Source organism: Lepisosteus oculatus, chromosome 15, assembly GCF_040954835.1.
Source record: "Lepisosteus oculatus isolate fLepOcu1 chromosome 15, fLepOcu1.hap2, whole genome shotgun sequence".
Classification (NCBI taxonomy): Eukaryota; Metazoa; Chordata; class Actinopteri; order Semionotiformes; family Lepisosteidae; genus Lepisosteus; species Lepisosteus oculatus.
In genome coordinates, this window is record NC_090710.1 from 18,867,877 (window position 1) to 18,981,998 (window position 114,122).

General features: G+C 40.3%; 3 protein-coding genes across 11 annotated transcripts; 1 reads left to right on the forward strand and 2 right to left on the reverse strand.

The window, feature by feature from the left end:
- The first annotated feature begins 14,363 nt into the window (after positions 1-14,363).
- On the forward strand, positions 14,364-24,823 carry LOC107079445 (uncharacterized). Its single transcript, XM_015363721.2, has 6 exons — positions 14,364-14,899; positions 15,285-15,360; positions 15,959-16,267; positions 20,516-20,624; positions 21,267-21,312; positions 23,719-24,823. The coding sequence occupies exons 1-6, from the start codon at positions 14,894-14,896 to the stop codon at positions 23,821-23,823; spliced, it is 651 nt and encodes a 216-aa protein (XP_015219207.1). The 5' UTR covers positions 14,364-14,893; the 3' UTR covers positions 23,824-24,823.
- Positions 24,824-30,780: 5,957 nt separating this feature from the next.
- Positions 30,781-56,459, reverse strand: LOC102684956 (nectin-1-like). Of its 5 annotated transcripts, none has more exons than XM_069178842.1 (7): positions 53,095-56,459; positions 50,044-50,137; positions 35,708-36,034; positions 33,545-33,844; positions 33,091-33,193; positions 32,386-32,531; positions 30,781-31,297 (listed from the first exon to the last, which is right to left on the reverse strand). In XM_069178842.1, the coding sequence occupies exons 2-7, from the start codon at positions 50,102-50,104 to the stop codon at positions 31,179-31,181; spliced, it is 1,056 nt and encodes a 351-aa protein (XP_069034943.1). In that variant the 5' UTR covers positions 50,105-50,137; positions 53,095-56,459; the 3' UTR covers positions 30,781-31,178. The 5 variants fall into 5 exon arrangements, with proteins under 5 accessions (XP_069034943.1, XP_069034942.1, XP_069034941.1 ...); XM_069178841.1 differs by lacking the exon at positions 30,781-31,297 and adding an exon at positions 31,547-32,250 and having other exon boundaries at positions 50,044-50,133; XM_069178840.1 differs by lacking the exon at positions 30,781-31,297 and adding an exon at positions 31,547-32,250.
- Positions 56,460-57,240: 781 nt separating this feature from the next.
- On the reverse strand, positions 57,241-94,259 carry LOC107079457 (nectin-3-like). Of its 5 annotated transcripts, none has more exons than XM_069178836.1 (9): positions 94,061-94,259; positions 80,199-80,292; positions 68,725-69,057; positions 66,883-67,179; positions 63,636-63,744; positions 62,625-62,773; positions 59,148-59,264; positions 58,919-58,947; positions 57,241-58,493 (listed from the first exon to the last, which is right to left on the reverse strand). In XM_069178836.1, the coding sequence occupies exons 2-9, from the start codon at positions 80,248-80,250 to the stop codon at positions 58,380-58,382; spliced, it is 1,200 nt and encodes a 399-aa protein (XP_069034937.1). In that variant the 5' UTR covers positions 80,251-80,292; positions 94,061-94,259; the 3' UTR covers positions 57,241-58,379. The 5 variants fall into 5 exon arrangements, with proteins under 5 accessions (XP_069034937.1, XP_069034936.1, XP_069034939.1 ...); XM_069178835.1 differs by lacking the exon at positions 94,061-94,259 and adding an exon at positions 93,804-94,054; XM_069178838.1 differs by lacking the exons at positions 80,199-80,292; positions 94,061-94,259 and adding an exon at positions 74,004-74,102.
- Positions 94,260-114,122: the final 19,863 nt, after the last annotated feature.

Sequence of the window (114,122 nt, forward strand, 5' to 3'; positions counted from 1 at the left end):
GGTGTAGCAAGAGAAGGTCCTGTCATCCATAGCATATAGACGAGTCTGAAGACAGAAAGGAGACCAGAGTCAGATGAACAAAAGATTAGAAATGCAGCAGAAGTTGCAAAGAGTAGACATACCAATTAAATAAAAGCCTTTTTCAGCCTAGATTTGAATGTGCTCATGGCAGAAAATTCTCTGATGTAAATGAACTTGGGGGACAAGCAGGAGACCAGAATTAGACTAACACAGTTTGCAAGGACAAGGTCATATACTCTATTGAACATACTCAGGAGATAGGTCTGAGAAGGATGAATTATGTTTTTACAGTCGTTTGTACATCAAACATCAAGCCTGGATCAGATATCACCCCCAAATTCTTCAATCTAGATTGAAATTCAAGTACAGTGCCAACAACAGTTAACATTAATGCATTAGCTTCACAAAGTTGGTGGAAGGTGATGAGAAGAATGAATTCACACTTGTCACAATTTAAATTGTGAATCATCCAGGTTTTCGTGTCAGAGATGCAGTTAGAGAGTGCTGGGACAGCCACTTCAGTGTCAGGTTTAGTATGGACATAGATTTGAGAATCTCAAAGAGAAATGAAAATTTAGTCCACACAGTCTTAATAGCTATAAATAAACAAAACACACCAGAAATAAACCTATGCAGATTATCTCCAATATCCCTTCCACAGTATAGTGTACACTGAATTGCTAACTGAATAATCTCCTTTCAAAAAAAGATGACCTGGAATGTCCCAAAACAAATGAACAATTACCCATAAAATAATAACACAATACATTAAACAACCCATATCCCTATTTTTACAGATAGCTTAAATTATGCACACAAAAGGAGAGTATAATAAAGGAGAGCAATACTATTCATTATAGGCATTGTTCAAACTGCAGCTATGTTTTTTTCCTACTTAAATAGGCAAACTATGGGACAGTAGGGGACTGAGGAAAAGGATTGCATACAATTTGTAATCTTACAGTATACAACGCCTAACCAGGACAACAAGATAAATAGCCTGCATCCTACACTAACAGAATAACTAGCAGAATACAACCCAGTGCTACAGTAAATATGCCTTCCCAAAAAACAGGGTCCTCAAAAGTGAATGTGAATCTATTTTAAATATACTGTACTGTACATCACCAATTGAGGATTCAACAACCAGTAACCAGTGGTTACAGTATATAGTAAAAATGTTTATGTAAGACAAGTCTACAGTATTTTGTGGTTGAAAAGTGGGCACAATGAAGTCATCACCAGCTTCTACCCCAGCTCTGTTTTACACTTCAGTATAACTTTGCTCGTCTCCTCATGTAATAACTTTCTGCATAATTCGTGTCATCATAGAAAATCCTGCGTAATCCATATTGACATAATGTCACGGAAACACCGAAATGATTTTTTTATTATTCAATATGTATTTTTTAAATGTTTAATTACCGCATATTTATGGAATCCCGTTTCCGCCAGTGAGAAAAAAACGCGCTATGGCATCTCGCAATTGCGACTTTGAATCTCAGAATTCCGAGTTTGTATCTCGCAATTGCGACTTTGGATCTCAGAATTCCGAGTTTGTATCTCGCAATTGCGACTTTGGATCTCAGAATTCCGAGTTTGTATCTCGCAATTGCGACGTAAAATCTCAGAATTACGATTTCATATCTCACAATTGCGACCTTACTTATCGTATTTACGACTTTATATCTCGCAATTTCGACTTCAAATCTCACAATTTTGACGTCACTTCTGACGCCAGCAATGGACGCCAGACCAGGTTGCTCATCCGGCAAAAGAAGCCCACGGTCGCGTTATACCTTCTTGCGTCTCCTTTTGGAATGCTATGTTTAGGAATATAAAGTGGAAATTAGTTTGGACAATTGCTGATAGATACTGTCTTACAAAAAGTTAAAGAAATTTCATTTAAGATCGTTCATAGATTGTATCCTGTTAAACTGACACTTTCTAGATTTAAACATGAACAAGATGACTTATGTGTATTTTGTCATAATGAAAAGGAATATTTGTTATATCCATTTTTTAATTGCATACAGTATATTCAAAATTGTTTTGGATAGATTTGCAAAATGTTATTGTATAACATTTAAAGGTCAATGTTACATTTAAAGATGTTGCTATTTTATATTTAGATCTGATTTGTATAAAGTATATGTTCTTATTATTAATCTGTTAATTATTTTGGCGAAATACTTCATCCACAAAAGTGAATGGTCTAATACTGCTCCTTCTATTAATGCTTTTAAAGTACAATTCCTTTTTTAAATTAAATTCTAGTGAAAATTTAAAGAATCAAAAGGCAAGACATACAATTGAAAAATGTAAAAAGTACAAGTTTCAGCGTTTATAATTGTGAATTCCTCTCAAGTGTCTATTTCTGTATCTTTTTTCATATTCTGTCTCCTTTTTGTATTTCTGGTATTTAAATAAAAAGATTTTAAAAAGCCCACTGTCCACATTTCCATCCAGGTACTATGGAAGCCTCACTAATGGAAATGGGATTCCATAAAAACTAGTGTAATTAATTAGATTTTTATCAGGGCACTGTACAAGACCAGTCTTCAGGCCTATAGATCCTATGATCCTGTACGATTCATGAAAATAGTGTAATGGAACAGCCGGCATACAGGTTGTACGATCTGGTTGCAGTGCGGTGACGGCACCGCCCTCCCCTGCGCTTAACTGGGATGTTGCCCGGCGGGGCTCTCAGGATCTATTATATATCTGAACAATAATATTTATTTTGATTAGAGGTAAGGAGCTCAAAATTAAATATTCAATATTGCTAGCAATTGCTACAAACAAATCCTGATACTTTAAAGCCTGTCCATATTTGTCCACTGTTTTCAGAAGTGGACCATTCTATTTTCAGTTTCATTTCCAAAGCTCTTTAGAAAAAATGTTTTACAGATAATTTATCCAGATGGTCACAAAGAAGAAATGCGTTACAGAGAGAAGCAGTATTCTAACAAAAAGCACAGGAGACATCAAACTCAAAGCCATAAACTACAGTCAGAGCACGTCTGATCTGCAGCTCCATAAGGAGTAAACTTGACTATTCTTCAACCTCCTAATTCTCTGCAAGAAAGAGATATCAAACTCACTTCCATAGGTTTTCAGTTTACCTGTAACACCTGTGTCCACAACACAGCCACCTTCCTTTTGCAGTGAGGATGCAAGTTTAAGGGGCTGCTGTTTTATACAGGTACTTGCCTATTCTCTATCAAACTGAACTTGGAATCAAGCGGAAGGATTATTAAGCAGAAAGCTACATACAAAAAATAAGTCTCTCACTAATTTACATTGTGCTTTTCTCAGACAGTGAAGCGAGAAAACACATGTACAGTACATAACTACCGTATACAGTATATACACAATTAATCAAAAGCCAAATACGTTAACAGTTGACAGGATTGCAACAGTGTGATGAAAATGACTGAAAATAAAAATAAAATGAATTTTTATTCATACGTGTGTGCAAGAAACGTTTATGTACAGTATACTGTATGTGAATTCTAAGTTTATCTGTCCAGTCTGTTTCAAGGTCTTCCCTTGTTTGGGTTTGTGACTCTCAGGCCCTATAGTCAATAATACTTGACTAAATATTACTGAACATTTCAAAGAAACCAACACTGCTGAAACACTGGTGATAATACTGTCACGGACGTCCAAAGGGACTAACCGTGGGGAGCAGGAGAGCAGAAAAAGACCCATATGCGTAGCGGCGAGACGGGAAAAAGGCCCGGGCTCATTAGTGCAAAGAGTTCAGGAATGCCGTATAGAAACCTATGCCCTCAGGGAGCGGACGTGGGGCGCCCTGGTGCTAGGCGGGTCTCAGGACATCCGAACCTCAATGCTGAGCGAGGACAGAGTGCAAGACCCGGAAATATATAACCCAAGGGAAAGACAGGGACAGGAAGGACAGCAGACCGGAAACTAGGGACAGGACAGAGAAGGAGCGCCCTCTGGCTGCAGAGGGCGTGACAAATACAGGTCACCTCAGACTGGCTTGGTAATTTTCTTTTGAACATTTTATTTAGAAACACTGATTTTAGAAATAAATGAATGCTTTACTATAACAAAAGCTTCAAACGGTCAGACTGTTTATTTTAATTTTTAAGAAGAAAAATTCAACGTTGTTTCAAGTTTCATCGCACTCATGATGTGAGAGACTGGTGTACCACTCCGTCGTAAAAAAAATGATCAGATTTTAGTTATTATTAAAATTATTTTAGTTTTTAAAAAACACCCTCGTCAGAAAAATTCCAGATCCACAAGAGGGAAGTGAAACACTACGATTTGACTCTAGAATTCCTATAGCTATTGATGCTCTCACTGCATTTCCACGCGTCTGTCAGAAACCTGAGGATGTAATCATGGTTTCATGGCTTGCGGGTGCCCTCATGTGGCGGTTAGCGGATATTACGGATGGATGAGACAGGGTGCCACAAAACATTGATTACTGTAGTATATTGTGAAATGCTGTGCATTACAGTAGAGCAAATAGGACACAGTAACAATGTGTTACAGTACATGTATCACAGGACCTTGGGAGTTATGGTAATTCAAGGTATACAGGTACAGGTACACTGTATACCTTAAATACATTAGTCCTGAAAAACCACTATAGCCTACCGTAACCCTCCTCCCCCCCACCACCAACACATTTGGCAGATTTGAGAGATGACCAGCGAGTAATGATAGAGCACAACTACTTACTACAGAGCAAGAAACAGCCATTTTCAACAAGGTTCTAGCAAACAATTCTATCCAGCTTTCTGAGGTCCACAGTCAAGTCGTTCAGTACAGTGTTGTATTTCAAGAAATCAATCAGGACAGTTTGTTTGAAACCCTTGATCTGATACTCAAAAGGAACAGAATGTGGATGACACAACTATATTGAGTCCCATTTGAAAGGAACACTGAAATAATGAGAGAACTGCAATAACAATATGTACAAGTATATTACTACAAGTTCCCATACAAACTTTATTATATTCTATAGCATTACTGTACAATTTTTGCACTCTGTGAAGTAGACTCCATGGCCTCCTGTAACTGATATGTTTTGCTCTACTTCAAATACTGGAATGCAATCAATTCCTGATAACTCAACTGATTTTTTTTTAGAGAATATGTGAACTTGATGCATGTGAAACCCCAAGAGATCATCAATTTACATTGATGAGGCTGGGTTCAACCTGACACAGCCGAAGAGACGAGGAAGAAACATCACTGGACAGTGGACCAATGTGCCAGTTTCTGGCTAACTTGGGGGAAATGTTCCACTGTGTAGCAAACAGCCAAAATGTAGTCTGACACCATCATGCCACCATAGTCCCCTACAACAATGTCCATATAATCACTTTTCTTGGCAGTCTCTATACAGTAGTACCTGCTTGAGGAGAACTTCTCAGGAGACAAGTGGTAGTTCTGATGCTGTTTCTAAGGAGAAAAGGTGACAATAAATGGAAAAAACAAGTACCAGTGCTGGATTATGGAGAATCTACTAGCTAAAGATATTCTACCTGAAACTAGGAAATTCCCACATGTTTCTGCATGAAAGACACCACTGTAGCAGTGTCTGTGATACGGGTTAAGGCAACAGAGGGTTGTATAGAGACCCTCCAGATACAGGGAAAACACATACATTAAGTTATCAGGAGACTAGATTGACCAGTGTGAAAACAGGTTTCCCCTTATAAGGGATCAAGGAAACAACTGGACCCTCACTATCGAGTGTGGCAGTGAGAAACAGAGGTGCTCTATCTGCAGGTTAGCGGTAAAGGCACACCAAGTCACCATCTGGAGTTGGTTTTAGATAACAGAGATGCTGTACTGCTCCTTTGGTACATTTGGGCTTTGGTAACTGGAGTCCATAGGGTTCTATGCTGATTCTATGAGTAAGTTTTACATATGTCAAGTAGGCAGTATTAGAAACTGTTGTGTCATGGTTCATGTGAGATGGCTATATTTATGTACTGTAGTACATCAATCACACATGAGCGTAATTATATGGATTGACTTGTCTGGTCTTTGGATCAAGAGGTGGTTCTGGCATATTAAAAAAAAACTCATGTGGGGAAAAGGGGTTCTTTAAGCACCAATAAGATTGCTAGGTGGAGTAATCGGCTACAAAGCTAATTTTAAAATCAGTTCTGATATTTAGGGGTCACCATCCATGACATTAAACCTGGTGTCATGGCTAAAGGTCTCTCTTTAAACTTTATAGCTTACTATTTGCAATCTGGTTTTCCTAAAATTCCCCCTTAAATCAAATGGTGAGGCTATTTTTCACTTCTACTTCTAACAACATCTTCCATACCTGATCAAGCAGGACTGTCACAGTGTCAGTATTATGGCACAACAATCAAACGTTAAGTATAATCAGTCTTTAAAAAAATTGTGTTTAAAAAGATGGGAGAAACGATATCCCAGTCACTCCACAAAAAGGGCTTGCATCAATCTTATGCTCACCACACATCAGCTATCAGTAGGGAGGACAACAGAGTGATGAAGCCAATTCATATATAGACATTATTAGGAGGCCATGACTGGTAAAGTCCAATGGGAAGTTTGGCCAGGACACCAGGGTGGCACCCCTACTCTTTTTGAGAAACATCCTAGGATTTTTTTATCACCACAGATAGTCAGGACCTTCGTTTTACGTTTCATCTGAAGGACGGCGCCTTTTTACAGTATAGTGTCCCCATCACTATACTGGGGCATTAGAACTCATCCAGGCTGCAGGGTTCTATGCACTCCTGCAGCACCACCTACTAGCCCCACTAACACCTCTTCCAGCAGCTACCTTAGTTTTTCATAGGAGGTCTCTCATCCAGGTACTGACCAGGCTCACACGTGCTGAGCTTCAGTGGGCTACCAGTTGTGAGTTGCAGGGCGATATGGCTGCAGGCGACTACCTACTGTATAATACTTATGCTCACCTCTAATGTGGGGGTTGAAAACAACAAAAGACATTGTTCTAACATGGTTATGGTTATTATGTATAATAGTAGTAATAATAATAATAATAATAATTGCTTACACTTATATAGCGCTTATATAGCGCTTTTCTGGACTCCACTCAAAGCGCTTTACAGGTAATGGGGACTCCCCTCCACCACCATCAATGTGCAGCATCCGTCTGGATGATGCGACGGCAGCCATAGTGCGCCAGAACGCTCACCACACATCAGATATCAGTAGGGAGGAGAGCAGAGTAATGAAGCCAATTCATAGTATACCTAGGAATACCCAGCAACAAAAGCTGAAATTAAGTTTCAATGATTGCAGAAGTGGTTCACCATAACATGAGAGTGAATACCTAGAAACGTATTTATAGTACAAATATAACTGCTCATATTCCTGTATGGCAAACTTCATACACAAAGTGTCCTTTGGAAACTGTGGTCACGCCAGCTTAGGTAAAGATAGTTAATCTGTTGCAGCAGCCCTTTCTGCTCTAAGAGTAGTTATTGCAATTGAAGATTTGTTCTCTTCAAAGTCTCTTTTACTAACAGTATTGTTTTTATTTTTGGAAGAGCTTTTGGTTACTGGAATTAGAAATGGAAGAATCTGACTTGGAGGAACTTATTTTCTCACAAAACACGACTGTAAGTATTAACTAAAGAACGTCCAAGATAATGTTAATAAGTTGATATGATTGCCTAATTTGCAGGTGTGTTTTTGTTTGACTACTTAAAGTAGATGCATTTGTAAATAACTCTGTGCATTATATTTGACTGTGTAGGTCAGTAAGAGTTTAATTAATAAGAGTCTAATTAATAAGAGAGAATATAATGGTAAGATATCACTAAGATGATTATTTTAATTGCTACTCTACTAATACTTCTTTTAAGCCTAAATTACAATGTTAACTTTCATTATTTGAATTGTCATTTGGGATTTTTCAAGGACTAGGCTTTAAGTATGAACTTGTTAAGACTTTATGGGAAGATGACTTACTGAAAATTGTTGCAGTAGAAAATTATTTCCGGAACGAAAAATGGTCTACTGTCCAATTATAGTTATATGAAAGCCTTAGCTTACAGAATACAAACTTGCCCGATTTGTCTGGATGTACAGTGTATATCATCTATCCAATCACCAGATTAAAGCTATATTTCTGTTTCTCTAACTCACTGTCACCCATGGGACTGGGACTCTTCCAATGTGTGTCCCTTGTCTGCTGATCAATTGCAATTATTTACAGTATAGTACTTTTTGGGATTTCTCCAAGGACTGGACTTAAGTATACCCAAATTAGTCATTTAAATGAAGTTGACTTACAAATGTCATGGAAGCCTGTGCCCCTTATCTGCCGCTACTGTACTAATGACTGTGTTTTATCCTGCAGGACCTCTCTGATCAAGAAGACTGCACTCCTTCTTCATTTTTCCTGATTATACTTTTCTTTATATTTCTCTTAACACTACTCATTTTAACATTTGCTAATGTATATATTGCATCATATATGGCGACTTAACTTTGACAATTCCTGCCTTCATGGCTTAAGCAAGCTTTGTGTTAACTGTGCTTTGTGTTTTTACTCTGTCAATACTTTTAGCAACATGCTTGAAGCTTATTTTTCACCCTGCTGTGAGCACAACCCTACTCACTTCTACTCTAAAGAATAACATGCTTGCTCATCTTATCCCCTGTGTGTTTGTGTAATGCTGTGTTATAGCTATGTGAAGTATTGTCAGTGTATTTGCTGCTGTAAAGACGTTCCAGGAAGTAGCAGGGTTCTCGGTATAGACACCAGAGTGCACCCTGGACCTGAGGGAGCTGGAAACCAACAGGAAGAGCCTCTGTGGCAGCTGCTTGGAGAACTAGTCAGGAGACAACAGGACCCCAGTGGACTGGGACACTGGAGCCTGGCAGTCTGGGTGTTGTTGGTGGTGGTTCTATTAAAGAGAAAAGGTGACAGAAAATAGAAACAACAAGTGCCGAGTACTGGATTATGGACAAGCGACTAGCTAAAGATGTTCTGCATGAAACTGATAAACTTCAATTTGTTCCTACATGAAAGACACCATTGTTGCAGTATCTGTGATGCACATGCTGGTGACTGACTGTGAATGACTGTGTAATGAAACACTAAGCCCATGCTCTCACTTTCACTATATTTGTAATTTAACTGTTCAGTGTCTGCTGGTATTGAATATACTGTAAGGTACATTGAGATGCTTAATATGCTTAATGAACACCAAAGAAGGTCCAGCATAATTGTTCAGTCCTAGAAACCAAAAGTTCCCAAATATTAACCTTACCAAAAGTACCAGTTCTCATAATATCATATACTGTGTGTGCTCTATAAAGAGGGATTTAAAACAATCAAAAATAGCAAATAAACCTTAAACAATAAACAACAATATACATACATATTTGCATAGAAAATCAAGTGTTAGGTAATGTTATGGCTACAGGTATGAATGAGAACTTAAATCTATTGGTTTTGGAGTTGTGTAGCCGGTTTTGGCGATCTGTTGGGAGTAAATGAAAATCATTAAACAAGGGGTGTGAAGGATCATCACAGATGGATTTTTCTTTATGCAAAACACACATTAATGATAGATAGAGGAGAGGGCTGGAAGATCAGCCCCAGTGACCTTCTGATATATTTTCACAAGGCTGCCCAGTTTGCTCTTGCCTCTCAGATTCAGCTTGCCACACCAGCAGATCAGGGTAAATGTTAGAACAGATTTAAGGAAGGACTGATAAAACAAAATCAACAAAGGATATGTATGGTTGCTCTAATTGCCTATAATGTCAAAAGGAAGGAAAAAAAAGAAATTAATGGGCAGCAGCTATTTACAAGGTTGGTAGTGTGGTGTAAGTGTTAATTGCACTGGTTTACATGAAATAAACCTGTAATCACAGCTATAAATATCACCCCATTACCATTTCTTTTATAAGTATTATAAAATACATGTTACTAGGGCAAGATCAAACATTTTGTGTACCGGTTCTTTCTTTGTAATGTTCACATTATCCTTTCATACTATAAAAAGGAAAAGGACCAAAGGAATACTTTTTTTTTTTAGATCATCCTCATTTTGGACGATGGTCTTTGGAGTGGCTGAAGAGATCCGAATTGTTGTAATGTGCAACTGTCTGTCAGAAGCTAGGCAGTGTTTTTAATTACCTTTCCTAGCCAAAATATACCCAAGCAGATGACCTGATCCTCTATTCGGGTTATGATATTGTTTTGTTGATTCTAGTTACAACTATTCTAGTTACAACACAAAAGTGATGTCTAATTTTTCTAGGAACAGTAATTCATAGCCTTGAACTGTCATATATCACTAGCAGATTTTACTCCTACTTCAGAGAACTGGCCTTCACACATTTAGGAGCCTGATTGTGAAGTGTCTCCAGTGGAGACTGGGAGTGTAAAACACATAATATATAGTAGAAGAGTACAGTATGATCCTCAGATGTTTAATCTGCTTCTATACACTACAAGAATTTTGTGTACAAATCAAAGGTTTGTCCAGTAGAGGACGCCAGAGATCAGATGTTTCTGGAGATTTCTGTGGGATGCTGAGAATCATCCTGCACCATCTTAAAGGGGAATTGCAGTACCAATTTCTCAGTCAGGTTTTTAAATCTTGGTAACAAAATAAATTAATTATCGAAAATTTTACAAATTCGAGGTTAAATGTACTTGCACAAAGTTCACGATTTTACAGTATGGTTGCTATGTTGTCGCAGGCAGATGAGAAACCGCTGGTCTCGCCACCGGCAAGAGCAGTTTTCTGAATTGTGACTTACTGTAAAAGCGTCCCTTCCTGCTTACTAGTTGCCGTAAGGGATTGAAAAACATGTTAATTATTGTTAATTATTATGAATGTATTTTAGTTAGTTGTCAGGTTGCATTTGCAATAGTTAAATGTCTGGTTTAATTAAAATATTTACTATTAATATACTGTAGTAGCAAGATGTACATGGTCTAAAGCATGTTTACAATGTAATAGCGCCACTTTCGCGTCATGGGACGTTTTGTTGCCTCGTTCTGAATCACAGACAATGACGGCGCTACATACGTTGAAATTTCGTCACTTTTTGATATGAATCAGGTGTTGTGCACTTTACAGTGTACTTGGTAGTTTCATCGTGGTTTAAAATGCACTCATCATTACCATCCCCTGAATGTAAAAATAGCATGCAGTTCCCTTTTAACAGGAAAACTGCTTGACTGCCACAGTTATTAGATTTAACTGTCCATATTGTAGTATTATTACCCTATGGCACTGGGTTTCGCTATGATTGCTACTAGGGTACTAAAGTACAGTTAACGAAATTAACTTGTGTACAGTGTTACAGAAGTTAGTCACTGCCTTTCCCTGCCTCAATACACAACATGTATCGTTTGTATCTGTCTAACAGATAACATTCCTGTCAAGAAATGTGATTTTATATTGCTTTTATATACAGGTAAAATCCACAAAAGAGAATGAATCAAGCTGTAGTGCTCCTTCCTCAGTTTGTACACTTTTGTGGAGGTTTGCTTTCTTGTTATATTTTATTTTTCTAAAAACATTTGAACTTCTGTCTAGAGTGTTTTGTAGTGTCCTGAATACTACATTATTCTCCAGGGGTAAGAACTGCACTCACCATCAGACAAACTGTAACTCAGTATCTCAGTTTTTCATTTTGTAAAGTGGGTGTAATTTAAGTCTTTCCATTAAGGCTTATGGGAGTATGGAACACATTGCCCAGCCAGCAATTTTCACTTCTTTTAAGCCACTTTTCTGTAACAGTGCTACTGTACTGTTACAGTAGAATTGCAAAGGTGTGCAATGTCGAACTTAGAACACAAAATAGAAAAATGAATACATTTTCTAACTTAGTTGCTTATTTAAGAAGGTATCAGTTTCTGTATCTAGCTCATTATACAGTAGATATACAGTGCCTTTCCAAAATATTCAGACCCTATGTTGTTTTAATATAAAATGTGATATGCAGGCTGAATATTTGTACGGGTAAGATAGGTTACTGTAAATGTCAACACAAACCAAAGACAAAGAACTGGAATATTTATTTTTATATGCTTTGGGATCATTTATAGACAGATGGTTTCAAAGCTTTCCACAACAGGGTTCAAATGCCACAAAAGGACATTTGTTTTCTTATTCTTAAACCACTCCAGTGTAGTTTATGCTGTGTGCTTTTGATCTTTGACCTGCTCAAAGGTGAATTTTCTCCCCAGTTTTAAGACTTTAGCAGACTGAATCAGATTTTCCTCTAGGATTTGTTGATATTTTTCCACACCTATTTTCCCATCAGTCCTCCCTTGATAAGCAGCTACTGATAAGTAGCAGAACTATAACGTAATCAGATGTAGCAACTTGCATTTACACCAAAAAATGCCAATGTTGTCTTGTCTAATCGCAATATCTTTTGCTTTGTAATAAACCTTATGTGGGATTGAGATGGCTTTTTTTAGTTCCATACAAACCCCCTGTGTGGAGTGAGTGGGATATTGTTGACTCATGGACATTTTCTCCACTGGCCTTTACCAATCATGGCCTTCTAATAATCCCCATCTATGAACTGGCATCTTTACTCTCTTCTCTTCCACACTGATAGCTGATGTGTGGCGAGCGAACTGGTTCACTATGGCTGCTATCGCATCATTGAGGTAGGTGGAAGGGAGTACCCCTTGCCAGTAAAGCACTTTGATTGGAGTGTTGAATAGCGCTATATAAGTGTAAATAATAATATAAATAATAACGATAATAATAATAATTATTATTATTATTATTATTATTATTATTATTATTATTATTATTGTTATTAGTTTTTTGCTTTGAATTTGTGGGGTAGGTTTTGAATATAACAACTATTAATTGTTACTTCACAGAGTCATGACTACAAGTTTTAAAGCAACAAAATGCAATAACGTATGCAAGAGTCTGAATCCTTTTGCAAGGGTCTACAGATGGTAGAGTAGAGAATGTGCATTTTTATTTAACATGCACAAGAACAACTTTGACTGTGGTTAGTGATTCAGTGACATGGAGGGGTGTTTAAGATAAGGAGTGGTTCTAGTACAGAGGACAAACCAGTGTTATTTAGCTGCAGTCAAGAGACGACCTTCAACAACCAACCTTGGATGTTTGTTTTCTAGAAGCTCCAGATTGCTCATCCTCACCAACAGTGTGAACATTTTGTTTTAGCATATAATTCGCTCTCACTGTTGCTGGTGCTCTGTTGCCAAGACTAATTTAGGTCCAGCAAAACATTTTCATCTGAAAAACACATTCTTGCCATTTCTGTTCTTATTCACACTGGTTTGTCAGTTAAAAATGTTAAGAAAACAGTCATTTAAAATTAAAATAAAACACGTTCATTTTAAGAGTGCAGACTCTTTTTAATTGCACTTAAAATGTGAAGGTGAGCAGTGGCATTAGCTGTTAGAGAGTTTCAGGAATTACGGTGCTAGCATGGTTAAGAGCTTGACATTACTGGAACTGTTGCCAAATAAGGGAGGCTGCATTATAATCCCGAGGAACATTATATCACACTTATCTACAAGCCTGCTGAAATGGAAATCTAATAAGTAAATTGATTCTTAAAATGTAGAGAGCGTTGAAAAAAATATATATTGGTGCTTTTAGAAAATATATTTCAAGGATGTAACTGCTGTGCTACAGTACATGCAGAGTTTTAGAAAACAGTGCGTCAACAAAGTACACTGTTTAGGTTACTTTAGAAGACAATGTACCAAAACAATATATGCTGTCTGGGTCATTAGATTAGCCTAAAGTAATTGATAAGCTTTGATAAACAAATCTAGTGGTGCTTCTTCTTTCGTTTTTATGATGTGATCTGTTTTGTCTTAGGGCAAGGGGAAGTGTTAGAAGGGACAAAGTGCTGAGCTTTCTCTTACAGCGCAACATCTTATAAAAACCCTGTACTGCTTGCAACAAATTGAGTCTCTGATGCACTTTCCAGAGTGACAGCAGGGCTCCCAGTATTGCAATATTGAAATAAAGACCTTACTCAGCTGAGAACTGTCTCTTGCGGCTTCTTTGATAGTTATATTTCTATGACACTGCTCCATTAGAATTCAACAAAGCCTATTATTTTCATTGCCAGGATTAATGGATATGATATCAATGGGGGAATGGTAGTGGAGGCGTGGAGTGCAGCTGTTATATAATACTACAGCCAATGTCCTCAGCTCTGTGCAATTTCACTTCAGACTTTTGGGGAATGCTCTTTGTGTTCTCTTTCTAATATCACAAAGCTCTCAGTGAATGCTACAACAAAAATATTTTACAAACTTATTAAATATTTTTTTTTAAAACAGTTATGGAGCAGAGAAAGAAGAGTGCACAACTACAAAGAGGGAAATTTAACTTATCAGGAGGTGAAATAGCCCTAATTGACTGTAGTATGAGGCAGCAGAGAACCTAGCATAAACCTTTTGATGATATTCACTTGTAGAACACACCCCTTTTTATGGCGAGTTCAGAGATTTGACATTTACATACCCGCAGTCTTTGACTCAAGAACTTCCTGTAAAGTTTCTGTCAGCTTGTCTTTGTGTTTATTATATGGTCAGTTCTCCCAGCATATCTGTTTTTTTTTTTACTGTTCAGGAGGTTCTAGAGGTGATTAGAATTTAAAAACATACTGAAAAACATGATGCCATTCTGGACTATCTGTGCTCAAGAATTTATTTAGCAGCAGAACAGCTCTCTGCTCTGTAGCTGATGTTTCGTAACGGAATAAAAAATGTACTAATATATTAAATGTTCATTATATTAATTTATTCTCACCACTTACAATCAGATTTATTCTTAGAATAAACTGAAGTTAGTCCTTCTGTTATTAATTGAAGGCGAAGGAATTTTCCATGCAGGTAAGCTACGAGAAATCTTTCTTTAAAGAGAGCTTTGTTAGGATTATGATTTACTACAGAGAAAGTGCTGTACACTTTTTACTTTCACTTCTGTCACATCTTTCTGATTACTTTAGGTACAAGTGAAGGTCAGTTGTTATGTGAAGTAATTTTACAGTAAAATATTTTATAGATTAATATATAGAAGTCAAATGTAAAGGCCTTTATTGCTTAAACACACAAATGTTTTGATTGAAATTAGTCTGTTTGCAATACAATTAAGAGTAATGTTTGCAATGTTAATTTAAAATGATAAAATATAATTCCAGTTTTATACCATTCAGCTTTAGGTTATTAATCAATTGTGATCTTTTTTTGTCTGTGTCAAAAAACCTACATTTTCAAGAGGACTATGAGGTCCGTTTGTGAAGTTGTGTATGAAATCATTCTACTAGCGTTCAGCATCTGTGAAGTTTATTCAGGTAAAGAAACACTGAACTTTTTGTTGTTTTGCTTACCAGCCATTTATCTGAATGTGTGGCTTAAATACATCACGACAGCAAAAAATATTTTTATTATTGTATAAAATATTTGTAAAACTATAAAATACCTATTTATGTGAGGATAATTATAAGATTTATTTACAGTATCTGGTGATAAATATTTAATAACATAAGTTGTATTAATATTAGTATAGATTGTGGTATAAGTTTGCTATAGCAAGTAAACCTGCTCACAAGTCTGTTAAAACAATAATGAACACATACATTAACCTAACCATAATAAAACAATTTTGCTTGTTCGTTAATTTATCTGATGCTCGTATTAAGTGACGTAAACGGTACCCAGTTGTACAGCAGGATATTTTACAGAAGCAATCAGAATCAAGTTTGTATGTTTAAGAGCACAAGTATTCTCCACCTGGGATCCAAACGCGTAACCTTCCAGTGAGGTCCAGAGCCCTTTTCGCTATCCCTTATTCAGAGCGTTTCAGCTTATTACCAGACACGCAGGTCCCTAAAGGTCAGCTTTGTTAAAAATGGCTAAATATTGTAACCCAGAGGACTTTTGTCTCCACAGATACAAAAGTAGCCAGAAGAGATATCACAGCCATCGCTGGCACAACAGTGTCTCTGCACTGTAAGAATGAATCCCTGAGTCATTTGACACAAGTCAACTGGAAGAAAGACGGGCATCTCCTTGTCAGTTACAGACCTGAGAGTCCACCCTTTTACAAAGAGAATACTACATTAAGATTTCAGCCAAGTCAAGACAAGCTGTATGGTGTGCAGATTCAGGATGTGGTCACCTCAGATGCTGGGAACTATTCGTGCGAAACCACGACACAGTTAGGGATCTGGGAGGAATTCTGGGAACTTCTTGTCCAAGGTATGGTGGGCATCTTTTTTCCATTTAATTACTGTATTTCTAGGGCACTGCTGCTGAACCCTTCTGGTAACAGCGACCAGCTCCCTTAGGTCCCCCCAAAATCTGTTTTTGACTAAAAACATTCAACAAATCAATGGAAGAAAAAAAACATTGAATTCATCCATTCTTACTGTCTCTCTCTGGCTCTGACTGTAAGGTCCGCAATTATTCTATTAAGGGTCTGATAAGCATTTATTCAGGGAACGTGGTGGTTCAGCAACATGGTTCTAGAGTATATTTCTTTAAGATACAGTATAAAATCTACTCAGATCAGATAGTAGATAGTTACACCTTGACCACACTGCCTCATGTATTGTAGCCTCACCAGCTGAAAGTAACATGGCTCTCCCTGTGAAAGGCACTGAAGGCCATGTGTAAAGTGAATTCTTTCTGTAAACACATCACTGAAAGGTGGGAGGAAACCAGAGGTCCCAGAAAAAAATACCCATGATGAAAAGCATACTCCGGACTCTGGAGCTGTGAAACAGCAGTGTCAACCACCCTGTTGAACCCAATTTTATTTTGTCTCTTCCCTTTTGTACAAAGCTTCCTTAAGCTAGACAGACGCTGTTATTAGACTCAATTATCCCACTATTCACACTACAATAACATTACAGTAAAAGCTTGCAGACCAAACCTAAATCCTATAATCTATTAGGTTATCTATACCTAATTTCCTCATTGTTAGTTTACCTAATAATTATAATAATTTGATAATAATAATAATTACCTTACCTCCTCTTGTTTGTAACCTTTATGTGCTTTTGCTCTTATCCCTAAGACTGAACAAGTTTTAAACCAATTTCCATTGCATACACATTTCAACCAGTGAACTTTAGTAAACAAAAATGATCTGATTAAATAAGTGTCTGTTCATTCTTTTTCCAAGGCAATGAACAGCTGATCAGTCCGATAATGTGTTTGTGGAGGAGCTCTGTATGAATTAGGTGTCCACCATTTCTGTGTATTAAGATTCTCTTTAACCACATTAGTGCACTGCACTGGGTTCCCAATGGTCTGAGTCTTCACTTTTCTTTCATGTAGTACCTTGATAAGGTTTTGGCAGGTGTACACAATTACTTTTCACAAACTTTGTTGCCTGTTCACTGGTGTCTTATTCAAGACAAGGTTTCCATTGACAGAAATTAAATCCAGCCAAGTTAATGATTGAGAAGCCATTGTTAGTGTTGGTACTTAGACGTGTTTTAGAAGTGCGTATTTGTGATATTACAGAGGTTTCTACCGCTTACATGTACGCTCTTGCCTTTCCCAGGCCAAAGCAGAAAAGGCATCCAGTGTTCTTGTGAATAGACCACTGCAAAGCTGACTGGCGTTACAAAATGTTGCTCACAAGATTCAGTATGTTCAGAATTCAGCAGGCGGGATTTTACCTAGAGGAAAATATGACATTAGCATAGCATTGATGTTTGAATGAAACAAACAAAGATCCTGTATGGTTCTTAAAAACTTTGATGATTATTTTCCACTGACAGCAAATGGTGGGTATCCTCCCCACTCATAAACCACTGACATGGCCAATTTCTGACACCTTTTCATGAGGGTTTGTGTTGCCTGTGATCTTAATTTATTAGTTTCGAAGTGGCTAAAGGTGTACTGGAGCTTTTTAAGCATGGCCCTCGTATTTCATGTTTTATGGGGGGTTTGGAAACTGTTAGATTTTAAATGCTGATGTATTGTAGTAGCTTGTGTGGAGGTGGTTGTGTACTGAACAAAATATTGTCCTAAAAAAGATGTTTTTTTTTTAAACAAGCTTCCGTTTCTCTTGAAGATCACTTCCGTTTCTGATCTACAGTGGATGTCCCCACCCGCATTTCTCGCTAGACAATGCTGGCGGTATTCAGGGTCTTTGTCCCACTTTAGTGTCAAAACCACTACAGCAGTGATGGGTAGCTCTTTGCCTTTCCTTTCAAATCATTCTTACATGTCCTGTTGCTCGTGTTCTTGCACTTCTGTTATTTTCTTGTTTCTGCTCTGTTTGACCACCTGGGTACAGTTTCAGGAATGGCAACTTTTTTAATGGAGGTCAAAGGACGTCTTCCTTTGAGCTCTTCTCTTCATTCGTTCTTGTGCTTTTTCAGCGTAGGGATACATTCGTTTGTGCCTACGTATGCAGGTAAAAAAACAGTTTCATGTAGGAGCGTGGGATGGGGTAGACATTCAAAGCATCAAGCAACAGCCAGCATGGATCACATCTTCAAGTCTTGTAAGGCACCAACAGGAACATAAAATCACCTCACATTTTCTGCTAAGTGAGAGGAAAGCAAATGTCCTTATTAAACCATTACCCTAAGTGTCAATTGTCCTAACTTACAGAGCTGGGGTAGAAAGACTGGGGTCAGCTTCAGCTTCAGTCTGTCAGTGTAGAATATTCCTTTAAGGCCCAGATTGTATCTTGCTCTTCTTTGGACTGAGAGCAGTATTATCTTTTGTATGAAAATATATTTAGAAAATTAACTATTCCTAGGACCATATTTCCATTTACACTATGGCATAGTTCTAATAATTGTTTCCATATCCTGAATTGGTGTACCATATATACTGTATAGTGCAGTCTGTAAGTATTTGGACAGTGACACATTTTTTGTTGTTTTAGCACTGTACTAAAGCATATTGGATTTGAAAGGAAACAATGAGGTTAAAGTGCAGAATGTCAGCTTTAATTCAAGGGTATTTATGTCTATATTGGATGAACCATATAGGAATCACAGCCCTTTGTATACATAGCCCCTCCCCATTTCAGCCTCAAACCCATAAGAACTTCTGAAGGGAATTTCTAACATGACGGGGATGAAAGAGCTTATAAATCAATAAATAATTGTTTGCCCTCTTTCCCCAGGACCACGTTGCACTTGCAGTGCAAGAAGGCTATTTTAAGAGTCACTGTTTAGCCTCAGCTCACACCAACAGATTCCTGTGGTTAACACTGGTAGCAGTAACTGCATATCACTGGCTGCATTGCTCCTGTAAAGCTTGCAGGCCACCTGCACCTTCACTTCACTAAAACACTGCAGGATACAATGTGCTTATACTGAAGCTCATTCTTTCTTTCTTTTTTTATAAAAATAGTGCAGGAGGGGGATGCTATCAGGTTCTCCAAAGTTCAGGTGAAGTTAGAATAAAGGGTCTTTTGTCAAGTAAGAATCTAAAGCCACTGTTCGCAGCGTACGTTCCATTCTTACCAATACCGATGTGACAGGTTTGACTGAAAGCATTGGGGTGGAATTCAAGTTAATAGCTGAAATTAAATGCTGCCATGAATTGTTTAATGGAGCAAACTTCCAATGTAAACAACAATACAAACAATTCCTTCAAATAGAAGGAATACCAGGACTTTAAAAACTAGGTTTTCAGGCCGGATTCAAAGCTGCAATTAGACTCATAGTGTGTTATAGCCTTCAGAATTGCATTGTGCTCCCCCATAGTAAATAAAAGGGAAACCAAAGGCTTGATACATGAGAGTGAATACAAACCCATGGAAATTCTGCGATTATAGAGGCTGTGGAGAAGTGTAAAATGGGGATAACTTTTAATGGAAAACAGAAGCTGAAAAGATCTGGACATTGAATATGCATAAGGGAATTATAAACATGATTTTGAGAGGAGCCAATAACTGGTTAGAAGTGGATACGTGATGGATGAGACCACCATATAAGTAATTAAAAGCACTGATGCCCTTTGCACACCACATACAAATACCTCAGTGAGAAACTAAAAAGGATTCTTGTTACCATGTTGTTGCGAATGACTTTAATCTGCTACTTTCGTCACTTGATGCTTTAAATACATCTATATTCTGTACCAAAGTCAGTGTGGGACACTCCTCTTTTCAATTAAGTTTTGTGTAACTGGTTAAATACTTCCTTGCAGACCACCGCCAAGTTATACCAACATTAAACATGTTATATAAACATTCACTTATGATTACCATTCAAAATCAGAAAAGCAAGTGTTTATGACATTTGTCAAAGTGCATACTATTTATGTTTCAGGTTTAGAGCTATGATTTAAGTTAGGATTAGGGTGAGCTATTATTCTATAAAAGAATTCTGAAATGAAATTCAAAGAGCAGCACTTTCTTTAGAGTTAAATAAGAGTCACACCGACTGTCAGATTTCTGGATTTCCTCCTAGTCGATAAAATTTCAGTGCAGAAGACCCTGATAAAATAATAAATTATTATGTGTTTTAGGTCACGTGGAGACTCCAGTACCAAACATTGCCATCTATGTGGTTCCTTCCATTTCATTTGCTGTCTTTGGGGCTATAGTGATCATTTTCTGTAAGAAAAGATGCAGACGGTAAGTTAAAATAGTCACAAAAATTATAAAAGCAAGTGTTCCTTAGACTTGTCTTTTAATTGTTTCATGCTTGTTGCCTCAGTGTGAAGGCAAGATTTAATTGCAGGGATATGTGTTGAGATCAAAACACTAAATCCTTGTTTCATGTACCTGAGATTGACAATATTTATCTGCCTTTTTATCCAAAGCAACTTAAATTGCACCCATTTATACAGATGGGTATTCTACTGGAACAGTTCAGTTGAACACCTCAATAATACAACAGCAGTCTCTCAGCTGGGATTTGAACCCATAGGCTTCTTTTTATAGGAACAGAGCCCTGTTTCACTGCTCCACACCAGCTTTAGCAGTTAGCTCTTAAGGGTAAGTTAATCAAGTCAAATCTCAAGAAAAACAACCATGATCAATCTGTGAGCAGAGACAATTTCTTCCCACAAACTGTCAGATTACGGAAATCTACCCTTACCACCGTTTTTTTTTGTTGTTGAATGTTAGTTAACTTGTTGATGTTTTTGGAGATTGCTTTAATGTCTTTGTTTTGGAGCATACATGCAAATAAGCATTTCACTGGACTTGTGCATATGACAAATAAACTGAACTGAACTGTTTGTGCTGGTCTTTTCTGTTGTTGCAATAATTTAGACGTCAGAGCACAAGGGGAAATGAAGCACGTCCCTTCAAAAGAAAGGTAAGTTGCATCCAGGTCTCGCAAGCTTTTTTTCACTGAAAATAGTTACTGCCGCATCAGACTTCAGTCCAAATCTTGTCTGAATGTAAATGTGAGTGCAGGCCAGAGCCATTGAGTCCTGAGTGCACCCCTGTGCTGCCCAGTTCAAAAACCCAGAAGCGTTGAACATTACACGTACCCACACTCTTGTCCTACAGGGGTCGCCATTGTGCCTCTCTCTTTCCTAGCGTTAATCCCGCATCAGCAGGGTCCGCTTGTCGGCACACCAGTCTCCATTTGGTGGTTTGAACCAAATATTTTTTGAGCTGACGTTGCTATTAACTGCGACCGAGAAATACTCCAACCGGCGCGTCGCTCCGCCTGCCGTCGGAGTGGGGGGAGGAGAACAAAGTAATGTAGCCAATTCATAGAGGGGGATTATTAGGAGGCATGGGAAATTTGGCCAGGATGCCGGGGTTACACCCCTACTCTTTTCGAGAAACACCCTGGGATTTTTAATGACCACAGAGAGTCAGGACCTCGGTTTTACATCTCATCCGAAGGACGGAGGCTTCGCCATTGTGCCTGTACAGATTTAACCCCGGAAACAAACTGCCTTGTTACCGTACAGTTGACTCAATAAAGAGGAATTACCAAACGATTGGTTCTATGTACAGTATGCTGGGCCTGTGTGATAAGGTAGTTTCCAATGAGGGTTTGCAGATGTGTTATGAACTACTTAGGTCAACTTATTACTTAGTTCCCACTAAAAAATCAGTTTCCAGGAACGTTTTGTTTTTACGTGTTTGCTTTACATAAAATAGATAGCAACTTCCTGCATTAAAAGACCATTGTTGTGCTAATTATACCTTTACGTTGTTCGAAAGATGGGTCGAATCTTTAATTGTCCTTTGAGTCGCCTATGTATTTAAAATGGACACGATGAAAAACTGATAACCTCCTCAGATTTACAAAAATATTGACACAGCTACAAAGTACAAGACGTGATTGTTAAGGCTTTTTATAAGAAAATGCAATTGTTTGCCGATGCTGGGTTTTTAAGGTTAAAACGGCAATATTCGTGATAACAGTATGGTGCTAGAGACAAATTTAATTATCCTGATATTAAATGCAAAAATCAACTACCGCACCCTGGAGAAATATTGCAAATATTGTTATCCCCGTAAACCAGTACCTGAACTGTCCAGACTGTTACTTCAGGTCACATTCACCGTGCATGGTCACGGGATTACTGGAAAAGGAAAGCGCTATATCTCGGGAAGGAAAGCAGTAGAAAGGCTGCTTTCAATGGCACTGACTGGCACTAACGAATTCGGTGGGTTTCACCGTTTTTGTTGTTTGTAGGGGGGGCACCTTCACAGAACTGCCTGAGCATTGTGATAAATTGTAATTCCGTTATACACCGTAAAAGCAGCACTGGACAAATAACAGCTGAGATTAATGACAACTTTGTTGGAGACGTGTACTGTAGGTTTCTAAACCTTTTAATTACTGGTTTAAGCTGAGGTGTACATTTTCGTGGAAGGTTTTCACCTGCCCTGATGCAAGACAAGCACCTGAAATTCCTTTTTAGTATCTGTACCGCATGTCTTCCAGCTCCCTGCTCATTCTCACTCTGTATTGTACATGTACACTTCTGTCACAGTAATTGGACCAGTTTGATGATGCCAGGGCACTAATAAATCAGAACGTGGTATCAGAAAGCTATTCAACACCTGGACATCCATCACATTTTTTCACCTACCAAAGTGCCAATTTTTTACAAGTCCACAACCACTTCAGCTGCAATATGACAGCTTGGCTCCTATGCTGGCATGTGTGCACTACAGATCCCCCTTAAGACAGTGAAATCAGCAGCTTCTGCTTGATGCAATGAACACAAAATGATTGGTATCTTTTACTTAAAGGAATAAAAAAAAAACACAGAAGGGACTGTGGTGTAATTATCCTCTTTTGCTCAATGAAGGTTCTGCTTCTAAAAAGAAAAAAAATAAATCTCTTATCAAGCCTCATGTATGGGATGTTCCTGCAGAGGCACAGTTTGCCACAAAAAGGGATACTCTTGTACCTGCATGCTAAAATCCAAAATATTTATTTTTGTTTTCTTTTGCCACCTCTACAGTCTCTGACATGTTTATGCAAGGAAAATATTCCAAGGGTTTTTGAAAAATTCCACGTGGCTCATGAGTGCAGTTTCCTTTTGTGACTACGGTATTGCCAAACTTTGTCTTCCCAAAGCTGTAATTAATACTGTTTACGGGAAAAACAAAAACTTTCAAAGTATATTACTGAACTAGAAAAGTCCTGTTTTGCTTTGATGTTTTCCTTCCTAAACTGGCTCTAGATGTGCTCTGTATCTGTAAATGTTTTGGCATGTTCAATCATTTTAATTCTTTGTTTTTGCAGATGCAACGCAAGAATGAAGAAATTTATGAGAATTCTCTGATGCTCAAGTCCGATCTAGATCTGGCACAGCAGCAAAAAGGATGTAAAGAAACATGCTTCTCGTAAATGAAATGCATGATTCTTAGTTTAGATGCAGCAGGGATCTGGGAGAACTAAAAATGTTATTGGATGGCAGTCTAACACAGGCCTTACATTGAGATACCTAAACCCAGTTTTATTTTCCACCTTGTATTTTTAGCATTCATACATACTGTACATCATAGCTCTGTGAAGCAGGCTTTGGAAAAACTGAGGTAACCACAAATGCAAAGTGACAATATAAATACAAGCGAATTGAGCTCATTTGCTTCCTGTGAGGCTTAATTTAAATCGAGTGCTAGGCAGCACAACAACATGGTGGAAATTGCTACTACTGTACCTCACAGCTCCTTGGTCCCAGCTTCAATTCCAGACTGAGGTGCTGGGCTGTGTGGAGTCTGCATGATTCTCCATGTTTGCAGGAATGTCCTCCCACCTTCCAAAGCCCTGCTGGCTGCACGCACCATAAATCCAGTACCTGTTCATGCCCAGTGTCTTTATTGTCCTGGACTGGGCTCAATCCTTACCTCTTTAATGGAAGAATGAAACCAAGGATCATCTGCAAGTGTCTCTTCTCACCTGTTTCAAAGTCAAACCTTTGCTTACAGATCGTGTGCTGTAGATGGGTTTGGAAAAATACCAAACCAGTTTTGGTAAAAGAGATAAATGTCCCTGCAAAGCTCATAGAGCTCATAGACTTTAATCGGCATTTGCAAGTTTAAGTGGTTCTCTATGTGGATTAAAGTATTAAAGATAAAAGTATTAATTACGTTGACTTGCATGTACTTAACCTGGCTACATAAAATGTTATTTTTAAAACATAAACTATGACTATTTATGTAACAGTAGTTTTAACATCCTTATGTATGACACATCTGTGTCAGTTTTTACCTGTCTACTGCCATGTTCGTTCCAAGTGCAATGTGTATTATGCACGTGCAATATAATAAAAAGGGTTTCTGATTAGACTTTTGTTTAAAAAAAACAATGTAATTCATATGAAATAAAATGAAAATTTATTCGCACCTGATAACAACATCTTGCTTGCTATTAAGTATTGCCATCCATGTTGTTTAGAACCCCATTCCGGCAGCTCTGACATCGTACAAGTACTGTACATCGTCGATTTCTAAATATTTCGAACACTTTAATTGGAAGCAATTAAGCATTTTTTTGTTCAGGTAATTTAGAGTCACTTTGGAATCTAGTTCTAAAACTCTGGATGTCCTTAAACCCTTGGGTTAAATTGCAAGGAAGTGAAAGCATCGTACTAACTGGAGTTCAAACCCTGGTTAGCACGCAGCTCCGTGTTCAACTAGAGCGCCTATTTAAAACCAATAGCAACGAATTTGTCTGCTGGAATTAGCCCGCAGCACCGTACTAAACCTGTTCTCAGTTGCAACAAACCCAAAGTAACAGCTGCTGCCCTCTAGAGGTTACTGAAGTACGGGACTAACTTAAATACTTTATTGATCCCGTGAGGGAAATTGCAGTGCAACAGCAGCTTTACACAGACAACACAGTCACAGTGTACAATATACAATAATAATAATAATAATAATAATAATACAATACAATCAGTACAGTGAGGGGTGCACTGAAAAAGTTACTCACAGTCCGGACACACAAAGAACAAAATTAGAACAGAACAGTACGCAGAAAAATCGTATCACTCATGAATATAAATATAGATGTAAATATAGATATACATATAAAGGTATTGCACGGGTCCCTGGCATATATTGCACAAAAAACGGTTGTTAACAGGAAAAGAAAAGAAAGAGAACAGATGTAGCAGTGGATGTGCAGATGCGTTCAGTCCAGAAACAGGTCACTGTCAATGTTGCCTCTGCCCAGACGCAAGGTGGATGCGTTGTACAGTCTTATGAGAGAAGGCAAGAATGACCTCCTGTAGCGCTCCCTGTCGCACCGTGGATGAATCAGTCTATTGCTGAACGTGCTCTTCAAACCACCTCTTCATAGTGTAATTAAGTACAGAAGTATTTAAATAGTCTGAAAGTCTTAAATGTGTTCTGTTACATCGGGGCCTCAATTGAATAGGTTTGTTGTATTTTATTGCGATGAAAGTCTATACTTTTGGTTCTCAGGGGAAAGCAGGGTATTGGAGATTTGGAGGTCTAGTGAATAAGATGCGTAGACAAATGTAAGGGTACGTTAAAGGAAAAAAAAAACTTACCGACAGCTTTTTAATAATGAGTATCGCAGTTCTTCGGAAAGTCTCGGAGACAGAGCAGGCGGCTCACCCAGGCGATACCAAGGTTGTCTTGGACCGCACACGCCACAATGACGGTACTGGCTCTGGACTGGGTCAGATAAACAGTGAAAAACCGAAATGACCTAAAAAGATCTGTAACGGAAGTCTAAACCCACCTTTTAGAACTACAAACATATATATTGTACCTGTAGATGAAATAATCTCCCATGTACTATCACGTTTGATCGATATTGCTGTTTAAAAATAAAAATTGCTAACCGTATTGAACATTAGCTGGCGCTTTTTGGTACTATTTACATGTAGTACACGCGTTTGTCAGTTATTATTCGACATACTGTGTTCCTAACCCTCAACCTCAAACGGAGAAATTGTAGCGCACAAGACTACCGCAGAAACAAAGGTAACTATACATAAAACCGAAATAATGGTTCGATTATACATAAAGGATCTCCGAATGAATCTTTATCATTTATCAACGGAAATAAAAGCGCCTATAGTATGATACATGTTCAAGGTCAGACCCGCAGCAGCTGTACTCGTTTGTATTGTAACTAATACTGCGTTCCAAATCCGAAAGTTCATTATAGTTGACACCTGAGAATCAGAGTTCCCTTTGCAGAATAAATTACTTCCTTAACTGATCAATTAAGTCCCTAACAGGTGTTCTTTAGACATGAGTGATTTAGAGTGCCCAATAGGATTAAAAGTAGTAACATAGGACCATAGTTGGACTACTGTACAGGCTCCATCCACAAGCTTTTGATATTAATACCATGTGTCTTCAATGTTAAAATCAAATTCAAATGTACTGCATGCAAGAGAGTGATACAAAGATGACTCGGTATCCTGTCAGTAATTACTGATCATTAAGCACCCAAAAAGTATTAGTCCTAGTCACATTATCTCGTATAACCAATCAGAAAACGAAGAAATGTATATTAGTGTAAGCTACAAACTGAAAACGGAGAATTCTCTAGTGTATTACTCAAAATATTTTAAATGCGTAACTGAATAAAACAACAATAACATGGGACATAAGCTTACGGTTTTAAATCTTTTTGTATCTTGTCGTTTTTGTCATTAAAAAGCGAATAATTGTTCAGTGTCACAATAAACACATTTTGTACATTTAATTAAGAAACATATATCAACTTCTTCAAAGGAACGTAGAAAAGATGGGTGATATTTCTGCACACGAAGCTTAGTATCCTTACCCGAGGATAAGGAAAATTACACATTCGTACATGTCTAAAACAGAACAGGGCCGGTGCCGTATCGGATTCAGTATACCGCGGCCATCTGTATCCCCTTTCAAAGTACGCATGTGCACTGGAAATCAGAGCGTGAGTGTGTCTCGGGACCCGCGGAATTTGCGTGGAATACCAGATCCCACATTCGCTCACTGCGGAGAAGTGGATCATGGGTTATCATACGAGTGAGGGTGGCTTACTTAAGCAATCCTGAAATTCAGAATTACGCGATGCTTGTGTGAATCTTTTTTGTTGTTCTTGTTGTTCGGGACATGCAAATTATTGTAATACTTACCTGAAATTTAGAATTGCTCGTTTGCTACAGAAAATACGAAATGTGTGCAAGAGCAGGCAGACAAATCATACCTCCAATTTCCAGTGCACATGCTCACTTTGAAAGGGGATACAGATTTCCATGGCATACTGAATTCGATACGGCCCCGGCCCTGGGCACAGGCGAACTGGGCGACTGTCTATGGCCCCCTCGATGTGCAACCCAATATTTTTTTAATCTGAACATTCAAATATGAGTGAGAAATTTCCTACAGCGGCTCTTTCTGTTGCTGCTGTGAATTATCCCAATGGAAGCAAAGTAGTAAAAAAAAAAGACCACTCATAATCGAGTACGTAATGTTTCTGAAGCGCACAAAAGAAAAGTAAACGATCTCAAAACAGAGGCACGCCAAGCAAGTTGTAAAATGTGTGCTTCTTGTTCTTCTCTGAAACTTATTTATGTGTTCTCAGAACTGGTTTATACGTTTTCTAGTTATAAAATTAATTTAATTGTTCTAAGTAGTGAAAGTACATTTGGGTGGGAGCTGATAATAGTGTATGTGTAAATCGTGATCTTGGAGGGCCCCCAGAAAGCTAGGGCCGGGCCTGAAACAGACCAGAGTGCTAATGAGAGATTTACATTCAACGGCTGGTTTTCATTATAGGAATGATGCTATAGCCAATTCCTTTTCTCTGGCGGAATTGCCATCGGCTCTAGTTGGGTGTCAGACACAGGGATGGTCAGTAAAATAATAAACTTCTATTTAGTTTTTTACTCAATAAAAGTAAAAAAAACTTAGAAAAAAGACCTAGAATTGGTCAGTAGATGGGGCCATTGACACACTTTTGGAACAGCAGCAAGCCACAGACCCCGGTCGAGGCACGAGTCTCACGCTATTGCCTTGCGAATCATGTCGAAACTCTTATGTACTGTGTGTCCATCTGACTTCCTGTACTTCAAAAAAGGGATTATGGGAAGTTTAAAAAAACAAAACGTTCAAGTTACGTTGTGTGTGTACTGTAGGTTTATTCCATGCTGAAAAGAGAAGAAAAGAAACACAACGTTGTGGAAAACGTAACAAAAAATCAGTCAAGGGACCAAGCTGTCCATGAAGGCATATCTGAATACTAATGTAAACACTTCCTGTTACGTGTGTGACATTTCTTGCCGCACACTTTAGTTAAGATGTTTATTTTATTTTAGTGGGGTTACCACTACACGTAGAAAATCAGTACAGAAAAAAGACAAAGTGCTGTATCTGACGTTTAATCATTTTCTATTCATTTGCACCTTTAGCTGGACTATGAGAAGAACTCTAGGATTAGACAAATATTATTCCCTAGAATTGTAACCTCAATCCCAGAATTCCAGTTCACGTTAATTCTAATGTAGCATTCTAGAACATCAGGAGCATTGTGCCGTTACAGTAATTGAATAAAACTCTGAGACAATATACTGGATTAAAATCATTTTATTTGAAGTTAGCCAATTAAGCCAAATCAAAACAGATTGTTGCAAGAAGAAAGGATGCTGATGAGATCAAATAAAGAACAATCAGCAGGAATATGGATCTGTTTCATCAGCGTCCATTCTGCCATGAGCCCCAGCCGGTTTTGCATATAGGCCATACCACAGCAACAGCCCACAACCCTGCAGCCCTCCTGGGCAGATAACCAACATTTCCAGCTGAGTAGCACAAGTGTCACAAAGACTCAAGGGTGTAAGAGACATAAAAAAGGATGAAAATGAGCGGAGGCCATTTGCACCTGTAGCAGGTTGGGTTGCTAGGAGGTAATTATACCAAGGATCTCTCCTGGGTGTCCATTAAAGGTAGACAGGCAGGGAATCCGCATCAGCAAACTACATATCTGCATCAGAAAGAGCATTTGAAGAATCTAGGATTTAATATACTACTAGCAACAAAATCTGCACAAAGGGCCATCTCCACTCTTCTCATCTGTAATCTTCTTATGTCCTTGTTTTTATAATACTTTTTCTGTACTAAATAATAAAAGAAACATGTGCAGGGTGATACTGTAACTGTAGTATGGCCTAAATCACCTTAACCACAAGATGGCCTGTTGAGTCCCTTTTCATTTGTGAGAGGGACTGCAGAGAAAAACAAAGCGCATGTTTTGGCCTTATTTTGCACCACGTGACCCAATGGCACGGAGGAGAGAAAAAAACCCTTCTGAAGGGAAAATCTCTGGGGATCCAAGGCCATGGGCTGCCCTCCCTCCAGGCAGGCTAATGTGGTAACAGAATTCCACTGAGGCTCAAGGCTGTCTGCTCTGAATTCAAGGCCCATATGATCAGTAAAGAGGCAGCTAAGCTGTTGTGGAAGATTCATATTAAAAGAGGTCTAAAAATACGAAGAGAAGACTGGATCTGGAAGCAAAAGCTAGAAAAAAAGTCACGTTAGCTGCAGAATGAGAGGCACATGGTAATAGCAGAATACAAGTCACATTAGTATCAGAATACAAGTACTGGTAGAATGAGCTTTTCAAAAAAGCAGTAATTGTCTGTGTGAAAGTTTATCTGAAAGTAGGAACTGTTAATTCATAAAGGGGAGAAAAGAGCTGCTTGAAAACCTAACCATTTTCTGCCTGGAATTATTACCTTAATGATATTGGGTCTGTTTTTTTAATGGGTCACTGACTCCATTAGATAATAAATACATTTTATGGCTCTCTCTGTAATTCAAGATTTTATATAATGGTCAAATAAGTCAAAAGTTCAGACAGAACCCTATTTTTTCTTCCTCAGTTTTCTTTCAGTTTACAAACTAACTCTAAATGGAATCATGAGCTTCTCTGCAGTTCTGATCAAGAGTGATTATTTGTTATCTCAGAGTATGGATATCTCTTAAGATACAACGTCTGTGCCTATACTTATTGCATGTACACTTACAGTTATAATACTAAGCGTACGCTTGTATTATACAAGGGGCAATAGAGTTATTAAAAAAATAAGAATACACAAAAGACACAGAAAAAGTTAATAAACCTCCACTGTTGCCACAAAAATTAAGCTGCGTCAGGACTTCTTGTTAGGGTGACTTAGAATATTAATCTTATTTAACTCTACAAAAAAAGAACTTACTTTTGAAAAGGAATTAACAGTTATTCTAAGAACACTGCTACACAGAATGCAGCAGATCTTAAAGATAATCAAAAATATGTCAGCTCTCAATAACTGAATTGATTATTTAAAGTCAGATTTTTAATGTGCAGACATGCACATTTGAGAGTGAAGTAAAAATAATAAACCTGTGTTTTCCTGTTACTTTGAGGATTTTCTGTTCTCAATTCCTTTGCTGTAAAATATCAGAAAGCAAGCATCAACTGTAACATCAAAGAAATACAGGCATCTATGAAGGTTAAAAAAAGATTAAAACAGAGCAAATTATTTGGCACAATTCTCAGTATTAGGTTGTAATTATATCACATAACAGTTCACAGCAAATGTTCCACTTACTGAATCGAGTTCCCCCAGGCAGCTGGAGAGGATACATATTCAACATGGTGGAAACATGTGACCATGCAGGAGAAGTCTGACCCATGTGTAAATGGAACATGTACTGTATCTCTCTGGAGGACCCTAGTTAGACCCTAGTGGAAGTCTAACTGTTAGTAACAGACAACTCTCTTACTTTTGCGTGAAAAAAAACCAATATGATGATTACTGAAAGGAGCAGTATAACAGCAAGAGTGAACAAAGCCATATAATTAGTTGAAATTCCTAAAATGAAATAGAAAAATGAAAGATTGTTAGTCAATGTGTAAAACCATAAACTGTGAAATCCTCAGTTTAACAGGCTTTGGATCTAATGGATAAAATCTAAACGGGATTGTCTGTGAAGTCAGAAGCACCAGACTTTACCCGCAGTAATGGAGAAATGCACATCTAACAAATCAACGTAAACATAAGGACTACATAGATTTAAGATTCAGGAATATCAGCGATATCCTATATGGGTAAGTCAGTTAATTTACAGTATGTCTATGAAACATGAAAGAAAGAACTTGTATACTTATGATAAAAATAATAATTTTTATTGACTATGTTGCTGGTCGTGTTGAAGACTATGTTGATTTTAAATGTTAAAATTAAGTCAAAAGATCCAGAAAGCATATCTGATATATATTATATGATTTTTTTTTGTCATGTAATAGTTTCTGCTGAAAAAACATCCATTTGAGATTTTACAGCCATTCGGCAATAAGTCCATTAACCCAAGGGGATTCTGTACTTTAAAATACCGTATATGCTAATTTAATATTATATAGTATTTTTTTTTAGCTTGTAAGATCAACAATATGAAACAAAATTGCATTGACAATCAAAGCTTATCTTTTAAAGGGAATGCAGTTTTTGGATGTTTACTTATTACCATATAAGTAACCTTAAGTGTATTAAATCTGTCAGAAAAGTGTTCGTAGCTGTTTCACTTGTGAACATTCGGGTAGTTATTCTGTCAACACAAGCAATGTTTTCTCTCAAGACATCAGTTGAGTCAGGTGTTTTCAGAACCAGCATGACACAGCAAATATGCAGGTGTGCATCTTCACCTCAGTTAGCTCTATCTGTTTTTACAAACAATTGCCTATTTAAATCTGAGGTATACAAATAAATGGTGAATAAGATTAGGAAAATAAGTACAACATGCAATACTGGCCTTAATTGTTGAACTTCTGCACTTTCAATAATTGGAAAAACGATCAAACAAAACTATATTCCGTTCAAAAACTAAAAATGTTGATGAAATATTTTGAACTTCTAAATAATGAAAAGGTAGTCTCTTTCTTAAATAAAAAAGAATGCATTACCGATTTGGAGATAAAGCACTCCTGTTGCTGTGGCATTAGGGGTACTCGCTCTACAGTAGTAGAGGCCACTGAGGTCAGGGGTGATGACAGAGAACTCCAGCTGAGCTTCAGTCACAGCTGCCCCGTCTGGGAGGACCTCGTTCTCCCTGCAAACACCAGAGAGGGTTCACAGAAGGGACTTCTCTTTCAGAGCTGCTGAGTGTTAGTGAAAAGAACCCATGTGACACCGCGCAGTAAGAAATGCTACAACTCTACCATGTCTGGCTGGTTGTATAGCAGCACACGAGACCTAGGGCAGGTTTTTATACCTCAGGCTAATGTACAGCAGGGTGCTGTCACAGATGGAATTCTGATTGAATATGTTCGCAACAGTAAATCAGCCTGCATGTTTTCTGTTACAACGCTCTTGTGATAAAAACAGGATATCACTTCCACACCACAACCAGAAACTCTCACACAGGAACTAAACCAGCTCAGCAGTAATTCAGAAGAAGTTAGCCATTTGGTTCTTTCTATTTCTCATTTTGTTTAGCTGTGCAATTAAACAGCAATCAACTAAATACACACAAAACCAGAACACTGAAAACAAAGATTTTTGCTCTTCTTTATGCCTGCCCTTATGGTGCAGGGTATTGAACTATGCACTGGTTTGAAGTGCAATTCATTCTTGGTACTGTTGTCAAGTGCCACAGACGCAAGACATACCTTTTCCAATCATATCTGTCCACAGGGGGGTAAGCATCTGCTTCACACTGGAAGGCGAGCTTAGTTGGTGTGTCTATTTTTATCACAACAACAGAAGGGGGATCTGAAAACCAAACAAAACCTCATTAAAGAAGCACCACATAGACATTTACACTCTCTAGTATTCAAAACCAGTGGTCCCAGATATCATAAACAGTCTGATGGGCTGTAGCCACAGCTCACAGAATACAATGCAAGGTGACAGCAGACAGCGGTGTCTCTTTGTCACTGTGATGCCACAGGTGAAAGGTCACTACGATCACGGAAGCTTTCTTTCTCCACAGAGCCCTTTGGAGGTCATCTGCCCTGAGCCAAAGACATGTATTTACCCATCACGAGCAGGCTAGGGACCCTGAAAGTGAATGCATGGCAGGTGCAAGGAGTGGAGTGGAGTGGAGCATGGGTGACTCCTTACACTGCACGGTGAGCTTGGAAGAGACCACTTCTGGCTGGGGCAAAGACAGGTGCTCCACCACACATTGCACCTCCTGGCGATGCATCGAGCGTGCTGGGATGGCTCGCAGCTGGCTCTCGATGGTAATGGTAAGGTCCTCGTGCATCGATGAGCTTTCCATGCTTCCAAGCGTAGGAAAGGGAGTTCGCCAACTGATTTTAGCAGCCGGCTTGCCATTCTCTGCCCTGCAGGTTGCTATGCGACTTTCCGTTTCGCCTTCTTCAATTGGGTCTTCTGTAAAAACCGTGATCTCAGGCTTCACTAGAAAGAGAGAGTGTACTGCTGGGTTACCTTTCTGACCTACAACCACTGTCTGATGGTTTTTCCATTTGTGCATATCATTTGTGCTTTTTGTGCATAGGATTCAGTGGTGACATGCAGTCTATAATAAGATTCATAACTGCACACTATGTGAGAGGGTAGTAGGCTCAGACAATATGGAGATTATTGTCTGACCTACATTCCCCAGAAGGCTGTGGGGAATGAGATCTCATCCTCAGTCACCTGACCAGCTAATATGAGACAGTCATATTTAAATAAATTGTTTTCTTCTTGATGCCTGTCCATGACATAACTATGCAGAATAGACACTGTTGAGATGGTCTCTGTGAACTTTGTACATACTTTTTTTGCAGAAGCTACAGTAGTTGATAAGGTGGACACACAGAACTGGTTTGAATTGGACTCTACTGTGTGATTCTATACTGTTATATAGAAATGCAGGCTACGAAACTAAGTAACCAATTGTGTTAGAAGAAGTTATCTTTGACAAATAGAGAGGAGGAAGATCTGTGTGATTTTGGAACACTGCCAATCTGATCAGCACATGGAAGTGTGATAGATAACAGTAAAAATATAACAGGCTGGCTGAGTCAGGTGTATTGAGGGTCAGTGAGACAGAGAATGCAGCAATTCTTGATGTCCCGCTGATGGTTTAACCTTCCCCTTAGCTTGTCCATCTCGTTGGCCAGCAGGACACTCAGGAGTGGAGTCTGGTAGCCACGGTGCTTCACTCTCGCTTGAAGTCCTCACCGTCTACCGTATCTACCGCGTTCGCTGGCTCTGCTCTGGGTCAAGTGAGTCAAGATATACAGATGAGGAGCAACACGCAACACGTCGCCACTCTCCGGCGCCATGTTGGATAAGCAGAGAAACATTACCCAGGGTCTACAGAATACCTGTCTGCACACATTGCTAGTCTGAGGACACTAAAATACATTAGAGGAAATGAGAGATGTACACAGACAAAAACATTTTGAAAATGAACAAACTAGGCAACTGGGCCAGGCCCTTCAGTTTTGCCCATTTAAGGATCATATAAGTATATGCAACTGGTGTTATGATGTCAACACAGGGATGTTCATCTGAACTTCCTTCCAATACTTTTGGAATCAGTACTGTAGCAGAGCTAGTCCAGATAGTGAGAACTGAAAGTCAGGATGCCTGCCTGCCTATTCACCACTTACTACTTCGAAGAGCTTAATTTTAAAAAGATGTGCCATTTTAAGACTTGCTTCTAAGAAAATAATCCTTCTAGGCTTTTTCATTGGAACCTACATTGAGATGGGTCTGGATTTAATATGATGATTTCTAAAGAGACTTTTCTCTTGGTTTATCACAACGGGTCTTACCTGTCACGTTCGTAGACCCCTCCTCTTAAGGACGCTCCAGCCCTTCCTTGTTTTCCACTCATCACCTGCACCTGCTCCCTGTTCTAACCCCCTTTCAGTTCTCCTTAAAAGCCAGTTGGTCACTTTATTCAGGGCACTGCATTTGATCTCCGTATTGTGCGAGTCCTGGACCTGGAAGCGCCTGGTCCCGTTAAGGTTTTATTCTCTGTTCCTGTTCCTGTCTCCCACCAGTTCCTATCCAGTTCCCGTTTTTAAATCATGTTTGTCTTGGATGGACCGCCCGGTTTTGGACTTTTGCTTTCGTTTGGATACCCCTTTGGATTTTCTCCTGGATTGTTTGCCTCGGCCACACCTCCCCCGAACACCAGCGCACCAAGGACACGCCCCCTGTTTTCATCCCCGTATCCTGCATGATCTTTTCCCCGTGTTTCTTCACTTTTCCAAGATCGTGTCGTCTGCATAGGGTATGAAATAACTGTTTTTGTTACATTACCATTAACCATGAGTCTCACTAAGCGATGAAATGGGCCACTGGGAAAAATGGTGAAGATGCAAATATATGTGCCTTCATCTGAGGGGGACACATTTTGTAGGATAATGGAGCCATCCCACTGTCCTTTTCTTTCAAATCTGACTCTTTTTCCCAATTCGTTGACAGGAATGGGTCCTCTGTCAGGTCTGTAGACGACGAAATTCAAATCTGCTGATCTCTGCCAGCTAATCTGCGACAGGTCTTCTAAAGGGTCCTCCACTACACACCCAAGATAAGCATCCTCACCCGCTGTGCTCACAAAACTGGTGTTGCTTATGAACCTCACTCCTGGAAAGTAAAAGGAAGAGGTAATCCATCGATTAGACACGTTGCCAATTTCACACACATTTACCTTGGACTTCCTTGTTGGTACTTTGTAAGTGCTGCAGGGAAACATCACTGAAAAATGAATCAGTTTTCAAGGCAAAGGGTTATCAGATAACTGGGGTCATTGTGTATGTAGTCCAGCATCTACAATTCAGTACAGAATGAAATGCATGCAATGGATTTATTATATAAGGAATATTCTCACAGGACAGGTGATCAGAAAAGAGACTGAGAAGGCTGATGATGATTTATTTCAGCTCATACTCTATCTTAAATAACAGCAGGTACTGAAACAATTTGGGTGAAATGCCATGGGTGCAACAGCAGTGTCTCACCTGGGATTTGAACCCAGAACCTTCCAATCAGGAGTTCAGAACCCCGACCTTCTTTGATCGGCAGCATCTCTGTTAGACTTTAACAACCTCGTCTTACCATTACTTGACCAATGGCCCACAAATAAAGCAGCCTGCTAGAGAAAAACAGCCCCCAAGAATAAGCAGGGTAGGAAAGTATTAGAAAGAAAACCTGTGGGGATTAAGTGGAATGTTTTATACTGTATATATACCTTGGTCAGGAAGAAGCACAATCCTGCTGATTCAAAGCACTTAAAAGTAAGCAATAAATCATCAGTTTGTAAATAATTGATTTTTACTGTGATCAACTAAACAGTTAGTTTAACTGTGATCTATTAAATTGGCGATTTATTAAATTAATTGATTGACATGTTTCAGCCTTCAAAAAGCAGAAATATCCCTTATTTGAACAGATTACTTTAATTATATAATTGCTCAATAACTGTGAAGTGTACCTAGTCTAAATAAGCAGCAGATTTAGGGTAACCCGCTGTATAAGACGGGGGCTCTCCAGAGCCAGATTCAAGACCGCTAATCTAAACATGACACATACCTCATTAAATGTGTCAACAAAATAAATGCAATGATTCTGATTTGAAAAAACAAAAGATTATCTCAACAATTGCATTACTGAGTTGGTAAGCTACTGTACATGCTCAGAAATGAGGTGTAACATGGTAAAGAAAAGCAAAGATACATGTGTAATACTGCTATTTGCATTTAAATTAACTACTGTCTTTATTAGGATGACAGAGTACCCATTGGGCATACCTAATCCATGGGCTTGGTGATTTTAACGCAGATGACCTTTGCTGTTGTGACTTGTAAATGTGAGAGAGAGCAGAAAGAGAGCAAGACACTGGCAACAGAGTATGAAGTAATTGAACATGGAGTCTACATGTGTATTTGCAGTAAATATAAATACAGTGTCATCAACACACTCTTTAGCCATTTGAAAATCTCACAATTTGTATAGCAGGTACTTTTCTAATTTTGCTTTGATTATTCTTTTGATTTGGAAATAGATGAATATTTACATTACAATTTACTGTTTTTTTGCACTTAAATAGATTTATTTTGAGATCCAGTTGAGGGTAAAGTTAATGCTAGCTCTGCCTGCCTTTAATGTCACTGTGGTTGAAGTGGGACATATCCAGCTCTACAATATTACTGCTGAACCACATTGTGGAAGGTATTAGGGTAATTTCTGGGATCTGTTAATTTAGCCCTTACCAAAAAGTATAGTAAGACAGAATATACAGGTCATGCGCAACCTTTGGCACATATGGAAGGACAGGACATTCACTCATAAACAGATTATAAAACAGGACAAACATACCATCTCATCTCTGAGCCTGTTTATAAAAGCTAATAAACTTTTGATGTTTGTCGGGTTTTGGGGCAGACTGTCACGCCTGACATCCCTCCCTAGAGGGCACTCCACTACTCCCGTTATTGTTCCTGTGATTGTTGCTAAGCTCCCCAGGTGTACCTTCTTATATGTATTTAAAGACTAGCTCCTCCAGTCCTTGGGGCTCATCATTAGGGTGAGGATGTTGTGAGGCCCGCCTAGCACCAGGAAACCCTACAGCCATCTCCTGAGGGTGTAGGCCTCATCCCCGACACCTCCTGCTTCCTGAGCCCAGGGTCTGGAGGATCTCGCCCCGTCACCCTTGGACCTCCATGTTTTGTCTGTTCGTGTTTTCCCCTTTCCCGGGGATTTTAACCTTGTCGCGTCCCAGGATGAATTACTCGCTGCTGGACTCCAGGACTCTGCCCTGACCAGCCTTCGGACCTGTTTGGATTTGGATGGCGTTCTTTGTCTCCCCCATCCACTGTCTCACGGACTGTCACTATTATTTTGCACATTATTAAACCCCTGTGTGTTTTCTTTTATCACACCTCCTGTTTTCTCCAGCTCTTCCCGCATCGCATAGGGTCTACTACAAGACCTGGCACGCATCTCAGTCTGTGGTTGTAACACAGACCTAACACGCATTACTGTACTTATTGAGCCTCAATAATAAACTGAATCTGCACAAGACTGTCCTCCCCCTCTAATGAAGAATTTCCCACAAGAGTGGTTTTGCATGCTTTCACAAAACAGATGTCAACGTGGATAAACGGATTTACTGGTTTTTGCAAGATTTATGTTACCCACTAAGGCCTTATTTTAGATTTCACACTTCCCTTCCAGTAAAAAAGCTACAACTGTCAATTATGATAAGCTCATAAAGCAGAAATACTTTTGTGCTTAAATGGTGGTCTGCAGTTCGAGGGGCACCTGGCAAACTGACAAAGGAAGGTCTGGCATATACTGTACTTGCAATAGGTATCGTTCTGTGATAGCTCTGGCGCAGCCCAGGGTTTCATTTTATAGCTCAGATGTCAGAGTTGGGCCCTTTCCACATTAAAGAGACCCTGGCAGACTATTAAAGGGTGAAATGTTTCCAGGAATGTCTCAATAAGTTACCCCCCTGTTGATCAGCCTTGCCTGTCTCTGGGCTTGCGTGTGTGAGCTGGTACAGAACATTCCTGTGTTCCTCCCTGCAGGTTTGTTTCAGCCTGTGGCTTGTCTCGGTGGGCTCTGGCGCCGGGTCTCAAGCAGAACCGAGCTTCTCCTTCTCAACCTTCAAGATTATAGAGGCCGGAAATTACTCTCAGGAGAAACTCACTTTCGCAAGCTCATGATTTTCATTAAGGTGGCCTTGCGGTCTGTTTAGCCTATCACCCATCAAGCCTGGTTGCAAAAAACAGAAGATCTTTGATGCTTTAAACTTAATAAAAATACAATTCATCTGTTTTTTCTACATAAAAATTTATTTCTTAAACATTTTTTGGCCTCGCATCATGCTAATCTCCATACCTGGAGAAATGTTTTACTAGGCATTCTGAGATGCTGAGGTAACATTAACACAAAGAGTGTAGTGTTTGATCTCACATTTTCCCAGTATACAGGTATTTCATTTGCAGAAGTGGTATCAGTCATGGGCTGGTTATTAATTTACAGCACATTTGGGTAATGGTTATTAATTTACATGGGAAAAATTTACCTTTCATGTACTCAGGCATGTTAGTAGCCTACTTTAAAACTTAAGCAGTTTCACAGTTTATAAAAATATTGTTTAACTGCAGTAATTCCCGTGCATCTAAGCTAGAAACATCAAAATGTCAAACCCATGCAATAGTGTGAGTTGTTGCTATGCAGCACATATCCAGGAGTTCTTAGTATACAGGATATGCAGAATGTCAAATGGGATTTTGTTTTAATGCATTTCACAATACACAGATGGCATGCCATCACTTTATTTTTTGTGAGAATATGTGGTAGTTTTGTGAAAGGAAAAAGGCCATTATTCAAACTTTGCCTCTCATACACACACAAATTGCTCTAACATACACATAAAATGCACTCACATTCACTAGTTTTGCCTCTCATGTTCCCATTGTGAAGGAGTGTTTTGTGTGTATGTGTGAGGTAAAACTCATGCATGTAAGAGTGTTTTGTGTGTATGTGAGAGGTAAATTTGAGAGTGAGAGCATTTTATATGAATGTGAAAGTTAAAATGGAGAGTGTGAGAACATTTTGTGTGTATGTGAGAGGAATGTGTGTGTGTATGATAGGTAAAGTTTGAATAATGGCCTAAATGGCACCTCATAGCTGAAAAAAGTCCACCTTACTAAAATAAAATTCAGAGCAGGATTGTATACAGTATTTAACAGAAATTGGTGGATTTTGCAATAGTGACTGGGTTTTAATCAGACCTTTCAGATTGAAGTTCTTAATGCCTGAGAGCCACATAAAAAAGTTAGGACACCTCTAGGAAAATACTCCAGGAATTCAGTTAGAGCTTTTTGTTTGCTAATTCAATTACAGTGCCTTTATCTTATCTGCAACTCTGGCCGTTAGGATTGTTAATATTTTGGTTAGCTAGACAGGAATAATCTGGCCCATTCTCCTAATTACACAAAGATAACTACACATCCACCTGTCACATGGCACTCCTTAATCACGCAATGTCTTGCTGTGAGGAAAATATCTGCCTTTTTACTTTGAATGTCAGCTTCTGGTACCTGGAATAACAATGATTGTAAATAAATCATGTAAAAAGAGTACTGCATTTAGAACAGCTTCCTTGTATTTGTAGTTCATGCTGTAACATTTTGTCTATTTCAACAAACGTTCATCAGTGAATTATTAGTGGAATTATCCATTCACTGAAGCACTTAACCTCCTACTGCAGGTTAGTGTGCATCTAAGGTTAAAATTGGCAGCTGCAGATATGAAGACTCAAAAAAGTAAACAATACATCCACTAGGCCTAAGGGTTTTATTTCTAAAAGGCATTATGTGTTGTCCACTTACCGTGTTTGTGTTGCAGGTCAACTTGCAAGACATAATACATTGCTTTGTTTTTCAGTCCTGAACTATAAAGTGCAGAATAAGCAGAGTAAATCCTGATCTCTCTCGAACCTTCATGAGTACTGTATGCGACTTGTATTACTTTTACACTCAGTAGACTCCAGCCCAGGCTCTTAACAAGAATCTGAAGAACGCAAATTATAATGAAAACGACTGATGTGCTGGAACATGCAGGTAAAATAGACAAGAGCATTACCACCTACCAGCTTTATCCCAAAAGTTATGATGATGTCACTGCTTGTGAAAGCGCTCAAGACTGAGGGCACCAGGACTGAACATTGAGAGAGGCAATACATTAGTGGCATTACTGCCTTGTAGAATGATCTTATCAGATGGTAGAATATAAGTAGGCTTGATCAGTATTGGAATGAGAGACCTAGAGGAAAAAATGTTTTGCTGCTGGAGTCCCAATTCCTGCCTGGAGAACCACTTTCCCATAAATGCACATGAGAATTCTTGCCCTGAGGTTACACTTTGTACACATAAAAATTGCACATACTGTGTATTTGTTCAAGTCCAGTCATGCAATCATAATCCTAGCTTTGTAGACTACAAGTACACGTTTTGTGATGAAGCTAATTACCTGATATGTGATATTACATCAATATTTTTAGTACAATATTTATCTGTAATTAGCTTGGTATTTACACATAATTAGTCACTATAATTACACTTCTGATTTGTTTTCTGTTTCAAAAAATTCCTCATTCCACAGATGCGTGCAGTGTAAGTGAAGCCTATTTACACGAATGAACCTATTTTTTAATTTACTGCTTATTTTTTCACCAACGGACTGATCAGCCCAGTGATGGGGTGGAGCAGTGGCTCTGTGGCTTAGGATCTGTGCCTGTGGCTGGCAGGTTGCCGATTCAAATCCTGTGGCTGGCAGAGGAATCCTACTCCGTTGGTCCCCTGAGCAAGGTACTTAACCCCAACTGCTCCAGGGGTGTTGTACAATGGCTGACCCTGTTCTCTGATCCCAAGCCTCTTTCCCTGTCTACATGTCTCGTGGAGAGCAAGCTGGGTTAAGTGATAAGACACATTTCTACTGAAAGAAATTGTATATGGCCAATAAAGTCATATTATCGTATCTACTGTATATTGTCAGTGACATCTGCCACATTGCCTTTACAGTTTGTTTGTTCCGCTTTGAGCAGAGCACCTGCTCTGTTATCTGCATACATGTTATCTGCGAGAGTTCAGAAGTTCCTGTAAGGCAGCAGATGTTTAACGGTCATTTCTTTGGCTTCAGACCCTTGTTGGCATGACTGATGAATTACAGAGTAGCCAAGGCATAAACTATTAACACAACAATTACAGACAATTTACATGAAAAAAGCAGTAACTCTGTTGCTGACAGAAAGACTTCTAAAGCTGTTTTATGCAAATATTATGTCTTATAACATTATTTGATAAGATTTATCACTTGTACTCTATATCATGCTCATTTTGTTCCTTATTACTTCTAATAATTAATAATATTTATAATATTCATTGCATTTATACAGTGCTTGTTATCATTTTAAATACAGGAGGGGATTGACTTCCAGGTGCAGACCCATCTGGGAGACCACAGCACCTATTCTGTACCAACAGACCCACCTGGGAGACACACAGCAACCTTCAGCACCCGCAGACCCACAGCAACTCAGAGGAAGGAGTGAGAGACTGACTTAGGGAGGACAGGTTGTACAAGATCAGAGTGGAGACAAGCAATTGCAGACTCATGTGTTTGGGTTTAGCTTTTGGTCCTAATCTCTTACATTTTGAGACTCCTGTAAATTGCAAACTTCATTCCTGCTGAGCAGCAGTTCTCAGAGATAGAGCTTTGAGTAAAATATGCGTTTTTTATTTCCTTTTAATTATATTTTTATTCGCTCTTTCATTTTAACAGTGTAGTGCTCTTTTGTAATCTTTTCAAAAGGGCATAAGTGGAAACTTGTGTCTTCCAGCTTACTAGAACGTCTTGCTGCATTGGTTATATTTTATTCAAACTCATTGCGTTGATGCTTGTGAGTGACTTATACAGTGAGACTTATAATATTACCAATGTGTACAGGATGGCATTGTACTGGAGCCTCTGGCTGAAGGAGCTTGCTGAAAAATACAATAACAGTGTCCCACCTGAGATCTGGACCCACAATCTTTCACGTATGAGTAATGTGAAATACAAAATATCCTCTAAAACCACATCTTCTACCATCTTCCCATGTGCTCCCTATCCCAACTGTCTGCTTTTTTGTATCTGAGGGTAATTTCCATTAACTGCTGATTAATGTTGACACTGACACATCCTGCCATGATAATAATAATAATAATAATAATAATAATAATAATAATAATAATAATAATAATAATAATAATAATAATAATAATTGCTTACACTTATATAGTGCTTTTCTGGACAATCCACTCAAAGAGCTTTACAGGTAATGGGGACTCCTCTCCACCACCACCAATGTGCAGCCCCACCTGGATGATGCGACGGCAGCCATAGTGCACCAGTACGCTCACCACACACCAGCTCTCAGTGGGGAGGAGAGCAGAGTAATGAAGCCAATTCATAGAGGGGGATTATTAGGAGGCCATGGCTTGTAAGGGCCAATGGGAAATTTGGGCAGGTTACACCCTATTCTTTTCGAGAAACACCCTGGGATTTTAGAGGATGTGATCTTAGCTGACTTATCTATTCAAATAAAGGATTTTCATATGTTTAACTCAAAGAATAGAATACAAACTCATTTTGTGTAGTTTCAAGGCGGTACTTCTGCCTATCTCACTGAGCTGCCTCAGTGCTGTTTCCTGAATTGAGTACTAAGGCTTGACTGACTCTGTGTGCTCTATACAGTGTAAGCTTTCCTACTAACGTTTTATCTGGGCTGTTTAAATAATACATGGTGTGTAGTGTGCATTTTCTTGATCGACAAATTCCTTAAGTGAGAAATTTGGACAGTTTCAAACAAATCCTTCTAGAACTGGTAAAAACAGTTTCAAATTATTGATTTAAATGGTATATATATGTAAATAAACAGTATAATTATACTCAGAAAAACTGAAATTAAAAATGTCCTTGATTTGTTATGTCTGTGAAAAGTACAAGGCAGTTGAACCTGCTACATTTAATGTATTTGTAAACATAAGGTGACAGTTAAAATTCAAAGCAGTTCAGTGCCTGAAACTGGTTTTTCAACCTGCATCTAATGTCTAAAACAGATAAGATAAAAATATGAGTGGAAGTGTAAAACTGCTACAGTTTTACTTTAAACCCCCCAAATAATGACACACTTTTTTTCTTTTAAGGTAAACATTTTTTTTAAATTAATCTTTGTAGAATCATCAGTTATTTCTCCAACTTCCCTCCTGAATAAAAATTATTCGTTTTGCTTTATTTATATATTCCACACATTTTGTGCAGGTATAGGGTTTGATTTCTTTGCTTATGGTTACATTCTCAAACATTTTTAAGGCTATTTTAACATGAAAAGTGCTATACAAAATGGAGTATGTACTCCCACAAACCTTTGTATAAAGAAATGCCTACTGATCTCAGTTTAAAATGCACTTCCACGTACAGCAGTTTCCTCTGTATAGTTCTGGCTTGAGCTAGCTGGGACTCATTCAGTAATATAGTACATAGTGCAAACTGGTCCTCAGTGATAAACCACACTCCCACAATGCAGTACAGACGTATACTAAGGAAGTTGCTGAGTTTTGTCCACGTCAATACTCTTAACAGGGAGGAGTAAAATGACATACTATCCAAAACTTCAAAGCACTATAGTAGCCATCAAAAGTGTTTCAGAGGTCCATTATTAATTAAACATTTATAATGCCACTTGTAGATAATGCTGTTTCATCTCTAAGAAAATAAACCTTCTGAATGCTCTCTTGCTCTGTAACTGATATTAAACAAAATCTTTACCTAGTGTAATGCTCCTCAATGTCTCATTACAGGGCTACTGTATTATGTCTATTTGTATAAGGGTATTTTGACCACATATAGTTTAGGAGTTGTAAAATTGCACTTAATAATTGGATATTACAAAGTGGATTGGATAATATAAGAATTTGGCATCATACAGGTATCCCTAAACATAGGCATAGATAGGTCACTGAGGACATTCATCTGAAAAAATAAATGTATTCATACAAAGCCATCACAGGTGAGTTGATTAAACAATTCCATAAAATTTATGTAATATATACAGTACATCAATATGTTGTGCAGTATTTATGTAATTCCAAGATTCAGGTAAGTCTATTGAGGACTGCATGGCTTCATTGATATGCACATTAATGTACCATGGAAAGCGTATGGTTCAACAAAATTATAAAAAGATTTTTTAGACAATTTGTATAGAAATATAGACAAATGACAATTAATCCTAAGTCCCTTATGGCCCCATTGATTCCATTTCTGAGATTCATTTCACATTTTCATTTCCTAATTGTCACGATTATAGTCCCCCCTCCTTAAGGGTGCTCCAGCTCTTTCACTTTAGACTTCATTCTGTGCACCTGATCCCTTTTACCCAGCCCACCTTAAAAGCCAGGCGCTGACGCTCATCCTGGCTCTGCATCTGGTTTCCGCACCATGCAAGTCCGGGACCTGGAAGCGCCTGATCCCGTTAAGGTTTTAACCTCTGTTCCTGTTCCTGTTCCTGTTCCTGTTCCTGTTCCTGTTCCTGTTCCTGTTCCTGTTCCTGTTCCTGTTCCTGTTCCTTAATTCCTCTTGTGCTTTTGAATACCCTCTAAGGATTACACTCTTGGATTGTTTGCCTCGGCCACACCTCCCCCGTGCACCAGCGCACTTTGGACACACCCCCCTGTTTTCAGCCCCGTATTCCTGCATGACGGTTTCCCAGTGTTTCCCCACTTCTTTGGATTGTGTCGTCCGCATAGGGTCAGGAAAGAACTGTTCGTTACACTAATTAAATTAACGCCACCTTCAGTTTTTGGATCAGCAATACACTATTAAAAAATTAATTGTAATAGTGTTATACATCATTAAAGCATGTGGCTCAGATGTTGTAGGTACAGTACTGTATGTTTATATTTAGAATAAGTTCAACACTAGTCTTTTTGCCAAAAACAAACAACCACAAACAAAAATGAAAGACTTTAAACTGAAACATTACTGACAAATTCAGAATTGGATTCACAGACTTGTTCCACAAAAGGTCTGATAAATGACAAAAGTAAATGTACAAGCAATGTACAGTAACTGGCACAATGTCACTACAAGGATATATAATCACTGCTGGTCATTGAATTTCCAGTGGATCCAGTAAGCCAGCATTTTTGATTAACAGGATTCATGTTAGCTTGGCTTGGTGCACAGAGATGTGTCCGTAATACTGATTAAGATTCAGGTTCCCATATGTCCTGAGCCAAAGACCACTAAACAACTGCCACTCCAGTACCTTTCACAGTCTACTAATGCCACATGTCAGGCTGTGGCAAAGTTACTGGTATGTGAGAGGTGGGCATCTCCAGGTGGTGATAAAATTTGAGCTAACAAATAAAAACATCACACAATTCTGTGGGTGTACGCCTTATCCAAGTCTCAGTCACAGGACGCATGTCGACAGTGTCCTTGTGTTGCTGGGAAGTCAAGGAAAAACAGGAAAGCGAGAAAAAACTTTATTGTTTTTTTTTTCCCATGAGAAATGATACCCAACTAATTTTAACTGTAGTATTTTAAGGTGACAATTAAATCTTTGTCTCTTATTCTTTATTATTTTTGGAAGAAATATGATCATCTAATCTGGGCAGGAAAATGTATATCTCTCATCACTTAATCATACAGAAAGCATTCAAATGATGATACATTCTATTTTAAAAACTAACTATGCAAGTAGTATTAGTTTCCCACTAGTTTCCTCATTGTTATTTGAAAGTCTTTGCAAAGAGACTGAATTTCTTACCTCCCCAGGCCTTGATAGCTTTGTAATAAACTTCATCTGAAATTTGAGAAAGTACTTTTGAATACCTACCCAGAGGATAAGTCTATACTAGGACTGTATACAAAATGAGAACAAAAAGACTAGATCAAACTGCAACATTTTCAGAAACAGTTTTATGTGTCACCCACACATGAAATACATTTACCCCTTTAAAGAAGTGTACAGTCTCAGAAAAAATGTTTTGTGTTTTTTTCTGATATTCTTACCTCAGCTTGTGCTACTTTCCTCTCCTTTGACCTAATTCTTCATTATACTTCTGTCAACACCTGCTAAACTCTGAGATTCCGGTCCTACTCTCATCCTTCTCTTCTTACTCCCCTGTACATATCACAACTGTCCTCCCCTCATTCTTTTTCCACTGGTGTCCCTCAAGGCTCCATCCTGGGCCTCCTACTGCTATCTCTCTACATCCAGTCCCTTGGTCCTCTAACCTCTCAAAGTCCTTAAACTCTAAATCGCCGCCAATACTTACTTGCTTCTTACAAACTATCATGTTACTCCAGTCTTGCTACTGGCTCACTACTGCCGAAAACACCCAATTCAAAACCCTTGTCTACTTTTGGGTCAAGCACTCTGATCCTATCATTCTTCAATCTCTTATCACTCTTTACACCTCATGATAAGGACTCCCAGTTTCTCTGCTCCTTCTCTTCCACCTCATCTTCCACACTTCCCTTCCTTCTGTTCTCACTTCCAGAGCCAGGCCATTGCCCAGCCTCGCTCCTCAGTGCTGGAATGAGCTACCCACAGTAGTTAGAGCAGCTCAGTGACTGGCATTCTATGGCAGATTGGGGCTCCTCTCATTAAACCTCTTACATTCTTCAGTACTTGCATGGCTCTCAAGAAGGCAGTGTGGATTGCTTCTTGCACCTTTTTAATGGACACATGGGGGACTGTCACAAGGTTGCCTTCATTTTGTATCTTTTTGTACCATTCCTGTGACAAGTTCCCCCTAACCTTGCGAGGAAATGTGAAACCAGGAACAGTTCTGGTATAAAAACCTTCTCACCCCAACTTGGTCTTTAACCCGCTTGTTTGTCACCAGCCTCATCTATAAATCAGGAGAACAGCACGGTGCTTCTCAATCTGATAATACAATTTTAACTGTAAAGGAGAGTGAACCCTGCTTTACCCTTTTAAAACCTACAGGATAGCACTTGGAAGAAACCAGAGCATCTGGAGGAAATAAACAGAAGCATGCTGATTCGATAGAGACAGAAGCCTGAGACTAGGATTAGACTCAAGTCCTTGGAAATAAGAAGCAGCAGCACTAACTTGTTACTGAAACTCTTAATTGAAGGATTTTCTTAAATATTTTTTAATTGTTTATTTCTGCACTCAGATGTCAGAAAGTAACCACCCTTACGTGTTCTGAAGTATTTCAAGTAAGTAGCAGCATCAGTATGCATAGGCTGCAAAAGAACAAGTAAAGGTTTATTCCATGCTGAAAAGCGAATACAAAACACAGCGATGTATTTCCTTTCTTCTCTATTCAGCATGAAATAAACCTTTACTTGATCCTTAAGTGTTCTCCTGCCAACACAAATAGAAGAGGACAAGCTCTGATCAGTCTGTTATCAGCATGTGTAGTACAGTACATTCCTACTCTATAGCTGTCCTTTCATCATTATTATGAGCCTCTATCAATCTCTTACTAAAAGAAGGCCAAGATAATTCTCGTAGTTCCAGCTATCTGGGTACTGTATGACTGAATAATATCCTCTTGCTATTAGAAATAACTAAAAAAGGACATTCTGGGTTCCAGTTCAGCAATTCCCTGAATTACAACAACAACTTGTTCTTCTTGTCCAGTCTTGACTCTGATGATAATTTCACCTCCTTTCGTTTGTGCTTTAACCCACTCAAGTTCCTGTATTTTTCTATTTGTTTCTGTGTGACGTGTAGTTCCTGTGTACCAATCTTTCATCCATTATTTTGCATCAACATGTTAACACAAGCAGCATATAAGCAATAAAAAGTTACTTTTAAGACACAAAGATATAATTCCCCTAACAATCATAATGAATCTTCAAAAGAACTATAGTCTATTTCTCCTTTTGCCTTATATTATTTGTACTACAGGTCATCTGTCAAAGAAATAATCTTTGATAAATTCTAGCTAAGCATCATTTACAGCAGTTTCCTTGAGAATTGAGCATTGGTTAAAAATCATTTTACTTTCTGTAAGTTCATTTTCAGGCCTGTTTTGAGACATGTTCATTAAGTTACTGGACTTGTAAGTTATATCTCCTCTGGGTTATGAAATTATAAAGCAGACCCTTTGTAAAGCACATTTGTAGAGACATGTGTCATGATCCGGTTCTTTCCGGGCCCTATGCAGACGACACGATCCAGTTGGTGAAGACACAGTAGGAATAAAAACATGCAGGAGAAGGGATGGAGACAGGGGGCGTGTCCAAGGAGTGCAGGTGTCCAGGGGAAGTGAGTCCGGGGCGAACAATCCAAATGGGAAATCCAAACAGGTAATCAGGAACAGAAACAAAAGTCCATGGCCAGGCGATCCATCCGCGGGGGGATAGGGAACATGAACCGGGTCGGAACCGCCGAGGGGAATCGGGAACAGAAAGTTAAAAGCATAACGGAGCCAGACGCAGCAGGACTCTGGGCTCTCACGAAATGCGATTCAATGACGAACCTCGGCTGACGTCTGCGTCTGGCTTTTAAGGTGGAACTAAAGAGTGGCTGGAATAAGGCACAGGTGTGGGAAATGAGGTAGAACGAGGAAGGGCTGGAGCGCCCTAAATAGGAGGAGTAGCGATCGTGACAACATGCAAGTCATTTATTTTATGTGGAGTTAACAGTCCAAATAATGTTTTCATTTGGTTGGTATCAGAAACACAACTCCTGACTTTTCCTTATTTATTTTGTGGAATAGTACATGGCAAAATTCACAAACATGGATTCAAACATTTCACAATGACACATTAAAAAAGCTTTATGTCATTGTTCCTGTAGTACAGTTACTGCATATTTGCAATGTAGCAAAAATGTTGCTATCAAAAACTTGTTTAAAACAGGATGTTTTTCCACAATTCCCAGGCACAACATTTTCAGTTATCCTTAATGTTTTCAAAACATCTGACCGATAAGTAATGGTAAATTATTGTAGTTGGAATGAGTTGCTTTTATAAAGATTCTGTAATATGGTATGTTACCCCCCCAGTACACCAGCACACACAACTTGCTCAGCATTTCCCCAGGTGCTTACCTGACAGAGGTGAAATCTGAAGACACAGAGTAACACAAGCAAGGATCGGAAGGATTCTCATCTTCGCTGAGTCAGACAATGTATGTAGACCTGTCTACCAATGGAGGAAAACAAGTGCAGACTAGTCAGACATACAGTTTTATGCAAAAGTTTGGGCACCCCTGGTCAAATTACATGTTTTGTTGATTTTCAAAGAGTAAAGAAGTTAACACAACCTTTGCAGCGAACAAACTTAAACTTGACATATTTCTGCAAATATTAATGCACAGTTACTGTTTTTTTTGTGAAATTTAAGAGATTGAAAAAATTAAAACATTAAACGTGGCATGTGCAAAACTTTGGATACCCTCCAAATTGATCTACTAGTGTTATTTTTTTGTAAGGTCTCAGAACTTAATTGACTTGTTAGGCCTTAATCTAAGTCAGGTGATGACAATTCCAGACCTTAATAAATTCTCTGACTCTTCGAAGCTCTCAGGGTATTGTGCTTACACTCAACAACCATGGGCTCCTCTAAGCAGATGACTGAGGATCAGAAAATAAAGATGGTTGACTCCTACAAAGCAGAGGAAGGCTATAAAAAGATATCTAAATGCTTCCTCCTTGCAATTTCCACCATCCAAAATGTCATTAAGAAATGGAAGTTAAGGGGAGCTGTTTAAGTCAAGACAAGATCTGGAAAAACCAAGAAAAATCTCAGATAGAACTGCTTGTAGACCAGTCAGGAATGCAAAGCAAAACCCCCATATCACTGCAAAGGACCTGCAGGAAGATTTAGCTGGCACAGGAGTAGTGGTGCACCGGTCCAACATTATCTTCATGGAAGAGTCATCAGAAGGAAACCTTACCTGAAATCTCATCACAAAAGTCAATGTCTGAAGTATGCAACACAACACTTAGATAAGCCAGAGGCATTTTGGAACCAAGTGCTGAGGTCTGATGAAGTGAAAATTGAACTCTTTGGCTACAATCACCAAAGGTATGTTTGGAGAAAAGAAAGGAGAAGCATTTGAAGAAAAGAGCACCTTGCCAACTGTTAACCATGGGGATGGATCTATTATGCTTTGGGGTTGTGTGGCAGCCAGTGGCACTGGAAATATTGTGTGGGTAGAGGGAAGAATGGATTCTACTAAATTTTAACAAATCCTGGAAAAGAAAAGCTGAAAAATAATTAATAATGATAATTGCTTACACTTATATAGCACTTTTCTGGACACTCCACTCAAAGTGCTTTACAGGTAATGGGGACTCCCCTCCACCACCATCAATGTGCAGCCCCACCTGGATGATGCGATGGCAGCCATAGTGCGCCAGAACGCTCACCACACATCAGCTATCAGTGGGGAGGAGAGCAGAGTAATGAAGCCAATTCATAGAGGGGGATTCTTAAGAGGCCATAATTGGTAAGGGCCAATGGGAAATTTGGTAATAGGGACTCCCCTCCACCACCACCAATGTGAAAATGAAATCCACTTTTCCTGTCAATTCCGGATTATACAGTCTGCAAACGGTCCTAAACTATGCACTTCACGAGAGTCAGGACCGGCTCCCCTGACAGTACTGACTGATAGGGTGCCCAAACTTTTGCACATGCCACATATACTATTTTTTTTCAATTTGTTAAATTCAGAAAATAAATAGTAACTGTGCATTACAATTTGCAGAAATATGTCAAGTTTAACTTTTTTTGTGTTAACCTCTTTTCAGTTAGAAAATCAACAAAATGTAATTTGGCCACTGATGCCCAAACATTTGCATAAAACAGTATATATTCAATTCCAAAAACCTTTACATACCAATCGATATAAGTTCAAGTTAAATGTATCTGGAAATTATATTCTATTTCAGGCAGATGGAAAGTTAGGGTGTTTGAATAAAAAAATGGATATGGAATAGGAAACAGAGAGCACAGATAGGGAATGAATATTCAAACTGGGGTGATGTACTTTGTGGAGTACCACATGGATCTGTATAAGGACCACCGCTGTTCCTAATTTATATCTATGCTTTAGATTCTGGTATAGTTACTAAACTAGTCAGGTTTGTGGATGATGCCAATTTAGGATGTTTAGCAAACATTGGAGAAAAAGCCAATGAAATTCAGAAAGATTTGGAAAAAAATCACCACTGGGTAAAACCTGACCCAAATTCTGTTTAATGTAGACAAGAGCAGGATATTGCATGCAGGTAGTAAACATATAAATACAAACTGGGAAAAACTGAGACAGAAGATGTGAAAATAATTCTTGCCAAACTACTGCTGCAGCCACTTAAAGTTCTTGTCTATTCCTGGGGTGTTCTGACATCAATGTTATATTCTTTTATTATGTAAAATGCAGTTCTAGAAGTAGCCAAGGTTTTGTTCTAATACAATGAAATTGTTCTAACGCATGAAATTTAGCAAAATTCTTCTTCCAATCAGAATTTATGATATTTAAGAATTAAAAACTGCCACCCACACCTATATTATAAGCACTGTCCTGAATTCTTGCTGCTATTTTTCTGGAATTTAAACAATTGGGTTACAATGGCAAAAAAGCACCAAAAAAAACACCGACATGATAGTCGCCCATCTGTATTTAGACTGAGATCCAGGAAAACACATTGAGTGTTTTATATCTGACACCAGCAATGTGTTCTGTATATTTATGTACAAAGATTAACTTAAATGCTTCACCACATACTCCACAGAAATGCAGCCATGATTAAAAGACTTCACCTGTAAACAAATTTGTTTTATCCCCAGGGGCTAAACTGTATAAAACTGTGTCTCATGCAGAAATGCAATCAACTTTACCTTCTCATTCCTTACATGTGTAGTTTCCTGATTGTAGTACACAATCAAATCTTTGTTGGAACACATGGAGAAGACACATTTATCATCACAAGGAGATCAAAGATTTACATTTAGGAGATATTTATATACAGTCGTTACATAGATGTTGAGTTCCCTGAGCTAGACCGCAGAAAACAATTCACAATTATATTTAAAACTGCCTTTTAAAAAAAGACAATTTTCTAAAAATTAAACAAAAAATAAACATATCTTACCTGCTACTGAAGCGTTAACAACTCGCAGATGGAATTAATGAATGCAGTCACACCAACACACAGATGCAAAGTCCAGACTTGAAAGGACCGTTAATACGTGCAGATGCTTGCAGGCGATAGAGAAGCAGGAAGCACGTCAGATAAAGTACTCTATATTTTTTCTTTTGGGATTGTTTTGTGCAGACAACTGGGCATAGCTTGTTCCATTTTAGGCAGGCTGAATTGAATTATGTTTTCAGTGAATGATCATTCATGACTGTTATGATGTTCTGTGATTTTTGACTTTTATGTAAGCACTAAATCACTTTATTAATCGCTGGTACAAATGAGGAGATTATTATTTAAACCGGTCAAAATCAAGACAGGAAAACACAGAAGGAAACCAGTATGTCTACTGACATTATGTCCCAATGTCATTGTTGATGTTGGACTATTGACTCAGCTGTCAGTAATTCGCAATCACTCCTCCTATGGCCAGGAGGTTAGCCCTCAGCCAAGTGGGTTAAGCCAGGTTTTGACTAAACACTCCATAACTCTTTCAATCCTTTCATTATTGGGAGTTGTTATTCCTAGAGAAGTTACAGTTATACACAATGTTTGTTTTGATCACCCATGTATGGGGGCAGTGACCATCCAGGGCCTATTCCCAAGGCAGGACTATACCTTGGATGGGACACTGGTCCATCGACACACATACACAGGCCTGAGCTCAAGCTGATTCATCTGGACATCCCCTCTTTGGAATGGGAGAAATACAGCTCACCTGCAACATACTGTACTGTAGTGGTAGCAGACTCTTGCTAGTCCCTTGGCTTAGAGAGTACCAGCAAATGGAGAAGGAAGCAGCCAGAACAATAAATTGCAAGATCACAGGGCTTTATTGCCTTTGATCATCAACAGGTGCATCCTGGTCTCTGAGAGATAAGCATTCACTATCACCCCCATGGTAAAAGTAAGTAAAATGTCTACCTCCCCTGTCTGTATATGGTGAGAAGGGCAAAACAGTGGGCATAAATGGCATGGCGCTAGCCTGGTGCTCTAGCCCAGCATGTGTGAATACTTGCTGTTCTGTTCAGACTTCATGTGCAGGAATTCATGCAGAGCAAAACGGAGAGAAACCAGAAGCTGCTAAACTAGTTGGAATTATTTTTCTTTTGGCTGGCCAAGTCACAGCCCCTTTTACATTCTATTGTTCTGGAGGGAAAATGTTTACATGACGTTTCATGCTTGGAAGGAAGTGCATTCTGGGAAATCAAATGGATGGAACTCTTCACTAGCGGGTAATTGCCAAATATTATTTTTGGGAACAAATGTGGGACAGACCGTTCAAAAGATTACTGTATTGTTGAATTCTGTTGTTGTCTAAAATTCTTATTGTTTATGCTGCCAGTAATTACGTTGCCAGTACATTGACGTTTTGTCAACCTTCTATTCAACACAAAATAAAATCCATTTACTTACAATATTAACCTTAAATACAGTAAGTGGATTCTTGTAGAAAGTCATGATTCATGGTAAATCAGATTTGGGGTAGGTCAGCTACTATATTAGACATAATTACAATAATAAAAATGAACTGATAGGACTGTATACAGTACATACCTACTGTATGTGCACCCCACTAAAAACCAGTTACAGAGTATTTAATGTGATAGATTCACATTGTAACTGGTTTTGTTAAAAAATAAATGAAAGTCAACAGTTGAAGACTGTCTCATGCTTCAGAGACTCTACCGTGATGGACATGTTGCTACTCATTCTAGTTTCCCTTCGTTTTTCTCCCAGAGCATGAAAAATGAGCTCTGTTCATGGGGAAGGAGCATGCTATCTCGTAATATGACCTGATGCATTGCATGGCAAGAGATAAGCAAGTCTGGACCCTGTCTGTATTATGCTTGAACGCCTATTAGAATAAAAGCATTGCATGAGGTAAGGGTAGATCAGTAAATGTCTCTCTTCCCTCTGGGCCCGAATTTCCAAATCAATATCTCAGCATGGTGATTCGAGACCCTGAGTGCTGGAAGGTGCTGTCTTTCAAAGGAGACATTAAACTAAGGTCCTGACAACCTGTGGTCATTAAGGATCCAATGGCACCATTTCTTTTGACTTTGGGCTTGCACTATCTGGTTTCACTGACACTGATGGTAAATAGAACTAGTACGATATGAATCTTTTGTCCCAAAATTGCATGAATTCATTCTCAAAACATATAGACTGACCCCAGTAATGCAATTATGGAGACATTTTATTGATATTGTGGCTTTAATCTTGGTGTAACAGACAACTACCTGACCCCATGGATGAGGAAGGTGGAAGGTTGAAAGAAACAAGTACACCCCACACGCATCCATATCACTACAATATCAGGAATTAATATCATGATACCACAAAGCTGATACTTTTCTGGCCATATCAGTAATAATATACACTATTCTTACTGGCCAGCAGCCATATCACTCTATAACTCACAAGTGGCAACCCACTGAAGCTAAACAGGTGTGAGCCTGGTCAGTACCTGGACGAGAGACCTTCTGGGAAAAATTAAGGCTGCTGCTGGAAGAGGTGTTAGTGGGACCAGCAGGGGGTGCTCACCCTGCTATCCATGTGGGTCCTAATGCCCCAGTAGAGTGATGGGGACACCCTGAGGTGAGCACAGGGTAAATCCAAAGCCAAGTCAAAACACGAGCAATGTCCATAGCCTGGGAGAGAACAAGAGCACAGAGGGAAGTCGGGAACAGCGAGACTAAAGAAATGACTTGCCAAGACAAAGTAGAGATGACTGTGAAGTCAGGCTTTAAATATCATGTGTGTAACTATGGCTGTGTCCCAATAACCGAACTTGTGGACTTGCACCCTTCATATGAGCATTCCCGCTCCAATCTGCAAGGGTTTAGGGTGTCCCATTTCTCATTTTGTGTTTGACAAGGGGGCTCACAAGCAGCCACAAAGCGCCCTTCTCTGAAGTCATCAAAGCAGACGCCGCTGAAGAGAATCACCCCCAGTTCTTTGTGGAATGGTGACGTTTCATGCTCTATCCTATCAAAGCAGAGAGAAGTTGCCATTGAGAATAAGTTATTATTATATAAATTATTCAGGTGTTAGTAAAATCGAACTTTTCATAGTTTTAAAACTCATAATTTTTTATATAAAAACAAAATGTCATTAGGTTACTTTGGATTCATACTATGTAGTATGTATTCTAGGTACAAAGTTTTTGACACAAAAGTTTCATTTTGTCACCCCGTTTCGACTGATGAATACTCGTTTACCTGCGGTGTATTTTGTACATGGAATATTTAATAGTATACGTATTTAACAGTACAAAAGGTTTGAGGTATTGCTAAGTTTACCTTATTTAGTTTACTTTGAATGAATGCGTTAGGTTCCTTGTACAGTCATTTTTGCACTGGGACAAATAAGATGTATTTAGTACAAAGCTTGGAATAAAGAGAGGTATTGCCAAGTTTTCCTTAGTTTACTTTGCCTGTTTTGAGTCGAGCTTGCGCGACATGAATGAACACAATTGAGTCACTACTTTCGTGCAGGGATAGATGAGATGAAATTCAATTTAATCAAACTTAAGAGTGGAGAATGAAAAATTCTTTTGAAAACATTCCTGCCGACATGCACTTAGCCTCTGGAAAAGAAGCATCAACAACAGACATTTTCACTGTGAGCTGCCTCAAATTTTCAGTGTTCTTCCATCAATGACCTTGATCGTTTAAACCATTTGTTCAATAAAGATATGGCAATGTAAAATGTTGTGTGTGTTGTTTGTTAAATAAGACTATAATTATGACATAGATGAAGATCAGATCACATTTTAGGAGCTATTAGTGCAGAAATCCATATGATTCCTAAGGGATCACAAACTTTTTCTCACAACTGTACATGACGCCGACACCTGGTGAGTTTCCAATACTGACTTACTGTAAGTAAAAGGTTGTTGCATATAAGAAAGATTAAAAAGCTAGCATTATCAGGTTTAATTTATGAAAACATAAAACACACAGGAATAAATAGATATATTATTCCCCATAAAGCTAAAGCATAACACAAACGTTATAAAACAACTCTTGAAATGATGACTCTCTTCGTGACAACTTAAATAACATCATTTAAACTAATTTGAACAAAGCTGCAAAGTACATCTGTCCCATTTAATGACAAGCACCTGTATAACACTGTACATTACATCAGTGCAAACAATGTACAGGGTTTCAAAATTGAAGTTGCGTACCTTTTGAGCTAGATTACAGAAAACGACCTAAATCTACATTTCACACAACATTTAAAAGAGAGAAGGCAGGGGGGAAGGATATAAAGATCTCAGCAAAAAAAATTCCAAACAATTCGTATTCTACTCTCAATCACACTGCAATGAGATATTTAGTGACCAAGTAATAGGATCCCTATTGTCATTCGTACCTATTACATCATCTCCTGCAGCTCGATGCCCCTGGACAATTTACTGGGGCAATGGCCTGGCGATTCTTGTCCAGTGGGGAAACCCCCTGTGGGTTCACCAGCATCATTTAAAGAAGCAACCTGGCTCTTCAGTACTGACCAAGCTCTGGCCCAGCAACAACCTACCTTTGCTTAGTTTCTCAGATCAGCTCTGGGGCTCAATGGCTTCAGTACCATTGCAAGTATGCAAAAAGATCGATCTTTTTTTACCTGACCTGAAACATCACTACTGGAAAGGCAAGCATTGAGCTGGCACTTTAAGAAGCCAATAAAGAAAAACAACATGAACATGAACTGGAACAGCCGAATATAAGTGCACATGGAACACGAGACAAAGATGTCAGTCCTCATTCTGGAGAGACCTCCAGTGTCTGCCATTTTAATTTCCAAAACAAATTCTCAAACCTGCTTGATTAAGGCTAAATTATTAGGGAAACTTGAACTCAGCTAGAACAAAACCCAGTATACATGGGGATACTGTCGCAATTTGAAAAGTCTGAAATGGATTACTTTAAAAAAAACAAACATTTTCAGTCATCAATACTTAATGTGAGAAGTAGTGTTAGTGAAATTAATAAATAAGTGTCTTCTTGCATCTATAAACAAAAATGACATCATGCTTTTCTATAACTTTTAATTATTATTAATTTAATTTAATTATTATTATTAGATGTCACCTCCAAATAGACCTCTTCACACAGCAAACATTTTAGCTAACTTTCTCTTCATATGACTTTTCACACTGTTATTAAAGTCCTTCTTCCTTGTGACATATCAGCTGTTCTGGACTGTGAGTGCTAAGCTGACTAAATCCAATATCAGTGGGAGGTGATCTGATCATCCTGTGGATCTCTTGGAACTGCAGAACCTTGGTTTGATAGTGCGGACATTGGCGTTCTGGCATCTCCTTCATTCTCATCTGAGTAATTAGACTGAAAAAGAAATAAACAGAGGATGAGTTTTTCCAAAGTGACACCTATGTACACCTAGTTCAGCACTAGCATCAATCAAATAACATAAAGCGGACAAGTGTTTCACACAGAGTCTCTATGCAGTAAATTGGAGACATTAAGGCACTCATAGGGTGCACATACTGTAGCCTCTGTCACACAGAGCACTGGAAAGTCATAACTGGTTTATGCAACACATGGCTGTATGTACAAGCTATCCTTCCACATGAGTAATTGGGGAGGAACCTTTCTGATTTGTAGTAGCAGCCACTGAGGCCAAGACGTGGGTCACTCAGCTTTTAGCACATAATCAGTAGGGGACTCCTGTTCTAATACTGCTGGCTATACAGTGTAAATGAATACAGACTCAGTTACATGAAGAAGGGTGCAAAAAGAGGAACACTTACCTCTGTTCTACAAGAGAAACAAGTCCAAGACCAGTAATATCAACATGGGAAGAGAAAGAAAAAATTTTAATAGACATTTACATTCAATACTTGTGTTGTGTACAAGAATCATTGTAATACTGTGTAAACAAGTAAAGTGTACAAGAAATCAGTATACTTTTATTTCTTACGGTAAGCATCTACAGTTATAGAATATAAAAATATAAAATATAATCAGTATAAAGCAGTTACCTTTCCTCCTTTTGCTGTCTGCGTTTGTACCAAGTAAATATTAATACACCTGCTGCTGCAAGGATTAACACAATTCCTGCTATGAGTACCCCAGGTGATGTTCTTGAAGTCTTTGCTGAAAATGAACAGAGGGATATTTAATATCTGCTAGCAGACTGCTCTACTAGATTTGTCTGTTTTCATGGGGATACATCTAATGTTAACATAAGAAAAAAGAAGAGGGAACCTAAATTACAAAAAACAAAACAGAGAAGGCCTCTTGGCTCATTAACCCCATTGGGAAGTTTATTGAAAGAAGCCATAGCATCAGTTTCAACAGCATGGCTGGGAAGTTTTCTCCACACTCCCATAACCCCTTGGGTAAAGAAGTGCCCCCTGTTCTCAGTTTTAAAAACACTTTACAAATGTCAGGAAACATAACAAAGGATAGTTGGGAAACCTCAAGCAAGTTTTGCATTCCTGCTACACGTTTCCTTTTCAAGGATTTTTTTTTTTAAAGTTTCAGCTGTGGTTCCCATTGTTGTCCACAGCAAAGTGACAGGCTTTAGCAGGATGTGTATCAATAAATCTTGCCGAAACAAGTAGGAGGGTTTCTGCTTTGAAGTATACATTGCCCATGCTGTAATCCTCTTTTTTACTCTGTAACGCCTCTGCTTGTTTAAGAAACAGCAGCTGAAAGACACCACCTCTTAAGCCCTTCGCCCTGAGCACAGGAGATTCTCACTGTCTTATCACCTCTCCTTTACTCTTTGTACAGAAATGACTATTATTCGCATTCAGATGCAGTCAAAATGTTCAAGTTCACTGATGATGCTACTCTCAAAGGGCCTAAACAACCTGGAACTGAATGTCATCAAAACGAAAGGTGGAACAAAGGAGCTTCAGGTTAGGTGTGGTGGTGAATTTTAAGTTCCTGGGCACCACCATTTCCAGCACTCTAAAATGGGAGGTCAACACATTCATTATACTCAAGAAAGCTCACCAGAAGCTGTTCTTTCTGAGACACTTAAAGACGTTTGGAGTGTCACAGGAAGGGATGACCCTCTTTTACAGATGTCACTGAGACTGTTTTGATCTTCTTCCTCACTCTGTGGTACAGCAACACTTCTGCCCAGGACAAGAAGAAGCTAGACAGAGCTTCCACCCTGCCTTTAGAATGCCACCTTCCCTCTGTGGCTACCACTCCCTCTCTAGACTGAAACGCAAAGCTCTAAAGATCCTTACTGACCCTTCCCACCCTGTACAACCTGATTACTTTCCTTCCCACTGGTAAGCGGCTTAGGTCTGTCAAGACAAGGACTACCAGGTTCTGTAACAGCACCTGCTCGGGGGCTGTGAGATGCATAAACTCTGCACTTTCACTTAGAAATCTTTGCAGGGCTCAATGTTATTCTCTCACTGTTATTTATTTTATTACTGGTGTGTGACTAGAATGGAATGGGAAGATGTGTTGGGTGGATGCTGTCTATTATCGGCTTTATGTCGTTTATTTATATTTTATGTCCTTTAATTGTATGAGCTTACCAAACCAAATTCCATGCAACTAGCTCTTATGGCCATAAAGTACCGAACTTGAATGCCTGTAAATGTTCAGTCAATTGTTTCTGCGAACAGGAATGTATATCTGTCATGATAATACGGCTCTTTGAAATTAAATCTGAAGAGAAGCTGAGCACAGGAAGATGCACTGAAACAAATGCAGAAAGAATACAGAAAGAGCCTACATATTAAGAATTGTTTTATTAAACAAAAACCCAGCAGCCTCCAGGGCAGTTAAAAGTGATTCTGAAATTTTTAACTCCCCAGCCCATAAGCATCTTATTAAATAGCTACACAATTGTTGTGCAATGCTAATTGGCATTAGTGATAAAAATTAGAGGCAACTAAGGTCATCAGATGCATATTTTTCTCAAAGTAACATCGCCTCTCTCATGTACTATTAAGCTGATTTGTGGTTATGTCTACTCTAACCATGAATACCATCACTGACCTAAATCCAAGGCAGCCTCATACTTTTTTAAGAGTAGACTGACCTCCTGTCATTTTTAATGTACTGTATGTCTGGCTCCAGTAAGCTGTCATGCAGTTGTTTCTTATCATAACAGCTCAATATGAAATCCAATCATCCATACAGCTTGAATTCAAACTAAGGAAAAATAAATCCTTTTTTAGTTTTGACAATTTTTAAAACTAAAAAATAACACTGAGGCCAATTTTGTAATGTGACATAACACGCATATAAGAGCAAAGATTAATTTCACTGCTGTAAGAAAACGTGTGAAGAAAGCAAATTTTCAACACCCGGTGCACAGCATCTCTTCTTTTTTAACCTCTACATGTTCCTCCAAGGCTGTCCACAGGCTGATATGGTTCCCCACTCGACCCGAAGTAGGAAGAGGTTAGAATTGAGCTTCCCCACAGAGCTTCCTCCTTCCAACTGAAAGAATCAAGTGGTCCCAGCTTTGATCCACCTGCCTCTGCTTGAAAGGTACAGTACCAGCTAGTGCACAGATCTCTACTAACTCTGCAGGGTCAATCAGATGCTTGGGCACAGAGCAGATGGTAACACTGCCTAGACATCAAGAAATAAAGGGATTTTACTCAATGCTATTGTCCTGAAATTACATGCTGTTTTTAATCAGCTTAAACAGTTCTGTTTACAAAAAAACATGAAAAGACGGTGACCTCCTGCCTCAGAGTCCTGGACAAAGCGCCTCCTGAATGCAGCCCAGTACTGGTGGTTTCTACCTCACTGAGAGGAGTCTGTTTACATTATGGTGATACAATCTCAATTAACACCAAGCTACAATTAAATACATATTACAATCAAATAAACAGAGTCAATGACTATGAGAACCTAGGACTTGTCATGGACAAAAACTAAGGGGACAATTGTTGTGACAATGTTCCTTATTTTACCTAATAGGAAAGAGGAATTTACACTCCTCCCATCTAGAAGATCCCTCTGTGCCCCTAGGTATAACACAAACCTTTCATCAAACTCTCACTAGCAAACAATATAACTGATCTCCTGAAACATCACTGTATGGAATTTTGTTCTTGTTGGTTTGTTTTTGTTATATTGTTGTGCTGTACAACAAATGTCCCAGCAACACTGCCTTTACTTCACTACCACATGGGCTAGCTGGGCTGAATGGTCTGTCGTTTCTAACTGTTCTTATGTTCTGATGGTAAGTGGTCTGCTGGAATAAGTGCGTTATCAATGCTGGCTGGGGTGAGCATTCAGACAAACACAGACTGGAAATGATGGAGCAAGGGTCATGACACAACACCAAGGCCAATGGGAGGTCCAACAGTAAGGGTCTGGTCTAATCGTTTGTAGTAATGGGTGGCAACTAATGACTGGCGACAGCATGGTGCTACACTGATCACTGCTGGTGTAAGTGAGAAGTTACTTTCCAGTCCAGTATACGTTTGAGAACAGAAAACCGTATGTAAATTCTGTATTATATACCTATATGTATATACAATGTCCCTGATGCTTTTCCATACTGGTTTGACACTTCACAAATGTATAACCCATTTAAATCAGGGCTCTCATCCAGCAACTGCAGTCTGTTCCCACTGATGGTGATTTTGTCACTGGAAAAGGCCCGGGTTGTTCTAAAACAAAACACAGACAACATTACTGTCCTTAGTGTGACCTTGTTAACCTTGTTAAGTACATAGTGAAAAGATGCAAATATTTCAGTCAGAAAGTGACCATCCTCGGTCTACAATGCTAAAAAGCAGTTCATCAATCTGTGATTCTGCCTTTGGGCTGTGGGAAGAAACCGAAGTACCTGGAGAACAGAGACAGGCTTCCCTATGCCAGAATCAGGACACAAGGACCCACAAGCTGTGAGGTGGCAGCACTGACTTGCATGCCACTGTGCTACCCCAAAGAGACCGATAGTTCTGAAAACCTTTATCCTAATATTAATAGCTATTTTTCTAGAGTATGCATCCTGACTTGAGCAGTCAGTAACTTATCCAAACTTTATTTAAGCACATTAGTAGAGAAGATGACCTACATATGTCACAGGGCTCATTTGGTACTTGAGCCTGCAACAGTGACGTCAGCCCCTGGAACTGATGCCTGCTGGGTAATCTCACTGGTCTTTTAGACCAGCAGATATGAGAGTTACTGGGAGCATGCAGGTGTGGGGCTCAGTCAGTGCCAACAGCAGTGTGAGTGCACTGGGCCGAGGAGTGATGCAGTTCTCACTGACAACACTGCAAGCCCACACGTCTGCACAAAGGCCACAGGGGCTGCTGCACGCCTGGGAAGTCCAGAAGTGTCCAGATGTGAACCATTTCTAGACTACAGGCCCAACAAGCCACTTGAGAGCCCCAGGGGTCTTGTTGAATTCTAGTGGTTATTCAGTTTCAGGCAGAAACTGCCGTATTAAATATAAAAGTGAGACTGAATGAATATGCCAATTTTCAAAAATTAAGGAATAAATACTATAATTGAGACAGATACCTATTCCACGAATAGCTGGTTGGGACAGGGTTAGCATCAGCCTGACAAAGGAAGACTGGATTGTTGGACGAAGTCTGCTCTGGTATTATGTTTACTGACTGCGGGGAGTCTGAAAAACAAAAACACAGTAATTACAGAGAAAGTGACTTTATTGTTCTGAGAAAATACCAAGCTCACAAGAATATTTCCAACTACTCATGTGCTCACATTCATCAAAGTGACACGAATAAAGACGTTATTCACAATATTAGCCAAGTAAAACTCTGTTAAGTAGATACAAAGCAGTGAGCTGCTAAAATTATAGTCCCACTTCTAACTGTTGCATGCTTCTCCCAATTTAGCTGTAACACTCCACATTGAAGACCTTCAGCCAATAAATAAAAATAGCACATGATCACATTCACAGCTAGTGGTAGCTGATTAGCCAGATGATATCAGTCCAAATATAGCTTCGCTCCTAGACTGATTGTAGTTGTAGTTACAGAAAGATAAAAGTCAAGTCAAGTAAAAACACTTGACAGTTGCAAAATATAAAAAGGACCTTTTAAAATATTCACAAACCTATTAAAACAACAAACAAAAACAAAAGCGATTTTGTAAACATGCTTTTCTATTCTGACAAAGCACACCCTGTAATAAACACTTAGAAAATGGAAACTCCCTAACCAGTAAGTGTCTAAAAATACTTTTGATTTTACAAACAACTCAACAGTCCTAGTTTCTAATGTCAAGCTCTATAAGAATAAGGAATTTACAGTTAAAAACCCATTTCCCCAACTTGATCTAACAGCTGCAGGCTTTCATTCCAGGTCAGCTCTTACTGAGCTCAATCCACTCATTACTGGCTTGATGGGACCAATTTAAAAGCTTCTCCCAGCTCCGAGTGCAGGTGCTTTAGAGGGACCTAGAAATCCTGCAGACACACCAGCACTCCAGGGGTACAGGACTGACCACTCTATGCTGGGACTTGTTTGCACTTGGACCTCTCCATCCATCTGGGTGAGGTGTCTCTGACCTGTGGCCTCCCAGATGGTGGATTGTGTTTGGCTCCAACATCCCATCAGGTTAGAAATCGCGGGTTGTGAACACCCAGACTGCTGACAACAGTGCAACAGCTAAGTCCCATCTCCAACACACTGAGGGCATGAAGACAATGTGCTCTTGATAAGCGGGTCACATTGGTTCCATTCTGTGTTTTTCTTGGATTTCACCCGGCTTGACATTGATAAGATTAAATCACCTAATCATCACTTGTGCCAAAACAATTTCCTCACTCAGATAGTTTAGAGCTTATGCATCAGATAAAATAACTCACGTGCATCACATTCATGAATGATTAATTACTTAGAATAATGCCTCAAAATGTAATCAATATCCAAAAATGTAATACCTTTTCTAAAAACCTGGCTGCATACATAAATCAATACATTTCTTTTTATAGTCAGTATACATCTTCAAATGAGGTTTGCTGTAGCTTCGGTAAAGAACAAGGCAGATGATTTCTGTTTTCATTTCCTTGAGAAGTGCATACGGGTCTGTACAACTGCAGAGCTTAGAACTGCAACCCTGTAATTTAAGTCATTAATCACTTCTACTGCTACTTTAGAAATTAAATAGTACATAAGGAAAGTATAGCTGACAAATAGTTTACTCAACCAACACAATACTGTAGTACCTCTTATTCCCAGTGACACATTTAGTCAATGTCCACCTGGAATTTCCTCCCCCTTAAACATTTGTTATACTGTATCTCTGCAGCAGAACATAGCAGGAGCCTGGTTCAGGTCTTAAATTGAAGCTAATTTACTATTTATCACACTTCAGATATCATAGCTTTTAGATATAGAAAGGTGATATTATAAATCAATAAGACACATTGATGAATTACATAAAATAAATACCGTGCTAATGTTTAAATTATGCTCTGTAAAAAACAGTCTAAAGGCCATTTGCTTCAGTTAAAATACTTCTGTAAAGTTTTACACACTCAAGTGAAAGACATGGAAGTGAGAGAGGTTACCATGCATGCCCAGAACATGACATGAACTCCACCATGCATTGGAACTACAAATACTAGCCAAGCAAGCAAAGTTTTATAGGCAGCGCAGACCAAGATAAACCTGTACCAAAGTGCTGGAGAGGTTACGGTGTGGAGAAACAAAGGAACCGCGCATTATCCACTGTGATCTACCGTGATCTATAGAACCAGCTCATCTGTGAGGCCTGGTGGAGAGAATATCATGGCCTGGCTCTCTCATCTCTATTGATGACACAACTAATGGCAGCAGCAGAAGGACTTCTGAAGTTTACAGAAATATTTTGTCTAATTTTGTCCCCTACAACATGATGCTGGCACCTCCACGCTTGACAGCTGAGATGGTGCTGACTGGGTGATGTGGTCTCTTGGGATTACGCTAAATTTAAGGATTTGCATTTAGAACTATTTTATCTTGCCTGACCATAAAACCATCTGTTGTATACATTCAGCCTAACCTTTATGAGTTTGAAGGTGCATTTTCTTTTTCACCTCTCATCCATACTGACCAGCTATGTGCAGGGACCAGGACTCTGACGAATTATGAACATTGTCTGCCCTTTCAGACACAACTTGCAAATGTTTCAAAAACACTGTTGGCTTCACTAACCGGTTTCCTGATACCCCTCTGCACATTTTGCAAGAGTGGCCTGTCTAGGTAGTATGGCACACATCAAATTTCTTAATGACTAACTTCACTGCACTCAGTAGGATAAATAACCTTTGTCCTGAGCTGTGTGCCTCTCAACCACTTCATCCCCGATTTATCTTGAAAAGTCCTTGGTATTCATGGCCAGTCTGTACCATCATTTAATGAGTTGTGGCTGAAAATGAAGTACTATTTGAAGGAAATTATGAGAGAGAGATATTTACTGTCAAAGAAGTCAAGTTAAACCAAATTAATTACCCGCAGACTGAGACTAATATATTGATTTTGTGACATTTGCACCCAAAGTGATTTAAGGTTGCCGTAGAAAGTGATTGTGTAGAGTCTAAATATGAAGTTGTCTTTCAAAGCGTCATGATAGCCAACTCAGAAGACAAGAACACACAGTCACTTTTTGGTGGCTGTGTCTGTATCTTTAAGCAAGTGGACTAGGACACAAAAACACAACCTGCCAGCAGCTACAGAGTACAGGACTTCCAAACCACACAGCCACAGGGCGACCAGTCTACAGGTCTGCCCGGAAGAGGAAGGAGGGCAGAACTCACAGCGCACGTCCAGCCTGTGAGAGACGACCAAGTCCTTCTCCAGCGCCGGGTGCCTGACGACACACTGCACCTCCTCCTGGTTCAGGGACCTGGTGGGCACGGCCCAGAGGTGGCTCCTGGCGGTTATCGTGCCGTTCTCGTTCACGGTGACGTTCACGTCCCTGACGCCTTCGTGGGGGAAAGCGGCTCTCCAAGACACCTGGGTCTCCGGCTTGGCGTTCGCTGATGTGCAGGTCGCTACCGTGCTCCTGACGCTGCTCTCTTCCACCCCCGAGGACACGGTGACCCGAGGACGAACTGGCAGGGCATGTAACACACGTCAGGAAAATACCAAACTTCATTCGACACAATCTTTGACAGAAATATTTAGTGAGTTTTATTTTTATTTCCATGTGAATGATGCACCTCTTTCAGAAGAGTTTCTAATTGATGCATTATCTAGGTATCTTCAAGTTTTAATTAGAAACTGGATATTGGTATTAACGACATACTGTATACTGTACATCAACAAATTAATACCACAGTACAGGATCATAGTTTTCATTCACTGAACCTTGTTACACTCAAAATGTATGTATTCTGTTTGGTGAAGGTGAAGTACAGAAAGGAATTGTGCAACTTAGGGCCGGCGCTACGGGGGTGCAATGGGTTCAACTGCACCTGGGCCCAGATCTAAGGGGGGCCCATTGCTAATGTCATTAAAATGGCAGCTTTTTTTTAAAGAAAAGACCATCCGTAAAATAAACGAACAAGAGTTCATATGTCAGGTATGGAAGCCCGTTTCTGCCAGGAAGTAAAAAAAAACGCGCTATGGTATCTCAGAATTGCGACTTAGCAACTCAGAATTCTGGCTCTATAGCTCACATTTGCGACTTCGAAATAGCCCATATTTCACTGTCTGTCCTTTTGCTATTGTAACGGATTCAGTATCTAGGGCGTGTGCCCCCGCTGCTCCCACCCTAGTTTGTGCCTCACTGCATTGGCTCGAACCCAGGTCTTGCCAGCTGAGCTAAAGAACTTCTTTTTTAAGTAAAAAAGGACATACAATGGAAATATGTAAAAAGTATAAGAATTATTTTGAATAATTCCAGTTGCTGTGGCCAGTGCTGAACGTTCGTTAACCAAACTGAAATTGATCCAAACTTATCTAAGGTCCACCATGTCAAAGTAATATACAGGCAGGCTTAGATATCTAAGCTAGACTACTGAACTAGCTTGCAAACTAATTATTTTATTGTAACGGAACAATATTATCCTGAACACGACATCATTTGGCCACAGGAACTAATTTGATTATACATTGCATTTGATTTGATTAATCAAAAACGGATGCAGCCCATGATATTGCCTGTGGAACAACTCCTTGTTCTTGAAACGCGCTGCTCTTTGCGATCTTCCGTATGTTCACAAACATCATTGGAATATTTTTGCTAGTGAGGCGCTGTTTATTGTTTTGCAATATTGAGGCAATAAGTATTTTTTCACTTTGAAAATCAAGCGGTAAGTAACCAAGAGGCAGTATTTGCCTGTGAGGAAACCCTGAGTTTTTTAGGTCTTACTGACACAGTTCTAAAGGATCCAAAACCCTAATACATGACAATTTCCAACTAAAATTGTGAACACATACTACCATTGTTGTAAAATTCAGCAGTGCCAGACAGCCCACCTGGCCTTTATATAGACCCTGATATATACTTTGGATATATGTATAGATATTACCATAAAGCTTTCATCATTTAAAATAGAACTTAACATACTGTACCTGTTCATACAAATCTTAAGCAGATTAGTAATATACAAAAACAAAAAAATATTTTAAAAGAACAAAAACTACAGACTTACCAATTACTGTAAGTGGAATCTCATGTTTGTACGGTCCAGATGGAAATATTGTGAAAATGCAGATGTAGATACCTTCATCAGAAAGCGATACATTTGAAAGCTGAATAGATCCATCAAAGAATTTGTAATTTCCCACAAATCGGACTCTTCTTCCAAACTCATTCATGGCACGGGGGCCTTCGTCAGTGTATATGAAAAAGTTCATTGGATCTGAAGCCGTTTTTCTCTGCCAAGATATCTGTGTGAGTTTTTCTTTAGTGTCGATTAATCTACAGGTTAAAGTGACATTTTCTCCCAATACGGCTGTTTTCTCTCCATCTATGACTTGTATTCCTGTGGAAACAAAACAATACAAGCATCACTGTGAATATGGCATTGTAAAATAATTATATATTTGTAAAGACATGTGTTAGGGATCACGGAGAGATTTTGTTTTCCAGACTCACTTGGGCCACAGCTTTGAGCTGGCAGGATAACAGGATGTTTAACAAATCTGTTAAAGATTTGTCCTATTAAACTCTGACAATTTCAGGTAAACTGATCATTTCAATACCTTTGCCAAAATATTGGGACCAACAAATTAAACTGTGATGTTAGCTGAATTCATCAAACACTATCCATGAAGTAAAAACATGACTGGTAAGTTTAGCTCCTAAGTATTTTATTTAGAATAAAATCAATTAATTTCTGCCTTCTCTTGTCAGAACCTGTTCTACCTTCTTCAGTCAATTGAAAAAATGATAGTGTTCATCCTTTTTTACAGAAACACGCAGATTTGGAAAATTGGTTCAGTGCTACTTGTTAGCGAGATGTTTTTTGTTTGGGAAATTAGGCTCATAAAAGAACTGTGAACTTCAAACCCTTTGACATCAGAGCTCAGTGGATTTGAAAGCCAAATGAAAACCAAAGATCTTTCTGTAAAACAAAGGCAGGCAATTTTAAAGTTGAAAGAAAAGAAAAAAGCAGAACCTTAGCAAAAGAGACTGGGCATACCCAAAGTCAACAATCTGGAAAAAACAAACCACTGGTACACCTACTGAGGAAAACATCTGCAGATAAGAACAGCAAAATGATTAAAGTAGTCAATGAAAGCCTTGAAACAGCCTTCACTGAAACTGCAAACAGCCAAGAAAATGCTTCCATACTTATTGAGCGGTGCTGAACCATACAGTATGAAAATGAGCCAGAACACATGGCTAGTGCAAGCAAGAATGGCCAAGTCATTTAATCCAACCGAACTGCACTTTACACGTTTAAAAAAACTGGATACACAACACTCCCAAAATAGTTGAGAATTCCAAGGTGGCAACTGCAAAGTCTTGATAAGGCATTTCAAATGACTTCACAAAAGGTTTAGTGAGGTCTGCTTAGTTTTTGTTCCAATCTGATCTCAGACTCATACTCATAAAAATAAAAATTACAAATAGAAATTGCTCAAATAGAAATTACTCGATTGTGAAGCACAAATATCCATTTTCACTTTGCTGGCCTAGTATTGCTGTAAGGTTTCTCAAAAATCATAATTATACAAAAGTTGTACTGAAAGTTATTATATATTATATGTTATTCAAAATGGCCATAACTGTGCTTGTCATGACAAACTAGACAATTACAGTTCTAATTATATTCAGGTCTGCTTTACTGAGCACATCTGAGATGCTGAGAAAAGTCCAGAAATGAAATAGATGGTAGGAGAGAGGCATTCTAGTAAGCATCTTTGTCAGAATAGAGTAAGGGTCTCCATCTCTCATCCTGGAAAAGCATCAGCCACCAGGGTTTTAGGTCACTACTGAATCACCAGTTTCTGAAAACTCTGAAACCACTTCATCGTGATCAGCTAAGCAGGTGACTTGTTAAATTATATTAGATATAATTTTGGACCCAAACCTGATTGACTTCACAATCTTCACAAACAGGTGACTTATAAGAAAACCTGGACTGGGGCTGCTTTGTAGCAGAGCTCTGTAGTGGGACTGCGATCCAGAGGGTGGTGGAGCATGTTATCTCTGTTGTGGGCAGACTGGCGTAGAACAAATTTACTGCATTATCGATGGGAACAGGTGGTTAAATATTCAACGATTTGGTATAACACAAGTGTTATCTAATGAAATTCCGAGAACAAGCGCATAATTTGGAAAGAGTATGTCGATGGCGCACACAAACTAACACACCCAACCCAGTGCAGACAGCAAAGCTAGTCAGGAAACACAGTTTTATTCATAGTACCTTGAAATAAACTAGTGGAAAGATCTAATTTTGTTACATTTTTTTATTTAGAGGCCTATACAGTACATTAACAACAGGATCATGACCCATGACTTTTTTTCTTGTCCAGAGACTAAACACCACGCTTTGTGGGAAAAACAGGGGCGTAGAAAGACATTCTGCAATGTTTCAGGCAATGTATTGAATTGTTAATGTCAAGTAACAATTGTCAAGGGAACATAAAATATTATCTTGTGGCTTTGGCAGTTAAAAAACAATAAAGTCCTTCTTTGGAATACAATATACAAAGTTCTGCTTTCACACTGCTAACTGATGAAAATTAAGCACAAGCGTATGGCCATGCTGATAATGCCTCAGTACTGCTCTAATTGGAAGGAGGGGTAGGAGATAAAGCATATTTTGCCAACTTATCTTTGCTTTGCAGAAACTTCAAAAACTGTAAAAATATTTAAAAACCTTAATGTTTTGTTTTCAATATAATTAAGATACAAATACATCTCTAACATCTGCATTGTTTGTAATTAGAAAAATTACTAAATTAAAACATACTTATATTATTAAAAGACATTTAAAATCTTCACAGGGTAACAGGCAAATTATTAATGAACTTTGAAGTGATGCATGTTTTCTGAAAACAAGCATTAAACTCACAATAAATTTCCTACATTAACTAAAATCCCCCTGTTATACTGAGAAACATGGCAGTGGAAAGTGAAATCAACACTTTTAGCATGCAGGAAAGTACCAAAACTGCGCAGAAACCCAACAGCACCTTTGTGCAAACTTCACTAGTGAAATGCATGAAATGTAATTTATGATGGCTATGCTAAAATTATTATTATAAGTGTTTTCTTAAACAGGATTTGTTTTGCAAAACTAATGTTTTAGTTACTGCAGTCCTCACACCAGCATTACCTCTAACAAAATCCTTACCAGTTTATCAGGCAAAGGAGAGACTAAGACTGAAACAAAAGCTGCAAAAGAAACATCTGGGTTGTGGTTTCATGACCTTCACATGATCCACAGCTCTTTTCCAATTTCTTTTTGCCAGGCATTGAATAATCTCTCTTGTGGGAACACTAGGACAGCCCAGAACGAAAATAATCTCTCTGCAACTCATAATAGCAACACAATACAGAATGGAAAGTTGTTCAGAACTCCAGAAAAGTGAGAAGTGAAAAGTGTGAAAAAGAAGCACCTTTAACAAAACTCTTAACGGAATGAGGTTATACTCTCATGCAGACAGGATATGACAGATCAATATCAAGGGATGCAGAGGTGTAGAACATATCACAAAGCCATGTTGTCTTCGGTGATACCCTATTTTTTTCCCCAAAAAAAGGCTGGATGAGACCCTCAAATCTGTTTGCTACTAATTACCAAACAAGCAACTGTAGGTGCTCCAAATGCCCTTCTCTAATGACAACTATTCTTGTTCTATCTTGTTTTGCTGGGGCTTTTCACCACATCATGTTCACTTAACCTGAACAGAACTGCCGTTCACTTCCCGTGGTGCTGGACATTAGTCTAAATTCTTAATTCTTAATTATCCCACGCAAACACAGACTTTACAATGCAGCATGAAAGGTCTTATTTAGTTTAATTTGAATGTGAAGAGAGTGAGTGTGAAGTTGTGTAGCAACAAAGATCGACAAAATAATACAGGGCATCATTCAAAGTCAGTTTGCCACAGATGGCCTCTATATGCTGTTCGTAAGGTTGGAAAAAAAATTATGGGTTGGAGGAGGAAGGGCATACGGCATATACATTTACAGATACAGTATATTTCCATGTGGTTTACCATCTACTGTGCTGGAGCTGCCTGGCACCCACGTCTGCGAGGAAGAAATCTTTCTATGATAGAAAACAAACAGAAGCCAGGCGTGTTGCCATGACTACATGAACCACAGCACCATTGGAAGAGCGCCTACCTCACCTTGATAAGTAGCACATTTAGGCCCTGACGCACATTTTCCATTTCAGCATAATAGTATTACAAATCACTAAGAGACCGAGAGCTTCTGAAATCCAGTTAGTCTTTCTCATTATGCTTGTTTTTTTGTTGGATAAAGAACCTCCCACGACAAAAAAAATCCTAAACATGCACAACACACCTGCTTTTTTCATCCAAACCTGTATCTGGCTTCTTAAGTTTATTCACAAAACACTTGTGCAGCTCAAGATTTACTTTAACTACAACCAAATACAACATCTGACATTTTTATCAAATACAGGATGCCTGGGAACATTTTCTTTTAGACCTAATGTGGGTTTTGGTGCTGCTCTTCAGCCTGCAAACACCACTTGTAACTTGAAAAACAAAAATCTTATTTTCTGCCTGCTGATATTTAAATTAAAGTCACTTTTTACAGTACGCACTTGAGCAATCAGCTTGGTACAGCTTGTAGGAATCCAATTACTGAAAATTGATCACTTCCTAGATAAGATTCAGAACAAACTGTACTAGACCTTAGAAAATATCTCTCAAATAATCAACATGGGTTCATAAATTAACATCTTTATTTTGGTGAAGAGGTTCAAGTAGGTAGCTGTATCACCATACACAGACTGCAAAAGAACAGGCTAAGGTTTAATTTTTGCTGAAAGGAAGAGAAAAGAGACAACACTTCAGCTGAAGAACCTCCTTCAGGTGTGAGGGAGAGAGGGGAAATAGGAGATAATTAAAGAATGGGGAAACAAAAGACAGGGTAGTTAAGAAAGAGTATGGACACTCAGGGAGAATAGGAGGAGAGGTGTGAAGTCAAAACCTGTAATTGAAGAGGATTTAGCAGTAGAGAGGGGGAAGGGTTGATCCAAGTTTCAGGATAATTTTGGTTTCGGATGTCTTTCTGAAACCCCTCTTGTGAGGACACAGGTGGACAGATCAGTACGATCTTGGCATTAGAGGTGACATGAGGAACTATCAGTTTAGAGAGATCTTTTACCCTTACAACTCTGAAATGATCCCTGCCAGTCTCCTTCCTGCCTCACCAGTGTAAAGAACTGGGCATTTTCTGCAAGAGACACAGTAAGAACATTTATTTTGTGCTTACCTTTCAGCTCGCTAGTTTACCTCTGGTTCATGACCATCCAGGAATTCGGTTTACTAAGCAGGTTGTTTTTCAAGAAGGTAAAAAGTAAAAAAAGGGGCTGTTTTTTTCTCTGTATACTTTTCTCCATAAAAACTGCCATTTATAAAAATAACTGTTCTTATAGCTATTTCAGTATATTTTCTCTTGTATTATAAACAAGTACTCCTTTTTTAAATTTCCAGTCCATTTTCAGATTTTTGTGGTTACAGCACCTGGTTCACAGAAGCCTTAAGTGCTCATGTTACGTCCCAGTGTGTGGTCTGTGTGTGTTTTTTTACGTTCCACACTGCTGACCCTTGATTATTCTCCCTCCCCCATTGGCCCACCATCACACCACTGTTTCAGTATGATGCCATCATCAATTAGCTCTCAGCCAATCAGAACACATCTTATTCAGCATATAACAAGGAGGTTTTAAAAAATGTTTTGTTTGTGTATTTTCGTATAGCTTTGGCTTTGTTGTTTTGTTGGTTTTCCTAGTCCCTCACCAAAACCCACCTGCTTCCAAAAGAATGATCCTAAATGTTACACCCCTTTACCCCTAGACACTTGGGGTTGTAATAGCTCATTAACAAATTATTCAGTAATACAGAGAAAGCAATATATACTGATGGGGAGGGGGGTAAGAAATGCAACACCTCCTCCTCCACACTCTGGCCCTCCTGTCTGCGTGGAGAGGCTGAAGAGTGACTCATCTGTGAAGAGGACCTGATGCCACTGCTGACGAGTCCATCGCAGCCTCTGTCTGGCCCAAGCCAGTCGGGTGTGACATCTAGGAGGTGTGAGCAGAGGGCCTCTGAGATGTTGCCTTGCTCTAAGGCCAGCAGCATGGAGCCTCACTGTCCAGTCACTGACGCAGGCATTGTGTCTACCAGCAGTTTCAGCAGCAGTACGGGTGGCAGATTTGAAACGATCTCTCAGATGGACCAGTCGGATGTGTCGGTCCTGCTCTGGTGTGGTCACTTGAGAGTGACTGTTGCATTTCTTTTTTCCATCAATATATTTTACGAGACACAGATTGTTAAAATATATTATTAAAATTAAAAAAATTAAAATGTGTCATCATTAAATTATTCAGGCCTCTGCTCTGCACAGAAAATCACATTTTTGTGTTCACATAATGGAATAGGCTCCTGTATAGAGAAAGCTATATTTAAGAAAAACAAAACTATAGGGTTGTTTTTTTAATACTTTCTAATTTGACACAAACTATCATTTAGTCACTTCTGATTATAACTAACTAAGCGTTTATCCTGAGACTGGTATCTACACAGAGATTGTAGTAAACAGTGCTTGAAGACAATTCTAGCAATGGTTTGCTTGAAGATGTTCATAAGACATCTAACAATTCTATGCTCTAAAGCCATCAGTGCCTGTAACCAATTTCAACAGTTATTTTTATCTGTTTTAAATAAACAAATTAAACAGCCTCTGAAATTGGTGAGAATGGCAGAAGTCAGTTTTGTTACCTGGCTCTGCCTAGCACAACACCCACTCAGACTCCGGATTTGGAATTCATGACCATTTTTGTGCCACCTACAAATCATTATAATCTCCCTGAAACACCTCTATTAAAACATCAACAGCTGCGCAGCTGTTTGCCGACAACAAAACAGAAAAAAAAATGTTTACAGAGAAAGACGGGTTTAGGAAGAAGGGAAGATCGCAGGTGCTGAAGGTCTGCAGTGCTCCCTGTGTTTGGACTTTTTTATCCTCATCATTGCTCTTGTTAAGCCAACCATGCTGGTACAAAGAGCACCACAGCACAATGAAATTTATTGCACTGACTGGACATTAAGCTGCACTTTTTCACAAAAAAATGACTAACAAGGAACCTAATAAATGAAAGGCTAAAGTTTCAGGTGCAGACCCTTTTTAATGTGTGAAGGTATAAGAAAAAAATTATCCTTGCACAGCTCAGACCTCTTCGGGTACTGAATGATCAATGAATATTTTTAATAATGTTACTTTTATTTTTTTATAGTCTGAAAATGTGCACTCAAGCTTCATGAAGTACATCTTTGAGGTAGATTCCGAAAGGAGAAGTGGATTTTCAAATGAAAGTTGAGGAAGTGATCAAACCTTAATTTTACACACTAAGCCAGCAGCCATATCACCCTGCAACTCACAACTGGCAACCCACTGAAGCTAAGCAGGTGTGAGCCTGATCAGTACCTGGATGAGAGACCTCCTGGGAAAAACTAAGGTTGCTGCTGGAAGAGGTGTTAGTGGGGCCAGCAGGGGGCGCTCACCCTGCAGCTCATGTGGGTCCTAATGCCCCAGTGTAGTGACGGGGACACTATACTGTAAACAGGCGCTGTCCTTCGGATGAGATGTAAAACCGAGGTCCTGACTCTCTGTGGTCATTAAAAATCCCAAGGTGTTTCTCGAAAAGAGTAGGGTTGTAACCCTGGCATCCTGGCCAAATTTCCCCATTGGCCTTTATCAATCATGGCCTCCTAACAATCCCCCTCTGTGAATTGGCTTCATTACTCTGCTCTCCTCCCCACTGATAGCTGATGTGTGGTGAGCATTCTGGCGCACTATGGCTGCCGTCGCAACATCCAGGTGGATGCTGCACGTTGGTGGTGGAAGGGGAGTCCCCATTAAAAGCGCTTTGAGTGGAGTGTCCAGAAAAAGCGCTATATAAGTGTAAGCAATTATTATTATTATTCTCCCTCAGCTCAGTGTCAGGCACTTAAGTGCCCACTATTGCCAGAGACAATTCCTGTCATCTTCAGCTGTGCAATTTACTCTCTTGCACCTCCAAATTCCAGTGGCGTTGCCACACCCAGCTAACTTCTTACCCTGGCCAAACTCTTTTCCACTATCCTCCCTTGAGGAATATTTAGAAATTAACAAATTTGATGCTCACAAGCTTCAGACTACTTTTTATGAGTAGAATTTGAAATAGATTTGAATTTCTGTCAACAAATCCTTTTCATTTTCCACTTACTTGTATGATGAAGACCAAACTTGGATAGTTTCTAACCATTAAATAGGACAGAGCTACCCAAACTCAGTTCTTGGTTGTCACCCATTTAACCACTTTATTTTAATTATCATATATGCACAGAAATAATACACAGAAATACCCATTCTGTACTTTTGCCTCACATTCAATTTTTGAACAAAAAGCTATTCTGACTTCCTTGTCCCAGTACTTATGGCAGGTATATACAGTACTACATCTATTTCCCTCGGGGTCTTTGATGAGTTGGAGGATGAATGGATTCCTTGGCGCACAGAACATGAATGTGTAATGTAATATTTTCATATAGTCTTTCAGCTGAGGTTAGGCCCATAAGCCTCCAGCCTAACAGTACCTTACACTATAATGACACTCTTTAAATAACTTGCAATAAAAACAAAACCACTAGTGAGCACTAGGAAAACCAGGGGACTTCCAGATCTATGAAACAGTTATTAACAATAGTTACTGTGGTTTTAATATAAGGATAACCAGGCCTGGCCCAAAGCAAATACAAAAACTCGATTGCCTATTATCTTTAGGTTTGTACTGTGTACGTTTTCTTCTTATATGAATCATGGTTTAAATTCTGTTACATCTAATTCACTAGCTGAGATAATATGCAAAGCAGAAATATGAGATATCCTCAGTTTTTTATATCCACCACACGTATTTGAGTGCTAAAATACTTGGAAACTCCAACATTTATTCTTTGGTTAAAACAACCCAAAACCCATGAAGTGTTTTTCAGTGTGTTAGTCACAGTTTCACCATGCAGCCTTAAGTAACCGAACTAAATTTCCCAATTCTCTTATTACAAATAAAACAGATCTGATTATAAAAATGATCTTGCAGTAAAAACTACACATTGCCAACTGTTGTTTCAACTACAAGTATTTTTCCCCACAATCTAAGCAAAAGAAAACTGAAAAAAGCAATATCCAGCTGGAATCAAAATTTCATTGAAGAACCTGCATTTCAAGGCACAGTATATATAAAAAACAAAAATACATTAAGAACTGGATAAAAAAGCCCCCCAGAATAAAAAAAAAAACAGAAATAGAATACAAACTGTAGCTTTTGAGGAAGAAGATTCAACATTTTGCCACCTTGGTTAAAAAAAAGGGAGCACCACAACCCTTTGGATGACAGATTCAGAAATCTGACAAACAACATGCATCAAGGCCACTGCAGCTCCTCAATATTCATAAAAGCGATTAAACTGTACTGATCAGTCTTCATGTCATCAATGGTGTGGAAAAATGGTACAACAGGACAAATAATCTTCCATTTAACCCCTTTTAATAGTGCTTATGTTATTTTTTCCTTTTTGAAATATTTCTGCCTTTTTTTCTTTGAATGCTCTAGTTAACAGTCTATTTTTTAACCTGGTAAATCAAAATATACATTCAGAATACTGGTCCTGTAGGGGGTTAGGTTCACTAAACTGCAGTAAAATCTTTATTATTCTAAAAAAAATAACTGTGACTTCAGACTGCTAAATGACTAAACATTATAGGGAAATAAATGTGTGAGCTATAAAAATGCTCACAACATTACTTTTTAGTAACTTAACTTATATTACAAGTTCCTTTTGCAGCACAGAAAACACAACCCTTCCCATGATTAATTAGGTCAGGCAGCCCCTGAATTCAATTGCAATGCCAGTCAAACATTAGCTATGGGGGAGTGGTGTCCAGTGTTTAGAAACTCATATCTGGACACACAACCAGATGCTTTGCAAATCTGTTTGACCTCCTTTGTAAGAAAACCAAAGACATCTGGACTTCTCAATAATTTTCACACAACTCTGAAAATGCTAAAATGGAAGACCTGATGGGGCTTCAACCACTTGAAACACTATTAATTATAACACGATCTTCAGACCACAGAAACTGAACACTCAATGATGTACTAAAAACAGTAAACATTCACAGTATCTCTACACACCACAACATGAGTGTGACAATAAATTTATATTAAAGATTTTTAATACTGAACATTTTTTCGTGTGCAATACGAATACGAAAAGGAAGCTGTTTAAATGCTTGCAGAAGTGCATGCTGTGACTGCTGTAAGGGTGCAAGTTCAGATTTTCAACTTGTAAACTGTGAAGCACAAACACACTGATCTTTAAAACTCACAAAGTAACTGTTGCTCTATAGAGCTCTAACAGGGCTCATCTGGGGGTAGGCCTGTTGTAGTGATGCAACCCTATGGAACTTTAAGACATTGCATACATGCTGGGTCACATGACTGGCCTTAAGGCACAAAGAATTATTTTACTTCCTGACCTGCATGAATCGATGGATCAAATACCGGCCACAAATGAGTTATGTGACATGACTTCACAATATCTTACAGGAAAGTACATTGTCCTTTAAAATAAAGCCTTGCCCATTCTATATTTTCTATCACATCTTAATTAGATAGAATGTATTACATTCCTGGTCTGCATGAATGTACAGTAATATGGCATGTGCTCTTTTCATGTCAGCAGCTCAGCTTTTTACATGGCAAATTAAAGAGCTTAAAATATTCACTAAATATAGAATTAAATGATCACCTGGCTCTCTTACAGAGAAAATGGGTGTTTAATGATTTGCAATTCAAAGTAATTAATATTCTCTATTTCTGTGTGACTGGATTTCCCAGGGTTTACTGTATGAGCTCAATACACCAAAGAGATAACATCACATGAGATGCTTTCGCAACATAGTTTACATTGCCTCTATCATTCTTTCAAACACTTTCTTTTGGATAAAAGTGTCACTCCTTCTGCCTATCAAGATAAATCTACTTTAAAATGGACGTAAATAAGACCTACTACACATAAGTTTAAACAGGACGGATTCCCATCTAGACAACTGATATGCACTTCCAAAAGCGATAACATTTTCATGATTATTTTTCAAGCAATGTGAAAGTCATAATCTCAGTGTCAGGTAAACTCTAATGAAACACAGCATTCATAGATAGATAAATACATAGATAATACTTTATTAATTCTGTAGGGAAACTGATGGCCAAGAACAAGAAATATTGCCCTGGTGAACAATTATTCATTTTCTTCTACTTCACGGTCTGAATAAAGGACAACATAATTACAGTATGTTCTAAATTTCTCCCTTCTGCAAAATGGTTAGGGGAAAAGAGCACTCCTCTGTGTAATGAAAATTCCTTACCTTCCACAGGAATGTGTAGTAGAAACAAGATCCAAAAGGCGGCTCTCTTCATAGCTTAACAAGACTGGGACAACAAACATTTTCCAGAAAATGCCTGCAGACAAAAAAATGCAGATTAAAAAAAAACTATGTTTTTTGACAGGACTTTGATGGAACAAAGCTAATAAAAAAGATAGCTCAAGTACAGTAGGGAGCTGCGTCAGCACGCTTAGGCTGCAAAGGAACAAGTAAAGGCTTATTACATGCTGAAAAGAGAAGAAAAGAAATACAAATGTTTCGGCTGAGGAGCCTTCTTCAGGTGGACACACACAGTATAGGAAAAACTACAATGCTTTTAAGGAATAGTAAGCAATATTACATAAACCATGACCTGGGAAGAGATTTTAAGAGCAGTTTAGGCTTTTTAAGCTGTTTCAAAATTGGTCCTCCTGTCTGATTTGAGGACATCACAATTTATTTCCCACATTTGCCTCAATAAGGAGTGGTTCTGAAATCCGGAAGAAAAACTACAAAATACTAAGTTTCATAGCTTTCAAGCAGATGACAACGTCATAAAATTCTGCAGAAGTAAAGCATAAATTCTGCAGACATAAAGCAATGTTACAAAACATACAGAATGATAAGGAACTTCAGTTAGCAGTTACTCAAACTTATCAGATAGTGTAGCCACCTTGTTTTATGCAGCAAAAGACTTGTCAAAGCTTGAAATAAAAAAAATGCCTTATTTCACGCAAGAACAAAATCCATAGCTCAAATTCAGATTTTCAGGAGAAGATGCTTTACAGGTTTGGAGCTACTTTTTAACAATGTATTTTGAAATCAGGTCACAGATATCCCTTTTTCAATCCAAGCAATTTAAAATCAGAGAAGAAAATGTAGGTCTTAGTTCATGGAGCAGTATTAAAATTAAATTTAGAATGCCTGGCAAGTAGAGAGCTGTTGCCTGTAATGATTTCGAAAACATGAGAAAAATGAGAAGACATTGCTCAAGTAATAATTTTGGTGTTACACACAAGACTCTCATGCTCTACAGTCTTTGCTTGTGGTTATTTCCTTTCATCCTTGTATATAATGATCTAATTGCACAGCTTTGCAGATCCTCCTTGAGGGGGTTTGTCTGGATTGTTCATTCCACTTTGCCACATTATATTTGTCAAGTAAATACCATGCATGGTAAACATTTAAGCAGAGATGGAAAACACAGCTGTATTGGTGGTTCAGTGGTAGAATTCTCACCTGCCAAGCTGAAGACCTGAGTATGATTCCAGCAGCCATATCACCCTGCAACTCCCAACTGGCTGAACAACACTGAAGCTAAGCAGGTGTGAACCTGGTCAATACCTGGATGGGAGACTTCCTTGGAAAAACTAAGAGGCTGCTGCTGGAAGAGGTGTTAGTGGGGCCAGCAGGGGCCGCTCACCCTGCGGTCCATGTGGGCCCTAATGCCCCAGTATAGTGATGGGGACACTATACTGTAACCAGGCGCCGTCCTTCTGATGAGACATAAAACCGAGGTCCTGACATTCTGTGGTCATTAAAAATCCCAGGGTGTTTCTCGAAAAGAGTAGGGGTATAACCCCGGCGTCCTGGCCAAATTTCCCATTGGCCCTTACTAATCATGGCTTCCTAATAATCCCCATCTATGAATTGGCTTTATTACTCTGCTCTCCTCCCCACTGAGCGTTCTGCCGTTGCATCATCCAGGTGGGGCTGCACATTGGTGGTGGTGGAGGGGAGTCCCCATTACCTGTAAAGTCCTTTGAGTGGAGTGTCCAGAAAAGTGTTATATAAGTGTAAGCAATTAATAATAATAATAATAATAATAATTATTATTATTATATTGATTCACAGCACATCCTTATTGCTATTATGGGAATAGGGAATAGGATATCCAATCATGCTGATAAAACTCAACCCTAACGTCTTTCAAGAAATGGCTGGATGAGATAACTAGATCCATTAGTTACTAACTGTATGTATGTACTGTATGTGTAATCTTCCGTTATAAAACTGATCAATGAACTGAAGGGCAAAGAACCAGGACCTCACTGAAAGACTGCTACTGTGCATACAGGACTTGTGATACTTGAAATAACATTTAACATTTGTTAAATATAATTTAGTTTAAATTATTCATTAGAAGCATATAATACTTTGCATTCCTTAAACACACCATGAACACTCTATAACCAACAATACTGTCAGCCAGACTCTTGTAAAATATGTAGGCATGGAAAGATAATAAGTTAACATTGTGTAGCTGTATAACCACACTCCTGGAGTGGTCAGCAGTTTCCTAGACTAAAAGAAAGTAATTTGCCTTGTTTTACATTCTTTTTTGGAATAAGAATTTTGAAACTAGTTTGTTCAACAAAAGCACTTCTCTTTACTAGAATTCAAAAGTAGTTATCTAAAGCAGAAACTTCTGAAAGCTTGTTAACTTGTGGTCATCAGACCTGCTGCCTCACAACTCTTGGTTCCAGCTTTTGATTCTGAACTGTGGGTCTTGTGTGGGGAATTTGCATGTTTTTCCCCAGACTATTTGTGTTGTCTCTGTGTACTTCTCTGTTTCTCCCCAAAGTACAAACACATGCTGTCCACATTAACTGGGTTTCCTAATTGCTCTGCAAATCGTATGCATGTTTGAGAGGATGCATGCATCAGCCCTGTAACGGACTGATGTCCTGTCCATTGAGTATTCTGCCTTGAAGCTTGTGATGGACTGATGTTCTGTGCAAGGGTGCATCCTGCCTTGTGCCCTGTGATGGACAGGCATCATCTGCAAGATTTGTGCGTGTGCTCCGTGATGGACTGGTGTCCTGTCCAGGGTGTGGCTCTTGCCTTGTGCCCAGTGCATGCAGGGTTAGGCTCTGGGTCAAGGTGACCCTGTGACATGAGAGACTGCTGCGTCTTCTGTTTCACTGAATCAAATCACTGATACAAATCACCACAGAATGGATCACACACCTGATTCTACCAGCGAGGGAAAAGGAGGTGCTTTATGATTAATAGGTTTGGTGCACTGATATAGAGATTCTCAAATCTTCTAATCTGGAATACCTCACTATCAAATGTCACCCTGACTGCTGAGTATATCCGTATGATTGCCAATGCTGAAGTGAGCTGTACAGCATCAGCAGAAAATATGAAAACATGCATACTGTACAGAAGCTGTCTCTATCTTGGCGAGGCACTGTAATCTTTAAAAAGTACAATTAAAGTTCTTTCAGCACATCTCTGTTACCACAAGTAGCAATAACACACCAGATCACTGCTACACTACCTTTAGAGGAGAATACCATTCCATCTCACATCCACACTTTGGAAAGTCTGACCACGCCACCGTGCTTCTTCTTCCTGTTTACAAACAGAAGCTAGAGTGCACCACCTGAGGTTAAGATGATGCCAAGCAGGAACTCACAGACTGATTTGAAATGTTTTGAAAAACTATACAAAATTCAAGGTATGACCTGGAGAAAGCCATCAAGCTATCAAAACAGGATTACAAGGAAAGATTAGAAAAACAGTTTGGGGGCACCAACTCAAGCTGCATGTGGTCAAAGGTTGCAGACTATCATGAACTATAAAGGCAATGTTAACAATATTTCCTCCACTGGAAATATCTAACAGATGACCTGAGCCTCAAAGTGGGTGTAGAAGGTATACAGAACACCAAGTCCGACATCAAGGCTCCCAACAAACCATAAAATCAGCTAGCCCAGACAGTGTTTTCTCTCATGTCTTTAAAACCTGCGCAGGTCAGTTATTTCCTGTGTTTACAGGTATTTTTAATCTCTGTATCTGTCAGTCAAATCAGAATGCTTCCAAAATTCCACAATTGTGCCACTGCCCAAGAAGATCAAGATAATATGTTTGAATGATTACCGCTTAGTGGCTCTCATATATTGCCATATACAGTATAAACTCCACTATCTCAGACTCCTTCAACCCGCTTCAGTTAGCATACTGCTCAAATACATCTACATGCTGTCCTCAAACATTTAGACAGGCAGGGGCACCAATGTTAGGATGTTATTTATATATTACAGGACTACTGGATTTCCTGATGGGCAGACAGACCACAGGTGGTGAAAATTGGCAATATCTCCTCTACAGTAACCCTAAATACTGGAGCTTCCCAAAGTTGTCTCAGCCCTAGGCTGTGCTGTTTGTTTACCTACAACTGTACAGTCACTTACAGCAGGAACCACATTATTAAGTTTGCTGTTGACGCCACGGTTATTGGGCTGATCAGCAACAGTGATGAGATATAGGAGCGTGGTAGAACATCTGACAACAAGCTAGCCCCTGAATGTCAACAAAACAAGAACTCATTGTAGACTTCAGGAGCCCCTGAGGGAGTCACATGCCAATCAGTATTGAAAGCACAACAATGGAAACTGTCAGCTGCTTCAAGACTGCAGTTCTCCGGCTTGGCCTGGTCTCAAGTAAGCCAGTCTGAAAAAGGCACAACGGCGTCTCTATTTTCTGTGGTGCCTCTAGAAAAGCGGTATGGGGAAGCAGTTAACTCATGAACTTCTACCGCAGCACCACAGAATAGTTGCATCACTGTATAGTATGGTAATACTTCTTAAAAGTCAAAGACGTTCTACAAAGGGTTGGAGCAACAGCACCAACAATTATAGAACGTGACTTAATAAAAATAATAACATTAATAATCCCTTACACTTACAGTATATAGCACTTTTCTAGACACTCCACTCAAAGCGCTATACAGGTAATGGGGATCCCCTCCACCACCACCAATATGCAGCCCCACCTGGATGATGCGACGGCAGCTATAGTGCGCCAGAATTCTCACCACACATCATCTATCAGTGGGGAGGAGAGCAGAGTAATGAAGCCAATTCATAGACTTACCATCAATCAACAAGATCCAAATTATTCGCTGTCGTGATCAAGCCCAAACCATTATGCAGGATCTCAACCATCAAAGGCCACAAACTGTTCTATACTCCACTGTGGCAAGTGGTACCTCAGCACTAAAGCACAAATCACTAGGCTTAACAATACCTTCTACTCTACAGCAGAGCACATCATTAACAGCTCCAGTAACTGCATAATTCCTCAGATTGTGCGGCATTGTCTATTGTATTTTGCATGTCCCAAGAGAATGGTGCAATTAAGAATCCCAGCAAATATGGCAAATAAACTCCCTTCTGTTCTCTCTTTCTCTCTCCACCTCTCCCTTCTCTAAGGGTAAAGCAGTTACTAAGAATAATTGAATGATGTTTCAACATTTCATTTCTCAAAAACCCATACATTAAATCCACAGACTGAAAATGAAGGGTGCGGCACAGTCTTGTCTTGAAAATTACTCCACACATTAAGTAATACATGAATACCTAGACAGTAGAAAAGACAGGAACGTACAAAAATCTTTAAACTCGCCAGAGGCCTACCTGGCAAATTGTGAATATGAAAAAAAATGGAGCTAAGTCAACAAAGACCCAGATTCCTTACTAACCCATCAATGAATCCAAATATGAAGAACATGACAAAATTCCAAACCTTTTTTAATTGTGTTGTTGTTTTATGTTGGTTTTAAGACCATGAGAACAGTCACAAGCAAGATGAAACCATTCAGTGCATCCAGCTCAGCTGTACACACATTTTGGAATTTTGTTTTTGATCAGCATTGGATTCTTTGGAGAGGAAGAAGCATCTCTCCTAATTGAAAGACTGTAGATATTATTATAGTCTAAAGCAAAGCAACTTGCTTGGATCCTCAAAATTACAACTGAGAACCACTGTGGCAGAGAATTGATTTAATCTAATTTATAACTATGTCATAAACACACTTGAAAGACCAGCCTTAAATTTTCTTTTTCAAGGAACACGGAAATGAACTTCATATGGATAACAATGGGTTCTTTAAGAACGTTAGGGGGAGTCTCCATCCATCCAGTCTCGCACAGGCTCATCCTTGTTCTGGAAACATGAGGATGGTGAAGTATAGAACTATAAATACCAGAAATAAAGACATCAGACAACAGTAGAATACAAGGACGAGGCGACAAGCCTCATTAGTAAGACTTCCAAAACAAAGTCTCTTTTGTTGGAATGTTGGATTATTAATGCAAAACTGAACAAACAGTAGCCTTCACTGTTGTGGTGGGAGGAGACACCCAGCTCAGCAGAGGAAGAGTGTGTTTTTCAGGTAAGATACCACCAGGTACTCATGATTTGGTTGACTTGTTTATGAAAATAAGGCCAATTTGTACTATGGCTTTATTTTCATAAAACAAGCCAAACGCATTAAAACTGAACTTACAAGCTTCAATTCACACAGAGAGGATTTCTTTTTTCACTTATGAAGCAATTTCACCCCACTCAGTTTAGAATTAAGCACATATAGAAGGGCAATGAAAGGGGCAAATGGAGGTCCTTATCTTGAATAGTCTATGGTTGTTGAACAACAACCTGCTGCCAACCTGATCAGTCAGACGAACACGACAAGCCAGGTGACCTTTTAAAAACCAGGAAGGGCTGGCTCCAGGTGCTCCAGGTGTGAACAGATGCTGTATAATTTATTACATCAAGTTGAAAAGACCAACTGACTGCTATAGGGAGTGAGAGTAAACAATATTTATATCAGTAAGCAGAATAGCTGCCTGGATCATTCATTGGTTGGGCCTGAAGAAAGATGTGAAGACGGGGGTTTGAATTTAATCCTTTCTGTAGGGGGTTTAGACTTCTAAGTCACAAGCTGGGGTTTATGGCAGGAAAGGGGGTTAACTGATAAGGATTGCAGATGCAAGCTAGGAACCCCCCTGGGTGTAATGTTAAACTGACCATTTGTCCAGAACATCGTAAACTGGCCAAATACCATGAACCCCCCTCTTTACCATCAGACCGAGTGACGTCAGAAACGGAGAAGAAAACACTATATAACCCAAAAGTTTGTAACAGTACGTTGAACAATACTTCGGTTTTGTTGTTTCTTGCGGGAAACAAGACTTCGGCTTTATTGTTCCTTGCATGCAATAAACTCATCTGTTTTACTTCATCTCGGGATCAAGAACCTTATTTCTTCTGTTACAACAAATTTGGCGTAGTCGGCAGGATGCTCCAGAAGGCGCAGAACTTCCCATCGGCAGGAGAGACGGTCAGCGCTCACATTACTAAGAGGTAAGGACTCCTCTTTTTAAAAAAAAAAAGTCCTGACTCTCTCTGACCGATTGGGAAGTCTCTGCTCCCTGCGAGAACCGCCCAAGATGACGGAGTAAACATGAGTTTCTGAATTCCTCTGGCCCGGGGAAGACACCGGTGTATGTAATGGGTTGTTTGCTGTAAGCCCAGAATTTGGTCTGGCAAGGGTTCCGCGGTATTGTGTACAGGCGTTCGAAGCTGGTGTATGCCTTAATTGCGCGTGGAGTTTTTGAACGGGTTTTGGACCCTTACCGTGAAGTTTAGGACTGGTGTGGGCCTTAATTGCGCCCGGAGTTCTGAAGGTCAGAACTGGTTTGGGCCTTAATTGCGCCCGGAGTTCTGAGGCTCAGGACTGGTGTGGGCCTTAATTGCGCCCGGGGTTCTAGAGCAAGTGGTGCATTAAATGCACGTAGTTCAGGACTGGTGTGGGCCTTAATTGCGCCCGGAGTTCTGAAGGTCAGAACTGGTTTGGGCCTTAATTGCGCCCGGAGTTCTGTGGCTCAGGATCGGTGTGGGCCTTAATTGCGCCCGGGGTTCTGGAGCTGAGTGGTACATTAAATGCACGTATAATCCAGGATTGGTGTGGGCCTTAATTGCGCCCGGGGTCCTGAGATTAGCTACGCCTTGATCGTGCACGGATTGGCGTGGCGTGGTTTTTTGTTTTAAAGGAAACAGGAGTAGAAGAGATAGATATATATGTATGTATGTTTTTGGTGTTTTCCTTGTTTGTGAAATACATATACGCACGCACGACACTAACATAAACACACCTCATAATAAAAGAGCAAAGCATTAAGTAGCAGGATTTAAAGGACGTTGAGACCCGAGAATCGCCCTGATTGAGCTCAGTGCGTAAGTCCACCCCGGGGCAAAAGCAGCGATGCTGGCGTTCTGGGGATGGTGAATTACTGATCAAGAAAGGGGGTTTTCGAGGTCTCGTTTCTTACCTGTGAACAGTGTGGTGTAAGTCCTCTAAAGTCTCTGAGAGGCATTTAGATCTGGAGGTAACAGACGCCCTTGGCTGAATGAGTGCAGGAATGCACAGGTTTTTCAAGTGAAAGCATCCCCTTACTGTATGAGCCGGTACCTCACACACGACAAAAGTAAAAGAGACCGAACATGTGTGCTAACTGATGGTTTGAGAAAGTGGTGGAAGGGTCCGTTTATATATATCGGAAAAGTGTAAGTTGACGGAAAAGAAGGAGAAAAATATGGGAAAAGCTGAGTTTGTCAGAGGGAATTTGGGGCGAAGACGCCTGTAAAGAAAGCATATGAGTATTGATTGGCAAAAGCACAAGCATGTAGCTCCCACCCTGGTGCACGGCCGGCACCAGTGGTGGCAGATACATGAGGAAAAAGAAAGAAATTGGGATGTGATTTAAAAGTGTGTTTACGGGGAAAACAAAAACCCGGAAGAAAAGATACTTTACTCGCTACGAAAGAGTATAGAAAAAAAAAGCTAAAAGAGGCAGTACAGGAGAATGAGAAACTAAAGAAGGAATTAACTCCTGGTCACGCTGCACTGGTTAATGTGCTACAGCCGGCGACTAAGTTATATCCTGCTCTCCCACAGGGGAACAAACAGGCAGGAAACGAAAATAATTGGGATCAATTCCCACAGTGGCCATATGGAGAAGGGGGGTCTGATTGGGATAACACTTGGTATGAGTGTGATAAAGACGGATCAGGGTCTCCCCTGTTAGAGGGAGGGCGCCCGCAGATCTGTACTCTCACTCGAAGTGGGAAAGGACTTGATGTAGCAGGGGCTGGCGCCGTTGATGACAGCGCCACTCTAACACTGTCTCGCACCCCGTCAAGGGGGTCTGCACTCGCACCTACCTTCCCTGATTCCCCCATACGATCAAATCCAAAACCGTAAAATATTGACCGGTGGGCTAAAGTACCGCACCCGAAATTAGAAATGCAGCGAACCTGGAGTGCGCTTCAGGAATTAAAAGGATTAATGTAGAAGTAAAACAAGAATACAGCACATTGTATTACGAAGAGAAAAATATATTCTCGATGTGTATGTGTGTTTTATGAATTTGTGTGCCGGCATGTATGTGTGTAACTGTGAGTTTTGGTCTGCTAAATGACGGTGTGAGTGTGTTTAGCCAGCGGAACTGGCTAGAGACGTAACTAAAGAGACTTGACGAAAATCAACTTAAGGAGATTGGAAAATATAAGAGCGTCTGAAACGTATAAGTACAGTACAGGTGGACGTAAAAGTAGTTAAACAGTTTTTGTATTTTTATACAATTAGTTGCAATAATGGAAACAATTTGGTTTTATTCGAATGTCTCGAAACCAGACATGCTGAAACGCTGTAGGTTTAGAATCGAGACTGGGGAGAATAACGTCTTGTGAGAAAATCTGTTTACCTAACGATTAGATCCTGTAAATCCCTTGTAGCCTCCCTAAGTCTGTCCCAGTCCAGTGGTTAAAAATGTACTGTTAATGGAGTGTTGGTTTCTCTGTTAGGGGATACTGGAGCACTACTGTCATGCTTGTTTCACTCCTCTGTTCGACAGTGTGCTATAGATTAATGTATATGGGAAGACGGCAGGAGGCCACAGGAGTATTGGGACAGCAAGTTTTACTTGCCGAGTACCAGATTTTAATGGGTGGTTTTATTCCAGATCTATTGGGTTGGAATATTATGCATTACAAAGAATGACTATCCAGAACAGGGTATCACGTGGCTTCAACTGGCTGTGATCACTCAGTATGTTGATGGTATTCTGAGTGCTTCCCCTGACGAGGAAACCCACAAGTCTGAGTTGCTTCAGCTTTAGAGTGTCTAATAGAAGCAGTTATGATAAGGCCCTTTGGTGTCTAGCATTGTGAAATTTTAACAGGGCCTGGGTGCAATGTTTTTACAGGGTGAGCACAACTCTTAACAGATCTGCTTAAGGGGGGAGTGCAGTACAAGGACAAGATTGCCTTGGTTCCCGCAGCAAAAGCCGCCTGTAATAATTTGAAACAAGCTCTCTTACAGGTGCTGAGACTGGGGTTTCCTCAGATGGATCAACCATTCCTTTGTATTATTGCAAGTTGTTGACAGAGGCCACCCAAGGAGCCCGCGAGCAGGTCCTGGAGGCGTGGGGACCACCACCTGAAGGAGGGCACAACCTCATCCCAGGAGAGTGGGTGTGGATCAGGAAATTTTCTTCACAGGTTCTCCAGCCCAGGTGGGACGGACCCTACCAGATCCTGTTGACAACCGAGTCTGCGGTTCGAGTGGAAGGAAAAGATCGCTGGATCCACGCGCCACACTGCCGACGAGCCTCATCCCCATTTACAGACTCAGAATGAAATCATTTCTGTTAATAACGATAATTGTTGCTGTAGGACTATGTTCCGCAGGAATTAATGATCATCTCTCCCACAAAGGAGAACATGGAATTAATTCCTTTTTAGGCCTCTCCTATCTGACAGCTAAGAAAACCAACCAAAGTGCCTGCTGGGTGTGTGCCGCATTACCCAAATATGTACAGGGAGGACTTCCTATGGGAGCCATTCCTTGGCGTCGCGAGGAAGTCATAGGCATGATCATTTGGAAGGATAATTTAGGAAATTTTAATATGACAAACTGTGGGGGTTGCCATAACACGACTTTAACCTGCACAACATTACAATATCTACAGGAGCGAGGCTTAGAGCCCACGAGTTTCACAGGCTCTTACGCTCCTAAATATAACAGAAGCCATACACCACCATACCTGACTCTAAATAAGGAACGTGAGGGAAACATATGTTTTGAGTACACTAATGGTCTGCACTTGGTTGGATGGAGTCGTTGCAACCTTACCATCGCTGCAAATATATCCACCTCTACCTTCCAAATTCCAGGATGGGATCGGCACACCCCACAATTCGGTATAAGCTTCTTATTTTCAGAGGCATGGGGAGCGCCAAACGGAACATCTTTCATTTGTGGAAAACGAGCCTACCCATGGTCGCCAGCCCAGTGGTCTGGCTCATGTTATTTAGGATATGTGGTTCCTCATATCCGTGTTCAAATCCACAGCCCCTTCGGACCTAACCACAGACCACAAAGAAAATTGGCTGATTGGGAATATTATTTAGGTATAATATTTCCACGAGCCGGCATGAACTTTCTGAGTCGAGAGTTAATTCAAATGGCCTCAACTTTAGAAGAATTAGCAAATTCTACCTCATCTAGTCTGAAGGCTGTTAATGATGAGATGGTAGCCCTCAGAACAGTGGCCATGCAGAACCGACTAGCTTTAGATTATGTACTGGCGGCCCAAGGAGGAACTTGTGCAGTAATTGGCACTGAATGCTGCACATATATTCCTGATAATTCTGAGCACATCTCAGATCTGGCCCAACACATTTACAATGAGGGACAGAAATATCAGGACTATTATAATGAAAATTGGGGAATTGGGTCTTGGGTAAAGTCTGTGTTTGGGGCCTGGGGTGGAACCTTTTTATAGTGTTTATTTGTAGGAATAGTATTGTTTATATGTATAATTGTAATCATCACGTTCACAAAAACATGTATCACATCTTGCTATAACCGTGGAACGTACAATGACATGGCAATACATACCTGTTCGCCAAGAAAGGAAATATCTGCCCTGACATTGTATGTATAAAAATAGGCTACACTGACGTATGCCATATTTTATAAGGGGGGAATGAGGGCTGGCTCCAGGTGCTCCAGGTGTGAACAGATGCTGTATAATTTATTACATCAAGTTGAAAAGACCAACTGACTGCTATAGGGAGTGAGAGTAAACAATATTTATATCAGTAAGCAGAATAGCTGCCTGGATCATTCATTGGTTGGGCCTGAAGAAAGATGTGAAGACGGGGGTTTGAATTTAATCCTTTCTGTAGGGGGTTTAGACTTCTAAGTCACAAGCTGGGGTTTATGGCAGGAAAGGGGGTTAACTGATAAGGATTGCAGATGCAAGCTAGGAACCCCCCTGGGTGTAATGTTAAACTGACCATTTGTCCAGAACATCGTAAACTGGCCAAATACCATGAACCCCCCTCTTTACCATCAGACCGAGTGACGTCAGAAACGGAGAAGAAAACTGTATATAACCCAAAAGTTTGTAACAGTACGTTGAACAATACTTCGGTTTTGTTATTTCTTGCGGGAAACAAGACTTCGGCTTTATTGTTCCTTGCATGCAATAAACTCATCTGTTTTACTTCATCTCGGGATCAAGAACCTTATTTCTTCTGTTACAACAGGCCCTAAAAGAGTTTAGTCACTGCTCTGGAGTTACACTTCATTTTATGTTTGTATTCTCTGTGCACTGTAATAAAAGCACATTTTCACCTGTACCCAAACTCACAGCTTTGAACAAAATATAAGCCTTATAAAAATAGTAACTAATAAAAACATAAGCCCTAAGAAATCTTTCTGTGAATAAATAAACAATTTAAGGGCATCTCAGTGTCTACCAAACCTCATTAAATATTTTTTAAGCTTCAGTTAGTCTTGCCCATCTCCCGATCACTATTTGCACATACACTACTATTATCAGCTCCCACACCAACCTTATTTTACTAGTTTACTAGTCTACTTAGAAATTAATTATCTAACTAGAAAACGTTTATTAATCAGCTTTTAACACATAATAAATCATAACATTAACACAGGTTACACATTTAACAAAAATAAGGTATTTTAAAATTGAAAGTAATAAAAATGATCATTAATAACAATAAATAATAATAAACAGGATCTCGTTTACTCCCAAATTTGAGCAAATCATCATTTACAAATTACCACATTGAAACCTTTGTAGAAATGAATTGCAGAAATAAATATGAAATAAAATAAAAAGTGTACACAATAACAAGGGAGAAGAGATCAGTAAGGCTGGGCAGAAGGAACATTTTTATTTAAAAAAGTTCTATACATCATAATTATTTTCACTTATTTATTACATTTGATTATTTATCGACCTCAACTATGTTGTAATCAACTTGAACTTTGAAAAGGAAGGAAAACAATGCCTTTTAATGCCGATTACGTGTAAATGATGAGCAGTCTTTTGTACTGTACATGTGCTTTCATGCTTTTGTTTGGTCATAATCCACAGCTGCAAAAGAAAGAGCTGCTTAAGGGAATTTGTCAATTTTTGAAGTGAAAAACCCTATCATAAACACTAGAAACATTCTGGGAGGACACGATGCGTTCTTTCAAACAAGTGATGTACCTACATATTTGGATTTGAATTAAATATTTGGATTAAATCTGCATGGAAGAAATCCCCCACAAAAAATCCCATTTGAAACGGATCACAGTCGTTGCCTACGTTGTCTAATCTAGGTTAACAGTGAAAAATACGCATTGCATATACATTTTGAATTCTCATGCTGGAAAATTATTAATGTTCATGTTCACGCCCGTTTTGTATTATGACATCTCGCAGAGGCACTCACCCCTTCTCTCTCTGCAGTCTTTGGACGCTTGAACAGAAAGAAGCTTATTCTTCGTTTCATTCCAAAGTGGGACATTCCAAAGCGGAATGACTAAACAAAAATTCCCGAAAAAACATCTTTGAATCCTTCTTATTTTACACAATTCGCTTTCTAATCTTACAGCAACTCGGTCAAGCTTTCACAAGATATCTACAAAATACAACGTGACGACCCTGTAACGCTTACGGCCGACAGGCGCTGTGTAAGAGCCGGCGTACCAGAGCGGGTGACGTCACCGCCCTTCCCTGTGATAGCAGGACCACAGCTACTGGGCTGTGGAGAGATCTCTCTTTGGCTCACGGGGCTAGGTCGCTGCAGAGAGACGCGGAAGTCCCGGGTTCGAGCCCCGGAGGGTGCAGGGGCCGACCTAATGCGGCAAGGGCGCCCGCCTGAGCCCCCGTTGCGTTACAACCCCATAGCAGCTTGAAGCGAGTAAACATACAATACGAAGTGGTTTCCTATTGGCTGAAGAAGGCTTCACAGCCTATGGTATCTCAGAATACCGACTCAGAATTGGGTTGCCAGTTGTGAGTTGCAGGGTGATATGGCTGCTGGCTATATAGGTTATAGCGGTAGTTCAGGTTAACGGAATGATTATCGTGTTGTTTCAACGCCTGTATCATGTAAAGCACTGCCCTGCATTGAATTAATTCATCCATCCGTCTTCCAGTACTGATCTCCTGTACTGATAAGTGTCTTGTTTCTTGTACACGTAGTGTAGAAATTAACAACCCAGGATGACGATGTGACACTCGAACAAACACTTTTTGTTTCCACAAAATAAAATGCTTTCAAGTTCTCTAGCATAACAGCTACTCCCTTCCTGTACTTAATGTAAATATGTGTGTGCATCAGCTGTGAAACTGCATGTTGATTGGTGGAGGCTTAAAAGGGAATAAGGGTTGCTCAGGGTAACCGACCATGGTGAAAGTAGGAGCTAACGGGTTCGGAGTTACAGGTTAAATAATAAAGAAACAGTGTGCTTCATATGTTTCCATCTTTTCAATGAGGTGTGTGTGAAATTACATTTTAAATCAACCCAACACTTTGAGCCACAAGCTGACATGCTCACTCTGTGTTTCATTGCATTTAAAAAGAAATGACTGCAGAAACTTTAGACCACTTCCACTTAATATTTTATTTAAAATACTCTAGTGTCCATATAGTAGGAATCATATTATCTAATGGATATTTAATAATAATTGACTTATTTTATATAGCAACTTTAAAGGTGGCTTCTCAAAGTACAGAATGATAACAACAACAATGAAAAAAACAACATTCACAACTAGAATACACAATGGGGTACTGAGCAGAGGAGTGAAGAATGGAGCCAGTTAAGTAAAGGCTCTTCTAAAAAAGAAGGTTTTGAGTCTGGATTTGAAGGAGTTTAGAGAAGGTGATTCTCTGATATCCTTGGGCACAGAGTTCCAGAGCTCTGGGGCATAACAGGAGAAGGCCATACAGTGTAGACGGGCTTGGGGGACAGAAAGGAGACCAGAATTAGAAGAGCAAAGGTTGTGAGGTGGGGAGTAGGATAATAGTAGTAGAGACAGGTACTGAGATGACAAGCCATGGAGAGCCTTATAGATGAGCACGAAGATTTTTAAGTCAACACGAAACTTGACAGGAAGCCAGTGCAAGGACTCCAGGATAGGAGTAATGTGATCACTTTCACTAGACCTGGTCAAAATTCTGTCCTCCGAATTGTGAACATACTGGAGATAGTTGAGGCCATGTGATTTTAAAAGCTGACCAAGCGGAAACATGTAAATGGTGAAAAGTAGGTGGAAAAATTATAGTTGTCTTGACTACTACTTGTACAGTATATTCATTTGTATGCAGTGTGAATAGAATTTGTAAATTCACACAGCCCTGAGGGGCACTCGCACTAAGAAATCGTAACTCAGAGAGAGTATTGACTATGACATACAGTGTACCGTTTGTTAGAAATGATATTAGGATTAACACACATCTACTTCAGCTTGTTAATAAAAACATGTGACTGCAGTGTATTAAAAGCAGAGCTGAAATCAACAATCAGCAGTCACATATAGTCATTGGGGTTGTCTTGATGTTAAACAAGATGCATAATGCTGCTAATGCATCAGTGGTAGTCATAGGATATTACATATCAGTGAGAAAGTGTGGTAATAATAAAGAATATGTATGTTATTATTAGAGGTTGTGCTCTACAGTCCTCCTAGTTTAAAACAATAACAGGTCAGAGAGAATGAAGGCTTTGAACTTCACTGACCTGCTGTAGTCTGTTGCTACTGTAGCTTTTTCAAAAATACAACAAAACAGGGAAATGTAATAAATTTAAAAAGACAATTATTACCGTACTTTGTTTTCGCCTGATACACAGTCCATGTTTTTTTTTTCTAAACTTTGATTAAAAAATAAGTGACTGGTAAAAACTCCCCCATCAGGTCGTATTCTGCTTCCACACTGGGTGGACAGGTTCTACAAGAATTACTACAGTGGATCATGGGAAAGAACTTGGGATTCACATGGTGCATGCATTTGATATAATCTTTCGTACCACTAAATGTATCATATTTAAAAATATAGCCGAAGAAGTTGCTATAGTTTTTGGACGTTGGTGGAGGGAAAAACAGAAGACGCAATGCTTCATGAAGTATTTACACTAGACATGATTCCACATTAAGGAGACGTGACTTTCATCTGCCCTTCGTCGGGTTTTTAATTACATTGTGACCTTTTGTGAACTTGTTTGTGTACACAAGCTGTAGAGCAGCCTAGTGGGGCAGGTTCATGAATGAAGGAATGAGGGACCATTGTGCTTTACTCTAAGAAAATAATATATGGATATGTGTCTTTCTAGAAGAAAAATCTTTGTGAAGGTGATTAATTGATTGACAACAGGAACAAGACCCATTCTAATCTTTATGGATTTATTTCTGGAGCTTCATACCTTTCTGTGTTGTGCTGGCCTGTGATACTAAACTCAGTATCCCCCATTACTTGTGTTAGTCTAAAAATCTTTACAATGCACTTCATTACTTCTGGTTTCTGAGTAGAACACCCTCTTGCTAAGTTTTTTCTGACATAAAACAGGTGATTGTCTGCCATTTTGCAGACATTTCAACAGATTCTGTGGTCAAACTTGATATTTAATATCTTGCTCAATTTTCAGAAGGACAAGAATTTCTGGGAAATACGGCAGATATAAACTGATACATTCGTACTACCCACATGAAATTCAATTACACTGGAACAGTGCAAAGAAGGAAATATATCAAAATGTAATACACTGTGTGTGATCAGTAACATGTCTGAAAACATTCTCTGCCAATTAGCCAATTGCATAAAAAAGTTTACTGAAAACTGAGGACTCAACAGAACCTGGAAATCTGGCATATCTTTGGGTTTACATTCATTACTTATTTGAGGGTATAGTATGCGAGGATTTTTGTTTTATCTGCTCTTTTCCACCTATACAATCAGGAAATTTATTTTTAATGTAACTGAAATTTTGACAGAAGCCAACGGAACTGACTGGGCATGCTGTGTGGTTTGGTTACCAGATGGTGCTGTATGATTAATTTATTTTGCCTGCTACAATTTCGATAACACTACAATTTCGATAAGAAAAGAGAGTGCTGGGTCTTCGAAGGAGAAGTTTAAGATACCTCAATCGTATATGTATAGCACTACAAGAAAATCGATGGCAACGAAAGAGAAAAGTGAAGCAGCTGCAGGGGACGTATAAAGAGTGCTGGAGATGCACTCGTCGCGAGTCCCTGCCCAGCACACCTGTGAAAACCCCGACGGCCAAGAGAGGAAGGAACAAGTAATAGGTTTATTCCATGCTGAAAAAAAGAAGAAAGAGAACACAACGTTTCGGCCGTGGAGCCTTCTTCAGGTGTGAGGAAGAGAGGAAGGGGCGAGCTGACGCTGGAGGAGCTCCAGACCAACATCTTTAACATGATGGCACAGAGCATGGGTGAGCTGAAGGAAATGATTCGATTTAGTACAGTCGGAATTGGAGGTTTTAAAAAGTCCATGGACTTTGTGTTCAAAGAAGTTGAGGACTTAAAGAGTGAAGTAGAAGCTCTTAAACGAGTGAATATCGAACAAGAAAAACATATTAAAGAAATTGAATTGAAAGTGAACGATGCAGAAAGATACCGTCGACGATGGAATTTAAAATTACTTGGAGTTAAGGAGGAACGCAATGAGGACATTGTTGCCAGGTTGAAAACATGATATTTGTAAAAAATACAATTTGATCACATAATTACTTAATTACCTCTGGGAGTTAAATGCCTTTTTCTGTTGTTTTTTTTCTCTTGTACATGATTCTGATCCTCTTGTTGTATTTGTATTTCTTAAGTCTATACGTTTAATGAAAATAAAAAAATAAAAAGTCCCTGGACGGGGGAAGAAATCTCGTGAGTGAAGTTGTGTCTGTTATATTTCTAATAATAAGCTTTTATTTAACCAGATCAATCATCCGAGAGCAAATTTGCCTGCTGGAGAGCGCTAGGTATTGCTACAATATGGTATACACTTTTTAACCATCATCTTTTGTACCGTAACATTGCTGTATTATTTTTCAGTACCGTACCTTCCCTTCTCACCGCCATCTAGTGTTTAATCGCATCAAGAATTGTTTCCCACACCGAAGGATTCCAAAGTGTTTTGTGTCTATTAGTCTATATGTAAGTTGTGTGAGATTATGTGCAGCAATATACCAGTTTTTGATTTATTTTGTAATTGTATCAGCACAATTCTCTACAGAGAGTAATTCGCTTTATTATTTTTGGAAAAGCATGTGGAAAGTGTTTTTTCAAACACTGGATTTTTGTCTATATTTTGATCACCCAGTCAACAAAAAAATTCCAAATGTGGTCTGAAATTTTTTGTACAGGTAAACAGCAGATATCAGATTTCCTGCATTTCAAATACACCCAAAAAGACAGCAAAGGTATCAAAAATTGTCTATGTACTGTGGAAACCTTAACCCTAACCCTAGTTTGGACACTCCTCATATAAAGTTTCTCTATATAAAGCCCAAACTATAAACTTGGTGGCACAAACTACAACTTCTAAATTAATTATTTTCCTTTATGATACTTGTTCCCAATTGCTCCTCATATCACCTCCCTGAGTATAGTGGGACAGGGTTCACTGTAAGGAAACACTGCCCCCAGGTAATTTGTGTCTATTTGATCTCAATCTCAATACATGCAGTTCATTAGCAGCATACCAGTTTGTGTGTATACCATGGGCTTTAATCATTAAAATAAGCAGTACAGTATGTTTCACACTGATATTTTCTACTACATCAGCAGCCATATCACCCTGCAACTCACAAGCTAAGCAGGTATGAGCCTGGTCAGTACCTGGATGGGAGACCTCCTTGGAAGGAGGTTTTCCTGGGAAAAACTAAGGTTGCTGCTGGAAGAGGTGTTAGTGGGACCAGCAGGGGGTGCTCACCCTGCGGCTCATGTGGGTCCTAATGCTCCAGTGTAGTGATGGGGACACTATAGTGTAAACAGGTGCTGTCCTTTGGATGAGATGTAAAACCAAGGTCCTGACTCTCTGTGGTCATTAAAATCCCAGGGAGTTTCTTGAAAAGAGTAGGGGTGTAACCTCGGTGTCCTGGCCAAATTTCCCATCAGCCTTTATCAATCATGACCTCCTAACAATCCCCTTCTATGAATTGGCTTCATTACTCTGCTCTCCTCCCCACTGATTGCTGATGTGTGGTGAGCGTTCTGGTGCACTATGGCTGCCTTCGCATCATCCAGGTGGGACTGCACATTGGTGGTGGTGGTGGAGGGGAGTTCCCATTACCTGTAAAGCACTTTGAGTGGAGTGTCCAGAAAAGCGCTATATAAGTGTAAGCAATTATTATTATTACTAGATCAGAAATACTTTGAATAAGAATTCCTGTAAATCCAGCGCTTCTGGTGACATAATTCTTGGAAAATGAAAATGCAGGTCAAAAACAAATAAATGTACAAGTAAATGAGTCTCATGACTAATTCGATTTACTAAATATATAAATTACTAAGTTATAATTATACTAAATATATTTTCAGACATTTCTCATTTTCTTAGTAATAACAAATATGGAGAGTGTATGCTTAAAATACTTTATGAATAAAATTAAAATAAAAATCATCTATCTAAATCTGCTTCATACTAAAGATCATAGTGAATCAGTTTACCCTGGCAGGCACAATTGCACAATGATTCAAAGAGATATAGAATAGTTTGTTAAATCAATCAGAGTGTCTAAAATGTTTCTTCTCCCTCTTGTTATGGAACATTGTGTTTTGTACAGGGAGGTTGTAAACAGGTTAAAAATAAGCCTGGGATCACCAAACACTATGGTACTGTACACAGGAGTTACAAAACATCTTGTGATTCTGTTCCTCTTGCAGTACTACACGACAAAGAAGATGTTTATAGTAAAGAGAGGCCCTTCTCCAAAACAACAGTATGATAATGTTATTGTTAACTACGTCTATTCATTTCTACAAAACAAAAGATACTAAACATTTTATTGGGGGCATAATTATTTTTATTGAAGAAAATAATGAAAACAGAATTAAAATGCAGAACTGAAAAATACAGCTAGGACAAGTATCCACACCCTAGAGACCTTAAGAATTAAATGTTTAGTTGCTCCCTCTTTTGCAGCATTTAAAGCTGCAGGTCTTTCACAGAAAGTTGTAACCAGCTTCGGGTTTTATTTTTTGCAGGTTAGTTAGGGAGCAGTGGTATATAGCATTCTTCAGTTCCTGCCACATATTGCCTATGGAATTTAAGTCTGGATTGCGTGCGTGGATATTTGCTCCTGCCTTTTGGATTGTCTTTTGGATTTCCCTGGTTACTGGACTCATTGCCACACTAATTGATCAAGCACCTGGATTTCGTCTTTTGGATTGTCCCTGTGCTACTCCGCATTTTGCAGGATTCACAGTTCCGCATAAGGATCCTCCTATTCTACCAATTGGTTTCCTGACTGACCCTCTCAAACTTCCTCTTTTTTACTTTAAACTACTCAGGAACTGCTCTGGCTTTGTGTTTAGGGTCATTGTACTGCCGAAATATGAGTCTTCATCCCAGTTTCAGAACATTTGCAGACAGTTGTGGGTTTTACTCTATGCATTCTGCCCTGTATTTGCCAAGTCTTGTGTTGCCCTGTTTCTATGGCCAGGCTGTGAAGACTGTATAAAGGTTGCAATAAACCACTCACCAGAGGACATGCTCAAAGTCTGTTTGACTGTCATTCACAGATACCATCTTCTATAAACATAGCCTCACTGCCATAGTAGTCATAATGATGATTAATATTAGTGCCCTTTGGTCTGAACTGCTGTTCTCCATGTGTCCATCTGTTTCTTTAATTTACAGTTGTTTGAATAAGCCCAACCTTATAAACATCCTGCTCATTAATCAATTACACTATATGCAAGGCTCGGTTTCTTAAAAAAAACACCCAGAGCAACTACCCACATCTACAGATTATATCAGTGTTAAACTATTGCACTTGTATTTAAAATTTAACATCATACCCACAAGCAATTTTTATAAATCTTTTCAGTAATTTTTAAGAGCAACAACTACATTTGCAAGAACTGATACCTTTTGCATGCACATGGAATACTAATGTATGGTATACTTTATACATAAATGTAATTAAATCTTGATGAAAAGCTTAATACTGTAAAAGATTAAGAAAATGTGTTTAAAAGTAGAACACATAGACATATACTGGGATCGTTTAATTAAATGAACAAACAGTAAATATCCTTGTGTATGTGAATTCTGAGAATGAGTAACTGGTGGCCCCTCGCTTCAGGCGCAATGACTTTGTCTATAATAATAATAATTATTATAATAATTGCTTACACTTATATAGCGCTTTTCTGGACACTCCACTCAAAGCACTTTACAGGTAATGGGGACTCCCCTCCACCACCACAATCCACCTGGATGATGCGACAGAACACTCACCACACATCAGCTGGGGAGTAGAGCAGAGTAATGTAGCCAATTCATAGAGGGGGAATATTAGGAGGCCATGATTGGTAAGGGCCAATGGGAAATTTGGCCAGGACGGAATCAGGTCAGAATCAAAAGCTGGAACCAAGAGTTGTGAGGCATCAGGTCTGATGACCACAAGTTAACAAGCTTTCAGAAGTTTCTGCTTTAGATAACTACTTTTGAATTCTAGTAAAGAGAAGTGTTTTTGTTGAACAAACTAGTTTCAAAATTCTTATTCTAAAAAAGAATGTAAAACAAGGCAAATTACTTTCTTTTAGTCTAGGAAACTGCTGACCACTCCAGGAGCGTGGTTATACAGCTACACAATGTTAACTTATTATCTTTCCATGCTTACATATTTTACAAGAGTCTGGCTTACAGTATTGTTGGTTATAGAGTGTTCATGGTGTGTTTAAGGAATGCAAAGTATTATATGCTTCTAATGAATAATTTAAACTAAATTATATTTAACAAATGTTAAATGTTATTTCAAGTATCACAAGTCCTGTATGCACAGTAGCAGTCTTTCAGTGAGGTCCTGGTTCTTTGCCCTTCAGTTCATTGATCAGTTTTATAACGGAAGATTACACATACAGTACATGTGGCAGTTAGTAACTAATGGATCTAGTTATCTCATCCAGCCATTTCTTGAAAGACGTTAGGGTTCAGTTTTATCAGCATGATTGGATATCCTATTCCCTATTCCCATAATACCAATAAGGATGGGCTGTGAATCAATATAATAATAATAATTATTATTATTATTAATTGCTTACACTTATATAACACTTTTCTGGACACTCCACTCAAAGCACTTTACAGGTAATGGGGACTCTCCTCCACCACCACCAATGTGCAGCCCCACCTGGATGATGCAATGGCAGCCATAGTGCGCCAGAACGTTCACCACACATCAGCTATTAGTGGGGAGGAGAGCAGAGTAATTAAGCCAATTCATAGATGGGGATTATTAGGAAGCCATGATTAGTAAGGGCCAATGGGAAATTTGGCCAGGATGCCAGGGTTACACCCCTACTCTTTTCAAGAAACACCCTGGGATTTTTAATGACCACAGGCGTCTCATCCGAAGGACGGCACCTGTTTACAGTATAGTGTCCCCGTCACTACACTGGGGCATTAGGACCCACATGAGCCGCAGGGTGAGCGCCCCCTGCTGGCCCCACTAACACCTCTTCCAGCAGCAGCCTTAGTTTTTCCCAGGAGGTCTGCCATCCAGGTACCGACCAGGCTCACACCTGCTTAGCTTCAGTGGGTTACCAGTTGTGAGTTGCATAGCGGTTTTCCAACTATGGTGCGCGTATAAGGCAGATAAGCTCTAAGGGTACGTTAAAAAACAAACCGTAATGACTGAAATTAAAAAAAAAACACTTCCAACTGTCTCTTCACACAAAATATCAGAGTCTGCCTCTTGAGAGTTGACACAGTTCCTTAGTCACAGTAGATGTTCCAAATACATTAAGAGATCGGGAAAATGGTTAGGTTTGCTCCAGACAATAGCCTTTGTTAGCTACCTTGTGTAGTCTGGGGCTGACATTGATAAATGTCCATTGCTGTATAGCTGTGTTTTATGGAAACCGTTCTGTAACGCTTCATATCGCAAGAAGGTTAACGGTGGTAAATAAACGTGAGTATTGTATGTACCTCTGACGATGTTATTTATATTGTAACGCCCTCGCCTGGTGGTGAGGAGGAAGCGCCCCTAGGCGCTCGTAGTACCGCTGGGCATGCTGGGAGTGGTAGCCGGGAAGAGTCTGAGGGTCAGCACGATGACCAGCGGCTGACCCTGCCTGTGTAAATAATGTCCTAGTAATTCTAGTACCCTGTGTAGTCCTGTAAAAGTAGAGTGTGTTGTTAGGTAATTACCACCCTAAATGTGTGTACGTGTTCGTCAGACTCCTCATGTTTGTGTAGATCCTGTGTTTGGTTTTGGTGTGGTTGTAAAATAAAGCCAGTGCTTGGTTAATCGCGTCTCCACTGTTCTTTAGTTCTGAGAAAGAACCTGCAATACGCTACATTGGTGTCTGAAGCGGGCAGAATGAACAACTCGTGGCAGACACTACCCGATTCCATAAAGCGCCGGCTGACGCTGGAAGACGCAGAACCCATCGGCGGCGCACATAAGGAGCCTGAGCAACTCCTGGGTGCGACAGGTGGCCACAGCCCTTACCAGGGCTACCCAGTAGTGGTCCCGCCAGTGGAATTGGGGCGGCCGCCCCGGAGAGAGGATGCCCTCCCTGCCGGAGCCGATCAGCGATTCCCACACCCATCGGCGCGGGTGCGACCAGGTCGCTACGATGGTGAGGCGCCTTGGGAGACCTATAAGGCGCAGTTCCAGCTCGCGGCCCGGACGAATGGCTGGAGCCGGGCGGAGATGGCCGGCCACCTGGCGGCGGCGCTGGAAGGAGCGGCCTGCCAGGTGCTCCTGGACGTCCCGGAGGAGGACAGAGGCGACTACACGGCGCTGGCAGCAGCCCTCCAGCTGCGCTTCGGTGTAGAGGAGGCGCCGGACTTGATGCGGGAGAGGCTGGCCCTGCGGCGGCGCCGACCAGGAGAGCGACTGGGCCCGGTTGCCGCGGATGTCATGTTCCTCGCCCGCCGAGGATACCCAACTTTCCCCCGGGAGGCGCAGCGGGAGATGGCTCTCCAGGCCTTTCTCAAGGCCCTCTCACCCGAGGAGCTGCGGCGCCACGTGCAGCTGGCCGCGCCAACATCGCTGGAGCAGGCCTTGGCCCTTGCTACACGGGCTGAGGTAGTGTTCGGGGTGACTGGCAGCGCCAGCAGACGCAGTGCGCCCTGCCGGCTGACCGAGGCGGCGACGGAGGAATCCAGCGAGGGGGAAGAGGAGCCAGCCCGTGCAGCGACCGCCGCGGAACAGCCCCGCACGCTGATTTGCGTCCGCTGCGGGAAAAGAGGACACCGAGCCCGGGTCTGCCGGGCACCCGAACCTCGCTCTCCCCGATCGGCGTCGGGAAACGGGAACGGGGCGGCTCAGCGCGGGGAAGGCCGTCCTTGAACACCTCAACCCCCGCTCCGGAGAGCGCTGTAAAAACCGGCGCCCCTCACGCCACCGTGGGGCGAGTCGGCTGTAGCCGGGGCCTGTACCTCCACTGCCGGATTGAGGACCAACCCTGCCTGGCCCTACTCGACACCGGTTCATCAGTGACCCTACTTCGGCCGGGCGTCCTCCCCGACACCGAGGGCACCAACCCCCCAGGATGGGAGGCCTCCAGCCTGCGGCTGAGGACCGTGACGGGACAGCTCGCTGCAGTCCGGGGGAAACGGGTGCTTGCCTTCCGTCTGGGTGCAGCGACGGTGCGCCACCCCTGCTACCTTGCACCCATCCAGGAGGACTGCATTCTGGGGCTGGACCTACTGCAGCGAGTGGGGGCCAGGTTGGACTTGGACCGGCAGGAGTTGGTGTGGCAGGGGGAGCGACTGCACCTGGTGGAGGGCAGGTCCGGCGAGGGCCGAGGGACGCGGGCTTGCCGGAGCCGGGGGAACAAGAGGCAGCGGCGGCGGCGGCGGCGTCAGTCGCCGGGGCAGACCAGGCCTGCGAGCCGGGGAGCGAGCGTGCCGGATCCTGCCCCTGAGTCGGCCGGGGGGCCAGACAAGGCGGCGGCGGGGGCCGAGCGTTGCGTGGAAGCGAAGCGTGCCGTTGAGGACCTCTTCCAGCGGAGCTGCGAGGGCCTCGATCAGGACCAGCGGCAGCGGCTCCAGCAGCTACTCGCCCAGAACGAAGACCTCTTTGCGGCGAGGGATGAGGACTGCACCCGCACTGCCCTGGTCCAACACGAGATCAACACCGGCGACGCTCGGCCCATCCGCATCCCACCAGGACGCATGGTCCACGCCAAGCGGACCGCCGCCGAGGAAAAGATCCGGGAGATGGCCGCAGCGGGGGTGATTGAGCCCTCCGCGAGCCCGTGGTCGGCGCCAGCCGTACTGGTTAAAAAAAAAGACGGCTCGTGGAGGTTCTGCGTCAACTACCGCAAGCTGAATGAGGTCACCCGGAAAGATTCCTACCCCCTGCCGAGGATAGATGACGCCCTGGACTACATCACCGGGTCGACCTGGTTCAGCTCCCTGGACCTCCGCTGCGGCTACTGGCAGGTACCGCTTGCTCCCGATGCTCGCCCGAAGACGGCCTTTTCCATCGGCCAGGGCCTCTGGCAGTTTACTGTCATGCCTTTTGGCCTGTGCAATGCCCCGGCGACGTTCGAGAGGCTGATGGAGAGGGTGCTGGCATCGGTCCCGCGGAACCAGTGCGTGTTATATCTGGACGATCTGCTGGTTCATGCACGGAGTTTTGACCAGGCCTTGACGAACCTCCAGGCGGTGCTGGCCTGCATCCGCCGTGCTGGCCTGAGGCTCAACCCCCGCAAGTGCGAGCTCCTGCGGCGGGAGGTGACCTTCCTGGGACATGTTGTTGGACCGCGAGGGGTGGCTACGGACCCAGGTAAGGTCGCCGCAGTGAGGGGCTGGCCGACTCCACGCACCGTCGCGGAGCTCCGCAGCTTTCTGGGGTTGGCCTCGTACTATCGGAGGTTCGTCCGGGACTTTGCCAGCATCGCCGCCCCGCTGCACCGCCTCACCGACAAGGGCCGCCGTTTTGACTGGGACTCGGGCTGTGAGACTGCCTTTGGCCGGTTGCGCGAAGCTCTGGTGGGGGCCCCCGTGCTGGCCTACCCCGACCCGCGGTTGCCGTATATTCTCGACACCGACGCGAGTGACTCGGGGGTGGGGGCGGTGTTGGCGCAGGAGGGGCCGGATGGGGAGCGCGTAGTGGCTTACTATAGCCGGGCTCTGACTAGGCCTGAGCGGAACTACTGCGTGACCCGTCGCGAGCTGCTGGCGGTGATGGCGGCGGTCCACCACTTCAGGCCGTACCTGTTCGGGACCCGGTTCCGGCTGAGGACCGACCATGCGTCCCTCACCTGGCTGCTCCACTTTAAGGAGCCAGAGGGACAGATGGCGCGATGGATAGAGATCCTGCAGGAGTACGACTTCACTGTCGTGCACCGTGCGGGGTCTCGCCATCTCAATGCCGACGCTCTCTCGCGGCGCCCCTGCGAGGCCGCGGACTGCCATCACTGCGCCCGGCGGGAGCAGCGTGAGGAGGCTGTCCGCACCGTGGCGGGGGTGAGCGCCGCGGCCACGGCCCGGGAGGGGCCGCTGGGGGTGGGCCTGCCAGACCTGGCGCAGCGTCAGGCAGCTGATCCTGACGTGGGCCCGGTGCTCCGCTGGAGGGCAGCAGGAGTGCGGCCTACACGAGAGGAGCTCGCCCCGCACCCGAAGTCCGTCAAGGCCCTCTGCGCCCTGTGGGAGGCCTTGGAGGTAAAGGACGGGGTGCTGCGCCGGGGGTGGCGGGTACCCTCCAGTGGCGAGGTACGGTGGCAGCTGGTGGTGCCTCGGTCGCTCCGCGGGGCGGTGCTCCGAGCGGTGCACGGCCAACCGGGTGTGGGGCACTTCGGCGGTAAAAAAACCCTGCAGCGTCTCCGAGGCCATTTTTATTGGGGTCTTTGCCACCGGGACGTGGAGCGGTACTGCCGAACGTGTGCGGTGTGCGTGGCGCAGAAGGGTCCCCCCGAGCGCTCTCGGGCCCCCCTCCAACAACACCAGGTGGGGGCTCCTATGGAGCGGGTGGGAGTGGACGTTTTGGGCCCGTTTCCGCGCACCGAGGCCGGGAACCGCTACGTCTTGGTGGCTATGGATTACTTTACGAAGTGGCCGGAGGCCTACGCCCTCCCGGACCAGAGTGCCCCCACGGTGGCCGATGCACTGCTGGAGGGGATGTTTGCCAGGCTGGGGGTGCCGGAGGAGTTACACAGTGACCAGGGGCGTAACTTCGAGTCCCAGGTCTTCGCCAGAGTGTGCCAGCGCCTGGGGATTACTAAGACGCGGACCACCCCGCTGCATCCCCAGAGCGACGGGTTGGTAGAGCGGTTTAATCGGACGCTCGCCACCCAGCTGGCCACCCTGGTGTCCCGGCACCAACGGGACTGGGACCGCCACCTCCCCCTTGCGCTCTGGGCGTATCGGACCGCGGTCCAGGAATCCACCGGGTGCACCCCGGCCTCGCTCATGCTGGGCCGGGAAATGCGAACACCGGTGGACCTGGTCTTCGGCCCGCCGCCCGGAGACGGGTCGGCACCGCCGGCTGGACCGGACTACGAGTGGGACCTGCGGCAGCGGATGCAGCGGGTGCACAGCTTTGCACGGACCCACCTGACACAGGCGGGGGTCCGGCAGAAGCGGTACTACGACCTGCGCTGCAGGGGGCCTGCCTTCCAGCCCGGGGACTCGGTTTGGGTGTACAACCCGCGGCGCCGCAAAGGCCTCAGTCCTAAGCTGGCGCCGTCGTGGGAGGGGCCCGCTGAGGTACTCGGGGTGGTGGGCGAGGTCTGCTACCGTGTCCGGTTGCGAACACGGGGGAGAGTGGTGGTCCTGCACCGAGACCGCCTGGCCCCCTACCGGGCCCGGGAGGAGGAGCCGTGTGGGGAGGCTCCAGAGGAGCAGCCGGGGCCGGAGCCGGCCGATAGTGGGGCGTCCGTGGATCGCCAGCCGTCACCGCGGCGCAGCGGCCGCTCACGCAGGGTTCCGCAGCAGTTGGCCGAATACGAGTACAGCCTGAGGGGGGTGTTCGACGTCGGCGAGACGCCAGACGCTTCAGGTGGGGGCAGTGTAACGCCCTCGCCTGGTGGTGAGGAGGAAGCGCCCCTAGGCGCTCGTAGTACCGCTGGGCATGCTGGGAGTGGTAGCCGGGAAGAGTCTGAGGGTCAGCACGATGACCAGCGGCTGACCCTGCCTGTGTAAATAATGTCCTAGTAATTCTAGTACCCTGTGTAGTCCTGTAAAAGTAGAGTGTGTTGTTAGGTAATTACCACCCTAAATGTGTGTACGTGTTCGTCAGACTCCTCATGTTTGTGTAGATCCTGTGTTTGGTTTTGGTGTGGTTGTAAAATAAAGCCAGTGCTTGGTTAATCGCGTCTCCACTGTTCTTTAGTTCTGAGAAAGAACCTGCAATACGCTACAATATTTTAGGTGTGCTTTTTGTTTGTATTGTATGTATTTATGTTGTTATAATAAAAACGTAACCGTGGGTATTTCACTCGCAGGCTTCTGTGCATCCTACTCTGAAGGTAAAATACGCACTGTACTGGATGCTCTTTCTAAAAGCGCATACTTTTCTACTGTAATCCCCACTACTATGAGGATAGTACTGGTAACCGCACTTTGCAGTTTTGTTAAACCCACGCAGAGTTACCCAGACAGTTAGGTTCTGGAGCTCTCATACTGCAGGTGAAGCGTGCGGATCCTGTAGCCGCTGCAGTAACTAGAATTTGTACAAACTAGCTTAGCAGACAAAAGATCCCCATACAGCACCACCTGGTAACCAAATCACCTTACAGGTTAAAGAAAGGTTAAATAAAAACAGATAATTGGCTTAAACCGAAGGAAGTTTCACGGAAGAAAAAAAATCTGCAATCGTACCTAATGCAGCCAAATGTTACACCAGAGAGGAATGCAGGGAAAGCGAGAAAATGAGGAAGAACATTTTTCCTCATTGCGAAATGGGGATCCATTGCAAAATAAAATGAGAGAGAGTAAGTAAAATACATAGTATGATGAAAGTTATATTACACTGTGATACTGAGTTTAGTATCACAGGCCAGCACAACACAGAAATGTATGAAGCTCCAAAGATAAAGCCATAAAGATTAGATTGGGTCTTGTTCCTGTTCTCAGTCAATTAATCACCTTCACAAAGGTTTTCTTCTAGAAAGACATACATCCATATATTGTTTCCCTAGAGTTAAGCACAATGCGGTGACAGCAGGTGTGTGTGCCTCCGACATCCCCAGTTTACCAGTTAATAGACTGTTGGGCGTTAGTTGCACAGGTGTTTGGTGACACGAGAGAAGCACATGCACAGTGCAGAAACCAGATGCAGAGCCAGGATGAGCGTCAGCGCCTGGCTTTTAAGGTGGGCTGGGAAAAGGGATCAGGTGCACAGAATTAAGTCTAAAGTGAAAGAGCTGGAGCACCTTTAAGGAGGGGGGGGACAATAATCGTGACACTTATCTTCTGTCCTATTTATATACTGCACCTGGGTGACTAATGAGAAACACTTTTCATTATACTATGCACCTGTGTAAGTTTAATGACAATAAAGTTGAAAGTTATAACAGAAAGGAGACAATCCTGAATAAGAACAATGAAGGGAGCATACTGGAGCCAGCAGTCTGAGCTTGTTAATAGCACCTCTTTGTTCACCATTTTTGCATGCTGATATAAATAGAAGCAAAAATAACACTGCAATTGCTGTATTTTTAATACTATGCATCAAAAGAAATTTCAATCCTCCCCGCCTTTTTAAAAAAGTATTCTGATTTTGAATGCTGATTGAAAAGTTATTGGAGCCCCTTTGATGAACTGATCTCTCATCACTCGAATGACCTTGACTGTAACAAACACTAAATCTCTTCACTAGTGACACAGTAGATTGAGCTCGGTTGGTGAAGCGTGTTAACCTGTTGAATCCTGGCGAAACCCAGGAGTTTGGGGTATAAACAGAAAATGCATTTGTTCACCAGTCTGTGTGTTCTGGGTGCAAACAATAAATATAAAGTAACAGCTGGTGGGTCAATGTCCTTCTGAAAAGAAAATAACTGCTTACACAGTCTCTGCTTTGTTATCAAACATCCCCTTTTCACCCAGCTCATCTCACTGTTTACTCTTGGTCCTCCATACCCAGTGGTCATTCATTCATTAACCTGCCCCACAAGGCTGCTCTACAGCTTGAGTACACAAGTTCACAAAAGGTCACAATGTAATTAAAAACCCGATGAAGAGCAGCAGGAGTCACATCTCCTTAATGTGGAATCATGTCTAGTGTAAATACTTAATGAAGCATTGCGTCTTCTGTTTTTCCGTCCACCAACGTCCAAAAACTATAGCAACTTATCCAGCCATATTTGTGGACAAAATATGATACATTTAGTCATACGAAAGATTATGTCATCATATGTATGCACCATGAGAATTCTAAATTCTTTCCCATTATCCACTGCAGTAATTCTTGTAGAATCTGTTCACCCAGTGTGGAAGCAGAATACAACCTGATGGGGGAGTTTTTACCAGTCACTTATTTTTTAATCAAAGCTTAGAAAAAATTACATGGACTGCATAGCAGGCAAAAAAAAATACTGTAATAATTGTCTTTTTAGAATGTATTACATTTCCCTATTTTGTTGTATTTTTGAAAAAGCTACAGTAGCAACACGTTACAGCAGGTCAGTGAAGTTCAAAGCCTTCAAAGCTGGCTCGCACAACCTGTAATGTCGGCCGTATGTGTTACAATAATTAAATATAAATTATAAATAAAAATAAATAAACAATCCAACACAACAATAAATAATGGATAAACATTCAGACCATCATGAAAATCACCATAATATCACAATTGAACAAGTAATAGGTTTATTCCATGCTGAAAAAAAGAAGAAAGAGAATTCCATGCTTTTTTTCAGCATGGAATAAACCTATTACTTGTTCCTTTGCAGCCTACGCATGCTGACGCAGCTACCCACCTGAAATAATATCACAATGCTAGATAAAGAGTTAAGAAAGCAATACACACAAAATTAATGTATTTGGAGCAGTTAGCATCATTTTCTCGGTCTGAAAGAAAACAAAAAGGGCCTGAAGGAGAGTATTACCTGCTTGTGTCACAAGATGGAACCATTAACCCGATTTTAAAACAGTTCCTCCCCTTCACAGCAACATACAGCTTAATATAATTATTTTAGCATTATTTGTTGTTTGAATTAATTTGATCCATAATAATAATTATATTTATTATTACTGAATACACATCCTTCAATATGCATAGGAAAGATGAATATTAACAGACATTCATTTAATTTTCATGTTTCACATAGAATACGTTATAACCAAAGTGTAGTACTTATATCACATGAACTTGCAAACAGACTACAGATCTTGTCTAGTCTGGCAGTGACAGAGATGCCAGTTAATGTTTCTGGTACTAATAGTTTGTTGTGCCTTCATCTCTGACATGTAACAAATCAATTGTTATTCTATGTAATCATGCATGTTTTAGGAATTAAGGGCAACATTAATATGTGCAAAAAATGTCACTCCTCACATGCAGTTATTGAAAGCAGCTGTACCCTAGCATATGTCTTTTTGATGTTGCAGAATCCAAAGCAAAATACAAATAGTAAAAAACAGAGATCCAATTAATTTAGTAAAGGCTTCATTTCTACAATATTGTTAGCTTTATTATGGAAATCATGCAGGTGTATGATTTACAATATACTGTACGTATGGCGTTTTTTAACAGATGAATCAAGATGAGTTCAAATTGTAACTTGCATCTCCACTCTCCTACATACATGTATAAATACTCAGATTTCTACACCTCTCCTTCACCCCAACTTCTCCCTTGCAGCTGCCTCCCTAGCTTGTTCCTCATAATTGAGGGGAGTTGATGTGTTGATCTTTGACCAGAACTATTTTTCCTCATCCAGGCAAGGTAACACCAAACATTATTTGTGTTAAGTATTAAGTACACTATCCCTTTATATGCATGTTTCACCATCATTTGAACTTGACCAACAACTGATTCTGAGTGATTCTTTTAAGAGAAACTTTGAATAAGAACTGGTGCTTTACTAATAGAGCAGTTGGAGTTGCACAGGAAGTGCTGACTGAATATGATTAAAAGATCTGTTCTCAGGCCTTCAGATATACACACATGTATTGTTTGTAGATAATAAACCACAAGCAAATCTAAATGTTTGTTCTTTCACCTACAGTGACACAAAGAGTGCATTGGAAAAATCTTGACCTAATTCTGAGTGCATTATGAATAAGAAATGTATAAGAGACATACAGCAGAACTTCTTGAACCTTAAAGTTTCTTTCTGTGTTTGATGATAATTATAGGAACAATACCATAATTTAAAATTTTAAAAAATCAATGTTGATGCATTTAGATTTATGGCAGAAAAAGTTTGTTAAATACTTAAGAACAAAACTACATATCCATATTTTCTTGTGCAGGAAAATGGTTTCCCAGTTTTACTTTGAAATATAAAAGCAAGGTTTGTCTGCTCACTGAACTGATTTTTACAAAATGGATGAATGAAAGCATTTACAATTTGTAGACAGTTTTATGTACAGAAAGTAAAGAAATACCACATTTAAAACTACTGTTGGGTTAACCCTCTATTGCTTATAACATGGAAACACAGTTAAAATCAATTATTTGAATTATTTTTCTTCCATTGCACAATAAGTGAGAACTATAAAAATACAGATTTGTTATCAGTATGTAACAAGGGGCAAAAAGAGGATTAACCCGTGATCTTACTGTGTGTGTTATTCAATTTTAACAGTTTTCCAGTTTTACCATCACTGAAGTATTTGTTCCTGTTTTACTTTCTGTTTCACTGCCCCATAAAACAACAGGAAGCATATGAAGAAAGAGGCCTGCAAAACATATCCCTATTTGTATTCTTAGAAAGCACTATGCTAATATACAGTATCTTTCATACTGTACTTCTGAGTGGAGATCTTGATGCAATTGGGCACTGTAATACAATCCCTCTCTAATTATGCTCTGCTTTGTTCTCCACATCATCATAGTTATCTGTCCCAGCTGCTGCCTTGGAAGAAGCATGTTGTCTTGCAAATGGAACGCCATTGGATAATGTGCGCTTGGTCCTGGATTTTCTTCTTCTTTCTTCTGGGAATGAACACTTCTAGGCTGATCAGGGAGACTGGGAGGAGCAATGCTAGGCAGAGAGGCTGTTGGCGTGACATGCTGTGAACACAAAAGAAGAAAGCAATTCTAACAAACTGTCGTATGGCCAGATATGTACAAGAAAATACATAGTGAGGAAAACAAACTCCAGAATAGTGACATTTAAATAGAGCAATGTTGTGAGTAATAAACTTTCCGCAGGACCTCTGGGCCTGAGTAATAATTATCAGCCTTTTGCAACAGGTTTTGTGCAGTACACAAGGAGAAATGATCAAATATGGAAGTTTGGGTCTGCTCCCTTTTGTGTTTGTGTTTTTTTCTGATAACAGGGCTGGGGATATCATATTAAACTTATATGAAAACAATAAAAATGCAACCTTCCTTTCTGGATGTCTTGTGCTTGTTGCAGGAAAAGCAAACTACAGTACCTGCAGATCACA

Excerpts from the sequence above, each read along its gene's own strand:
- LOC107079445 (XM_015363721.2), top strand. Across the intron at positions 15,361-15,958 it reads CATCTGTGAAGTTTATTCAG|ATACAAAAGTAGCCAGAAGA; the intron begins GTAAAGAAACAC and ends TTGTCTCCACAG. Across the intron at positions 16,268-20,515 it reads CTGGGAACTTCTTGTCCAAG|GTCACGTGGAGACTCCAGTA; the intron begins GTATGGTGGGCA and ends TATGTGTTTTAG.
- LOC107079457 (XM_069178836.1), bottom strand. The coding sequence starts at position 80,250 with ATGAAGAGAGCCGCCTTTTGGATCTTGTTTCTACTACACATTCCTGTG. Across the intron at positions 69,058-80,198 it reads ACTACACATTCCTGTGGAAG|GAATACAAGTCATAGATGGA; the intron begins GTAAGGAATTTT and ends TTGTTTCCACAG. Across the intron at positions 58,494-58,918 it reads GTTTCTCTTGTAGAACAGAG|TCTAATTACTCAGATGAGAA; the intron begins GTAAGTGTTCCT and ends TTTCTTTTTCAG.
- LOC102684956 (XM_069178841.1), bottom strand. The coding sequence starts at position 50,104 with ATGAGAATCCTTCCGATCCTTGCTTGTGTTACTCTGTGTCTTCAGATT. Across the intron at positions 36,035-50,043 it reads TCAGATTTCACCTCTGTCAG|GAGTGAGGTTCATAAGCAAC; the intron begins GTAAGCACCTGG and ends TTTACTTTCCAG. Across the intron at positions 32,532-33,090 it reads GACAGATATGATTGGAAAAG|GGAGAACGAGGTCCTCCCAG; the intron begins GTATGTCTTGCG and ends TGGTGTTTGCAG.